The sequence below is a fragment of the Leopardus geoffroyi genome, chromosome B4 (assembly GCF_018350155.1).
Source record: "Leopardus geoffroyi isolate Oge1 chromosome B4, O.geoffroyi_Oge1_pat1.0, whole genome shotgun sequence".
Classification (NCBI taxonomy): Eukaryota; Metazoa; Chordata; class Mammalia; order Carnivora; family Felidae; genus Leopardus; species Leopardus geoffroyi.
The window spans coordinates 82,421,303-82,565,481 of NC_059341.1; the positions used below are offsets into that span (position 1 = coordinate 82,421,303).

Genomic DNA, 144,179 nt, shown 5'->3' on the forward strand with positions numbered 1-144,179 from the left:
GTGGTGCTCAATAAAGTCCAGATCATTCAATGCATACAGGCAGAGAGAGAACTAGTGTGTTTGTATTTAAAACAAATTATCAGAAAAAAAATACACAGACATATTATAAATTTTACTAATATAATTTACAAATAATAATGAAACATACAATGAACTTCATTGGAAATTCTATGTAACCAATTGATTTTCACAGAATGATTTCAGAAATTTTTACCAAACTCATCTCCATAATAATCTAAGTTTGCAAATCAGCCATAATTTGACAAATGCAGCTGATTTAACACTGTAGCACTCAAATGCACAATTACAGTCAGACGTTTCTACACGCTCAGTAATTGATAGAAAAGGTTGAAGGTTATGGAAATCTTGAACAACCTTATCAATGAAATTGACCAAATTGACATATTCAGAATGCTCCATCCAACATCAACAGAATATTCTTTCCAGTATTACACAAAACATTACCATAATAGATCATAATCTGAGTGACAAAAAAGTCATAATAAGTTTACAATATTCAAGTCATGCATAGTATGTTTACTGAACACTATGTAATTAACTTAGAAATCAATTATGGTAAGATATCTGGAAAACCCACTATTATTTGGAAACTGAATAACACATATATGACCCATGGGTTGAAGGAAATCAAAGAAAAAATAAAATGTCGTGTAAACAAAATTGTGACAAAATTTGTGGGATGCAGCTAAAGCATAACTTAAAAAGAAACGTAAGACTCTAAAATTAGAAAAGAACATGAGGCACCTGGGTGGCTCAGTCAGTTGAACATCCGGCTTTGGCTCAGGTCATGATCTCACGGTTTGTGAGTTCGAGCCCCATGTCAGGCGCTGTGCTGACAGCTCGGAGCCTGGAGCCTGTTTCAGATTCTGTGTCTCCCTCTCTCTCTGCTCCTCCCCTGCTTGTGCTCTCTCTCTCTCTCTCTCTCTCTCTCCCTCTCCCTCCCTCTCTCTCTCTCAAAAAATAAACATTAAAGAAAAAAAAGAAAAGAACAAAATTCTCAGATCAATAACCCCAGTATCCATTTCAATCAACTATCAAAATAGTAGAGAAAATTCGGAGTAGGCAGATGAAAGGGAATAATAAAGATCAATGTGAAAATCAGTGAAATAGAAAACAAAAAAATAAGAAAATATCAATAAAACTAAATATGATTTCCAAAAAATATCATCAAAATTGATAAATTTATAGGGAGATTGAAGATGAAAAACACAGAAAAGATACAAATTACCAGTATCGGAGAAGATCAGTATCAGAGAAGACCAGTATCAGACATTCTTAGTGAACAATAACATGGAGATTTTTGAACAGATTTAGGTCAACTAATTAAAAAATATAAAAGAAATGGAAAATCCCTTGAAAGACAAGAACAATAAAATGTCAGTCAAGGGGGGGGGGGAAGATATGATAGGTCTATATCTGTTGTAGAAATTAAACTTAAAATTAAGAAATATTCCACAAAGATGGGGCATTTGAGTGGCTTAGTAGGTTAAGTGACCGACTTCAGCTCAGGTCATGATCTTGCAGTTCAAGCCCTGTGTCAGGCTCTGTGCTGACAGCTCAGAGCCTGGAGCCTGCTTCAAATTCTGTGTCTCCCTCTCTGTCTGCTCCTCCCCTGCTCATGCTCTCTCTCTCAAAAATAAATAAACATTAAGAAAGAAAAGAAATATTCCATAAAGAAAATTCCTTATTCACCAGTAATTTCCACAAAATATTTAAGGAAGCAATACTAATAATTACACACTGCTCCCCCAGGATATATTAGAGTAGGGAATACTTTCCAACTCATCCTATGAAAATAAAATTATCCTTATCCTAAGAGAAAAATCAGAAAATAGACATTATAGATAACTAATCTCACACATGAGTAAGTTGTAAATATTTAAAAATAAATGGCATATAAGCCTAGCAATATATAAAAAGTTTAATTTTGGTCAAGTGGAATTTTTCTCAATAGTTGCAGAAGAACAATTGAAATGGTCAGTATGCATATCTAATAAAAACTCTTAGAGTGTATTTCTTGTGATGAGTACTGGGTGTTGTATATAAGTGTTGAATCATTACATTGTACACCTTAAACTAATATTACAATGTAAAAAAAAAAAAAAAAAAAAACCCTCTCAGCAAGTAGATCTAATGAATGACAAATACCAAACTGTGGGGAACAAGCTTAGGAATTCCCTGAGCCTGCACTGATGGAGTTAACAAGGCATAAAGTATTACAAAACCATAGAATGCTCACACCCAAGTTTGGGAAAACAAGATTAGGTAAATAAGTATAGAGAGGGCGGGGCAAAGGCCCCAAAATAGAACAAAGATATATGAGGTAAACGAGATTAGGTATTCAAGGCGGAAACACTCCCCAATTTAGTACTATAGCTGAAAGCTGCTTTCACAGGAAGGAAGGACCAAATTAGGTAAACAGGTAAACAGGGCTATAGACCACAGCAGGGTGAAGTTGCCTGGAGTGGCACTTATTAGCAAAAGAAAGGTGCCTTGTCGACCCTGAGGTAGCATGTTTTGTTTTTTGTTTTTTGTTTTTTTAATTTACCTTGTTTTACTTTATTTTTTTAATTTACAACCAAATTAGTTAGCATATAGTGCAACAATGATATCAGGATTAGATTCCTTAGTGCCCCTTACCCATTTAGCCCATCACCCTCCCACAACCCCTCCAGTAACCCTCAGTTTGTTCTCCATATTTATGAGTCTCTTCTGTTTTGTCCCCCTCCCTGTCCCCTAGGCCATTTTAGGTAAACCGAGGCAGAGCCTCATGTCTGCCCTTAACAACCATCTACCCGGCGCCAGGATTTTGTTTTATATTAACCCAAATCCCTAACCCCACATTTCTTCAAAACCCCCTTTTCTTCACATCCATGAGTTAATGTTTACAGTTTCATTGTCTCTTTGTGCATATCCATCACCATGTTTTGTAAACCTTCTGATAATAAAAACAGAGCAAAGACCCTTAACCTGGGCTCTCGTCTTCTCTTGGACATTAGCCATCTCCCTGATTTTAATCCTGTGTCCCACTTTCTTGCTAGACAAGAAAGAACTCTAGACCCAGAGTCTACGATACCAAAGGACATCCAAAATATAGTAAAAAACAAAAACAAAAGAAAAAGGAAAGAAATACTATAGCTAACATACTACTTCATTGTGAAGGTCTGAATGATCTCATCCTAAGAAAATGAGTAAGATCAAGATGGTCACTCTTGCTACATCTAAATATTGTACTGTAGATTCTAATTTATGTAATAAAGTAAAATAAAAGGAAGAAAGTATTCATATTAAATAGGAAGAAGCAAAACTGACTTTATTTATGCAGACAACATAAGCACCTTTATAGAAAACCCTATGGACTTCCTGCTTCAGTTCCAATCACTTAGCGCTTGAAAGTCATCACTTCTGCTTTATCAAAGTCAATAACTTACTTGAACTTTACCCAATGTAGAAGTGAAATTGCACAGAAACAACACCCTGAAATCTGGAGAGACTGGAAAGTCCAGAGTCACAGTTGAGATCTACTTTCATGGAATATAAATCACTGGAACTATATGTAGGTAATGGTTCCACTAATAGTCATTTTGGCAAATTGCTGGAGATGGAGTGTTTACCACCATGAGAATTAGAAGATACTGAAGATCATTGTGAAAGGGGCCCCCACATTTGTTTAGCTTTTGCCTCCAACTAATCCTACCAGTTTCTCAAGCTGGAAAACCAAGGATCTCCCCCTGACTCAGGCAAGGATAGGGAAGAGTAACTATTCTGAAATAATCCCAGAATATTCTTCACACAAAGGCCTGTACTCCAAGGGAAAAGATTTTTATGAGAAACACTTACGAAGGCCAAAGAACACAGGCCCACTAAAAGACTGAGATTTAATCATAAAATTATAGAATGTTGTCCCTCTGCCACAATTTACAACCACAGCAACACATATCAAAGTGTCTCCACCAAAATACATAATAATTTCAAAGGAGAACTTTATGATAGAAAGAACTGGAAGACACTCATTAACCAAGCTAACAAAGTTAACATCAGTAATAAGATGTTCTGCTTGAGTTATAATTACTTTTAATGTATACTAGCAGGGAGAAGTCAGATTATAGAAAAGATCTATAAAATCTCAATAACATATACTCTTTTTTAAGCTTCTCCATAATTCTAGAATAATGGTTTCTTAAGGATACAAAAATACTAATTCAAGAGGATATATGCACCCTGATGTTTGTTTATAGCAGCATTATCAACATAGCCAAATTACGTAGACAGCCCAAATGTCCAAAAGCTGATGAATGGATAAGGAAGTTGTGGTATATATGTAGAATGGAATATTACTCAGCCATAGAAAAGAATGAAAACTTGCCATTTGCAACAATGTGGATGGACCTAGAGAGTATTATACTAAGCAAAATAAGACTGTCAGAGAAAGACAAAAACCATATGATTTCACTCATATGTAGAATTTAAGAAACAAATGAACATGGGGGTGGGGGTAGGGGGAAGAAAGGTTCTCTATTCTCTATTCTGTTCCATTAATCTGAGTGCCTGTTTTTGTGCCAAAAGACCATTTCTTAAACTAGAAGTGTCTAAACAGTTTTTGTTCACTGGTTTTTTTTTTTTTTTGATGTTTTCATATTAATTATTTCAAAAACAGTATTACTTGTCTGAAGCAGAGAGTATCTTTCTAAATATGTCTCTGAAGGTTTGTTTAACTTACTGGTTTCTCAGAGTATAAATGAATGGATTCAACAAAGGGGCAACTGAAGTATTGAGCACAGCTACTCCTTTGCTTGAAGTAACTCATTTGCAGATGGCTTTATGTACATGAATATACAACCACCATAACTGATGGATACAATAATCATGTGAGAGCAGGTAGAAACGGCTTTTTTCTTTTGCTTAACTGAAGGGAATTTTAGAATTTTCTTGATGATATAAGAGTAAGAAAGGATTACTAGGAACAATGTGACAATGAGGATCATCACAGCTAAGAAAAAAGCAATCAGTTCTAGTAAATGTGTGTCTGAGCAAGAAAGTTGCAGGACAGGAGAAATGTCACAAATGAAATGATCAATGATGTTTGAGGCACAGAAATCCAGGTTAAGAATTAAGATCAGTGGAGGGAAAATGACCAGGAATTCAGTTACCCAAGAACTGAGTACAAGCTGATGACAAATTCTGCTGTTCATGATAGATGTATAATGCAGAGGTTTACAGATGGCAACATAGCAGTCATAGGACATAGCTGCCAGAAGGAAAATTCTATAATCCCCAATAATATGTAGAAAAATAACTGAGATATACAATCATTACAGGAAATGGTCTTTTCTCTGGTTACAATGGTGATTAAGAATCTGGGGAAACAAGCACTTGTGAATGAAATTTCCAGGAAAGAGAAATTACGTAGGAAGAAATACATTGGGGTCTTGAGATGAGGATCCAGTAGCGTGAGGGTAATGATGGTTAAATTTCCTATCATACTCAACATGTAATTTAGAAGTAGAAATAAAAAAATTACAATCTGTAACTGAGAATAATCTGTCAGTCCCAGAAGGATAAACTTTATCTGTTTTGTATGGTGCTTCATTTCTCTTTTGTGATGTCAAACAAATTCTAGAAATAAAAAGGTACAATAATAAGAAACTATCTGAGTTTTATACATAGCTTTATACTATCTAGTTTTATACGTAGACAATGATGTATGAAAGGTTCCATATTCACAAATATACCCACTTATGAGGTAAAACTCTAAGAGGCTGAAGATACAATCTAGAACCATGCAACAGAAACTATTTTTAAAAAGCACTATAGAAGTCAACTCGGTTTTGAAAATTGACCTGCAAAATCCATAATACTTTTTCACCCTTACTTACAAACTTCCAACTCAGTTGTAACTAATTCCAAATTCATCCATTTCTTTAAATACATTAGATACAATCTTGGTTCCAGAATCAAAATTAATTCATTCATTTTTAATTATTGACTTTGTAGATATAAAATATGCCAGTATAATGAATTAAGACTACAGTTAAATTCTGAAATTTTAGATTTCATATTAAAAGCTGTATTTGCTTAGAGCCCCATTATCACCTCTTTCAACTTTTCTATGAACTACTGATAAAGACATAGAAAATGACAAAAGAAAAAGAACGTAAGGGGTGCCTGGTCGCTCAGTCAGTTAAGCATGAGACTTTGGCTCAGGTCATGATCTCAGGATTCATAGGTTCGAGCCCCACATGGGGCTCTGTGCTGACAGCTTGGAACCTGGCGCCTGCTTCAGATTCTTTGTCTCCCTCTCTCTCTCTGCCCCACCCCTGCTCTCTCATTCTCAAAAATAAATAAACATTTATTTTTTAAAAAATGAATATTTAAAGAATATCCAAAATAATAAATTGAAACTATTACAAGTTCAGCAATGTGAAAAAAACACAAATTTCTAAAAAGCAAAAAAATATTGAGAATATATAATGGGATATTTACCTCTCTCAAAAGGCAATTCAATTTCCATCTTACATATAAGCAATATGTCATGGCGTAGTTTGAGTGAAAAGTAGAAAGCGATCTAAATATTTTAAAATAATCAATTCTTTAAATAATTTTATTCATGCGGATAATTTCATTTTGAAGTGAGGACATTGATGAATATAGTCCCTTTACAAATATTCTAAATGTAATTTTAGATGCAAAATTGCAAAAAAGTTTATACAAATTGACCCCATTTTTATAAATGTCTATATAGGATACATGAAAGCATGATTTCTGCAAACATATACAAAAATAATAGTAATTAAAAATAAAGGAATTTCAGTAAGTTGTTAAATTATAGGGCATTTATATTTTTCATCAAGAATTCAGTCATTCTTAGTAACACATCCTACCATAAAAACCATACAAAAAACATTTTTTCAAACTTCTCTAATTTATTATTTTATAAAAGCAAAATAAAAAGTACTGTGAATTCAAAACACTAATTGGTTACTTATTTTAGAGCCACATTTTCAATTAAAATAAATCTACTGATGCATTTTACATTCCTCTTAACCTGAGAAAATTTTTGTTATCAACTTGCTAAATAATTGCTAAATAAGTAAGCTATTCCCAAATAAACTTAGAACATAAGCACTGGCAGAGAGGAAAAAAAAAAAAAAACTATATCATATGTATTCTTTATTTTAAATAAAAATATTCAAACTACATCCTTCTTAATTCTGCCAATCAATATCTTTACCTGTTCTGAAGTCATTCTTTTTATTATTGAATACATAATATTTTTCCTTTTACATGATTTTGCCAATTACCTCATATAAAAATTCACAAACCCCACTAATTATCAATGATAAGTTTTCATTGCTCAAAGTGTTCATCAGAATTAGCACCTCCAAAAGAGCTATTTTTCCTATTTAAAAAAAAGCATATTAACATATGTGAAGCCAATTCTCGAAGAAAAATATCCTCCAACTCTGTTACATTTGACTGACTTGTAGAGTTGTTCAGGCACTCTTTCTCTAGAGAACACTAGGATACTCTTCAATCCCTCTACAATATTGTAGTACAGTGTCTGGTTTATACCACTAGAGTATTAGAAATGCAGGTGCAAGCACATAAATCAAATGTCAAGCTCTTGTATTTATGGGTTTAGAAAATGAGGAATAAATAATGCTTTATACAGGAGTAATAACAAAATATCACTTTTAAATCATTGCTTCTTATTTGTATGTAACTTACATAGTATTTGTAATTATTCTTCTATTTTTGAAAGAAGCACCATTATTTTACTTACCATAAGCAGTACACGTTGGTCTTTTTTTTCTGGAAACTACTATGGGATCGACCATAATGAAAGGCAAACATACTCACTGGGAAATGATATTTAATTTTGTAGGCAGAAAAATTAATATAAAATATCCTCATATTGATTCAAAGCAGAGAGATATAGTGCGAATATTTTAAGAATGTGATTTTTCTGCACTGTCAATATATCTAAACATATGGTACTATGCTCTGGGTAATAAAGATTTTTGTAAACTCCTCTTTTTAAATATCACGCAAAGAGATTGGAGGAAGATGGCGGCATAGGAGGACGCTGGGCTCACCGCGCATCCTGCTGATCACTTAGATTCCACCTACACCTGCCTAAATAACCCAGAAAACCGCCAGAGGATTAGCAGAACGGAGTCTCCGGAGCCAAGCGCAGACGAGAGGCCCACGGATGAGGGTAGGAAGAGCGGCCAGGCGGTGCGCAGTCCATGGACTGGCGGGAGGGAGCCGGGGCAGAGGGACGGCCCTCCAGCCAAGCAGATCCCCGAGTCTGGCTGGCAAAAGCGGAGGGGTCATACGGAGTGTGTTCCCACAGCAAGCGGAACTTAGCATCTGGGAGGTCATAAGTTAACAGCTCTGCTCAGAAAGCAGGAAGGCTGGAGGACAAAGGGAGGGAGAGTTGCTGAGCCTAGGGAGGACAGAGCTCAGTTTGGTGGCGAACAAAGGCGCTCACCAGCTCCATCTCCCTCGCCCATCCCCCAGCCAAAATCCCAAAGGGAACCAGTTCCTGCCAGGGAACTTGCTCCCTCTGCACAAACACCCAACGCTGTGCTTCTGCGGAGCCACCCCTCCTGCAGCGGGTCTGACTCCCTCCCGCTGCCACAGGGCCCCTCCTGAAGTGGATCACCTAAGGAGAAGCAAGCTAAGCCTGCCCCTCCTGCCCCTGTGCACCTTGCCTACTCACCCCAGCTAATACGCCAGATCCCCAGCACCACAAGCCTGCCAGTGTACATGTAGCCCAGACGGGCCACACCGCCCCACAGTGAATCCCGCCCCTAGGAGAGGGAAAGAGAAGGCACACACCAGTCTGACTGTGGCCCCAGAGGTGGGCTGGGGGCAGACATCAGGTCTGACTGTGGCCCCGCCCACCAACTCCAGTTATACACCACAGCACAGGGGAAGTGCCCTGCAGGTCCCCACCCCCCCCAGGGACTATCCAAAATGACCAAATGGAAGAATTCCCCTCAAAAGAATCTCCAGGAAATAACAACAGCTAATGAACTGATCAAAAAGGATTTAAATAATATAACAGAAAGTGAATTTAGAATAATAGTCATAAAATTAATCGCCGGGCTTGAAAACAGTATAGAGGACAGCAGAGAATCTCTTGCTACAGAGATCAAGGGACTAAGGAACAGTCACGAGGAGCTGAAAAACGCTTTAAACGACATGCAAAATAAAATGGAAACGACCACGGCTCGGATTGAAGAGGCAGAGGAGAGAATAGGTGAACTAGAAGATAAAATTATGGAAAAAGAGGAAGCTGAGAAAAAGAGAGATAAAAAAATCCAGGAGTATGAGGGGAAAATTAGAGAACTAAGTGATACACTAAAAAGAAATAATATACGCATAATTGGTATCCCAGAGGAGGAAGAGAGAAGGAAAGGTGCTGAAGGGGTACTTGAAGAAATAATAGTTGAGAACTTCCCTGAACTGAGGAAGGAAAAAGGCATTGAAATCCAAGAGGCACAGAGAACTCCCTTCAGATGTAACTTGAATTGATCTTCTGCACGACATATCATAGTGAAACTGGCAAAATACAAGGATAAAGAGAAAATTCTGAAAGCAGCAAGGGATAAACATGCCCTCACATATAAAGGGAGACCTATAAGACTTGTGACTGATCTCTCTTTTGAAACTTGGCAGGCCAGAAAGGCATGGCAAGAGATCTTCAGTGTGATGAACAGAAAAAATATGCAGCCGAGAATCCTTTATCCAGCAAATCTCTCATTTAGAATAGAAGGAGAGATAAAGGTCTTCCCAAACAAACAAAAACTGAAGGAATTCGTCACCACTAAACCAGCCCTACAAGAGATCCTAAGGGGAATCCTGTGAGACAAAGTACCACAGACATCGCTACAAGCATAAAACATACAGACATCACAATGACTCTAAACCCGTATCTTTCTATAATAACACTGAATGTAAATGGACTAAATGCGCCAACCAAAAGACATAGGGTATCAGAATGGATAAAAAAAACAAGACCCATCTATTTGCTGTCTACAAGAGACTCATTTTAGAGCTGAGGACACCTTTAGATTGAGAGTGAGGGGATGGAGAACTATTTATCATGCTACTGGAAGCCAAAAGAAAGCTGGAGTAGCCATACTTATATCAGACAAACTAGACTTTAAACTAAAGGCTGTAACAAGAGATGAAGAAGGGCATTATATAATAATTACAGGGTCTATCCATCAGGAAGAGCTAACAGTTATAAATGTCTATGCACCGAATATGGGAGCCCCCAAAATATATAAAACAACTACTCATAAACATAAGCAACCTTATTGATAAGAATGTGGTAATTGCAGGGGACTTTAATATGCCACTTACAGAAACCCATGGGGGAGCGGAAGGGAAAAAAAAAAAAAAGAGGTTAGAGTGGGAGAGAGCCAAAGCATAAGAGACTCTTAAAAACTGAGAACAAACTGAGGGTTGATGGGGGGGTGGGAGGGAGGGGAGGGTGGGTGATGGGTATTGAGGAGGGCACCTTTTGGGATGAGCACTGGGTGTTGTGTGGAAACCATTTTGACAATAAATTTCATATATTGAAAAAATAAATAAATAAAAAAATAAATAGTAACCAAATAAATAAATAAATAAATATCATGCAAATTATAAGATGTGTGTCCACTAATCCCACTTGGCAATCATTCATGAAGATTACAATAGCTGAGATGATTAGCTTGAAACTTGGGAAATACTTATTAGTTTCAAATGATCTAAAAGGAATGAACACATTTCTACAGGAAATCTAAGGGGAGAGTGTCTCTAAGGAGAAATAAGAAAGATGAAAAAATACTCAGAAGAGCATGATGATAGACAACTGTTTGAATTGTCATATTAAAACAATCATGTAGACAATAAGCAAGACAATCATGCTGTAAACTAGCAGATTATTTTGGATCATACATAATATGTGCCAAAATAGCAATAATATGTGCTAAATTAATTGCTTTTTGAGTCTTTTCTTTCGAACATGTAAATCTATCACTAGAAGAGCAGCATATGGGTACCTAACTCAAATACTACTCCTACTTATCTTTTTTTAACAAGCAATTGTGTTCAATATTAAGAAAAGAAATAAGGTTTTGCACATTGTAATTTGAGAATGAATATTTTCTTCAGTGATTTGACAATGTACACCTAAGTTCAAACTTGTTTTTTTTAAGTTCAAACTTTTTGTAGTTACTAATCATTGTAGCACCTATCATTTATTGAATTTCTACTATGCAGAAGTACTATGCTAATTGTATATGTTTTCAACGTAATCATGATAAGAGGCAAAGTATACATAATAATGAATTTTTCGGTTGTTGAAAAAACTGAGAATTAGGGAAATCGTTTTACTTGCTCACACTCATTACAAAGTTTAGAAATTATAGAGACAGGAGTGCAATTAGAGCTTTAATTCCAAGTGTAGTTTTTTAACCATTATGCAATATTTCCAATTAGGTTAATGGATAGTTAGATGACAGGCAGATATGATAGATGATGATGATAGATAGATGGATGGATGGTTAGATGGATAGATGGATAGATGGGAATAGATAGATGATAGATGATAGATATGTAGATAGATAATAGATAGATAGATGAGAATTTGGAAAATAATCAATAATCTAATGCCTGATTCCATAGCTAGGATATAAGTACTGAACCTTTTTTTGAATGAATAGATACATGATTGAAAAATTGACATTCTTATACCATAAATCCAAAAAACTTTTTCAAGAAATGAAATGAACTCATGAAGCTCTTTTGAGTATACCTTTAAAATAAAAATTAATTTTTCAACTATATTTTAAAGTTTAAGGGACCATATTATGGGAAAAATTATAATTGAACAAAACAGAAACAAATGAAGTAACAGTAATTTACTTTGGACAAACCACAGGGGTAAAATGCAAAGAAACAAAAATAATTTAGTGTGAAACTCTTTAAAATATCATGCTCTGATCCTTGACTGTCCATGGGATATGTTCTAAAAAGTAAAAGAATTAACAAATGAATCTTTATCATTGGTGGTACTGATGGAGAAATTCTGATTTCATCTTGTAAAAATTTTAGCACCTGGCAAATTAATAAATATGTTGATGTTGACAACTAGGAATCTTACTGTAGAAAAAAGGGGGTAGAAGAATCAAATATGAATGGGAAAATAATTCAGCAGTGTTGGATTAGAATTACAGGCATCAATGTCAACTAATGATTTCTTCATGTGTTTTTTACCCTGGCTTTGTCCTTTAAAAGATCCTAGAAAGCATTCTGACAGATTATGTTCAAAACCAAGCGGTACATTACAAATGACACGGGAGACTTCTTGAAGGACAAATTCTCTATGGATCCGTCCTTCTTTTTCTGACTTCTGCATGTTGGATTGGCCCAAGGTTCATTCAATCTTTTGATCTTTTCTCTCTTCTTTCTACACTTATTCCCAAAGTTCTCTTATTCAGTCTCATGTTCCATCTATTTGGTGGAATTTAACTACATCTCACTATTTACATTGCCACTTTTCTGGTTAAAATCACCTTTTTTTAAATTTTTACATTTTACTAACTATTTTAGTAAGCAAAGATGCTGACATTAAATTTCTAGCATATGAGAAAAGAGTGTTGAACATCAATTCATGATATGCTGTTTTTTCAAATTCTTCAACCTTATTTAATATATTATTAACATACTGGGGCACCTGGGTGGCTCGGATGGTTAAATGTCCAACTTCAGCTCAGGTCATGATCTCATGGTCCATGGGTTCGAGCCCCGCATTGGGCTCTGTGCTGACAGCTTAGATTCTGTGTCTCCCTCTCTCTCTTCCCCTCTCCCACTCCTTCTCTCCCCCTCTCTCTCAAAAATAAATAAATATTAAAAAATACAAAATACACATACGCATTATTAACATACTGATAAAAATTAGCATTTTATGTGCAAAATATTACCACAGGTTTTTCTGCCAGATTGTATCTTTCTCAACCCCTAAAATGGCATTAAAAAAAACTGTTTAATCATTTGGGGGAAAATTTTGTATCCTCATATAATCCAGACACATTATAGAAGCTAATGTAAATAGGTCATAAAGCTACTGGAAGAAAATATAAGTAAATATATGATAAAATCAGAATCAGTAAAGCCTCTCAAGTAATGGCAACAGATTCAAAAATAATAAAACAAAAGATATATATTTTACTACATATTAACCCAATTTTCTTTATACCAGCAACACCCTAAATTATATTAAATGTTAAAAAACAAACCATTAAATAGGACTTGTAACACATTAAGACATGCATAAACTTATTATCCTGAATATATAAAAATATCTTAGAAAAGAATAAGGTATCACTTTTGTTAAAATAACATTGAGAGAATAGTAGTATTATACTCATAAATAAAGCAGAAATTGCCAATAAACATTTGAAAATTGCTATATATCATGAGCAGTCAACAAAATGTGAATTAAAGTGAACAAAAGAACATAATATTATTCAGATCATAATTTTGGCAAAGACTTAATACACTGATAATACACCCTGACCTTGTGTTATTAATGCATCTTCCAATCTCCAAGGACATGTCCCTATTCCTAGGTGAATCAGTCAGCTTTTGTTTTCTTTTACTTTTCTATACCAATTACATTGTCCATTCATTAGTGACTTCAAAGTAGGATCACCAAGGATACTTGTTTTTTGTTTTTTTTAACTTAGGTGATCTTACCTACATAACAGGTTGCCTATGTAAAGCATCTTCGATCATTTCTTGGTGAAACTTTAAGGAAACCACCCCACACTAAAATTGGTCACATCATCGACTTTTCAAAAATCAAAGAATTTCTGGTTTTCCTTGCCTGTTTACTAGTCTTTCCTTCTATATGGCTAATCAGATTATGCAGAAATAGCTCCTTTTCTAATTTAGGCAGATACTGTAATTTGTGATAAATGTTAGACCTAAGGATATAAAAATTGATATAGGTTGTGTATGCGTTTCTACTGTTACCTTTGAGTGACAGTGAGAAAGCATGACTACATTATATCCATGTCACTACTGATAATTCTTATTTGTGAGTTCCACTGAGGATCTGTCTGGAAAGAAAACTGGGGCCTGAATGAGAGACTAAACTGTAAGTATGTTCATATTTCTCAAATCAATTTTTTCTATTATGAAATTTGAAAAAGTAATTAAAATATTTCCTGTCACTTTCCTAAGTGTGTGTGTGTGTGCGTGTGGTGTGTATATATATATATTTCCATATATACACATTTATATACAAACATTCATTTTTATAAATGCATGTGTGTATTAAAAATTTGGATAGTTCATAAGGGTATGAGAAATTAATTTCATTTCTTGAATGTTATTTCTTTCTCGAGAATATTAATCATGGAAGCAAATGAAGAGATTTCTAAGCCTGCTTTATGAATTGGTTAAATATGTGAGCAATAAAATGGTCACATTTGATAAGCATATAATGCAGTATCTATTGCCCTAACTGCCAACACATGCACATACACACACTCACACACACACACACACGCACGCAATTTCAATTGTACAAATACATCTCTTCAACTAAAAAAGATCTTGTTTTTTAAAACAGTTTTGATGTCTAGGCATGTTAAAAATTAATAAGTTACATCTGCAATATAATTAATTTGTCAGAATGTTTCTGAGGCATGTTTCTGAAGCAGGTAAATAGAAGGCAAAGGGTTATTCTGCATCCTAGGATGATATCCAGGATCAGCAGGGACTTTTACTGGAGGCTACAATAGGGAATGAAGGAAGCACGACTGGAAGAAGAGAGGAAGGTGGGTTTGGGGTAACAATTCTGTGCTTCTTATTTGAGCTACTACAGGTGTTTCAGGTGTGCCTCTGCAGAAGAGAATAGAATAAGAGCATTTAGACAAAGTTTTTTGCCCATAAGCATAATTCAGCATTCATCCTCTCTGATAGTGTCTAGAGATTCTGAATGCTAATTTTGGTTACATAGGTCCATCCAAGACCGTTTTGTCAAAGAAGGAACCCAGGAGCAGGCTTTGGTTGAAACTAGCTATCTCACACCACACCATACAACAGAAATGCTAAGTCCATTCTAACTGAACTACAGTCTAAGTAGTTTGCCCTATATATATAGTCAGTAAAATCAAAGAGTAACCCCATACAATTAAGGGACTTCCTAGCAACAAGTTCAGGTAAATAGAATATTATAGAAAACTATCATTAGCTCATATCTAGAACTTTTTAAAGACCTCATTACCTTATCCTTATTTTTTTATGATGTCTATTTTTTTTCACATGGTCTACATTAGAACTTAAATGAAATGTCCCATGGAACTCTGACCAGGCAGAAGAATTTAAATGAAATGTCCCATGGAACTCTGACCAGGCAGAGTCGATGAAACGCCCAGCCTGAGAGACTATATTCTAATACTCAAAAAGTGGGGCACTGAAGGGTTAGGGGAGCATGATACAAATTCTTATATGGAAGGAAGATCTTTCAACATTAGTGTAGTATCTTCTATATGAACCACAGGAATTAAAGGACTTCTGTCAAGTAGAATCTTAAAATATAAGTAGAGGATATATCCTGGTCTTTGTAGATATCTATGTGTTTAATTAATATACAGAGAAACTATTATATTCCAGGAAATGTGATAAGATCTGAGTCTACTACTAAAAATAAGATGGGCTCTGTCAAGAGTGTCACAGTCTAATAGGATGACAAACAGTAAATAAGTCATTCAATACAGCTCTGATGTAGGGATGATGGATATAGGAATACGGTGGAGATGTAGCCAGCCTAGTCTATAGGAATTGAGATGGTGTCTCAGAACTTACTCTAGGTGCAGTGAGAATTAAAATGATCAAAACAGGAGACAGGAAGACAAAATTAGAGTATGAATGCTTCATATCGAATATGAGATCAAAGTGATCTAAAGTAGGAATGGAAGAGATGAACTTTTTTTTTTAATAACATATTAAGGATGTAGAGTCTAAATAGCCTTATCCAGATGTGAGCAATAGGATGGAAGGAGGCCTTCTAAAAGCAGAGTAATAACAATGAATTGAGCAAGAGTGGTGATAGTACATTAGTGGATAAAGATGCCAGGTTTTGGCAGCCCAAGTAATGAATGAAAGATAGAGGGGTAGAGGAGAGGAGACTGAATAAAGATGTGTACACACACACACACACACACACACACAGATATATTAATTCACTTAAATGGCATGGTCTTTGAAATTCAGTGATTGGCTGGATGTTAACCTGAGCTATGCTAATGAATACAACTTGTGACAAGCATTGCCTCATATTTTAATAAGCTGACTGTATGTAAAAGGGTTTGGTGCATTACTAAGAAGTATAGAAATAAGGAACTATTATAGAACACTAAAGTGTCAGATAAAATGGTGAAATCTCAGGGTTTGTCTTTTAATTGTTAAATTTTGCAATAGTTTAACATTACAGAAAAGTGAACAAATCATAAGGGCACAGTTCTGTATATAGCACACGAATGGCATCATTTAAACCTTATAACCTAAGCCTAGACCTAGTCCATACCCTCACAATCCTCCCTGAATAGAGACACTATCCTGATTTCTAACTCCAGAGTTAAGTTTTGCTTATTTGTGAAATTCGTGTAAATGATCATACTCTACGTATTCTTTTGTGTCTCGTATCTTCATTCAAAATTATGTTTGTGAGAACTTTTCATGCTATTGCATGTAGCAATATTAATTTTATCTTCATTACTATACTCGTCCATTTTATGAATATATCACAATTTAAAAACTGATTCATATCATTAATGGATATTTTTATATTTCAAGTTTTTGGATTATTGAGAATAATGAGGCTAAACCTTTCTTAAACATGCATATATTTTGCATACATATGTATACATTTTGATTGGGTAAATACCTAGGATCATAATTTCCTGTTTCACAGTTATCTGGATATCAGCATAATAAATATATTCAAAAAGTTCTCATAGTGTTTATATGAATGTACACTCTAATCTTCAAGATACTTGGTATGGTCCATCTGTTTAATGTCACTTCTTCTCATGGTTGTGCAGTAGCTGTGAGTTTAATTTCTTTTTCCCTAAGTAATAGAAAGTTCACATTTCACATGTTCACTGGCCTTTAGATATGCTTTTTAGTGAAGAAATTAGTCTAATTGTTATTAGGTTGGGTTTTGTTTTCTTATTGGTTTGTAATAAATTTTATAAATTCTTATTACAGTCCTTAATGATTATTACAAATATCTTCCCCCACTGTGTGACTGGTCTTATTTAAATCACTTTTATTCAAGTATAACTTACAAATATACAATAAAATGCACTTAAGTGTAGCATTCCATTGAGTTTTGACAAATGTGTATATACCTCTTTATAACAACTAATGCAATCAAGATACACAAATTTCTATCACTTGTAAATGTCTGTGCTCTTTCCCAGTTAATCCTTCATAATAGATTTGGTTTGTCTTTTCTGATTAAATTAAATCTTAAAGTATTTTCTCTTTAATGTGTATATATATTTCCCTTGGCATACTACTTTAAGATTTATCCACATTATCACATATATGAATTCTTTATTCTTTTTGTTGCTATGTAGCATTCCATGTAAAAATATACCATTTTTCCACTTCTCAATGTTTACTTGTATTACATTCCTCTTTTGGTTATTATGAATAAAGCTGCAATTATTAAATCTTTCTAAGAACATATTTTTTTTTCCTCTTAGGTAAATTCTTAGGGATGGGTTTACCGTATTATATAATAGATACATTTTAAATTTTATAATAAACTATAAAACTAAAAAAGTAGTTTTACTATTTTATATTTCCACCAGAAATATACAAAAATTTCAATTACCTCATTTTTACCACACTTGCTATTGTTAGTGTGTTTAATTTTTACTATTCTAACCAATGTTTAGTAATGTCTTATTATCATTTAGTTTTTATTTCCTTAATGACTAATGATGTTGAGCATCTTTTCATGTGCACATTTGATATTCGTGAATCTTCCTATGTGAAGTATATGTTCAAATATGACCATTTTTTATTAGTTAAGTATGTGTATATGAGTATGTGCATATAGATGTTATTTTGTATCTATCATATTATGCATACATATATTAAAATAATATACATTTCATATATATAAAATATACCCATAATATCTTTGCATATATGTTTTCTATATATATATTATATATACACACACTAAATACATGACCTTTGTCAGATGTATGTTTTATAAATTTCTTCTCTTAGTACAGGGCATTTCTTTTCATTTTTTAACAGTATCTTTTGAAAAATCATTTTTTATTAAGTCTATAATCTATTTCAAGTTCATTTTTCATTGTGTTCATTTTTATCCATATGTATATCTTATTGTAGTAGCACCATTTGTGAGAAGACATTTTTCTCCTCAGTTTGCCTTACGATACTCTATTTCAATATACATTGTTCTATTCCAATGAGTTCTATGTTTATTCATATCTCAATGTCAGTGTTTTAAAGTTTCCATTGTATTGCTATATTATAATTTGTTCATACTATGCCCAAGTATTTCACGTTTAAATGGTGCTATAAATGACATCTTTAAATATTTTCGAGTTCAAAAAACAAATAAATAAAAAATTTCAAGGTCAAATGCTTATTGTTCATATACATATACAGATATATACACACTTATATTGACACTCTATCTTTTGCTTTTGCTAAACTCACTCATTAAAGGATATTTTGTAGATTACTTAGGATTCTATATCTACCCAATCATGTTATCAAGGGAACATGATTTAACTCCTTTATTTCTAATCACAATGTCACCATTTTTTCTCACCTTATTTTATTGGCTAGGAACTCCAGCACATTGTTGAATATGAACTATGAAGTAGTCATCTTTGCATAGTTCATGATTTTAGAGGAAAGCTTTTAGGCTTTTCTCCTTATATTTGATATTAGCAGAAGTTTTGTTTTGTTTTGTTTATAAGTAGGTGTCCTTTTCACATTGAGATAGTTTTCTCTGCTTCTACTTTACTGAGAATTTTTTAATTTTTTTTAAGTTTCTTTATTTTTGATTGAGAGATCCCAAGTGGGGGATTGTCAGAGAGAAGGAGAGAGAGAATCTCAAGCGAGGCTTGGGCTCATGAATTATGAGATCATGACCTGAGTTGAGATCCAAGAGTTGGATACTTAACTAACTGCTCCACACAGGTGCTCCAAGAAATTTTTAGCCCAAATAAGTGTAGAATTTCGTCAAAGATTTTTTCCTGAAACTATTCAGAAGAAATTATTCATTCTCCCTTTTTCTGTTATTATGGAGAATACATTGATTGATTTAAAATATACTGAACCATGGGCAGGGGATGGGCTAGGTGGGTAATGGATATTAAGGAGGGAACTTGTGATGAGCACTAGTTGTTATATGTAAGTAATGAATCACTAAATTCTACTCCTGGAACTAACATTACACTTATGTTAACTAACTAGGATTTAAATAAAAACTTAAAAAATAAATAAATAAAAGGGTGCCTGGGTGGCTCAGTTGGCTGAGTGTCCGACTTCAGTTCAGGTCATGGTCTCACCATTTGTGGGGTCGAGCCCCATGTCGGGCTCTATGCTGACAGCTCAGAGCCTGGAGCCTGCTTCAGATTCTGTGTCTCCCTCTCTCTCTCTGCCCCTCCCCTGCTCATGCACTGTCTCTCTCTGTCTTGAAAATAAATAAAACATACATACATACATAAATATTGAACCAACATTGAATTCCTGCGATAAATGTCACCTTCTCATGATGTGTTATTCTCATAAAGTTATTGAGTATAATGAGCTTGATTTACTATTCTTTTGTGGAAAATTTCTATCTTAGCTGTAGACGATATCATTCAGTAGTTTTCCTTTTTATGTAATATCTTTGTTTGGTTTTGCTATCATAGTAATACTTGCCTAATAAAAGGAGATGGAGGAGTACCTGGGTGGCTCACTTGGTTAAGCATCTCAGTCTTGATTTTGACTCAGGTCATAATCTTGCAGTTCCTGAGATTGAGTCCCACGTCAGGCTCTGCACTGACAATGCAGACCCTGCTTGGGATTCCCTCTCCCTCTCTCTCTCTATTCCTCTCCCCACCTCTCAAAATAAATAAATTGTATAGTTTTCTATGCCTTTATTGACTTTAAACCAACTAGTTCCATCAATTAGTAAGACGATCTCCAACTATAATTGCCAATTTATGTTTCTTCTTTCATTTATGCCAGTTTATTCTTTTTATATTTTGATGCTCTGTTAAATACATAAATAGATTCTCTTGGTGTTCTTAGTGAATTGGCTTATTTATCAGATAATATGTAATTTCCTCTATATGCTTGTTAATTTTCTTTGGTGGTGATACTAACATAGCTACTCCAACATTCTCTTGATTATGGTTCACATGGTACTGATTGTTCTATTCTTTACAGAAGTAATATTTGAAGTGAGGTGTTTAAATATAGCATCTAGGTGGGTGATTTTTAAACACATCTTATTGCTTCTTGGCCTTTTGGCTAAGATCAAGTGTAGTATCTGTTCTTATCAATTTAAGATATACATCAAAATACATCTTATAATCTCTACCTTTTTAATCAGTGTGGTATGTTTTGATTATTTTATATAATGTAATCATTTATGTTTTGACTTCTGTTTATCATTTTGTTACTTGATTTTTGTTTGTCCCCATTGTTGTTCTTTCTTTTGTTTCCTATTTTCTGGACTAAAATTAACCAGTTTAGTGTAGTCATTTTAACTTATATGTTTTTGACTGTATCATTTCTTAAAAGTTTGTGACTTATAATATAAACAGTAAACATTTCACAAACTTGAATCAATATCTTACCAATGGAGGTAGAATTTAGAAAATATATTACTATATAGGACCCTGTACTCTTCCCTTTTTATTGTGATTATCATTTATATTATGTTTATATACATCAGAAACTCCATTAGATAATGTTATAATTTTTGCTTTCAACAATCAATTTTATGAAAGGAATTATGTACAACTGGTGTTTTTGTCTTAAATTTTCAGTAGAAATCTACAATTAAGTCACCTGAGCCTGGAGTTCTCTTTGTCAGATGATTTAACTATATGTTTGTTTACTTCAATAGATACAGGGCTATCTAGGTTAGATATTTCATCTTGAATTAGCTTTGGTAAATTGTACCTTTCAAAGAATTCATTCATTTAAGTTATCAAATCTACTCTGCAGATGTTTTCAAAATATTTCATTGTTATCTTAACAGCTTTATAACATGTAATGTTATCATTGCTCTCATTCCTGATAAATCTTATCTTTTCCTTTTTTTTCACGACAGTTGTATGAATGTTATTTATCCTTTCTAAAAATCAGCTCTTGATTCCTTTAAACTTCACTCTTGCTTTTTGTTTTCTGTTTCATTGATTTCTGTCTTGTTTTCTGTTTAGACACTTCCTCTTTGACGTTTCAGTTTTACACGTAGATTGCTTAAAACATCAAAGGTAGCAATGAGAAATCACACAGCAATAACAACATTCATCCTGTTGGGGCTTACAGAGGACCCACAGCTGCAAGTTCTCCTTTTTATCTTCTTATTTCTCACCTATGTGCTGAGCATGACTGGAAATCTGACCATTATCATTCTTACATTCATGGATTTTCATCTTAAAACACCTATGTATGTTTTTCTTCGAAATTTCTCCATTTTAGAAATCTTATTCACAACGGTATGTATTCCCAGATTCTTGTACAGCTTATCAACTGGAGATAAAACGATTACTTATAATGCTTGTGTTAGTCAAGTATTTTTTATTGGGGTTTTGGGGGCCACAGAATTTTTTCTCCTGGCAGCCATGTCCTATGACCGCTATGTGGCCATCTGCAAACCCCTTCATTACATGACCATCATGAACAACAAATTATGTACCATCTTTGTCTTCTGTTGCTGGATCTCTGGGTTGATGATCATCGTCACACCACTCAGTATGGGCCTCCAGCTGGAATTCTGTGACTCCAATGCCATTGACCATTTTGGCTGCGACCCATTTCCTCTTTTTAAGATTTCATGCTCAGATACGTGGCTTATAGAACAGACAGTTATAATCTGTGCAGTATTGATATTCATTATTACACTGATTGGCGTCATTCTTTCCTACATATATATCATCAGGACAATTCTAAGATTCCCTTCTGCTTCCCAAAGGAAAAAAGCTTTCTCCACTTGTTCATCTCACATGATTGTTATTTCCATCACATATGGCAGCTGTATTTTCATCTATATCAAGCCTTCAGCCAAAGAACAGGTGGGCATCAATAAAGGGGTATCCGTGCTTACTACATCTGTTGCTCCTTTGTTGAACCCTTTCATTTATACTTTGAGGAACAAGCAAGTGAAACAAGCTTTCAATGACACAATAAAAAAAATTGCATTTACCTTACAAGTAAGAGCACATTGAATTTGAAAAATTAATGAAAACAATGATTTGTTCCTTAGCATTTTTTTCTGGAAGTCCTAACTAGTTCAGTCAGGTGGACTTACTTCTTCAATTGAAGGAACATGAGATTTTGTTTCCAAGAAATAAAATCTTCTTCCATTTCTAAGCTTTTCTAATATTATTCAAAAAGAGATTGATTCTATGAAATGTGAAATATAGTGTCTATGAGTCCTGAGAAATCTTTGGATCAATAGCTTTTCTAAACTCCTTCAATTTGCATATGTAAATATGCCAAAGGAAACATTTGAAATATAAAAAAAAATGTTTCATCTATGTTTTAAGGTATTAAGATAAACTCTAAAATAAAAGAACTCAAAATGGGCCTATCAAGTAAAATTAAAACATATTGCCACCAAAGTAAGAAAATAAATGCTAGGAATCTGGAAACAAATATGATATACTAAAGACATAAGCAAGCTAGAATATTTAGATTTTCATCAAGAAAGAGGAGAAAAGTTTAGACCACAACTGCTTGACAACAACATGCAAGCACTCATACCCACATGCACACACACACACACAAAATAAAACAAGATGAAAAAGAAGACTTTTGCTTCCAGCTCTGTCAGAGTAACTAATTTGAGCCCATGTTCTCTGCTTTAAATCATCATGAAACTGAATCAATTTTATGAAGAAATTTGACAAGAAACTCAAAACTATATCTTTTTAGAAAGAGAGAATTCAATAAGCGTATCCACAATCAACACTAGCTTAGTCTACAGTGTAACACAGAGACTAACCTCAACATGATAGTCTCTCTGAATTGAGTTGGCAAAGATCAAATCAGCTGAAGTGGTTACTATCCTCAGGTCAAGACTACACTGAGCTGGAATTGGGCAGAAGTTCCCCATTTATGCCTTGGCTGAGGAACAAGTGTAGTCCATGTTTGCACATGAGTAATAAGGCTGAGAGTTCAACAAAGATACTAGAGGCTGAGTAGTCTGTGGGCTTGGAGTCTGGGCCCAGAGAAAGTGAAAAGACCTTGTTAATATCTCTTCAAACCACAGACTTCTAGCTGAACACCAGGAAAGTCACTTAGGAGTACCTCGGCAGTAAGGGCCACAGTTTAGAGCAAGAATGAGAAAAATAAGAGCTGAGGGTAAAATCTATCCACCACTGGGTCTAGTAAATAAACCTTTATTGAAACATGTCCACCCCCACTCATCTGCATGTTATCTATGGCTGCTCTTAATGGCAGATTTGAGTAGCTTAACAGAGACCTCATGGCCCCAAAAGCCAAAAATATTTACTATCTAGCCTTTTACAGAAAAAGTTTGCCCACCTCTGGTGTAGAATTTACTTTTCTATTTTTTGTATCATTTGGGAAGAAATAATGAGAGACAATGTAGCTACATTGTCTTCATCTACCCAGATGTCTCTAGAAGGTAGCTTTTAAACTTGTTGGCCAGCCAGGAAAATCGAATTCGTCCATCCCTCTACAATTTCCCTCTTTGTCCATGACTGTACTTGAAAGGATGAAAATGTGAAGAAGCCTGTGCATTCTGTCCACCTGTATCTCACACTAACAACTCAAGTTAGAACTCAAGTTAGAACTCAATGTTTTATAACAAATGGGGAATTCACTTATTTGCCACTTAATAGAAAATTTTGTTCAGCCCACCAATTCCTATAAATCTTAAACCTCACCTCAACTTCCCCTGAAAAAAAAATCCTTATTCACAACTCCCCAAGTTCTATATGTGCAATTGAAAATCAAGCCACAGTGTTGGAGAAGAAGCCAGAGGCACCATAAGAATGTCCTGAAGGAAACAGACGGAGCAGTAAGGAACTGAAAGCAGTTTCATTCCCAGGACGGAAGGCCACCAGGACTGTTTGTTCTCTCCAGAAGGACATCATACATAGTAGTATAAAGAAACAAGTTACTGATACAACAGCTCGGATTAATCTCCAGGGAATTCTGCCAAGTGAAAAAGCCAATCCCAACAGTCATGTACTCTATTAACGTGCTTATATAACACCAAAATTACAGAAATGGAGAACAAATTAGTGCATGCCAGTGATGGAATGGGTATGGAAAATGGAGGTTTCAATGACTACAAAAGAGCAAAATGAGGGACACTGTGATAATGAAACTTTTTTATACTTAGATTGTGTGATTGCCAATGTCCTGATGTGTCTCATAAGATGTGACCATTGCAAGAAACCGGAAAGAACATGCAGGATTTATTCTGTGTTATTATAAGTGCATGTGAATCTATAATTATATCAAAGTAAACTTTTAATTAAAAAAAGAAAAAATCCACCATACCAAAATCAAGGAGGAAAACATAATATATACTTGAATGATCATAGAAGCACTATTTATAACAAATTCGTACATCCAATCGCCTTAGAAGTCAGGCATTTACTTTGTTTTAATATTACTGTTGTGTTTCTTTATATATTTAATGCTATGATATGCTACTATGTATCTTAGGAAATGGTCCCACTACTACATGTATTTTTGTATGTGTCCAAGTTCATTAGAAGATTCATTACCAGCTCTAATATAGTAATCACAAAGGGCACTTTTGTTTATTTTTCACTTGATTCTTATGCACCCATAGCATATTGAACAAATATAATAGAAGTCACTGATAGTTTAAAAATTATAGGTACCCTATCTCCATGTTCAGAAAAGATCAGGCCATCAAATCTTCCATAATCCATTTTTGGTATTCCTTTCCCTCTGTGTCAGTTTTACTTCCCTGTAACCTACTAAATGTAAAAAGTTATTTCCTAACTTTGCAATGGGAAACAATTTCCAGTGACAGTACCTGAATAAAACATTTTTAAGATCTCTGCATTCTTAGGGCTTTTGCTAACGTAGTTTTCTGAAAACACATAGTCACTGTATGTATACACCTCTACTAAAAATCTTTCATTGTAACTTTTACTTGTACTCAGGTCCCAAGGTCATTTTGGGTGAAACTTTCAACAGAAGCTATGAATTACTGTCAGAAAACTAAGTATTACACTTTAAGTTTTAATAACTACTTTGAAAATTTTCAGGAAGAAAAAAATGATTAAATGTTGCTAGGTTGGAGTAGCGTTCATTTGGGGGCATATTTTGTGCTTGTCCTTTAATTTTTGTGTAGAAATTTGGAAATTTCATGAGGTGAATTCACAGTACTTTTAAGCTATTTCCAAATGGCACTTGACCTATAAGTAAGTTACATTATGAGCAAAGCTGGCTTTGCCTATTAGTAAATATAAGATTACCAGCATTAGCTTTCTTCCCACCTCCTTATCGCCAAACAATATGAAGAAAGAAAAAATCAAAACCTATTAGCCTACACTTCTATTTAAAGGTTTTAACACAAGGACAACTCAAGACAACCATTATGAGATGAGAAAGAAGGTTAAAGATTTACAGGGAAGATTTTTGAAATGGCTCAAAGTTCACTTATTTACTGAAAAGTTTTTGCCACTCAAATTCTCACAAAGTACGAGTAAACTGATCCGTGTTAATCATGGGATAGAATGAAGGGGTTGCAAGCCTGGAGCCATGGTTTAGTAGCTATTGGTTGGTAGATTTGGATTGAGCAGAGGAATGGGGAAGAACACTTTAGAATAAAATCTTGCCGGAGTGAATGAAAATTCTTCAGTCCTTCAGTATATATCACAACAGCTGATAAAAATAAAAGGTCAAAAATCTTATCTTTTACCAAAAAATGCAAAATTGGAATGATAAACAACAAATTACTCATCACTCTGGGCATCATATTTGCCTGTATTTCCTCCTAATAATTATTGTGAATCCTTGGATGTTGAGCAGATTCAGGAGATTGCCAAATAGTTGATGGATGGAATAGAGAGATAATCCTATCCTACAACACAAATTAGCCTTTATATGATTCCTTGAGTGGCTCAGCAATAAATTCTAGGGTGTAATTATCCTAACATGCAGTCTTTTCCCTTAGTCAAGTCCAATACCCCCTTTTGTGATCAAGCCAATAAATCCCAGGGCTATAGGATGAGTTATTGTCTTCATAAAGAAAAATCTACAGTCCCGGGACCACTGATTGAACATTGGAAACATCTGAATAGCTACTAATACAAATGAGTTAGCAATAGCTAAGGAAAGCTGTGTATCAGTTATTATCCCACTTTGTGTATGTTAGAGTCCCCAACATCTGGCTTCCTTTCTTCTCTAAAGAAACACTAAGCAGTCAAAAATGGCATTAGCAAAAATAAAGCAGGACATACAATTTAGTAAGCTTGTTGTTTATTTTTATTCTGCATCTGGGTTAGCACGAAAAAATGAAACCCCCAAATAAATATGGTAAAGGAAGATTAAAAAGCATGATCCCCAGTGAAGTTCCCTGTCTCAGGCCAAACAACCAAAGTGAAAAAAAGTTACAGAAAGGGTTTGACTGAAAATACAAGGGGCTTACTTGGCCTAATTCAAAATTATGTCAAGCTTAAATTATCTCACTATCCAAATTAATCTTACTGCCTTTGGAGGCAAGTTTTCACCAGAAACCAGTAAAGGGGTTTGCTGAGTAATCATGAAAGATGAAGTGGCAGTATTACTCACTCAGAATAGAAAAAAAAAAAAAAAAAGATGGATGGATGGATACAGACAACCATACTTAAAAGCCAAAGAGTTGTACACAACAGACCCCCAAGTCAAATTATTCAAAATGTAAAGACTGTCTTTGATTCATAACTATCAATCCACTCATTTCTTAATAATAGCATGTAATTAATATTATCTTCCTTCACTGAATCTCATTAAATTTCTTAAAATGTAATGGATATAAAATATGATTTTTAAGAGCATGGGCATACTGGTTGTAAAAACCTAGAGAACAGATGCTATAGGTAGTATGGCTGGAGAAGGATAGGAAAATGGGATAACCAAGAAATAGAAAAGTGATTATCGGCAACATGATGGAATTTTTATCATGCGCTGGTGTGATCAATTATGCTCATCTTTATGATTAATCGTCTTTCTGTGGTAAATATATTTTCTTAGAATTCTACTTACCTGTATGAGGAGAGGAAAATAGGACACCGAAATTAGTAATCTTAGAGATGCTTAAAGTTTAGGTAATCAAAGTACAGACATGAAAAAGAGAAAATATAGTCATAAATCTCTGCTATTACAGTGAACCTTATTGTTGTGAATCAGGCAGTGAATGAGAGATTGAGATGGTGGCATTGAAGTGGAGACTGTAACTGGTAGACTGGATGGAGCTTAGATAATAAAAAAAAAATAATGTGCTTATGATTTTTGCCTCAGTGACACTAAAACTAAAGTAACATTAAATTTCAATTTGAGGCAAGCTATCTGAAAGTATGCAATTTCTGTGATGATACTTTTAGCCTGGATCCAACATTTCTTCCTGGATGAGAATCAAAATAATCTACATGTGCAAAGATTCCTAGGATATGTTGTGAAGTATCAATACTTGTTGAAAAGTTTCAAGATCCAAGAGAAAGTGTCCAAAGCAAAGAGATGACTTTTAACTGGAAGAATCTCTTCTGGATCACTTTAAGTAAGAAAACAGAAAAACAGAAAAAATGTGTCCAACTCAAATAATGGTGAGAGAAGGCAAATTCTAGATAAGGTGATGATCCAAATTATGAAAACATCACTACCATCTCAGTATCTGCATTTCAAATGTGAATAAATTTGAGGATTGAGGAACAACACTTATATATGCCATCAGGTTTAAATTCTAATAGTAATTACAGTACTACAAAGACCACACTGGGTTAGGGCAGTGTCCACAAGTATGAAAACTGTCCTGGAGAAGTTAAAAAGAGACTGAAGGATACCCATTCCATTAGGTGAAGTGGGGACCTGAGGCAGAAATATTCTTCTGTTTTTTGCCCAAGTGTACCAATCAGGTAAGTCAATCAGATGAAGTAAAATAATGAAAGGTGAAGAAAAAGCAAAAAGGTTGCCTTAGAGTGTTCATTTAATCTAGCTCACTCTTCCTAGAAAGAAAAAACAACGAAAGAAGTGGAAGAATGCTGTGCTTCATATGTAATTCAATAGCAAGGGTTATTAAGCAAATCTCTTTTTGCTAATTGCAACAAAGGGCCAAAATTATACTGACAATGTACATGATTAAGTGAAAGAAGTAAAAAAAAAATCACATATCATCTGGCATGCCTTTATGTTTCACCCATTATTCATTACCATGTGATATTGAGAGACCCCTCTCTCATCAATTTCAATTTCTCAAATTGTCCTTGCAGATTGGAGAGAAGTCAGAAGTTAGTAATGAGAAACTATACAGCATGCTGAAACCAATTCATCCTTTTGGGATTGACTGATAATTCAGAGATGAAGGTTCTTTTTATTTTTCTACTTATCACAAACATGTTGAGAATAATAGGGAATTGGACTATCATCATGCTTTCATTTATTGATTCTCATTTTAAAATTACCCATGGGGGAGGGGAAGGAAAAAAAAAAAAGAGGTTAGAGTGGGAGAGAGCCAAAGCATAGGAGACTGTTAAAAACTGAGAACAAACTAAGGGTTGATGGGGGGTGGGAGGGAGGGGAGGGGAGGTGATGGGTATTGAGGAGGGCACCTTTTGGGATGAGCACTGGGTGTTGTATGGAAACCAATTTGACAATAAATTTCATATATTGAAAAAAATAAATAAACAAAAAAAAATAAAATAAAATTCCCATGTATTTTATCTCAGAAATTTCTCATTCTTAGAAGTCTCACTCACAAGTGTTTATCTTCCCAGATTCCTTTATAGCATATCCACTGGTGATAATACCACTACTTACAATGCTTGTGCTACTCAAATATATTTGTCATAATTTTTGGAGCAATACAATTTTTTCTCCCAGTTGCCATGTCACATATCATTTTGTGGTTAATGTATACCCCTGCATTATGTGACCATCATGAGCCAAAGGGTCTGTACTATCCTTATCCTTGGCTGTTGGCTGACTGATTTATTGTTGTGTTTACTCGATGTTGTGTGGGCTTTCAGGTAGAATTTTGTGACTCCACTGTCATTGATCATTTTGGCTCTGATGCATCCTCTCTCCTAAAAACTTCATGTTAAGATACACAGTACATAGAGAAAATGATCATTACCTGTGCTTCACTAACATTAATCATGGCCCTCATTTCTGTGGTGCAGCTTTATATTTACATCATCCAGACTATCTTCAGGTTTCCTTCTCCTCAACAGAAAAAACAAAAAAAAACTTTTCCATCTGCTCTTCCTACATAATTGCAATTTCTATCACCAGTGGCGGCTCTATCTTCATCTAGATTGTTTTCAGCAAAAGAAGGAGTGACCATTAATAAAGGAGTATCAGTACTCATTAATTCTGTGGTCCCTTTTATTTATATCCTGAGAAACAAGCAAGTGAAGCAAGGTTTCAAGAATTCAATCAAAAGAATGAAATCCCTATCAAAGTAAGAATAAAGACACTCAGAAATACTTCCTCTTAATAGTCTAGTCAACTTGGCTGCATCCAAAATTTGTCAGTGTAGGCTTCTTTCAAAAAACTTTTAACGTTCATTGTGAAATCTACCCTCATATCATTACCTTCCCTTTTATTGTATGAAAGACAATAAATATGTGCCTTTCCTCATTAAAGTAATATAATGAGTTTTTGGCAACTGAGTTGTAAGAGTCCCCTACATATTTTGGAGATTAACCCTTTATCAGATACTAGGTTTGCAAGTATTTTCTCCCATTCCATAGATTTTTTTAATGACAATTTTCTTCTTTTTTTGTGTTTAGAAAAGTACCATTGAGATTTTGATAGGGATTCCAGGGACTTTGTAGATCACTACAGATCACTGTCCATTCACAGTATGGAAATTTTAACATTATTAAGACTTCCAGTCCATGAACATAAGATATCTTTCCATTTATTTGTACTTTCCTTAATGTCCTTCATCAAATGTCATATCATTTTCAGTGTATTAGTTTTCACTTGTTTATCATTGTATATTTCCTCTGGTTCCCACCAACAGGTAATATGAATGTGAATGAAATACATGTACATTTGAGGCATCATTTTTTAAATTTATTTATTTTTTTGAGAGAGAGATATAGCACAAGTGGGAGGGAGACAAGAGAATCTGAAGCAGACTCCAGGCTCTGAGCTGTCAGCACAGAGCCCAGCACAGGGCTCGAACTCATGAACCACAAGACCATGACCTGAGCCACAGTCAGACACCCAACCAACTGAGCCACTCAGGCACTCCTAGGCATCATTATTTTTAAGTTGATAATTATGACTAGCAACATGTCTTCCAAGAACAAGCTAGAAATGATCTCTTTCAGTAAATTTTCCTTGATCAGTCACGCACTACTCTGATCTTCATTTCCTATTTCCTCTAGTAGTCATGTATTATAGAATTATATCTGAATGAAGTTACTTAAAATAGGTGATATTGATCTGTATTGCTGGAGATAATTTCATTCTTTTTATGGTATACATTTTATTTCATCCCTCTTTTTTCACATGGACTACATGCAAGTGTTAATAAAATAAAATTTTAAATAAAATTATAAACAGTATGACATAAGTCTCTTCCTCACCATTTTCCCCTGCTATTCAGTCTGCCATAGAGCCATTCACTATGTGTCCTTTTATATGTCCTTCCATAGACATTTTATACATATACAAAAATGTTAGCATCTTTCATCCAAACTCCAAACTCCATTCTTTTTCAAATGCCCAAGTTTGGGGCAGTTGGGCAGCTCAGTCAATTAACTGTCCAACTTCGGCCTAGGTCATGATCTCACGATTCATGGGTTCAAGCCCTGCATCAGGTTCTCTCCCTCTCCCCCTCTCTCTGTCAAAAATAAATAAACATCAAACGTCCAAATTTTAAGAGCACAATACAAAATAAACAAGTAAGTAAGTAAATAAAAAACAGGGAATGATGGCTCAAAGACCAAACTAAATCTGCAACAAATGACCCTAAGGAAACATGCTGAAATACCCAACAATTCAAAATAACAGTGTTGAGATGCTGAATAAGAATACAGACAACTAAATGAAATCAGGAAAAGGATTCATGAACAACAGTGAAAATATCAACAAAAAGACAGAAACTATAAAAAGAGCCAAACAGAAATTTTGGACCTGAATAATATAACAACTGAATTTTAAAAAAATTATCTAGGGAGGTTAAATAGTAATCTTATTCAAGCAGAAGAATGAATCAGTGAACTTGGAGATACAGACTTCAAGCTACAGAATGAATAAATCACAGGGATAAAAGGCACAGTATAGGGAATATAGTGAATGGCATTATAATAGCATTATATGGTGACAGATGGTAGCTACACTTGTGGTGAGCATAGCACAATATATAGACTTGTTGAATGACTACGTTGTACACTTGAAATTAATGTAACATTGTGTGTCAATATGCTGCAATAAAAAATTTTTGAGTCAGGGAGCAGAAAAAGAAAATAGAATGAAGAAAAGTGAAGAGAGCCCAAAGGATTTATGAGACACCATCAGGTGGACAAATACATACATTATGAGAGTCCCGGAAGGAGAAGAGAGGTGAAAGGGCAGAGAGCAAATCTGAAGAAATAAGGGCTGAAAACTTTCCAAATCTGAAAAAAAGAAATGGGCACACAAATTTTAGAAGCTTGAAGAAGTCTACATAAGATACTCAAAGAGACCCACCCTGACAGACATTATAAACAAACTGTCAAAAGTTAAAGATAAAGACAGAATCTAGAGAGCAGCAAGAGCAAAATATTGTCAGACACAAGGGGGCTCCTATCAGATTATCGAGGCATTTCTCAGCAGAAACTTTGCAGGCCAGAAGGGAGTGGGACTATATATTCAAAATTGTGAAAGAAAAAACTGGCAACAGTGATATTATATTCAGCAAAAGTGTCCTTTGAAAAATCAAACAGAAATTAAGACTTTCCAAATGAGCATAACATAAGAAAAATCATTACCACTTGATCTTCCCTACAAAAAAATACTACAGGGAATCCTCCAAGTTGAAATTTTAAAGGTCTCTGGTAAAGGTAATATACAGGGATACCTTGGAGATATTGTGGATTCAGTTCCAGACCACTGTATAAAGCAAGTACCATAATAAAGTGAGTCAGATGAATTTTTGGTTTCCCAGTGTACATAAGAGTTATGTTTACATTATTCTCTGGTCTATTAAGTGTGCAATAGCATTAGGTCCAAAAAACACTGTATATGCCTTAATTTAAAAATACTTTATTGCTAAAAAATGCTAACAATCATCACTGCTCCCAGAGAGTCATAATCTTTTTGCTGATAGAGGGTCTTACCTCAGTGTTGATGGCAGCTGACTGATCAGGGTGGCGGTTGTTGAAGGTTGGGGTGACTGTTGCAATTTCTTAAAGTAGAACGACAATAAAGTTTGCCACATCAATTGACTTTTTTCCTTTCATAATTTATAGCATGTGATGTTATTTGATAGCACTTTTCACCCATAACTTCTTTCAAAATCAGAGTCGATACTCTCAAAATCCGCCATTGCTTTATCACCTGAGTTTATGTAATATTCTAAATCCTTTGTTCTCATTTCAACTATCCTTACAGCATCATCCTTAGGAGTAGCTTCCATCTCAAAAACCACTTTTGGGGTATCTGGGTGGCTCAGTTGGTTAAGCCTCCAGCTCTTGGTTTTGGCTCAGGTCACGATCTCACAGTTCGTGAGTTCGAACCATGCGCTGTGCTGTCAGTGTGGAACCTGCTTGGGATTCTCTCTCTCTCCCTCTCACTCTCTCTGCCCCTCCCCTGCTTGCTCTCTCTCTCTCTCTCTCTCTCTCTCTCTCTCAAGTAAACAAACAAACAAACACTTTCTTTGCTCATCCATAAGAAGCAACTCTATGTCTAGTTAAGTTTTATCATCGGATTGCAGCAACTATGTAACATCTTCAGGTTCCACTTCTAATTATAGTTCTCTTGTTATTTCCACCACATCCACAGTTATTTCCTCTACTGAAGGCTCATACCCCTCAAGACAATCAACATCTATTAAAACTTCTGTTCATGTTGATATCTTGACCTTTTACCATGAAGCACAAATGTTCTTAATGGCATCTAGAATGGTGAATCCTTTCCAGAAGGTTTTCAATTTGGCAAGATCCATCAGAAGAATCATTCTCTATGGCAGCCCAAGCTTCATGAGATGTATTTCTTAAAGACTTGAAAGTTAAAACTACTCCCTGATTGGGCTGCAAAATGGATATTGCGTTAGCAGGCATGAAAACAGTATTAATCTCACTGGAAATGTCCATTAGAGTTCTTGGGTGACCAGATACACTGTCAATGAGCAGTAATATTTTAAAAGAAACCTTTTTTTTCTGAGTACTAGGTTTCAACAATATGTTCAAAATATTCAGTAAAACATATTGCAAATCCACGTGCTCTCATCCAGGCTTTATTGTACCATTTATAGAGTACACGCAGAGTACATTTAGCATAATTCTTAAGGGCCTTAGGATTTTCAGAAAGGTCAGTGATCATTGCCTTTGACTTTAAGTTACCACCTTCATTAGCCCCTAATAAAAGAGTCAACCTGTCCTTTAAAGCTTTGAACCCAGACATTGGCTTTTCCTTTCTAGTTTTGAAAATCCTAGACATCATCTTCTTTCAATATGAGGCTGTTTCATCTACATTGAAAATCTGATGTTTAGTGTAGCCACCTTCATTAATTATCTTAGCTAGACCTTCTTGATAACTTGCTGAAGCTTCCACATCAGTAGTTGCTGCTTCACCCTGCACTTTTATGTTATAGAGATGGCTTCCTTTCCTAAACTTCATGAACTAACCTCTGCTAGGGTCAAACTTTTTCTTTGCAGCTTCCTCACCTCTTTCAGCCATCAGAGAATTGAAGACAGTTAGGATCTTACTCTGAATTAGGCCTTAGACTAAAAGTGACAAAGACTAGAAAAGATTACAGAAAATCTCCAGAAAGAATGGCAAAACAAGTAATAAAATGCCAACAAATGTATTATCAATAATTACTTTGAATGTAAACGGATTAAATGCTCCAATAAAAAGACATAGCATGTCAAAATACAGGAAGCCCCATCTAGGTGCTCCCTACAAGACTCATTTTAGACCTAAAGATACCTGCAAATTGAAAGAGAGGGAGCAGGGAAACACTTATCATGCAAACGTAGGTCAAAAGAAAGTCCAAATAGCAATACTTATATCAGACAAACTAGACTTTAATTTTTTTTTAACATTTTTATTTATTTATTTTTTTTGAGAGAGAGAGAGAGACAGAGAACAAGCATGGGAGGGGCAGAGAGAGAGGGAGACACAGAATCTGAAGCAGGCTCTAGACTCTGAGCTGTCAGCACAGAGCCCGACGCAGGGCACAAACCCATGAACCATGAGATCATAACCTCAGCCAAAGTCGGTCGCTTAACTGACTGAACCACCCAGGCACCCCCAGACAAACTAGACTTTAAAACAAAGACTGTAAAAAGAGACAAAGAAGGGCATTATATAATCATACAGGAAACAATCCAACAAGAAGACATAACAATAGTAAATATTTATGCATCCAACATGGAGCACTCAAATATATAAGCAAACAAAAAGGAAGTAATTGATAATAACACAGTAATAGTAAAGGACTTTAATATTCCACTTACATCAGTGGACATTTCATCTAAGCAGGAAATCAACAAGGAAGCAATGGCTTTGAATGACACACTAAACCAGATGGACTTATAAAATGCTAAAAATTTGGCACTCTAATGAAGGCACAGTTACAACTTGGTATAAATATATATTTGTTGGTAAGCGTGATATTGTGGGGCAGGTCACTTCTGTTTGTTCCGGTTTCTATGACTACTCATGAATTAATTCAAAACATATGTATTGAGAACCTATGATATGATCGATATTGCTATGAGTACTAAGATCAAAAAGAATAAACAGGTACTGACCCATTTCTACTGATGTGTGTATTACATTCAGAACATTCCATTCTAAATTCTAAAACATTCCATTCCATTCCATTCTAAAATTCCATTCCATTCTATTCTAAAACAGCAAAATACTTTCTTTTAAGTGCACATGGAACATTCTCCAGAAGAGTTCACACATTAGGTCACAAAACAGGCCTCAACAAATACAAATATATTGAAATCATACCACGTAACTTTTCTGACCATAATGCTATGAATCTGGAAGTTAACCACAAGAAAAGATTTGGAAAAACCACAAATACACTGGAGGGTAAAGAACTGCTACTAAACAATGAATTGGTCAACCAAGAAAACAAAGAAATAACTTAAAAATACAAGGAAACAAAAAAAACACAACAGTCCACAACAGTTTTGGGAACACCAAACACGGTCCTAAGAGGGAAGTCTATAGCAATACATGCCTACCTCAGGAAGGAAGAAAATCTCAATTAACAACCTAACTTTACACCTAAAGGAGCTAGAAGAACAACAACAAAGTTGAAATCCAGCAGAAGAAAGGAAATAATAAAAATTAGAGCAGAAATAAATGATCTCGAACACACACACACACACACACACACACACACACACACACCAACAGAACAGATCAATGCAACCAGGAGCTGGTTCTTTGAAAAAATGAATAAAATTGATAAACCTCTAGCCAGATTCATCAAAAAAGAAAAGAGAAAGGATCCAAATAAAGCCACATGTGAGAGAGGAGAAATAACAACCAACACCACAGAAATGCAAACAATTATAACAGAATATAATGTAAAAATCACACATCAACAAATTGGAAAACCTGGAAGAAACGTACAAATTCTTCAAAACATATAAACTACCAAAACTGAAACAAGAAGAAACAGAAAACTTGAGCACACTGGTAACCAACAAAGAAATTGAATCAGTAATCAAAAAACTCCCAACCAATAAAAGTCCAGGGCCGCATGTCTTCACAGGCAAATTCTACCAAACATTTAAAGAAGAATTAATACCTATTCTTCTCAAACTCTTCCAAAAATAGAAATAGAAGGAAAACTTCCTAAAACGCATTCTATGAGGCCAGTATTACCCTGATCCTAAAACCAAATAGAGTCCACATAAAAAGAGAACTACAAGCCAATATCCTTGATGAACACAGATGCAAAAATAAGACAAAAAAATAGAGAGAAAGGCAAACCATAAGAGCCTCTTAATTATAGAGAACAAACTGAAAGTTGCTGGAAGGAAGGTAGGTGGGGATATGGGCTAAATGGGTAATGGGCATTAAAGAGGGCACTTGTGATGAGCACTGCGTGTTATATGTAAGTGATGAATCACTAAATTCTACTCCGGAAACCAATACTACACTATATGTTAACTAACTTGAATCTAAATTAATTAATTGACTAAAATGATTTGATGATTTCCTGTCTTACATTTAATTAATTAAAAAGAAAAAAGATAACATATCTAAATACTTGATACAGGGAAAATGTTAGAAGGTAAGTTTTCAATTATAGGTTTAGAGTGGCCTTACTAATATATTTATTTGGTACTTTGACTTGAAGTCAATTCCAAAATGTTCGACGTAGGCCCAGAAAGATATTCAAAGGAACTGGCAATGGGAAAGTATAACTGGGAAGGTGGACTGTTCTGCCTTAAAGAGAGCTGATTTCTATCTTAAGGGGTATAAGCATATGCTTTGTTAACCAGAGGCTTAATGTTAAGTCGATTGGTTAAAAGAAAATCTTAGAAATATAGTGAATATGGTGAATATTAGGAAGAAATATATACTCCCTACTCTTCATAATTATCTTCATGTGGAGATGCATTAAGAATAATTCTCAAAAACTTAAAAAATACATGATTCATACAATTATTCAACAAACACTTGCAAAATATTTTATTCAACTAGTTAAACCAGTAAGATAGTAACTTTGTTTAAAAGGAGAACTTAAAGAGCGCCTGGGTGGCTCAGTCAGTTAAGCGTCCGACTTAAGCTCAGGTTATGATCTCACAGTTTGTGAGTTGTCACCCCTGCTTCAGATTCTGTATCTCCCTCTCTGCCCCTCCCCTGCTTGTACTCTCTCTCCCCCTCAAAATAAATAAACATTAAAAAATATTTTAAAGGAATAAACACTATAATCAAGACTACTGTTCAGTATCTACTAGATACTGAACAGATTAATATCCTATAGTGCCATAAAACTGCAATCTTTGGAATATCTTTTCCACTGAACAGAAATCTATAGTCAATGTGTCATTTCAAGGTATGTGGACTTTAAGCAAAGAGTAAATAACAAAGTATATTTTCCTGAATAATTAAATAATTTTTAGATGAGTCTATAAAATGACATTGCAAAAACAGGCATTTTCCTGCTTTATTTCTAAAGTTTGAAGATTTTTTTCAATAATTCATGTGTGCAATTCTCTTGGCCTGTCTCGTACCTATCCTTGCCTGTTGTTGACAAGACTTATCTGACAAGTAGATCTTGAACAAGGATCTGGGTATGCTAGATCTATCCTATTCCCTTTCCTCTTTTAAGTTGTCTTTTCTACAACTAGATTTCAGACTGCTTGAAGTCATTCAATAAGTTACCCACGCTGGTTGATGGGACAGATTTGGATCTAGCAATACCTGATAGATATGACTAAACAGTGATTTCTTATTGGAATGTCCAAAGTCATATTTTTAACATCTCTATCTGTAACAAAACTGATACTTTAATAACCATTTAATTGCCTACTTTCTCTAATTGACTCAGAAATCAACCAAAATAAGGATGGGATTCCCTTACGATCCCAACAGTGGCAAGGGACCCATACACTTTTGTGAATATTATGTGGCATTACACATTGGAAGCAAAGTGTGACAATACACTTCAAAATTATAATTTTGTTTCATGTTTATTCATTTTTGAGAGACAGCGAGTGAGTCAGGGAGGGGCAGAGAGAGAGGGAGACACAGAATCTGCAGCAGGCTCCAGGCTCTGAGCTATCAGCACAGAGCTCAATGCAAGGCTCGAACCCACAAACCGTGAGATCATGACCTGAGCCAAAGCTGGACACTTAACCAACTGAGTCACCCAGGTGCCTCTCAAAATTCTAAAATATAAGTGGCCTTTGCCTCAGAAATTCCTCTTCTGATAATAATGCTGGTAATTAAAGAAATAGATGATATTTATATACAATAAGATTCTTATTTTTTTTAAATAAGATTTTTAACATATAACTTTATAATAGTTAAATATGGGAAGCTTTTTCAAATAAAGGTTTGTCCATAAAGAGTATATTGTGAAGCAAATCTATATTTTTACCATGCAAAAGTATTTACGATAAATTGAGAAATTGATTATATATATACTACTTTCAAGTATATTTATACATTTTTCCGCTTAAAGTACAGACCTAAAGCAATTTTGTTGTCTTTTGTTAACATTTTGTTATCTATGAGTTGAAGAGTAGCCAGAAATACTGTTTCATCAGAAAAGTATTGTTTTGCACTCAGAATGTACCTAATAAAATTGTTTCACCTTATTGTCTCCAAGGACATGATTCCCACTGCTGCCTCTATTAGGTATTTTGCCAAAATTCAGCATATATTATAATCATGAGTCATATTTGAACCTTGGTTACCTAGGACCCTTTATTTACCCACATAGAGAGCTCCTGCACATCCGTATGAGTCTGAGATAATAAAACATCTATGTTACTTCACTGTGTAAAAGTCTATTTTTGCCCAGAGAAATCAGAAATCATCCATCAAAATCTTCTAAAAATCACCTTAGATTTCTCATCATTTAAAATAAATGACTTTTTTTTCAGGTTTGCTATATAAGAAATTTTTTCCTAGGTTTAACGTGGAATAGAATATTTTCTTTTGGTCTTTTTTTTTTAATGTTTTTATTTATTTTTAAGAGAGAATACGTGGGGGACAGGCAAAAAGAAGTGGACAGAGAATCTGAAGTGGGCTCTGTGCTGACAATAGCAAGCCCCATGTGGGGCTTGAACTCACCAACCTTAAGATCATGACCTGAGCCAAAGTAGGACGCTCAACCGACTGAGTCACCCAGGTGTCACTAAAGTGGAATAGAATTTTTAACAAGAGTTTCTGGGCAACTCAGAGAACACTACCTGCAGTAAAACACTGTCTGTGAATGTGTATGTCTCCATGAGAGGGGCATTTGTGCACATATTTGACTCCACTTATGCTTTCAGTTTCATCTTTGGAACCATCAGGATCATAGAGTCATCTAAAGTCATGATTACCTTCCACAAGAGTAAGTATATTCTTATTTGGTAATTTCAGTTTTTCTTCAATTAACATTCTAGCTCCTTGGTCTCTGCAAAAACATCAGACTTGTCTATTGAAATATGAGATGGAAATAAATTAATTTGGATATCTCTGAAAAAAACCAAATAGTTATTTATAATGTTGTAAGTAGTTATTTGTAATATTATTTTATTTTAGAAAAATTTAATTTTAAGGGATTGAACTCACTGGAAATATTTAATACACACATCAGTAGAGATGAGTCAGTACCTTTTCACTCATTTTGGCCTTAGTGCTTATAACAGTATCAATCATACCATAGGTTCTCAGTACATGTTTTTAATTAATTCACGAGTAGTCATAAAAACAGTAGGAACAAACAGAAGTGACCTGACCCACAACATCACACTTACCAACAAATATATATTATACCAAGTTGTAATTGTGCCTTCATCACAGTGCCAAATTATTAGCAATGTTGTCTATAGTGATCAATGAGCTAATTATAAATACAAATATTCCAGGGTGCCTGGGTGGCTCTGTCGGTTAAGCATCCAACTTCGGCTCAGATCATGATCTCACAGTTCATGGGTTTGAGCCCCGCATTGGGCTCTGTGCTGGCAGCTCAGAGCCTGGAGCCTGTTTCGGATTCTCTGTCTCCCTCTCTCTCTGCTCCTCCCCCACTCATGCTCTGTCTCTCAAAAATAAACAAACATTGAAAGAAAAAAAATTTCCAAATACAAATATTCTTTGAACTACACTAAATTGAAAATACACCTAAATTAAAGTGGTTTACCAGAACACTCACTTAATATTCCAAGATCACAGAAAATAAATTGGTGATTAGAATGAAAGGAGAGTTTGGGAATCTGGGACAATGCTCTGAGTTAGCATGCCACAGTGAAGCACTGAGAGCTTTAAGAATGTTCTCAGTTTGGTTCAAAAGGGTCAATTCCTATATGATTCTGTCTAAAAGGGTACTTGATTATCAGTTATTTCTCCCCCTGAGCATGATTAGTGATCCTTTTCTGCAGAGATGCATATAATTCAAGGTAATTTCCTATCTGTAGGAGTCTGATGCTGTTATTTGTTATGTCTTAATAGAAATACCATGCTTCAATTCACCAGACCTTAGAAAAGCACACCTCTAGGTTTCTCATTGGGTACAGATTGCTGGAATAAGTAAAAACATTCATCAACAAATTTTACCTAGGAAATCCTTTTCGTCCTTGGAATAGAGGGAAAACAAAAGATATAGATTCTATTTACAAAATAACTGCTCATTTAATTAATTACCTAATGATAGTTGAGAAAGAAATGTGAAATACCTGTTACCTCGTGTCCAAAATTGCAGCCTCTCTGAACTCTGCTCTTAGTATTCCTTTACAGAACATTGAACAGGTTATCAGAGGCACCAAAATTCACAAGCTTTATAAAGAATTCAGAAAAGAAAACACAATAGTTGTAATGCCATTGATTAGTGCGCTCACACATTCGCATAAGTATTAGAGGAAGTTATGGAACAAAAAAAAGAGAAGGAGGAAGAAAATGAAGGAGAGAAAAGAGGTAGTGGCTTTAACTTATTATCTGCCAGGAACTCTGCATGAATTATCTCAATCAGTATGCACAATAATTCCATGAAAGTAGGTATTATGGAGGAAACTAAAGCTATAAAGGAAAGGAGAAGGGGGAACAGCATACTCTTATTTCAAAGACAGTGTATAAAGCACAGGAAGCAAACTTCCTCTTACTAGACATTAGCCCACAGGAAGACAATAGAATCAGTCACACCTGCATAATGTTACAGGCAGTCTCAAAAAAATCAGTTAATTTTTACCCCAATCAGGTTAATGATCTTATATATAAAATCATTTTAAAACCTGCTCAGTTTAAAGAAAATACCTTGTTTTTGTTGTTTAAGGCAAATATGACATTCTTTATTTCTACAAACTTTTAAAGAACACTTACTATGCCCCTGGAGATAAGTTTGCTGCTGGAGACACAATAATGTCCAAAACAAAATTTGTCTACCCTATTTGACAAGTTAGTCATAAGACTTATCATAAGAATAGTCATAGACTACAAGGAAAAGCTACTTCTACTTAAAGGGTTATAGATAGATTCCTAGTGAAATTTATACCTAAGCCAAAAATTGAAAGAGGGATAGGAAGGTTAGAGACTGCAAGTATAGAGATCACTAAAGAGAAAAGGATCAGCATATGGAAATTTCCACAGATAATTTTAAGCATGGCCTTTTATGGGAACTGCTAGTAAATAAGTGAAGCAAATTGAATCAGGAAATGTGAAACCAGCAGCCTGACTCTATAGACCGTACTCTTTATCACTATGATATACTATCCTTTTTTTTTTTTCATTAAAGTATAATTAGCAGTGCTATGTTGCCTTCAGTTTTACAATATAATGATTCCACAATTCTATACATTTCTCAGTGCCCATCAAGGTAACTGTACTCTTAATCCCTTTTACCTACTTCACCCAGGCCTCACCCACCTTCCCTCTGGCAATCACCAGTTTGGTCTCTGTATTTAAGACGTTTTTTGTTACTTTTTTCTTTGTTTATTCACTTGTTGTTTCTTAAATTCCACATATGAGTGAAATCATATGGTAATTTGTTTTCCTGTGACTGACTTATTTCACTTAACATCATACCCTGTAGGTACATCCATGTTGCTGCAAATGTCAAGATTTCATTTTTATGCCTGAGTAATATTCCATTGTATATCATAGAGGTATATACATACTATGGGGAGTAAGACAGCATCCAGTAAAAGGGCACTAGAAGAATAGAAGAAATTAGGTAAATTGTATTAATACTGGAAATATTAGAAAGATCTCCATATGCTCACTGAGAAGCTTAAATTTTATGATGAAGGTAAAAGGGAGTGATAGAAAGGATTAAAATTATGGCTTAAGTAATTTTAATTATTTGAGGTAGCAAAAATTCTACTTGCAAACTCTGAAAAAAATAAAAATTCATTTTTTTAATTCAACTTAATATCAGTGTCTTCCCTCCCTACCTAACTCCACCACCTCATTCTAGTGAATCATTAACATATATCTGTGCTGTCGCCCTCAACCCAGCTTCATCCTAATTCTGGTACATCTGTGCACTTTGAGTGTATTAAGAGGTAAAGAAATGTCAGTATCCATCAGAGTTGACATTATCAAAATATCCATCATCTCTTCATATCCTCAAATACCTATTCTGTGCTTTTCGGCTGTGGGATCTCTTGTCCCTCTTCCCATAGAACTCTTACGGTTCAGTGGTTCTCTGTATAAGCCTTAAGACACTTTTATATCTCTACAGCAAATTGCAATACAGGAAAATTTATGAAGGACTGAACGTTCTTTTTTAGTTTCCTGCCACTATTAAGCATAGGAACACCCTTCTTCTAATTCTACACCATCTTGAGACTGGGAATACTATGTGACTTTCTAAAGCCCTTATAGCCTGTGTTCAAGGAGCAACTAATTATTTCCTATTATTTTCCTCCTGAGAGCTCTTCAAGGAAAAAAACCCTGCAGAAGTCTATCTCATTTTCTTTCCTTCTGTTATTCTGGCTCCATATCAGTGGAAGATAGCAGAGAGCCCCAAACATAGAGATCTCATTCAGAACCATCAAATTCTCTAACCTATCCCCTAACTCTTTTATCCCCTGCTAAACAAATTTCCTAAATTCTCTAAGTATGAGAAGCCTTGTCCTTACTCATTACTCATGGAATAAAATCTTTATTGCATGAAAAGATTCCATTAATGTAAATGCTTGATGCATTTGAAACTCAAAATCCCTAAATATGTTCCTTCTTCTACTCTTCATAGTTCTTACCTAAAGCCAAAATAAATTAACTTTCATATAATTGAGAGACAGATCAAGAGTTTTAAGGAAATATCTAGTATAGGGTTAATGTCAGTTAATAATCTTTCAGAAACATTTTTCTACAACACATGAGGGAGAATTAATCATACTTGGGATTTTTAAAAAATGATTCTGATTATATTGATTTTAAATTTTGAATGCAAAGATAAATGTTAAGTATATATTAATATGCTTTTGCAATGTTTCAATGAGATAAAAACACCCAGAGTAAAATTAGTATTGTGAGTGAAAGAATAAAAGAAACAAATTCCGAAGATAGCCAAAATGGCAAGACCTAATGATAAACTGAAAATGGGAGTAAAGAAAAAAGGAACAATAAAGATTGTCCTTGGATGAGACTTAGGATTGACAGGGAAGGAAATGCAATAGTGAGAGGCACATTTAAAACCTTGAAATGTGCACATCCACAGACTCTCAATAAGACACAATAAAGTAACAAAATAAGAATGCTCAATATAGTTAATAGTAATGACTGTTTGCCATATTCCAAATGCAGTTATAGATATTTTATCTATAGTATCTAAATTTATCAGTATAACCCTAAGATGTAAATATTATTTTTACCTGAATTTTGCACATGAAAAAAAAAGCACAAGATAAAGACGTTAAGCAAATCACTCAAGGATACTAAAAAAGGAAAAAGAAAAAGTCTAAATTCAAACCCTCCAAATCTGATCTAGATGTCCAAGAATAAACTGAATGTTGAAGTCAGAACACCTAAGATATATTTTCCCTGCAGATACAAAGTTGGGAATCATCAGTCTATTTAAAGTCACCTTTTTATAAAATTCAACTTATTCATAAGAGACAGAGTGAGAGAAAGGATTTTCTAGAAAAGAGACTTCAGATGGATCAATAACCAAACAGATTGGAGAAGGAAAGGAAGCCATGAGAGAGAATGAAAAAGAATAGACAAAGTAGTAGGAAGAAATTCAAGGAAATATGAGTTGGCAGGAATTAAGCTGTAATGACTTTCATAAGGTAGCAGTTTATAGTCTCATATGCAGCAAAGAGTTTGAGCTAAATGAAGGCTGAATTGTGTTTAATGAGTGAAACAAGAGGGAAGCTAGTGTTGACCTTGACTAGAGTAGTTTAAATGGTGCAAAAATCAGATGAGTTGATGTATAAATGGTTGATAAGACAGAGGAGCCATCACATAGGTGAAATTTAAATGACAACGTGGAAGTATAATTAAAAGGCTAAAACTTCTTTGTACATGTGATATTGGCACATGTGATTTACCATAAGTTATTTCTAGCTGAAACAAGGTAGGCAAAAACAAAAAAATTGGGGCTATGGCTCTTCAGCTCTATAAACATACTCCTTATGTTCCCTTACTTCTCTGTAATAATTTTGAATCAAACACATTACTGTTCAATACATGCAAGGAGTGATTTGTCACTGTCAAATGTGTTTAGAAAGAAACAATGGAAATTCAGTTTCAAATTTTAATATCAAGAATCTGCTCTAAATGAGAAACCATTGATGGGGAAAGAGGAATAAAAGCTCTCAGGATCTAGAGAATATGAAACTGTAGCAGCTTGAGTGCTTTAGGGCCATCACTGTTGAAGAAACCTAGAAGTAATGAATGAGATGATACAAATCCAGACTTCAGCTTGTAACTGGAGGAGAAATTCTTTGGAGAACAAGGATATCCTACAATATATATTAAGTAGATAATATATTCTAAAAGTAGAAAGAAAATACAGCCAAAGGTAAATATTAAAAATATTAAATATGTACATTTAAAGTAAAATTTCTATGGGGAAAACCTCAAAAAAATTGGACTGTTAACACACTTAAATGAATCTTTAAGAAAATATATCCAACAAAAACACACTTCCAAGAAGATGAACTAAATAAGCTGACACAGGATAAACTATGTGATAAATATTCATTGCCAGTTTAATAACTAATACATATGTAAATTTTAGTACTGGGATTATTTGACCAATGATCATTGTTAGTTTTCAAGTCTTCTCTGCTAGAAGCATGTCTGCAGATGGAAAATATGGGAAGGGCAGAATTGTTGATCCAAAAGCAACTTATAAAGAAAGGAATTTTTTTAATGATGTTTATAAGATGATATGTTCAACTGACACCAGGTCTAGCTAAGTTGTATATTTATTAGAAGCAGCAGTAGGAAATATGTGATTTAAATATGAATAGTTAGTTGTGTGACACAAAGAGGCACTCAAACATCACCATGTGTTATGTGCTCACTTCTCCATTAACCAAGTGTATAGGAATCATTCTTAGATGTACTTCTCTTGAGGTTAGAAGTTGGCCAGGACTTTGGAGCTCTTCATATAGTCCTCTTTATTGTTTCAAGCAGATTGGGCAAGAGACAAGAAATAATCAAAGATGAGAAACCAAACCATGCTTACGACTTTCATCTTGCTGGGACTGACAGATGACACTCGACTGAAAATTTTGCTTTCTATCTTTCTATTTCTTTCCTACATATTGAGTGCATCTGGAAACCTAACCATCATCACCCTCACTCTGATCGATTCTCACCTTAAAACACCGATGTATCTTTTCCTCCAAAATTTCTCCTTCTTAGAAATTTCATTCACAACTGCTTGTATCCCCAGGTTCTTATATAGCATATTATCTGGTGACAAGTCCATTACCTATAATGCTTGTGTCAGTCAACTGTTGTTTACAGACCTCTTTGCAGTAACAGAGTTTTTTCTCCTGGCCACCATGTCCTATGATCGCTATGTGGCCATCTGCAAACCACTGCATTACATGACCATTATGAACAGCAGAGTCTGCAAGAACTTCATCCTCTTCTGTTGGGTAGCAGCACTGATCATCATTCTCCCACCACTCAGTCTGGGTTTGGACCTGGAATTCTGTGATTCAAACATCATTGATCATTTTTGCTGTGATCCATCTCCTATCCTGAAGATCTCTTGCTCAGATACATGGTTGATAGAGCAGATGGTTATAGTATGTGCTGTGTTGACATTCATCATCACCCTCATGTGTGTAGTTCTTTCCTACATACATATCATTAGGAGCATTCTAAAGTTTTCCTCTGCCCAGCAAAGAAAAAAGGCCTTTTCCACTTGTTCTTCCCACATGATTGTTGTTTCCATTACTTATGGTAGCTGCATCTTCATTTATGTCAAACCTTCAGCCAAGGATGAGGTGGCTATTAATAAAGGGATTTCACTCCTTATTACTTCTATCTCACCAATGCTGAATCCCTTTATTTACACACTGAGAAACAAGCAAGTGAAGCAAGCTTTTCATGACTCAATTAAAAAAATTGCATTACTCTCAAAGATGTAAAGGAGAAATGAGTCAATGAATCCAAAAGGGAAGGTGAATACACACAAAACCTGAAACTTTATATATATACTATTTGTCTCTGTATCACTTATTCTCCAGTCATACTGACACTCTCACTTTCTTTTTAAGCTTGCTAACTGTGAACCCTATCCCATTTTTCACTCTCCGCTAAAACTAAACTCTGGGGCACCTGGGTGGCTCAGTCAGTTTAGCGTCTGACTTCGGCTCAGGTCATGATCTCACGGCTTATGAGTTCAAGCCCCATTTCGGGCTCTGTGCTGACAGCTCAGAGCCTGGAGCCTGCTTCAGATCATGTGTCTCCCTCTCTCTCTGCCCCTCCCCTGCTCACACTCTGTCTGTCTCTCCCTCAAAAATTAATAAACGTTAAAAAAAATTTTTTTTAAAAACTAAACTCTGAAGATATTTACTCTTACTATCTGACAGAAATTGATGTTTGCCAAACATGCTGGTTGTTATCCCTAGCAACACAGTAGACCACATTTTTCTGCCATAGTTCTACACTGTTAGGTGTGTCTAAGTACCCAAGTTATAGTTACCAGAATGGCTGTGGAAGTGATGAGCACCGTTTCTAGACCTAGCCTGTAAAACATACAATATGTGATTCACCATTCATGCCTTTTCCCCACCTATCAGTCAGATGCCCATGTTTAAATGACTTTTGTAAGCTTTGCATTGGTAATGAATGAGGTTGATTCTCCATCTCAGCTATAAGTCTCCATCCAAAGCACAGACAGTCACAGCAAGCCTGATAAATCTTTTCCTCTGCCCCCACCTCCACTCAGTTGTCACTAGATTTGACAGGTGAAGTATCACAGAAATATCCCTGGTACTTAGCAAGGGGGCCATATTCACAGCTTAGGTCTACTCTGGTTAAATGAGTGAAATGATGACCCACCTTAAAGTATCATTAGAAGTATGTACTGTTAAATTTAATGGTATGGATACTATCTTGACTATTGGCATCTTCCTCCTCAGACACTCATAAACTCAAATCTAGCCCAAAACAACCATATGAGGGAAACAGCATTAAAAATAATATACACAAAGTTGTGAAGTTTTAATACTACCCACCCCTCTTTCACATCTTCTGGTCCTATAAACCTTTCCAGCAAAGTGCCTGTGTTACTTCCTCTCATACCTACTGTGAGGGGGCAATCATTTAAATAAAATTCCAGCCTTTTAATGTTTGTCAAGCACTTTTTTTGAATGACTGGTGTTTAAATTGCCGTCTCCCATTTTCAAGGAGTCCATTGCATTGAGGGCATTATGGAATATAATATGTCTATGTAATATTTTCTTTTTCTTGACTTTTTATGTACATTGGTAGAAGTAATGTAACTGTATCAGAAGAAATATATTCAAGATACCCTACAAGGGATGGTGCAAGTAGATGTTGGTCCTTCAATCCCTTGCAGAGACCATAAGCTTAACTGAGGGAGTAAATTTAGCCCCCTGTACAAAAATTTACCATTCTAAGTCACAACCCTCACTACATTTGAAACGCTTACAAGCTTGGATAAGTTGAATAAATCTGAATGAGTATTTTAAGATGTGCATGTGGAGTTAAAGTAGGTTTCTCACACATTACAACTGATATTTCACTCTTAATTCTTTAGGGACATCCTATAATTGATCTCTTTTTCATCTTACTCTTTAAAAGTATGTTTCTCTGAAAGTCTGTCTTTAATTAATCCCTTATAAAGGACTTTACCAGGTCATGTCTTCCTTTTTGCTACCACATACTCTGCCCCCTGAGTCCTAGGTCACAGTTTGAACCAACACCACCAAGGTCAGATTGTCACTGCTCTGCACCCCACACCCTGGGGCCTCAGATGCAGCTATGACTAGATTGTCACTGCTCTGTGTCCAGCCCTCTAAGGCACTGCTGCACCCTCCCTGGATGTGGAAACACTGCACACACCTAGCTGGCACCCTCATGGCCATTTGGAGGAGCAAGTCTTTTCCCACCAAAGCCAGTTTAAAAGGTTCCAAGAGGCAGCTGCTCCCTCAGATTTGTAGACATCAGTGCAAAGCCAGTAGAAACATGAAAAGGCAAAGAAATAGGACACCATCAAGGGAGCGCAGTAATTTTCCAGTAACTGAGACCAAAGAAATAAAAATCTATGAGTTCTGTTAAACAGAATTCAAAACAATTATTTTAAAAAGGATAAATAAGTTGTGAGGATCTAATGTATAGTATAGATAATATTTAATAATACTGTATTATACACTTAAAATTGGCTGAGAGTAGATCTTAAGCATTCTCACTGCAAAGATTAACTATATAAGGTGATGGATGTGTTAATTAACTTGATTTTGGTAACCATCTACAACATACATATGTATCAAATTATCAAGTTAAGCACTTTATATATTTTATTCCCAATTATTCCTAATATATCAGGAAAAAAACAGACATGTATACAAAAAAATAATTCATCAATTAATTATAAAAATAGAAATAGAAAGGCCCATGAGATATAAAAACAAAAGAATCATAAAAATCTGAGAGGTATTTCTTAAAACTATCAACATAGTTATCACTTTGCCTTTTCTTTCATTAGAAGATTTTTCTTTTTTATTATCTGAATATGTTACACTAAACATTATACATTTTGCAGGATTAATAAATCAGAAAAACTATCCTTATCATCTTAAAAATATTTAACATGATATTGAAATAAAATAAAAGAAAGTTGACTTTTGCCTTGCAATCTGTTACTTATTAGTATAGACATGGCCTACCTCTGATGTTAACGTTATTTGTATATGTGTCTCTCAGGACATTTTCCCCAGTTCTGTTTCTCCCCCCTCTAGATTCCCGGTCTTACATAAGAGATTTATTAGTAATATTTAGGACAGAACTACCAAGGACATGTTTGTTTCTTTCACTTAACTGAAAATTAGGTCAATTTTGTCAATTTAGAAAAATTTATCTCTGCTAGAAATATCAGAAGATCAGTTTTTCCCAAACAGAGATCTGTACCTACCCATTTAAACTATTATAAGCTTTGTGGTTAGGAGGGTAGAGAAATATTTCCTGGGCTCATGAGGAGGCAGGCTTTCTGCTGAAAAAATGTTCATCTTCTGTGGGTAGTGAAACACTGGTGAGCTCTATGTGTGAGTCTATTCACAGAAGGTGAATTTTATGAAAGGTTTCAACAACCATTTATGAAGTGTGCCTTTCAACATGAGTGACAAATATATGACAGTCACTGACAACCTATTTTTATGTATTAAGACAATGAACATTGTCTACACATCATAGAATTTGGGGCAACCCTCCTAAGCATCCTCTACCACAATCTCACCTTCATTTTAAACAAAAACTATGCCTAAAACATGTAAATTTTATCTCCATTGAGAGACTTATTTGCTGACGTTTTATCATTGGGTGGTGACCCTGCCCTCTAACTCACATTTTCATGTAAATTCAATTTTTAATCTCTATATCATAATATCAATGTCAGTATCATGAAAGTGTTCTTAATAGTGTGAAATATTAACAGCTGGGAGAAAATGGTGGTATTTCTTGAAGAAAAGATACAATCCTCAGTACATGCAAGCTGAATGAGGTGACTTGGAAGGAGTGATTTATTTGGAATTGTAGTGACAGGAACTGAGGCAACATGTCTAGGCTGCAGACACAATCCCCTTCTATACCACCACTGGAAATGCCGTGTTGTGCCTACGTCCCCTAACCTGGTATTGAAGTGCCAAGGTTAACTTTTAGACAAACTGTGACCTGTTCTTTCCCTCATTTTGCTTTTCTATATTCTTTAAACTAAGCTACAGGACTAGATACAAAGTGGGAACTGATACCTGCCTTTGCTAATTATGAAGAAAGAAACTTTTTAAAGTAACAAAGTGAAACTTCATGTAATCATCTAATTGGGACCTCTAAAGCAAAAACCTTTTAATTCAACAATGTTGGAAAATGACAAAGTATGCAGTGATTGAAGATAGGAAATATTTGAGCTAGCTGCTATGTAAGTAATCAGATCAGAGAGAGGACCAAATATGTAATACTTATTACCCAAAGAATTTCAAATAATTGAATCACTATGTTGTACACCTGAAACTGACATAATATTGTATGCCAACTATATTTACATAAAATATTTTCATAAAAAATTTAATAAATAAAAATACATTATTGCTTTTAAGAAAAGCTAACCATCATCTAAACTTTCAGCAAGTCATAATCTTTTTGCTGCTGGAGGGCCTCACCTGGATATTGATAACTGTTAACTGATAGGGGTGGTGGTTGCTGATGGGGTGGTGGTTAACTGATAGGGGTGGTGGTTGCTGATGGTTGGGGTGACTATTGCAATTCCTTACAATAAGAAATGAAGTTTGCCACATCAGTTAATTCTTTCCACAAACAATTCTCTGTGGCATGTGATGCTGTTTGATAGCACTTTACCCACAGTATAACTTTCAAAACTACAGTCAATCCTCTCAAACTTTGCCACTGCTTTATCAATAAGTTTATGTAATATTCTAAATCTTTTTATTTCAATGATCTTCACAGCATCTTTATAAGGACGTTGGAGAAACCACTCAAGAAACCACTTTCCTTGCTCATCCATAAGAAATAACTACATCCAGGAAAGTTTTATCATGAGACTGTAGAAACTTAGTTATGTCTTCAGGCTCTACTTATTCTTGTTTTCTTGTTATTTCCACTACAACTATAGTTACTTCCTCCACTGAAGTCTCATACCTCTCAAAGACACCCATGAGGATTAGAATCAACTTTATCCAAATTCCTATTCATGTTGATATTTTGACGTCTTCCCACGAATCATGAATGTTCTTAATGGCATCTAGAATGGTGAATCCTTTCCAGAAGGTTTTCAATTTGCCCAGATCCATAAGAAGAATCATTCTCGTGGCAGGTGGGTGGTTCAGTCAGTTAAGCATCCAACTTTGGCTCAGGTCATGATCTCACCATTTGTGAGTTCAAGCGCTGCATCAGGCTCTGTGCTGACAGCTCAGAGCATGGAACCTGCTTCAGATTCTGTGTCACCCTCTCTCTCTCTCTGCCCCTCCCCTGCTCATGCTCATTTGCTCTCACTCTCTCTCTCAAAAATAAACATTAAAAATTTTTTTAATTAAAAAAAAGAATCATTCTCTATGGCAGCTCAAGCCTTATGAAATGTATTGAATGATAAAACTTGAAAGTCAAAATTACTCCTTGATCCATGGGTTTCAAAATGTATGTTGTGTTAGAAGGCATGAAAACAATATTAATCTTATAGTAAATCTCCATCAGCACTCTTGGATACGTTGTCAATGAGCAATAATATTATGAAAGAAAACTTTTTTCTGAGACCTAGGTCTCAACAGTGGGGTTCAAAATATTCCATAAATCATGTCATAAACACATGTGCCGTCATCCAGGCTTTGTTGTTCCATTCATAGAGCACAGGCAGAGTAGATTTAGCATAACCCTTAAAAGCCCTAGGATTTTCAGAATGGTCACAGATCATTGGCTTAGACTTCAAGTCACCAGCTACAGTAGCCCCTAACAAGAGAAAGTCAGCCTGTCCTTTCAAGTTTTAAATCCAGACATTGGCTTCTCCTCTCTAGTTATGAAAATCCTAGACAGTATCTTCTTTCAATATAAGGCTATTTCATCTACATTGAAAATCTGATGTTTAGTGTAGCCACCTTCATTAATGATCTTAGCTAGACCTTCTGGATAACTTGCTGAAGATTCCACATCAGTAGTTGCTGCTTCACCCTGTACTTTTATGTTATGGAAATGGCTTCTTTTCCTAAACTTCATGAACTAACGTCTACATTTTCTAATGTGAACTAACTAGCTACATTTTCTTCTGTAGCTTCCTCACCTCTTAGCCTCAAGGAATCGAAGACAATTAGGGCCTTGCTCTGATTATGCTTTGGTTTAAGGAAATGTTGTGGCTGGTTTCACCTTCTATCCAGACCACTAAAACTTTCTCCATATCAGCTATAAACCTGTTTCTTTCTTATCATTTCTATGTTCATTTGGAATAGCACTTTAGTTTTCTTCAAGAACTTTTCTCTGCTTTCACAGCGTGACTAAATATTTGGTACAAGAGGCTTAGCTTTCAGCTTATCTTGGCTTTTGACAGTACTTCCTTACTTAGCTTAATCATTTTTAGCTCTTGATTCATAATGAAACGTGTGACTCTTCCTTTTACTTGAACCCCTTGAGGCCACTGTAGGGTTATTAACTGGTTTATTTCAATATTGTGTCTCAGGGACTGGGGGTGGGGGCAGTGGAGAGGGAGATAGATGGTGAAATGGCCAGTGGTAGAGCAGTCAGAAAACACACAGGATTTGCATTCAGCATCTTGCATATACACTCATGAAATACAACTATACAATTATGAAAACTAGAGCACAACCACTAGAGTCAGGGATCCTTAATTTCAATCCAAACCTCACCAATTTCTAGATGCACGACATTACACAATTTGCACAACTATAATTTGATTTCTGGATCTGCAAACAGTGATAACAATTATAACTGTGGCATAGAGCTATGAGATAATGCCTATAAAAAGCTTTCTCTGGAGGTGCCTGGTGGCTCAGCCAGTTAAGCATCTGACTCTTGGTTTGGGCTCAGGTCATGATCTCACAATTTGTGAGTTGGAGCCACGCACTGGTCTTCACTCTAACAACGTAGAGCCTGTTTGGGATTCTCTCTCTTGCTCTCTCTCTCTGCCTCTCCCCTGCTTGCTCTCTCTCAAAATAAATAAACTTAAAAAAAAAAAAAAAAAGCTTTCTCTGATCAGCAGACCCCACTAAGAGCGGATTCTCCACAGGCTATAGCAACAAAGTGGTTATGAACTATACCTCCCATTCACTTCGCTGGTGGCAATGAGGCCCAGCAGGGAGGTAATCATAAACCCTTACTCAGGCAATGAGGCTATGAGACTCACTGCCCTTCTTCCAATGGGAAGGTGTCAGTGGGGCTGATGGGACCTGAAATTCCACTCCACTTGTCAGCAATAAGGCAATATGACTCAATGCACCAATTTTACCAGGTTGGTGCTGGCAGGGCTTAATGTGAAACTACATGAACATCCACCCAGCCCTCACGCTACACTTCAACAAGGAAACTGCCTGCAAAAAAAAAAAAAAAAAAAAAAAAAGAATAAAATGGCTCCAGAGTCTTATAATACAATACCCAATATGTCCAGGATATAACAAGAAAATCACTTGTTGCACCAACAACCAGGAAAATTACAACACAAATGTGAAGAGGCAGCAAATATTAACATTGAAATGAGTCAGATATGGATTTATCTGACAATAATTTTTAAAAAGCCATCATGGAATTACCTCAACAAGCAACAAATTCTCTACAACCAAACACACAAAAAAATGTTTTTAAATCTCTTTAAATCAAATGTAAATTATAGTATTATAAATAAATAGTCAAGGTGAAAAACTTGCTGGATGGGCTTAATTCTAGAGTAGTGATCACAGAGGTGAGAACTGGAGATCTGAGGACAGACTGATATAATTTACTCAATTTGAAAAATAGGAAGAAAACACAGAAAAATAACTGAAGAGAGTCTCAGGGACCGTTAGGGTAATAATAAAACAGTTAATATCCCTACAATCAGATTTCCAAAAGAGGAGAACGAGTGTAGAACTGAAAGAGTACTTGAAGAAATAAGGCTGGAAACTTCCCAAAATTGGCAAAAGACATTATACTGTAATTACACTCTGAATTCCTGTATAGACATTCTCAAAGGAAAGCTGAGATGTGTTCCCAACAAATCTAAAGAAATTTCCCAGATAAACAGAACCAGAAAATTTGTAGCTAACAGAACTGCCCAAAAGAAACACTAAAAGGAAATCTTCCAGTTGAAATGAAGACATTAGACAATAACTAATCCAAAGAAATGAAGAGCACTAGTAATGGTAAATACATAGGGAAATAAAAAGGATAGTATAAATTATGTTTGTTTATAGTTCTTTTCTATCTTAATGAAGACAATTGCATAAAGCAATAATGAAATTGCATTCTAAGCTTTTTATGCCTGAAGACATGATGTTAGGATAATAGTAGCACTGAGGTAAGACGTATTGAGCTGTATTGAACAGTTTTGCATATTATTGAAATTAATTTGGTTTATTGGAATTAGAGTGCAAAAGTTAAGATGCTCATTGTAATTCCCAGGATGACAACTAAGAAAATAAATCTAAAACATATAATGAAAAAAAAAGAATTAAAAGGGAATACTAGAAAAATATTTATTTTTTAAGTTTTTATTCAAAGTCCAGTTAGTTAACATAAGTGTCATATTAGTTTCAAATGTACAATATAGTGATTCACCCTTCAATACAACACCCAGTGCTCATCACAACAAATATACTTCTTAATCCCCATCATCTATTTAACCCATCTCCCACTCACCTCCCCTCTGATAACCATCAGTTTGTTCTCCATGGTTAAGATTCTTTCGCTTGGTTTGCCTGGCTCTCCCCCACCCCCCCCCCTCTTTCCCCTACGCTCATTTGTTTTGTTTCTTAAGTTCCACATGAGTGAAATTGTATGCTATTTGTCTTTGACTGACTTATTTCATTTAGCATAATACTCTCTACCTCCATTCACATCATTGCAAATGTCAAGAGTTCATTCTTTTTTATGGCTGATCATCAGAGAAATACAAATCAAAACTACAATGAGGGGCGCCTGGGTGGCTCAGTCAGTAAAGCGTAGGACTTCAGCTTAGGTCATGATCGCACAATTCGTGAGTTCAAGTCCCATGTCGGACTCTGTGCTGACAGCTCAGAGACTGGAGCCTGCTTTGGATTCTGTGTCTCCCTCTCTCTCTGCCCCTCCCCACTCATGCTCTGAATCAATCTCTCTCTCTGTCAAAAATAAACATTAAAAATTTTTTAAAAACAATGAAATATCACCTCATACCTGTCAGAATGGCTAAAATCAACCAACACAAGAAACAACAGGTGTTGGTGGCGATGTGGAGAAAGGGCAACTCCTTTGCACTGTTGGTAGGAATGAAACTGGTGAATCCACTTTGGAAAACAGTATGGAGGTTCATCAAAAAGCTAAAAATAGATCCAGCAATTGCACTAGGCATTTGCCCAAAGAATAAAAAAATACTAATTCAAAGGGATACATGCACCCTAACGTTTATAGCAGCAATATCTACAATAATGTCCATTGACTGATGAATGGATAAAGATGTGAGATATATATATATATATATATATATATATATATATACACACACACATACATATAGATATACATATTATATCTGTATCATATATACATTATATAATATATAATATATAAATATGTATATATACACATATATAATATATACATATACATATTATATATATGTATATATTATATACATATGTACGTATATATTATATACATATGTATGTATATATTATATACATATGTACGTATATATTATATACATATGTATGTATATATTATATACATATGTATGTATGTTATATACATATGTATATACATGTGTATACATATTATATACATATGTGTATATATGTATGTATTACATATACATATATGTATATGTATACATATATACATATACATATTTAGAGAGAGAAATATTGATTTAAAGCAAAAAGGGACTAATGAACAAATTAAGGAAGAAAAAAGACAGACACATAATAGTAAAATTATAAACATAAATCCTGCCTCATCATTTATTATATTAAATATAATGGAATAAAGCCTCAATCAACAGGCAGAAATTGACAGAATGCATTTTTAAAAATTATCTAACTCAATACTATCTACAAGACACAAACTTTAGATTCAAAGCCCAAGTAAGATACTGAAAAAACATATACCACCTGAAAGAGAGCTGGCATGGCTATATTAAATATCAAACAAAAGAGGCTCTATGATGAAAATTATTACTAGAGTCAAAGAATGACATTTCATAATGATAAAATCCTTTCAGAAAGACATGATATTTATGAACATATCTTTAGCAAAAAAGCCCCAAAATATATGAAGCAAAAGCTCACAAAATGAAAGAAGAAATCGACAATTCAAAAATAATAGTTAGAAACCTCAATACTCCACTTTCAATAATGGATAGAACAGCTAGGCAAAAGATTATCAAGTAAATCGAAGATATGAGTAACACTATACAACAACTAAACCTGACACCCACCAAATATCAAGATACACGTTCTTCTCAAACACATATGCAAATTCTCTAGGACAGATCATATACTAAAATATCACAAGAATTAAAAAAAGGATTAAATGACACAAATTATGTTCTCCAACTATAATGTAATAAAATTATAAATCAACAAATGAAGAAAATTTGAAAAAATTACAATTAGTAAACAACACATTCCTAAATAGCCAATAGATTAAAGAATAAATCACATGAGAAATGAGAAAATACTTTTTGAGATGAATGAAAGCAAAAAACACAACATATCAAAACTTACAAGATATAGTTCAAGCAGGCTTGCAGAGAAGTTTATAGCAATAAACACCTATATTAAAAAATAAGAAAGATCTCATATCAACAACCTAAACTTCCACTTTAAGAACCAAAACCAAAGCAAGCAAATGGAAGGAAATAATAATAATTAGGGCAGAAGTTAATATAGCCACTCCAGCTTACTTTTGATTAGTGGTAGCATGATATAGTTTTCTTTATCCCCCTACTCTTCATCTGAATGTATATGTACAGTTGGTTCCTTGTAAACGACATATAGGAATATGTGAAGGGGAAGAAAGAATGGAACAGAAGACTTTGAAGTTTCTCACAGAGGTCGTGTTTTTTCATTCACTCTTACAATCTCTATCTTTTATTGATATATTAGACCATTAACATTGAAAGTGATTAGTCAGATCACGTCAGCTCCCAAAGATCTATAAGGCAAATAAAAGTGACTCCTAAATGTCAGGTGTTTGGCAAATGTTCTTCCTTTTGCCCTACTTTAATCGGCAGTAAAGAGTGTTCTATGGCCTATTTCCCCCTCCCAGGAGTTCCTGGCCCTTCTTTGCTTCCATTTTTTCCCACAATAATATAAAATTATATAAAAGTTAAGATAAAAACAGGTTTCCAGAACAAATAAGAAATGATTGTCCTCTAAGCAACATAACTAAAATAGACACCAAAAATATCTTAAATGTCCCCCGCACACATTCTGCAGGAATCCTGGCTATCATATCTTTCCTGTGTGTTCTTGTACTACTCCTTTCATGCTCTTCCCATAATGTATCTTTATGCAAATTTTAATTTATTCTAAAATACTGTCTAATAACCAAAAAAAACCTCCCCATGCAAAGACTGTGTCCCTAGGAAGAAAAAAAAGGAGAGAATACTTCCATACTGCTTTCAGCTTCCAGTAGCCCCTGGAATTCTTTCACTTATAGCAGCATAGTTTCTAACCTCTGCCTCCATCTTCACATGGCTTCCTTCCCTATGTATCTCTGTGTATTCTTCTCTTATTATTGGAATCATTGGAACTAGAGTCTTCTCAAAATTTCTAGTTTAATTGCATCTTCAAAGAGCTTTCTCCAAAGAAGGTCACAATTGCAGGTTCTGCAGATTAGAACTTGGACAACTCTTTTTCAGGGGCACTATTCAATCCACTATAATGGTCAACCGATTTACAACAAGGTACCATGACAAATCATTTAAAAAAAAATAGTATTTGCAACAAATGATGCTAGACAACTGGATATCCATATGCCAAAAAAAAAAAAAAAAAGAATTCAGACATCTTTCTCATGCATATATAAAATTTACTCAAAACGAGTCATAGAATTAAATGTAAAAGCTAAAATTCTAAGGGCACTTTTGTGACTCATTTGAGTGTCCACCTCCTGATTTCAGCTCAGGTCATGATCCCAGGGTCGTGGGATCAATCCCCACATTGGGCTCCACACTCAGCATGGAGCCTGCTTGGGATTCTCTCTCCCTCTCTCTCCCTCCCTCCCTCCTTCCCTCTGCTCCTCTCCCATTCTTGTCCTGTCTCTTAGATTGGAAAAGAAGCCAATCTAAGAATGGGCAAAGGACATACACGAACACCCCACCAAAAAAGATAGGCAAATGTCACCCGGATCCAACATACATTAAAAAAATTATTCACCACGACCAAGCAGGGTTTATACCTGAGATGTAGGGCTGGTTCAATATCTGCAAAACAATTAACGTGATTCATCACGTCAATAAAAGAAAGGACAAGAACCATATGATCCTCTCAATAGATGCAGAGAAAGCATTTGACAAAATACAGCATCCTTTCTTGATAAAAACCCTCAACAAAGTAGGGATAGAAGGAGCATACTTCGAGATCATAAAACCCATATACGAGCGACCCAACACTAATATCATCCTCAATGGGGAAAAACTGAGAGCTTTCCCCCTAAGGTCAGGAACAAGACAGGGATGTCCACTCTCACCACTGTTATTCAACATAGTATTGGAAGTCTTAGCCTCTGCAATCAGACAACACAAAGAAATAAAAGGCATCCAAATCAGCCAAGAGGAGGTCAAGCTTTCACTCTTTGCAGATGACATGATACTCTATATGGAAAACCCAAAAGATTCCACCAAAAAACTGCTAGAACTGACTCATGAATTCAGCAAAGTTGCAGGATATAAAATCAATGCACAGAAATCGGTTGCATTCCTTTACACCAACAATGAAGCAACAGAAAGAGAAATCAAGGAATCGATCCCATTTACGGTTGCACCAAAACCCATAAAATACCTAGGAATAAATCTAACCAAAGGGGTGAAAAATCTATACACTGAAAACTGTAGAAAGCTGATGAAAGAAATTGAAGACGACACAAAGAAATGGAAAAAGATTCCATGCTCCTGGATAGGAAGAACAAATATTGTTAAAATGTCGAAACTACCCAAAGCAATCTACATATTCAACGCAATCCCTATCAAAGTAACACCAGCATTCTTCACAGAGCTACAACAAATAATCCTAAAATTTGTATGGAACCAGAAAAGACCACGAATAGCCAAAGCAATCTTGAAAAAGAAAACCAAAGCTGGAGGCATAATAATCCCAGACTTCAAGCTGTATTACAACGCTGTAATCATCAACACAGTTTGGTACTGTTACAAAAACAGACACTCAGATCAATGGAACAGAATAGTGAACCCAGAAATGGACCCACAAACATATGGCCAACTAATCTTTGACAAAGCAGGAAAGAATACCCAATGGAATAAAAACAGTCTCTTCAGCAAGTGGTGCTGGGAAAACTGGATAGCGACACACAGAAGAATGAACCTGGACCACTTTCTTACTCCATACACAAAATAAACTCAAAATGGATGAAAGACCTTAATGTAAGACAGGAAGCCATCAAAATCCTCGAGGAGAAAGCAGACTAAAACCTCTTTGATCTTGGCCACAGGAACTTCTTACTCAACACGTCTCCGGAGGCAAGGGAAACAAAAGCAAAAATGAACTACTGGGACCTCATCAAAATAAAAAGCTTCTGCACAGTGAAGGAAACAATCAGCAAAACTCAAAGGCAACCAACAGAATGGGAGAAGATATTTGCAAATGACATATCAGATAAAGTGTTAGTATCCAAAATCTATAAAGAATTTATCCAACTCAACACCAAAAAAAACAAATAATCTAGTCAAGAAATGGGCAAAAGACATGACTAGACACTTCTCCAAGGAAGACATCCAGATGGTCAACCAACACATGAAAAAATGCTCAGCATCACTCATCAACAGGGAAATACAAATCAAAACCACAATGAGCTACCACCTTACACCTGTCAGAATGGCTAACATTAACAACTCAGGCAACAACAGATGTTGGCGAGGATGTGGAGAAAGAGGATCTCTTTTGCATTGTTGGTGGCAATGCAAGCTGGTGCAGCCACTCTGCAAAACAGTATGAAGGTTCCTCAAAAAACTAAAAATAGAACTACCCTATGACCCAGCAATTGCACTAATAGGCATTTTTCCAAGGGATACAGGTGTGCTGTTTCGAAGGGACACATGCACCCCATGTTTATAGCAGCACTATCAACAATAGCCAAAGTACAGAAAGAGCCCAAATGTCCATCGCTGGATGAATGGATAAAGACGTGGTATATATACACAATGGAGTATTACTTGGCAATCAAAAATAATGAAATCTTGCCATTTGTAACTACATGGATGGAACTGGAGGGTTATGCTATGTGAAGTTAGTAATCAGAGAAAGACAAAAATTATATGACTTCATTCATATGAGGACTTTAAGAGACAAAACAGATGAACATGAGGGAAGGGAAACAAAAATAATATAAAAACAGGGAGGGGGACAAAACAGAAGAGACTCATAAATATGGAGAACAAACTGAGGGTTGCTGGAGGGCTTGTGGGAGGGGAGATGGGCTAAACGGGTAAGGGGCATTAAGGACTCTACTCCTGAAATCATTTTTTCACTAAATGCTAATTTGGACGTAAATTTTAAAAAATTAAAATAAAAAAAGGCAAATGTCAAATAAGCATATTAAAAATGTACAACATCTTATGTAATTAAGGAATTATAAATCAAAACAACAGTGAGATGTTACTACACACCTACTAAAATGCCAAAATTAAAGACTCATCAGGGCACCTGGGTGGTTCAGTTAAGCCTCCAACATCTGTGAATTTGAGCCCCACATTGGTCTCTGTGCTGACAGCTCAGAGCCTGGAGCCTGCCTCAGATTCTGTGTCTCCCTCTCTCTCTGCCCCTCCCCCACTCATACTTTGTCTCTCTCTTTCAAAAATAAACATTTAAAAAATAAAAAGACTCATCACGCTAAGGGTTGGCATTAATGTAAAGCAACTGGAACTCTCATACAAATAAAGGGAATGTAAAATGCTAAAGGAATGTTAGAAAAGTTTGACAGATTCTTTAAAAGTTAAATGCACGCCTAACTTATAAACTAACGAACCACCCTACTTCATTCCAAAGTATTTACTGAAGAGAAATGAAAGTATATTTCCATACTACTAATCTACTATTACACAATTATTTCCAATAGCTTTATTTGTAATATTCACAAACTGAAAGACCCGACAGATCCAACAACATTGAAATACTGCTCAGAAATAAAAAGGAAAGAATTAACACATAAAAACAGGGATTATTAAATTCATTCTCAGTATATTCATTCTCTCAGAAACAATCTTGCATTATTGTATTTACTTAAACTTCTACAAGAAATCAAACTAATCTGTAGTTACAGACAACTTATCAGTGGTTGCCTAAGACCTGGAGGAACACACAGAAGGCACAAGGGATTACAAAGACGAGCAAGAACATTTTTAGGGGTGATGGACATGTTCACTCTTTTGATTGTCTTAATGTTTTCACAAAACTTATCAAGTTGTACACTGCAAATATGAGCAATTTATTATATGTTTAGTTTCCTTCAGTAAAGCTACTAAGAAAGCTAAGAAAATGAACTAAATAACCTGATGCTTGTCCTCTTGTCTCTAAGGACACTGGAGCCAAAGCAGCCCTTGTTCGTTATTTGTTTTCACTAAATAAAATTATTCCAAAGATTCATTAGGGACTTTTCAGGGCAAATCACCAAGGACCTTCTGTTTATTCATTTATTTGCAGGTAGAGCAAAAAAAAAAGGTTGGGGGGGGGGCGTGTGTCAAGGTATCTGTCCCTGTCCAGGGATATTGAAATACCAACTCTTTCAAAAGAGGTGAGAGCTTCTAGCATTGCACTACCATTAAGATCATTATCCCCCTTTTAAATGTTAAAATGTAAAAGATAGTATTTCTTAGGCCTTCTATGAGAAAACCAATCCAATTTGTTGGACACAGCAATCTCATTTTCCTACATGTTCACAGAACCCATGAGAGTAAATGTGGATGCATTAGCAAAAATGAAAAGTTCCCAAGAAAATCTTCATCAAACCTACCATTTCAACTGTCTTTAAGAATTACCATATTCAAACAACTTAAATTATTATCGTCTGACATAAAAGTAAGTATGATAAATTTTGCAAAATTAGTAATATTTCCCTTTGTGAAAATTTGGCCATATTTTTCTCTGAGAAGAAAATTTTTCACTTGCCTGTATTAAAATCAGATATGTAAGTTATAACATATATTTTATAAAGCCTCCAAAAATATATGAGTTTTTTCAAGAGTAAATTGGTGGATATATAAATAAAAATCCTAATATAAGAAATATCCAGAAATAACATCAGCTATACTATCAACCTCATCTTGTAAAATTAAAACACCCAGTGTGTGTGTGTGTGTGTGTGTGTGTGTGTGTGTGTGTGTATTTCTCCCTTTATCACTCTAAATCCGGGTACAGAAATATCACTCAATAAAAATCTCTGCCTCCTTTCAAATATTTATTGAAAGGTAAACTGAAATCAATTGGTTATATCTCACTCTCAGTTTCTGGATTCCAATTTTAATGCTGTGTAATATCTTATGAGAAAAAAAAATGTTTTGAGCATTAATGCCTATAGCATGTTGAGCTAAGGGTATATAGTGATGTATATGTAGCCTGAGAGATGAAGAGAAAGGATGAGAGAGAAGTAGGTAGAATGCAGCAATCATTCTCCACTACTGCTGAATTTAATCTTATACATTTGTTGACTATGTCCCCAGATTCTCTGGAAGTGTTCTAGTTTTCAAGCAAACCATGAGCCTGAGTCAGCATTTCTTTTTTATTTTTTAATGTGCTATTTTTTTTCTTTTTTTCTTTTTTTATTTTTTTAATATATGAAATTTATTGTCAAATTGGCTTCCATACAACACCCAGTGCTCATCCCAAAAGATGCCCTCTTCAATACCCACCACATACCTTCCCCTCCCTCCCACCTCCCCATCAACTCTCAGTTTGTTCTCAGATTTTAAGAGTCTCTTATGCTTTGGCTCTCTCCCACTCTAACCCCTTTTTTTCTTTTTCCTTCCCCTCCCCCATGGGTTTCTGTTAAGTTTCTCAGCATCCACATAAGAGTGAAAACATATGGTATCTGTCTTTCTCTGTATGGCTCATTTCACTTAGCATCACACTGTCCAGTTCCATCCACGTTGCTACAAAGGGCCATATTTCACTCTTTCTCATTGCCACGTAGTACTCCATTGTGTATATAAACCACAATTTCTTTATCCATTCATCAGTTGATGGACATTTAGGCTCTTTCCACAATTTGGCTATTGTTGAGAGTGCTGCTATAAACATTGGGGTACAAGTGCCCCTGTGCATCAGTACTCCTGTATCCCTTGGGTAAATTCCTAGCAGTGCTATTGCTGGGTCATAAGGTAGGTCTATTTTTAATTTTTTGAGGAACCTCCACACTGTTTTCCAGAGAGGCTGCACCAGTTTGCATTCCCACCAACAGTGCAAGAGGGTTCCTGTTTCTCCACATCCTCGCCAGCACCTATAGTCTCCTGATTTGTTCATTTTGGCCACTCTGACTGGCATGAGGTAATATCTGAGTGTTGTTTTGATTTGTATTTCCCTGATAAGGAGCGATGTTGAGCATATTTTCATGTGCCTGTTGGCCATCTGGATGTCTTCTTTAGAGAAGTGTCTATTCATGTTTTCTGTCCATTTCTTCACTGGGTTGTTTTTCAGGTGTGGAGTTTGGTGAGCTCTTTATAGATTTTGGATACTAGCCCTTTGTCCGATATGTCATTTGCAAATATCTTTTCCCATTCCGTTGGTTGCCTTTTAGTTTTGTTGATTGTTTCCTTGCTGTACAGAAGCTTTTTATCTTCATAAGGTCCCAGTAGTTCATTTTTGCTTTTAATTCCCTTGCCTTTGGGGATGTGTCAAGTAAGAAACTGCTGCGGCTGAGGTCAGAGAGGTCTTTTCCTGCTTTCTCCTCTAGGGTTTTGATGGTTTCCTGTCTCACATTCAGGTCCTTTATCCATTTTGAGTTTATTTTTGTGAATGGTGTGAGAAAGTGGTCTAGTTTCAACCTTCTGCATGTTGCTGTCCAGTTCTCCCAGTACCATTTGATAAAGAGACTGTCTTTTTTCCATTGGATGTTCTTTCCTGCTTTGTCAAAGATTAGTTGGTCATACTTTTGTGGGTCTAGTTCTGGGGTTTCTATTCTATTCCATTGGTCTATGTGTCTGGTTTTGTGCCAATACCATGCTGTCTTGATGATGACAGCTTTGTAGTAGAGGCTAAAGTCTGGGATTGTGATGCCTCCTGCTTTGGTCTTCTTCTTCAAAATTCCTTTGGATATTTGGAGCCTTTTGTGGTTCCATATGAATTTTAGGATTGCTTGTTCTAGCTTTGAGAAGAATGCTGGTGCAATTTTGATTGGGATTGCATTGAATGTGTAGATAGCTTTGGGTAGTATTGACATTTTGACAATATTTATTCTTCCAACCCAGGAGCACGGAATGTTTTGCCATTTCTTTATATCTTCTTCAATTTCCTTCATAAGCTTTCTATAGTTTTCAGCATACAGATCTTGTACATCTTTGGTTAGATTTATTCCTAGGTATTTTATGCTTCTTGGTGCAATTGTGAATGGGATCAGTTTCTTAATTTGTCTTTCTGTTGTTTCATTATTAGTGTATAAGAATGCAACTGATTTCTGTACATTGATTTTGTATCCTGCAACTTTGCTAAATTCATGTATCAGTTCTAGCAGACTTTTGGTGGAGTCTATCTGATTTTCCATGTATAATATCAGGTCATCTGGAAAAAGTGAAACCTTGACTTCATCTTTAGCATTTCGTTATGGATTGGTGACCATCACCCTGTGGATTTAACAGTATGTAATGGCAAACCTCCAGATGGGACTTTTTGCCTATCTCAGTATGAATAAAATATCCAGAAATAACATCAGCTATACAATCGACCTCATATTGTAAAATAAAAACAAAAGCATAACTTTAATGATGTGATTATTTTTTAAAAATGAAGAAAAATTGTTTACAAAGAAATAAATTGTGGTCCCAAGTGGAATTGCTTTCACTCACTGATGTGAGATTGTAAGCATTGAAACACTGATTAAAAATTCGAAACATTCAAGCCTCCACTTTAGTAATTATTTCTCAATGCCTGAGAAAATTACTGTGGAGCAGCTTTTGACATAAACTCAGCATCAAAAAAAAAAATCATGGTCTCTAGATTCAACATTGCATTAATGGACAACAATGATGATAGAAACACAGTATCAATAAAAATACATTTACCTTTTTGAAAAACCAAAAGGAAGGGAAGGCAGTTATTACTTTCGTCACAATTCTAAAGATCACCTCGCAATGTGACTTAATAAAAATAGTCCTCTTTGGGGCGCCTGGGTGGCGCAGTCGGTTAAGCGTCCGACTTCAGCCAGGTCACGATCTCGCGGTCCTTGAGTTCGAGCCCCGCGTCAGGCTCTGGGCTGATGGCTCGGAGCCTGGAGCCTGTTTCCGATTCTGTGTCTCCCTCTCTCTCTGCCCCTCCCCCGTTCATGCTCTGTCTCTCTCTGTCCCAAAAATAAAATAAAAACGTTGAAAAAAAAAAATAGTCCTCTTTAAAAATAAAAAAGATTTCTAGAGTCAGAAATATAGAAAATTTAATAAGCATATTAAGCATCAGAGCAATATCAATTTAAGTCCAAGTATGAAAAAATAGTTTTGTTGGTGTGTGCCAAAAATTTGGGATAAATTTACTCAGAAAATATTCTTCAGAGATTGACAATATATGTGGAACTGTGCTAGATGTCACTGCTATAACAGTAAAAAAGACAATCTCAACAAATATATTCTCCCACTAAACATTAACATAGTGGCAAGTTTTGCTTGTTATATGAGCACAAGAGTGGGTGTGTAGGCTAAAATAGCCGTAAGAATTGCAAAAAACTTGCCAGGGGAAGTGGTACTTCAACTGGAAATCAGTGATAATTACGCTTCTCAGTTAGGTTGGGGCACATGGGACAAAGTCTACAAAAGAAGTGCTTAGTAATACCTGGCACTGAATGCTTGTTAACAAATGGAACCTGTTAGCACACAGGGAAAGAGGGGAGGGTGCATACCATGTGAAAAATCATGATTTCTGTTTTAGGCACATTGAAATGGAAATACGTGTGATTTCTACAAACAGATATGTTTGGTCAGGGCTTCAATAAAAAGTAGATATGTTTGATAGTAAATTCAGTAGATTAGTCAGAAAAAATCCATTACCAAAAATAGAAATTGAGTTTTCATTAAGCGACAGATGTTACATAAAATTGTAGGAATTGTGGAGAAGACCATGACAGAGTATATGGTCAGAGGTGAAGAGGAATGAGTAGGTCCAAGGAATCAAAACAGGCAAAAAGATAACCAAAAATCATGTGTATAATTTTTAGGTTAATTTATTAAAGCATTTCATAAATTTATACAAGAAAATTCTGTTTAAAAGGCTGTATTCTGCATAATAGCTTGCACATTAATTGAGAAATGTAGAAAGAAAACAAGAATGATAGAGGAATGCATAAGGAAGATTTAGCATGAATCATGAGAGAAAATACATTTATCTAAAAACAAAAACAAAGAAAAAAAGTCTTATTATAAAACCAAAGAGGAGACTCCAAATTCTGGTCAAGACTCTAGAATGAATTCAAATTATATACCATGTATTATCATTTGGATAAGGACCAAACTGTTAACTAAAAGCACAATTTTAATAATGCGGTTTTTTTACTTACTTCTGACCAGGAAAGAATTTCGGGGAGCCAAATTACATTTTTGCTATCCATGAAATCACACCACATCAGCAGATAATCTAATCACATCCATATTGTGATTTAAAATATACGCAAACTGGTGCAACAACTCTGGAAAACAGTATGGAGTTTCCTCAAAGAGTTAAAAATAGAACAACCATACCACCCAATTGCACTACTAGGTATTTACCCAAATGATACAAAAATACTGATTCAGAGAGGCAAATGCACCCTGATGTTTATAGCAGCATTGTCAATAATAGCCAAATTATGGAAAGAGCCCAAATGTCCATCAATTCATGAATGGATAAAGAAGATGTGATGTATTATATCTCACACACACACACACACACACACACACACACACACACAGGAATATTCCTCAACCAACAAAAAGAATGAAATCAACATTTGCAATAACATGGATGGAGCTAGGGTGTATTATCCTAAGTGAAATAAATCAGCCAGAGAAAGACAAATACCATATGATTTCACTCATACGTGGAATTTAAGAAACAAAACAGATGAACATAGGAGAAAGGAGAGAGACAGACAAACCACAAAACTACAGAGAACAAAGTGAAGGTTGCTGGAGGAGAGGTGCACAGGGAGATGAGCTAGACGGGTGATGGGTATTAAGGAAGGCACTTTTTGTGACAAGCACTGGGTGTTACATGTAAGTGATGAATCACTAAATTCTACTCCAGAAACTATACTACACTATATGTTAACTAACTAGAATTTAGATAAAAACATGAAACAAATAATTAAAATATAATATGAAAATGTAGTGAAGGTAGAGTATAGCTGATTAAATTAGATTTTATCTATACAATAATCTCTCTGAATTATCAGGCATGCAGATTGGACAGAAGACATCGGTGATTGGGGCGCCTGGGTGGCGCAGTCGGTTAAGCGTCCGACTTCAGCCAGGTCACGATCTCGCGGTCCGTGAGTTCGAGCCCCGCGTCAGGCTCTGGGCTGATGGCTCAGAGCCTGGAGCCTGTTTCCGATTCTGTGTCTCCCTCTCTCTCTGCCCCTCCCCCGTTCATGCTCTGTCTCTCTCTGTCCCAAAAATAAATAAACGTTGAAAAAAAAAATTTAAAAAAAAAAAGAAGACATCGGTGATTAAAAACTCTACAGTAACAACATTCATTTTCTGGGACAGATGACCCTGAGCTGCAAGTTCTGATTTTTATCTATTTTTTACCTACATGCTGAGTGTAACGGGACCATCATCACACTCACTTTTGTGGATCCCTACCTTAAAACACCCATGTACTTTTTTTTTTTTTTTTTTTTACAAAATTTCTCCTTCTTGGAGATCTCATTCACCACTGCCTGTATTTCCAGGTACTTGTATAACATAGCAACAGGTGACAAGGTCATTACCTATTATGTTTATGTCATCCAAGTGTTTTTTACTGACCTCTTTGCAGTAAGAGAATTTTTCTTGCTGGCCATCATGTCCTATGACCACTATGTGGCCATCTGCAAACCCTTGCATTGGGTAACCATCATGAGCAGAGGAGTCTGCAGCAGTCTTATTTTTTCCTGCTTGTTGGCTGGATTGTTGGTCATAACCTCCCCAGTTAGTCTGGGGCTAAATCTGAAATTCTGTGACTCAAATTTTATTGATCGTTTTCTCTGTGATGCTTCTCCCCTCCTAAAGATAGCATGTTCAGACACATGGCTCATGAAACAAACTGTTTTAATCTGTGCTGACCCCCATTTTGACCTTTATATATGTAGTTCTATCTTATATTATCAAAACAATTTTAGGATTTCCATCTGTTCAGCAAAGAAAAAAGGCCTTTTACACCTGTTCTTCCCACATGACTGTAGTTTTCATCACCTATGGCACATGCATGTTCATTTATATGACTCCTACAGCAAAAGAGAAAGTGACTATTCATAAAGCAGTTTCACTACTCACTTTTTCTGTTTCACCTACATTAAATCCATTTATTTATACACTGAGAAATAAGTAAAAAAAGCCTCAGTGACTCAATCAAAAGAGTTGCAGCATTCTTAAAGAAGTAAAATAAAATAGCAGTCAATAAATGAAATTAAATAAAAGGTGTGGTGCTAAACATTTCTGTTAATGCTTATAATTTTATTTATCTTTTAATAATCTATATTTCAGTTATATGTCTCAGCTCCTTTTTCAATTTACTTGCATTGCACCTTAATGAGCTTATTTCTTTCCTTGATTCTTATTTAACTTCTTGTGGGAGACATCTCAGTAAAGAAAATGAAAGTGTACTTCTCATAAATTCATTTGTACATAAATATAACCCAATATAATAAATCTTATGCTATAATAAATCTATTCTTTAGTCTTCCATAAAACTGATAGCATAATACTGCTAATTATTATACCCCAGTGTGCATAAAACACTACAAAACCTCAAGTAAGAATTGAAATTTTATGATACAATAGTGAATAAAATAAGTGAGGGCATGATATAATAATACAAGGATCAATTGAGACACAAGATAATAGCGTTTCTATACTATAGGAAAATACATTAAAAAATTAAAAACGGATAAAATCTCACAAATATTCTTTTGAACATATAGCTAAGAGTAAAGGTTAAAATATGGGCAATCACAAGGTATCAGAGATACAGAATAATCAGAAATGAACATAAATAACCCCACCTATAACTTGTGGATTCCCAGGAAAGCAAAGAAAGGAGGATAAAGAGTGGCAAGGTGTTGAGTTATAGGTTACAGGGGCTTGGATTAAACGTCCATATGGAGAAGGGTATTGAAGTGTCAGGATCCAAGTGGTAAAAATGCATGAAGCTGACAAAATAGCCCAAAGTCAAGATTTTAAAAGCATGATTTAGAAGAAAAATTCCCATTTTTATGAAAAGAAAATAATTTTCTCTAAGAAATTTTTCTGTCTCTCTTGAGTTATCAGCTATGGAGGAGGAGTTGGGAACCATTATGTTTCTCTAATAGCATTTATAGTCCAAATTCTATAAAAATAATCTACTAACACCATATATAAAGAATTAAACAGTGAATCCAAATATAACTGTTTGGAATTGAAGAAATACATATTCATTGAAATAGACACACTTCATGACAATTCATAAAAAAGCTATACACAGAAGAAATCAAAGAATTATTCATCCACAAATATATTCATTATTTTCAGAAATAAACAGAACAAAAAATAAAGCAACTCCTGCTCATTATAACATTTTAAAACTATAAAATTAATTAAAAGTATTAGAACATGATTTTATTAAGAAAAATAAATTTCAAAAGATAAATAAATCTCAAAGTTGATATTTTTAAAAAATTCAAATTAATAATTTCCCAAAAGCATAAATTAATACAAAATAAACAAAAAATATATAAGGTTAAAAATCAGAAGGAAGATATGAATACTAATGCATACTTAGCATAACTTTATGGATAGTCTAGCACAATTCCACAACAAAATGTGAAGATCTAGAGCTACAAACAAGGGTTAGACAAAATTTTGAAAATTCAAAATGTGGAAAACTTACATATATTAATTTCCACATAACATTTGGTAAGCAAATAAGATCTATGATTAAAAAGGCAAAAGGAGGAGCGCTTAGGTGGCTCGGTCGGTTAAGCGTCCGACTTTGGCTCAGGTCATGATCTCATAGTCTGAGTTCGAGCCCCACGTCGGGCTCTGTGCTGACAGCTCAGAGCCTGGAGCCTGCTTTGGATTCTGTGTCTCCCTCTCTCTCTGCCCCTCCCCTGTTCATGCTCTGTCTCTCTCCATCTCAAAAATAAATAAACTTAAAAAAAAAAATTTTAATAAATAAATAAATAAAAAGGCAAAAGGACCAGATTACAACCAACCATGGTAAAGCAATAATCTCATTAAGATTTCAATTATCTAGGGGCGCCTGGGTGGCGCAGTCGGTTAAGCGTCCGACTTCAGCCAGGTCACTATCTCGCGGTCCGTGAGTTCGAGCCCCGCGTCGGGCTCTGGGCCGATGGCTCAGAACCTGGAGCCTGCTTCCGATTCTGTGTCTCCCTCTCTCTTTCTGCCCCTCCCCCATTCATGCTCTGTCTCTCTCTGTCCCCAAAAATAAATAAACGTTGAAAAAAAAAATTAAAAAAAAAAAAAAAAGATTTCAATTATCTAAATAAAAAATAATAAAAAAAAACTCTCCCTGATGAATTTTATGATGACATCCTAATATTGGACAAAAATCTGATTAAAACATTAAGGCAAACTGTTTAATTTTTGTTTCAATTATTGACTGATGAATGTAGTTAGACAATTTCAATTAGAATCCAACAAAATAACCAAAAATTATACTATGGTCAACCAAGATTTATTCCAATTATAGAAAGGTGTAGATAATAGATATAAAGGATAGATAGATCATGATGATAATAGATATGTAGGTAGATGGTAGACAGATGATAGATAAATGATACATTAGTAATAAAGTAATGATAGATAAAAAATGTATACAGATATAGAAATATATATATGAAATATAGCCTGATTTTGTTGTACCAACAAATTAAAGAAAGGAAGATTTTATATGGGTTTTGATTAATAGATAAACTATCACCAGATAAAAATCAGTAACTTCTAAAAAATTTAAAGTAAAATACAAATATGGTGAACTACTAAAGTATGATAAAAAAAATCTAAAGAAATACAATTATATTAAACAGTAAAACACCTGGAATAAATTAAAATCAAAAAAGACGCTCCCTTTCATCACTGATATTCAACATTTCACTGCCATCTTAAAAACGCCATAATAGTAAAGTAATTGGATTATCAGACTGAAGTTATGAAACTACTGTAATTAGAAATTATGAAACCCATATCTTTTCAAGTTTTTACATCTTTGAAATGTGCGTGTGCCTTACAATGACAGGCATCTTAATATTGTCCATAGTTTAACCAGTCACATTTTTTAAATAAAAATACATAACACATAACATAAAAATACTTAAAATAATGACACGCATTTAAATGGAGTCAATGAAATATGGTATTTTCTTCCTGACAAAATTATTATGTACCTAGAACACGATAAAATCTAATAAGAATCTAATAGACTTAGTAAGAATATTTAGTAACTTGGGTAAAGGATACAAGCAAACAAAAGTCCATTGACAATATTTACAGTAGCAATCAGCTTCTACTATTAAAGCTATCAATATGACTGCCCTGGAATAAACGCCATTATGAATGTAATGTATCATATCATAAAATATCAATTTATTCACTCTTAATATATAAGTTTAATGCAGGTCCAATTAGAATCAACTTTTTACATTTTTAAATTATACAAATTAACTCTAAGTTAATATGGAAGAATTAAATTTCATGAATGTGCAACACATAAATGAAAAAAAAAAACATGAATAGAAACTTGTTTTATATAATATCAAAACATATTATCAATGGAATAAAATTAATATGGTATTAGAATGAGAAGATAAAATGATCACCAGAAAAGATTATGAAAGTACAGACTAATAAATAGTCTTTATTATTATATAATGTTTTATTTTGCTTGTAGTATAGAAGTGGAGAAATTTCAGTTCAGTAGGAAAATCATGGTTTATTTAATAAATGTTTTAGTTACACATGAAAAAACTCAAATGAAAAAGTTTTCTTTTTTATTCATAAAACAAATGGGTTACCTTCAAAATGGTTTAAAATTTTAGGAATAAAAATAAACAAGTAAAACCTTATTAGAAAATATCTAAGACCAAGATAATATAAAGGAGACAAATTTGCATACTTAAGAATTTAAAGACGGGGACAAAAGAAAAGAAGCTTATTTGATTAATACAAGCCAACTTTATTAACCATTTTGATTGGCAAAAGATACCACTGAAAAAATTCATAAGTCAAATAATGTTGAAAGGAAATGTGTACCACTGACAGACAAAGGGATGATTTCTAAAGCAAAGACCTCTTATAACTTAATAATACAAATGAATAAATCTAAATAGAAATTAGCAAAAAGTAGAAATACAATTTAGAGAATATTAACACTTGTTTCGTGAAGAATATATGATTGTCAACTGCATTCATTGTCTAATGCCGAAAGATTCAAATTGAAGTAAAAATTTACACTAATCAAACGGTCAATTTTGAAAAAAACTTTTTCACCTGTTGCTGACTGGGATCATGAGGACAAGGCTACTTTTCCTACAGCACACGTGAAAATTTAAATTGCTAAAGCTTTTTGGCAAGTAATCAATTTTAAAGTATATGTATATATGTATATACATTTTAAAAGTATATGTATACTTTGACATAGAAATTCTATTTAAAAGTATATGTATACTTTGACTAAGAAATTCTATTTCTACAATTCCTATCTTTCATAAATTAAAGAACCATTTTGAAAGAATATACAATATTAAAGGCATACTGTGAAAAGAAAGGCACAGTGTGGAATGCAGCATTAATGGTGGCAAAAATAATTAAAGCCAAGTGAAAATCCATCAGTTAACGGAATATCATGCACTTATTAAATATAAGTATATCAGAGTTACATCATTTGATCTGGAGTAATTCCCTTGAATTGTTTTGGTGGGGTGGGTTTTTTTTTAAGATTAGGAGAGATTTTCACATTTTTTTAAAATTTTTATTTATTTTTGAGACAGAGACAGAGCATGAACGGGGGGAGGGTCAGAGAGAGAGGAAGACACAGAATCCAAGCAGGCTCCAGGCTCCGAGCTGTCAGCACAGAGCCCGGTGCGGGGCTCGAACCCACAAACTGTGAGATCATGACCCGAGCCGAAGTCAGACGCTTAACTGACTGAGCCACTCAGGCGCCCCTGGGGTTTTTTGTTTGAAAAGAAGAAAAAAGTGGAAAATGTGTTTAATATATCAAATTTTTATAATGGAAACCTTGTCCAAACCCTTCAGTGTGTGTGTGTGTGTGTGTGTTTGTGTGTGTGTGTGTGTGTGTGTATTTAACTGTAAAGATGGATGATAGATAAATAGATAATAGATGTGTAAAATACATGTATACATAATGGAAAAATACATGAAATATGCATAATAAAACAAAATATATTATGGGCCATAAAGTAATTCATATCCTACAAAGTATGAATTCTAACCGCAATAAAATTAGCGTAACAACATACATCAGAAAATTCTCCAAATATACGGAAACTAATGAAAATCTAAATAAAACATGGGTCAGTGAAGAAATCAAGAGAGATATTTAAAGGATTTTGAATTGAGTAGAAAGCACAACATGTCAAAATAGGTTGGATGCAGCTAAAACCATATTTGGATGAAAATTTATAGCACTAAAATAAAATAGCCATAAAAATAGCAGAAAAATCTCTAATAAATGTTTTCATTTTTCCCCTAAAACTGGGGGGAGGGGGGGAAAGGGAAAGTCAATCAAATCCAAAGCAAATAGAAAATAAGAATAAAAATCATTATAGAATCAATTGACATAAGAGAACAACAGATAAAAGTTGGTTCTTACAGAAAATCAAGAAAGAAAGGAGACGCCACATATTACAAATATAAGGCCTGAGAGAGGTGATATAACTACAGATTTTACAGATATTAAAAGGACAAAAAAGGAATATTATTAAAAGTGCATAATCTTAAATTGACAACTTAGATAAAATGGACAAATTCCTTAGAGCATGTTGCACTGGTGAACAATGGTGGCACTTAAATAGTATTTGATTATTAGAGATGATTTGCAGGACCTAATGTGACAATATTTACAGCTACAGTTTATTGCAAGAAAAGAATACACTATATGAACAGCATTAAAATAAGGATATGCATCATTGACAAAGGCTGGCTCACATTAAGGGATAAGAAACAAAGTGCACACCTCTTGCTGTCCTCCATCTGTAGGCAATATTGCTGCACATACTTTCTGAGGCCAGAAATCACTGACATATGCAGAAAACACCTCAATCCCAGAGAGCCCCAACAGAGTCAGAACTGAGAATTTTTATATTTTACTAACTGTGTAGGAATATTCCTGCTAAATAAATAGCTTAAAACAAGAACCCTGTAGCAGTCTCACCTAGACCAAGTGCCAATGATCAATGTCACTATTACCAATAAACAATGTTAACAAGTTGGTACACCTGTCCTGAAACTCCTCAGACCCAAGGTTACAAACAAACCTTACTGATAAATATATTTTATGCATTAACCAGGTGTCAGTGCTATGTTCGAAATTTAGCAAAAATATCTCAGGCCAACTCCAGGCTTGCTAGAACTTACAAATAACAGATACAATTAAAATTCACTCCAAAAAAGAAAAAGATTAACTGGCATCTATGTATTGCAGAAATTTAAAATGTGGTTTAAAACATTCCCACAAGTAAAATCCAAGTCATATGGTTTTACTGGTGAATTGTCCCAAATATTTAAGTATGAAATAATACAAATTCTACACAAATCCAAATATTTAAGTATGAAATAATACAAATTCTACACAAATGATTCCCGAAAATTAATAAGGAGAGGACATTTTCAAACTTATTTTATGAAGTCAACAATAGCCTGATAACAAAACCAGACAAACATATCACAAGTATAGAAATGGGCAAATCAATATTTTTCTTACACATAGGTGGAAAAATAAAATGTTTGCAATTAGAATCCATCTATAGATATATAGATAAGATAGACAGATTTATATAAACTCCAAAGGATTTTATTCTAGGGATACAAGACTGACTTAACATTTGAAAATCAATAAAAATCAACCATACAATGAGACTAAAAAATAAAATGTATACATATATACATATGTATAAATGTATACATACAGCATATCAATGCAGAAACACTTGAAAAAGTTCAATATCCATTCCTAATTTTAAAAATTCTTAGCAAACTAGAAAAGAAAGTGCCTCAATTCATAAAAGACATCTACAAACACTACAACTGACACCACATTTAATAATGAAATACTGAATGCTTCCCTCCTAAGATCAAGACAAGAATGCCCACTGTTACTATTTCTACTCAACATTATATGGAAGGTTATAGTCAATGCAGTAAATCCAAAAATGAAAAATATCTAGGTTAGATAGGAAGAAAATAATTGCCTTTATTTCCCTGCAACTTGAAAAGCCTACGGATTCTAAATGGTTAGAATAAATGAATTTATAAATGTTGCCAGAAAAAAAATCCACATACAAAATTAAAATATATGTTTATGTACTAACAACAATCAGAAACTAAACACTAAAAAGTGGCATCAAAAATATGAAATATTTAGGCCTAAATCTGACAAAACATGTGCAAGATCTGTATACTGGAAACAAAGAATTTGTTGAGAAGACTAAAAAGAACCATGTAAGTGGAGACATGTGCTACTTTCATGAATCAACAAGTAAATATTATTAAGAGTTAAACTATTTGGAAATTAATCTACAGATTTAATTCAATCTTAAAATACAAGCAGAATTTCTTGTAGAAATTGATAAGCAATTATAAAACTCATATGGAAATTCAAAAGGCCTTGAATAATCAATTCAACTCTGAAAAGGACAAACTTATAGGACCCACCTTAATTTAACACTTATTAGAAACCTATAGTAATCAAGACAGGGTGATATTGGTGTAAAGGTAGAAAAATAGGTCAGTGGAAAAGAATTGGGACTTCAGAAGTAAATCCTTACCCGTGTGGTCAACTGATCTTTTTATAGAAATGCAAAAACAATTCATTAAAGAAAGGTTAATCTTTTCAATAAATGGCACTGGAAGAATAGCCATGTTTTTTAAATAAATTTTGATACATCTGTTGTACTATTTACAAATAAATTTATAAAAATTAACTCAAAATGAATCACAGACCTAAATGTAAAACAAACTATAATACTCTTCAAAAAAATAACATAAGAAGACATTATTATTGGTTTAGGCAAATATTTTTTTAGATAAAATAGTAAAAGCATGATACATTTTAAGAAATGATGAAATACCATCTATCATAATTAAGAATTCTGCTCTTAAAAAGACATTAAGAGGGGCGCCTGGGTGTCTCAGTCGGTTGGGCAGCCGACTTCTGCTCAGGTCATGATCTCGCGGTCCGTGGGTTCGAGCCCCGCGTCGGGCTCTGTGCTGACAGCTCAGAGCCTGGAGCCTGTTTCACATTCTGTGTCTCCCTCTCTCTGACCCTCCCCCATTCATGCTCTGTCTCTCTCTGTCTCAAAAATAAACGTTAAAAAAAAAAAAAGACATTAAGAGAGTAAGACAAGCCACAAACTTGGAGAAAATATTTGTGAATCACATAACTGATAAAGGACTAGTATCCAGAATAAATAAAAAACTCTCAAAACTCAATAATAAGGAAAATCACAACCCAACTAAAAAAATGAGCAAATGATTTAAAAAGATACTTTACTAAAGAAGATACACAGATGGCAACTAAATGCACCAAAAGATATTCAACATCATTAGCTATTAGGTATACAAAAATTAAAATCACAATGGAATCCAATACACCTACTAGAATGTTTCAAGTATGAAAATTGATCATACCAAAGAAGCGCACCAATAAAATATTCCTACACCACTGGTGGGACTGTAAAATCATGTGACTACTTTAGAAAAGTGTTGGTAGTTTCTTAAAAGTTAAATATATCCCTTCTATATGACCCAACCATTCCATTCTTAGGTGTTTATCCAACAGAAATGAAATTGTGTGTCATTAGAGAGGTTTGTGCATGAATGTTCATAGCAGCTTTCTAGGTAAGTGCCTTAATAAAACTAATATGACAGAGTATCTTTAAACAGGTGAATAGTAACCAAATTGTGATATATCCACAGATGGAATTTTACCCAGAAATAAAAGGAATGAATAATAATGTGGATGAATCTCAAAAAATCATGCTGAGTAAAATAAGCCAGATGAAAGATGGTTGACTGTAAAAAGCAGCAGGGGAAGGGGATGGAGAGGCAGGTAGTGATCAGGACTGAAGGACTTAACAAGAGGCACAAGGGCAACTTTGAGAAATATTGATATGTTTATTATTGTGATTATGTTGGGTACTCTCTTAGGAGTATACATATGTCCAAACTTACCAAATTGTACACTTTAAATGTGTGCAGTTTACTGAATGTCAATTATATCTCAATGCAGTTAAAAATTTTTTAAAAACAAATAAAATTGACAGATTTGACTGTATAAAGCCATGAACTACATGCCAAAAAATCAGCATCACACTTTTAAAGATTTATTATAATCTTAAAATTCATATTTAAGATATTTTAAAAACAAGACACAAATAGGCATAAAAATAATGTCCACTGACACCTAATCATGCTGGCATATGTTTGATATAAATTAATGTTATGGCTCTTATTATACTAATTCTCTAAAAGTGGAATAATATTTTTATCTAGAAATTTTACTTCTACCAATCATTCTCACACATACAAAAATATTTGTATGAAATGCTTTTGATAGAATGATTGAAAACTACAGAAAATAAAGAATACTGTACATTTAATTCAGGCACTGGTTTAAAACTGCCAAAATAATCATATAGTCAACATTAATAGTGACTAATTAGAAAAAAACAAATGTATGTCATGTGATAAATTAATATATGTAAATATATAAAAGTGTATTTGTTTGGTAAAATATACATAACATAAAATTTACCATTTTGAGTCTTTTGAAGTGGAAAAATCAATGGCGTTAAGTACCTTTGTATTGCTGTGCAATCATAAAAGCATACATTTTGCATACAATTATAAGATATGGATGAAATCTTCATGCATTCATAAATAATATTTATAATACAGTTGAGGTATTTGGAAAAAATATCTGGAAGGATAAAATCTATAATGCAAGCAGTAGCCTTACATAATTGTACAGTATAAACTTTTCCTTTTGCTTATCTGATTAAAATTAGCCAATGATAATAAAACATTTATATAATAAAGGATTTTATCATATAATAAGGGATAAAAAACTTCCAAATGCCTTAGTGGATGTGAAAGTTTAAAACAAATTAACTGTGTGATTTAAATGATACAGTTGTCCTCCTGACCTTTGTCAAATGCTGCTATAACATCCTCCTATCTCCAAAGACAGTCCCCACTGAAGCCAGTGTTATTTGTGTTTTTGCCAAACTTCATTAGTCAGAAAATTAATGACTCTTGACTGTAGGTCACCAAGGACCATTTGTTTTTTTCACTTAGTAAAATTTTCTGCAAATTAAAAAGAGAAGTCACATTTGACATGGTAACAGCGTTTCTCTTTGCCCTTATAATTCATCTCCTCCACCAGTGGAGGGAGTTCCTTAGCCCTTAAAGTAATTTATTTTCTTTTCAGTGATGGAAATAGTAAGAAAATATTTGGAGTCTAATAACAACACTGAGCCCATTACCAAGTCTGTCCAAGTTGTTGGAGAAAGTAAGCAAGGGAATTTTTATGCATTCCCAGACACGTCAGTGAATGTGAAGACATAAATACCTTGATAAAAATATCACTTTTAACATTGTGGTCTTAATATTACTACGGTTAAACAGCTAACAGAAACTGATTTACTAACAGAAGATTAAGTATAATAAAGTTTGTTTCTTTGTCTATATTTCCCTTTGTAGGATCTAGGTTATATTTTCTTCTGGGAAAGAAAATGGATTTCAGTGATATCTTTTATATTTTTAATGTATTTAAGTTATATTTAAGAGGTGGCATTTTTTAGAATAAATTTCCTCTGTGTAGATAAATGTAATTGCCTGGAGGTTTGTATGCATAAGATATATAAACAAATTATATATAACAATGTAAGAAATATTTAGGGTAACTTTGGATATTCAACCTCAAATTTAAAATAAAATGTCTTCATATATAGAGAAGTATATAAATGCCCTTGCATTACTCTTCCCACCCCCCAAAAAGAACACCATAATGACTGAAATGACAGTATTTCCTTGTAGAATCTTGTGCTCATTTTAAACATATTGGAAAGGGAGAAAAAACAAAATCGGTTAGTTACACTTCAGTGTCAATCTGTTTATTAACTTCTGTCATAAAACATGTTATAATGTCTTGGGGAAAAACAGGTATATTTTGAAAACTGAATAATGCTCAAAGTTTGAGGGCCACTAAGATTTCACAGTGGTACATATCATCTCAAAGATTCAGAGAAAAGAAGTAAGGAAGGTGGGTGAGCTGCAAGTATGTTAAGATATAACTGTTCCTTCTGCACTCCGTTGTACATAAATATTTGACAATTGTTGAATGAGAGACTACATTTCCTAAGAGGATTCTAACTTTTGAGTAAACCATGTTCCTCAGTTAGGGACTTTTCTGTGTGTTAGAAGCACTGTGAATGAGGTAAATTGTCACAAACATTCTGTCACAAACAATTCTCCCGCAACCTCAGTAAGAAGAGAACACAACAAGTTAAACAATAAAGTGAATTCACTCATAAAACAAATAAGCTCAATATGCAAGGGGAAAATATTTTCTATTAATCAGCATCAGAAAACCTCAAGGTTTAGGATATCGATTGTATATTAGAAACGTTTGAGTCCCTACTAGTGTAGCATCAATGAAGATAAAATAATTCATTGACTGGAAGATGAGGGAGGCATATAAGGCAGTCATCACTTTTGTCAGTAGTAAAGGTAACACAAATTCAGTACACATAATGTGATATTCAGAAAAACAAGTAGGCTGTGTAACAGGAAGTGGTGGGGGGGGCAATCAGCATAGTGTAAGATTGCTATTAAGAATTAAGTACACTTAACCTAAAAACACACCAAAAACCAAAAACCTTCTTTTGGAACAAAGCCCTCAAATTTTGCTCTAGTGTCTGTATAGTGAACTGACGTTATTATATTAGCATTGTTTATTTAAAAAGACCCAAAGAGCCAAGAAAAGACATGCAATAGAGGGTGAAATTTTGTCACTTAGATTCTGAACAGGGAAGAATTCTTCAGAGCCAAAGACATTTTTGTTACTCATAAAATGACACCCCTCAGTAATCTACTTAGTCACATGGAAAAACCCTAAGCACAGGATAGACATAAAATGTAAATAAATATATATATATATAAAATACATGTTTCTGTTATATTATAAACATATATATGTTAACTATATATTAATATAATTATATTAGATATATTAGATATTAATTATATTAATATAATATTAATATATTATATATTGTATATATTAATGTATTATAATAATTATATAATATATCTCATGAGATAGAATATAAAAATTTGAATATATTTTAGAACAGTTAAAATAATCTATAATCTATAAGAAAATTTTTATGAATATCATATCCAGATGGGAGAGAAGTCAGAAGCCAGTGATGAGAAACAGTACAATAACAACATTCATTCTGCTGGGACTGACAGATGACCCTGAGCTGCAAGTTCTGATTTTTATCTTCCCATTTCTCACCTACACACTGAGTGTTAAGTGGAAACTTGACAATCATCATACTCACTTTTGTGGATCCTCACCTTAAAACACCCATGTACTTTTTCTTAAAAAATTTCTCAGAGATCTCATTCACATCTGCCATTATTCCCAGGTATTTGTATAGCATAGCAACAGGTGACAACATTATTACCTATAAAGCTTGTAACATCCAAGTATTTTTTACTGACCTCTGTGGAGTATCAGAGTTTTTTCTGCTGGCCACCATGTCCTATGACCATTATGTGGCCATATGCAAACCCTTGCATTATGTGATCATCATAAGCAAGAGGGTCTGCACGATTCTCATCATCTGTTGTTGAATGGCTGGTTTATGTGTAATAATCCCACCACTTAGCCTGGGTTTAAATCTAAAATTTTGTGACTCTAACATGATTCATCATTTTGCCTGTGATACATTTCCCTTAGTGAAAATCTCATGTTCAGGTACATGGTTCGTGGAATGGACAGTTATAATCTGTGCTGCGCTGACCTTGAATATGACTCTTACTTGTGTAGTTCTGTCATATGCTTACATCATCAAGACAATTTTTAGATTCCCTTCTGTTCAACAAAGGAAAAAGGCCTTTTCGACCTTGTGGTATCTATCACCTATGGCACGTGCATTTTCATCTATATGAATCCTACAGCAAAAGAAAAAATGACCATTAATAAAGGAGTTTCACTGCTCATTTCTTCTTTTTCCCCTACATTAAACCCATTTATTTATACCTTGAGAAACAATCAAGGTTAAGAAAGCCTTCAAGGACTCAATCAAAAGAATTGCCTTGCTCTCAACGAAGTAAAAGGAAATATTTTTAAAACATCTCAAAAACAAGAATAAATGTCCACAGACATTTTATTTTGCAAGTCCATAATCGTGTTTTTTAGTAATATATGCTTGAGTTACATTAATTTTCTCAACACTTCTTTAACCTCCCTTCCATTGAGCCCTTCTCATGCCACTTTTGTATTTTCATTTTTCAAACAAATATTTGATAGTTTTGCATATCAATTTCTTAAAAATTATTTTGAAAAGAAAGTAGCTTTATAATATTATTACAATGTATAATAAAAATGATTCCTTGGGAAAATATAAGGCAAAATTCTTTGTGACTCTTCAATATACAAAATAAATAATATCCAAACACATGTAAATATTAGGCAAAATATCTAAACTGGATGAATAATCACATAACTTAAAAAACACGTGAAAAAAGAATAATAGCACTTTTAATGTTGAGGAAATAGACTAAAATTCACTATTATGAACACACAGAAATACTGGATACTGGTTTCCATCACCTATGGCAGCTGCATCCTCATAGATATCAAGCCTTCAGTGAAGGAATCAGTGGCCATTAACAAGGGTGTGACAGTGTTCACTACCTCCATTGCTCCGGTTCTGAACCCTTTTATTTATACACTGAGGAACAGGCAAATCAAACAAGCCTTCAATAACCCAGTCAAAAGAACTGTGATATTTTCCAGCAAATCAAAGAATGTGAAGCCAAAGAAACACATATAATAAACTTATCAAATTTTCTAGTCAAGTTACCTTGTTCAAAACACCCATCCTGCTCTACTAACATCTTCCTCACAAATGTCTTTTGAGATCCTTCCACAAATAGGCATGCTAACAGTTTTTAAAAATCTAAATCCTAGTTTTACCTCCAAATTAGGAAAATCAGAAAACAAAACACAACAAATTAAACAGAAGTATATCTCCAAACCAGAATATATCAAGAGAAAATTTGTTACATTTTCAGCAAAAGACTAAGTAATGGTTGTCATTGCTTCTTCCAATACAAAACTTTCAAATGATTTATCGCTCGATTTCACTTCACAAATATGAATTCGGTAGTTTCTTTAGGTCAGGTACTATGTTAAACACCAAATATAAAGGAGACAACAAACCAGCAAAAATTTACTCCCATGTACCCTCAGGGCCAAACAATTCAAAAGAAAGCAAAAACAGTTGACTTGCACTCAAATAAATATTTTCCTGTGAATGAGTTATAAACCTTACAATTATGGAAAAATATCAAAATACCAAAACAAAAGTTATAAGATTTGTAACTATTGTCACTATATCAAACTGATAATAACCAAAATTTTTAAATGTTATATATAAGCTTTTCTCAAAAACTACATGAAGTAAAAGGGAAGATGATAAAAATGGATAACTATTTTGAAGACTTCAAATATTTTGGTATGGCAAAAAAAAAAAAAAAGACTGCCAGATGTAGACACATATATTGAAATGCCAACACAGAATGTCACTAAAATACACAAACCCTTGCCAAAGAAATCAAGGAAATAAAAACAGCTAGATACATAGGATGTTGGAAACTTAGAAAAGTTTCCAAAAGGAATATGAAAAGCTATATATAAAGGTTTTGTATCTTTTATTATATAAAGATATACATTGGAGGAATATACACTGTTTACCACATTTCCTCCAGAAAAAGTAGCTCATACAGATCATATTCTGAAACTACTTTCCCCATCCCACTACTCTCCATGCTTTAGGAATTTGAACTGACATTTCCCCTCTGCGTTCATGTCTAAGTCTTTTCCAACCGCTGTTTGAAAACTGCTTTCCTGTCAAAATATATTTTCCTCATTCTTTGTTGGGTCACTCTTTTTTTCCTTCAGTTTTAAATTTAAAAATTAGGTTTCTCAAAAAAGCAAGAATAAAACTACCCTTTGGTCTAGTAATCCCACTTCCGGGTATATACCCCCGAAAAAACTGAAATCATGATCTCAAAGAGGTATCTGCCCTCTTATATTCATTGCAGCCCTAGTCGTGATAACCAATATGTAGAAATATATGTCCATCAACCTAAATGTCCATCAGCTGATGATTGGATAAATTAAATGTGGTGTATACAATGGAATATTATCCAACCTTTGAAAAGCAGGAAATTCTGCAACATGCAACAATATGGATGGACCTTGAAGACTACTTTTAAGTGAAATAAGCCAGACACAAAAAGACAAGTAATCCATGATCCCACTTACATGAAATATCTAAAATAGTCAAATTCATAAAGCCAAAGATTAGAATGGTAGTCACCAGGGACAAAGGGAGAGAAAAATAAGAAACTGTTAATCAATAGGCATCACTTAAATTAAGCAAGAGCATTCATTTGGGATCAAAGAATTCTAATTCAGGATACACAGATTTGGGTAAGTAACCCAAATAGTTTCCTCTGAGGGAGTAAAAGTCAGCAGCTTTTTAAGCAAACGGGAATGCTTGTATACATTATTTGCAAAGAACTTTTTATTGATGTTGGTGGCAAAAAGCTAATCTTGACTGAATATAATTGGTTGCTAAACAAAATCTATTATTGTAGCAAATTGCAGGTATTTGGGCTGAATCCTTGGAATATTTGAGATCTGATCCAGTTTAAAAGCACATAGTTCCACGGGTAAGGACAGGTTCACCTCCTTAATGGCCTCCCAGCTTCATTGTAAAAACAAAAACAAAAAACAAAACAAAAACCTTGATATAAGTGACTCCATCTCATTTTGCTTTTCACATTTCCCTCTTTTGTTTAAGATCTTTCTCTGAAAACATCACTAATCAATCATGTATTTGCTTAGGCCCACATCACTGGATGGACTTATCCCAGGAAGTCATGTCCCATGTTGGGGGGAATTTTTAATCTTTGGCGGATGTTTTAAGGACACTGTCATTAGAATCAGGCCACAATGAAAAACATGAAGGTAGTCAGAAAATGGTTCCTAGACAGTTTCCTCATCTGGGGCTTTATTTAGTAAGACACTTGGCATTTCAGTGAATCAATCCATGGAGTGACCACAATCAGATGCCCATGGAGGTTTTAGATGATCTTTCTTAGCAAAATGATAAGCATAAAAGGAGTAATTAGCAATAATAATATTCCATAAACCTCATGTATCTTAGGCATTAATCTAGGTAATTGTTAAGAATGTTGAATTAGGAAGTACCTAAAGGCTCAGTACACTTAGTGCAACAGAACAGATCTAAAGAACAAATCTAAGGAAGTAAAACCTTGCTGTTGGCAAATCATCAAGACCAGCACAATTTCATATTTTAACAAGATAAAGTCCTAAGTACAAAAATGGAGTCATTGCTGTCAACTCTTGTCACATCTTTCCCTCTTTGCTCTTAAGTCCCTGGAGAAACATCAAGAGAGTAATATTAGTCCCTAAAAGGCCAGAGTGGTTCCATTACCTGCTCTGTTTCCTTCTAATCCCTTCGTCTTAGAGGAGCAGGATGGGGAGGGGGGTGGCAGGGGATGTGGGGGGAAGGTCCTGTGACTAATTCGTCCAAGTTTTCTGGTCCATAAAATTCACACTGATGAAAAGCATCTGATATAGTCATCTGTGCAAACATAAGCTGTGCATCTGGGTGAGTCACAGCAGTGGATTCAATTTTTAGTAAGCATTTGATTAACATAGTAACACATATAATTAAGATTAAGAGTGATAAATGAGTTTCTCCTATCATTCTTTCCAACGTTTATTTATTTTTGGGACAGAGAGAGACAGAGCATGAACGGGGGAGGGGCAGAGAGAGAGGGAGACACAGAATCGGAAACAGGCTCCAGGCTCTGAGCCATCAGCCCAGAGCCTGACGCGGGGCTCGAACTCACGGACCGCGAGATCGTGACCTGGCTGAAGTCGGACGCTTAACGACTGCGCCACCCAGGCGCCCCTCTCCTATCATTCTTAACCATGATCCTATTTCTGATGGTAAATAACTAAAGAGATCAAAATAATCTCCAAGCCCTGGTTTCTTATGTCACACTTCAGCTAATAGGTAGATATCATCCTTTATAAATTTTAGTTATGTTACTTCACCAGACCAATATAGAAACAAAATTTTTCTAACAGGGCATGAGTGCCCTCCTGTTGCTCCATTAAAATATCAAGTTGCCTCTTATTTTGTAAGACAATCTCTGCGCTATCAACCTGAGTTTGTTGATAATTCAAACGCTTGAACAGAAGCATTTGAGGTGATGGCTATGACTATGAATAAGTTGTATATTGTCCTTTCCAAGTCTATTATCCCAATCCAAGGAAAAAAATGCTTAGGAAAAGGTATGACCAAGACCCTTTCTATGTACAATTGAGTTATTGATAACAGCAATCCAAAACTATAACCATCCCAGCTTCACCGAGTTCTTTTTAATTGATATTAGAAGAATCCCAGACTTGGTACAAGAGCAGTGGGGGGGGGGGGGGGGGGGGGGGAGTCTTTCTAATGGTGGCATCATAGACAAAATAAATAACCCCATAATGTCCTTTCCATTTAATAAGAGTGAAGTAAATACATGTGCCACACACACAAAAATATCCAGAACCTTCTAAGGACAAAGCGTAAGTGGGTCCCTTTGCTCAGACTGTTTTACCAGTTTATTTTTTTAATTTATTTATTTTGAGAGAGAGAGAGAGAGAGAGAGAGAGAGAGAGAGAGAAAGAGAGCAAGCAGGGGAGGGGCAAAGAGAGAGATACAGAGAGAGAATCCCAAGCAGGCTCCCCTCTTAGCACAGAGCCCAATACAGGGCTCGATCTGACAAACCATGAGATCATGACCTGAGCAAGATCAAGAGTCAGATGTTTACCCAACTGAGTCACTGAAGTGCCCCTCTTTTACCAGTTTCAAAGGATATCTCATGATCAAAATGTAATCCACTTTACAGAGTATAGGATAATCTGACTTACTGGAATTGTGTGAGTGATTATAAGAGAGCATCTTATTTTTCTGTATACTTGAAGCAATAATGAATTTGATTTTTATGAGTCAGATTCAGGCTAAGAGATGGGGTGTTTCCAGGAAAAAGATGGGTGGAATTAAGCTTCCACTATTCTCTATATTTTTTATCAATTCCCCATATCATTCCATTAAGGGAAAGCAGATCTGCTTCCTAATTATCCAGGTCCATTACAGATTTCATTTTTCTACCACAAGGATATGTTAGAAGAAACCACCCTGTAGTCATATAAACTCCAACACAGAGTGAGTTTATGATCATCTGAATCATGTAAGAGTGCATAGCTACAAACATTCACTGGAAAATAACCTATGTTCTACCTATACCATTTATATTTTTAAAACATAAGAAAAATTATTAGTTAATGTCCAGATCTGAGTGACAAGATATTTCCTTATAAGAACAGAGAATCCAATGGAAGACAGTTATATCTGGGGCTTGTTTTCCAGATGGAAGTTGGTACTTTCAAAGATGCCAAAAGAGAAACCTACAATTTTACTAATAAAGTTTCTCCCTCCTTTTAGGGATAGAGATCAACTATTAATTCAGGCACCTCCTGAGTATGGTTTGTTCTGGCACAAATCCATCAATCAATCAGGTTTGTAGAAACAAAAAGTTTTTGCAGGATAGGGACAGAAGGGTGTGATAAGGCTTGACCATCAGCAATGAGGGTCACAAGAAAAAAATAAAATATTAACCCAGGGGCTAAAATCATTCCTAATAACAAGGGCCATCGTAAGAACTTGGAGAAAGGCAGATAAGTCAGCTAGTATATGAATTCCAGGCAGGATAGAGTAATTTAACGAATAAGAGATTCAGTCCACAGGACAAATAACAATATAAATGCAGATATGAAATCAACAAGTTCCTCCAATACTATAGGTGTTTACCACCAACTAAGAAGTCTTACTGTGTGTAATATAGCAAATAGCATTAGGATACTAATTAGGAAAAATGACAGTGCAAATACTTTGATCCATCAGTCCTTCATAATTAATTTCCTAAAGAATCTGAGGAATGCTCTCCAAGTTAAAATTCCAAGCATAAACCCTTCCTTGAAATTCTTCATTGAGCAAATGGGTTCAAAAGAAGGAATACAAGGATGTATGTTACAAATGGAGTCAGATTCCTTCATAGAAAAGTAGATAAATGAGCTTTTCCAAAAAAATAATTATGAAAAGGAGTCTAAAGAAAATAACTAGTTAGTGATTAAAAAAAAAAAAAAAGCCACAGTACAAGTCAATTCTAAGGCTACCACTTTGGCAGCCTTAGAAATATTTCCCCACCAGTATTGTTTCATGAAACTTACAAGTTTATCAGCTGCCCAGCAGGTCATCTGATGAGTCATTTTCATCAGAAGTCTTTTCATGGACTACTAAGACAGGTGTTTTGTTCACGTCATACCATAAATGGGTCAGTGGACTGAAACTACAACCATTGTCAGCCCAATAAAGTTTTTCCTTATGAGGTGCTCTAGATTGAGTATCCTTAACAATAAGCTTTAGATTTTTCTTAAGGAGGTAATTAGTATTAACTTTGATGGCCTTGGTTTTGAAAAATTGTAAGATTTTCTCCCTGCTTGAACAGACCCTTTTAAGTCTCAGTTTATTGTGGTATAAGAGCAGTAGCTTTCAAACATGTTGGATCATTCCACGGTGAGAAAAATAGTGCATATTATGTCCCAGCACATACTTGCACATAAAAAAACATAACCATAACTGAAATAAAAGTTAATTAAACTGACATGTATTTCCTACTTTCAGTATATGCCATGCTCTATTTTCCATTGTATGAAATTATTTATTTATATGTAGATAATAAATATATAACAAAATCGATAAATTATAGACAAAAAAAGACATATATCACCTATCCAACTATATATATAGATAGATATGCATAATATATGTATTTTCTATTTGAATAAATGTTAATCATAATTCATCAACGGTGTGTGACCACAGTTTGAAAAACAAGCAGTTCCGGTAAATCCTTCCACAGCGGGAGAAATCTACGGGACTTCACTGCTCCTTACCTTCTAAAGGGACACCTGCTGTCTTGTCTGCATTCTCTTGGCATCAATGCACACAGCTGGCACAGAGTTAATTTATGCTTATTACTCTGTTGACATTTTCCCTGGTTCATTTGGTATTGTTAGCTCTTCTTGCAACCTTTTTAACTATTCGCAATCTTTGCTTTTCAGTGAAAATGAGGAAGCCAGCAATTGTGAACTACCACAAATTAGCATTCCATAGTATAGTAGCTAGCTTATAAATACATTTGAAATGTTTAGAAATGTAATATTTCTTGTAATACATTTTTTTTAAATCAAAAAGCCAAAATTGTGCTTTTTAATATAACTTATGCTTAGCATTTAATGTTTATCTTTTTTGGAAGTAATTTAAATATTTAATGAATAGCCATTATTCAGTTTAACTTAATCTAAACTTTGATCTTATTCATATTAATTTAAATTACTTGCTTAACATAACAATCATATTTGAATCAGACATTAAACAGCCAAACATCATTTATTCCTCTTGTCGACAAATTTTGTAACATAGAGAAACAGGAGCTTATTTGACTAGTAAACGGAGGGAGAAAAAGTTGTTTGCATTTTATCTAAGGCTGATGACTCTGAAGACATTCTTGTTTTTATTAAACCAACAAACTTGAGTTAGCTTTTATTCATCAAAGATTATCCTAGATCACATGAACTTGAAAAACACTTGCATTCATTTGTATTATATTTATAAGAACTTTAGGAATACTTAACTTATAAACACTTGATTTACCTTAAGCCAATTTAATAGAGCTCTTTTACAAATTAATTTTGGCCATACCATCCAGAGGTAGAAAAATATCATGTCTATAACATGCATGCAGACAAATCGACAGACATAGAGATCTTATAGCATTTTTTTTGTTAATTTTAGCTATGCCTGAGGTATGAAACTCAAAAGAATAGCTGGATCCAAATTGTTTCTGGCATATGGGCCAAGTGAAAATTACCTACTCAAAAGCTCAAGATCTTTAACCAAAGACTTTTTCATTATTTCTATTATTATTATTTATATGTGGATCCTTTTAGAGCTTTTTGGAGTTATTTTGTTTTTTAGAAACTTCTGAATACCAATCAAAGAATGCATTCCATTGTCTCCAAGAGGTTCGGAATCCTCTCTTTTAAGGGTGTCTGTTAAGGTGGACTCATTTAAAATAAAGCCTCCCCAGGATGGTCACTGCAATTTTAAATCACCCAACAGCTATTTTTAAACACCAGGAATTACTCATTTGACCCTCTGTGGAAGAAAAGAGTATTCACCTAAGGGAAACCATCCTGCAGCACAGCTGTGAACTGGCACCACAATCATCTCCCTTCGTAATCTTCCACTTGTAATCTTCCAAAGAAAGTCTACAACCAGAAGGAAAGAAGGCTGGACTTAAGAGGACTCACAGTTGAAGGAGACAGCTGTCCCTGGAAGCGGTGAGCACAAAAGTCTTGAGTGAATACCACACCCAGTTCTAGGCCACACCAGGCCTGCAGCAGTGGGATTGCTTCTGGTCCAGCTTCTGACACCAGCCATGTCAATCTAAAATTGTCAAGAAGAATTAAGCAAGAGCATTTATTTGGGATCAAACAATTGCAATTTGGGGTACATAGATTTGGGAGCAAACTAAGTAGTATCCTACTAGGGCACAAAAGGCAGTAGTTTTTTAAGCAAATAGAGAATGTTTGCATAAGTTGTTCACAAAGAATTTTTTACTAGTGTTGCCAACAGAATGTTAATCTTGATTGAATATAATTGGCTGCTAAGGCTATCACTAAGCACTCTCTTACTGTAACAAGTGCAGCTATTTAGGCTGAGTCCTTGGAATATTTCAGGTTTGCCCCAGCACAAAAGTTCATGGTTCCACCAGGGAGGACTTGCATAAAGCCCATCTCCTTAATGTCCTCCTGGCTCCGTTTAAAAAATCCTTGACATAAGTGACCCCGTTTTTTAAAGACTTCAAGTTTTGTTTTTTTTTTTTTTAAGAGAGAAGTGCACGGGCACGAGCAGGGGAGGGACATAGAGAGGGTTTGAGAGAGAGAATCTCAAGCAGGCTCCATGCCGTCAGCACAGAGCCCTATTTGGGTCTTGATCCCACAAAATGTGAGATCATGACCTGAGCTGAATCACTCAACTGACTGAGCCACCCACGTGCCCTGTGACCTCATTTTATTTCACCTTTCACAGCACCTATAGTTAATGTATTTACCCTTAGAATTTGTTAAGAGGATAGAACTTATGTTAAGTGTTCTTAGCACAATAAATGTCCCAAAATACACACACATACATTTTTCAGATAAAAAAAAGGAAAGAAGCCTTTATAAATATGATTTTGAGTACCTAAGTCACTTGATGCTATTTAAGATTCCTCCACTTGATTACCAACACATCATCCAGCAATACCTATTATTATTAAAAAGAACCATTCTTTGAGATTTCACATTTTTTTTAACATCCTAAGGACATGTTTATGCTTCACTTGTGAAAATTTATGAAAAGAACATCAAGATATCTACTATTTGTTGAAAAAACAGAATAAGCTCAGAAAACAACACATTCATCATAGTTATAATACTAGTACTGTTATCTTATCATGAACATTAAGGATCTATCAGCTGGGTGATATTATGATTTACAATAAGAAATATCCATTTGGTACAGGAGTACTGATGCATAGGGGCACTTGTACCCCAATGTTTATAGCAGCACTCTCAACAATAGCCAAATTGTGGAAAGAGCCTAAATGTCCATCAACTGATGAATGGAAAAAGAAATTGTGGTTTATATACGCAATGGAGTACTACCTGGCAATGAGAAAGAATGAAATATGGCCCTTTGTAGCAACGTGGATGGAACTGGAGAGTGTGATGCTAAGTGAAATGGGCCATACAGAGAAAGACAGATACCATATGTTTTCACTCTTATGTGGATGCTGAGAAACTTAACAGAAACCGATGGGGGAGGGGAAGGAAAAAAAAAAAAAAAAAGAGGTTAGAGTGGGAGAGAGCCAAAGCATAAGAGACTCTTAAAAACTGAGAACAAACTGAGGGTTGATGGGGGGTGGGAGGGAGGGGAGAGTATTGAAGAGGGCATCTTTTGAGATGTGCACTGGGTGTTGTATGGAAACCAATTTGACAATAAATTTCATATATTAAAAAAAACATATATCCATTTGGTCTTCATCCACTTAGGATCACAGAACTCCTAAACCTTCCTAATGTGATGGAAGCAATAAAGGCTATCTTTTGTTATGTTAATGAGGTGATTTGGGAAGCCCTTGGTAACCTAAAGATGGAGGCTGGTTGCCAGAGGAAGCAACCATGTGTAGAAGTTTGGAGCTTTCAGTCCTCCCTTCCTCACTTCTGGGAATGGGAGAGGGGCTGGAGATTGAGTTCAATTGCCAATAGCCAATGATTTAATCAATTATGCCTATGTAATGAAGTTTCCATTAAGAAATTAAAGAATGGAGTACAGAGAGCTTCCAGGTTGGTAAACATGTGAAGGTGCCTGGAGAGTGGTGCACTTAAGGAGGGCATGGAATCTGTGCCCTTTCCCACATAATTCACCCTATATATCTCTTCCATTTGGCTATTCCTGAGTTATATCCTTTTATAATAAACTGGTGATCTAGCAAATAAAATGTCTCTCCGAGCTGTGTGAGTCACTCTAGCAAAGTGACCTTCCAACGAGAAGGTCAGTGGAACCTTAGGTCTATAGGAGTCTGTCAGAAGCAGAGGTGACAACTTAGACTAGCCATTGACCTCTGAAGTGGGTGGAGAGCAGTCTTATAGGACTAAGCCCTTAACCTATGGTATCTAACAATATCTCCAGGTAGATAGTGTCACAATTCAGTTGAATTGTAGGATGCCCAACGCCTGTTGGAGTATCACTTCATGTGCAAAATACACATCAGAATAGGTGTCAGAATTATAAACTGGAAAAAAATCTTTCCTGGGAATCTTTCCTTCCCAATCCCACATGCCTCAAAACACACAAAAATTCACTATGCAGTAACATCCTCTATTTCTCCTATCATAACATTTTTTCTATCTATATTCTTTAGTGTATTCTTAATATTGAAGTCAGACACGTAATTAATATTTTTCCCTTGGGTATGAATAGTACCCTGGCCTTTCAAATGTTAAAAGTATGCCTTTCTCAACTATAAAAACAATATCAAAAGTAGTTGAATAATTTATAACAAAAAGCCTTTTAAAAATGTTTTCAACAACAAAAAAATTAAATATGTCAAAATGTTTGAAATCAAAGATGAATTTTGGTTAAAACATAAATATGCTTCTTCCATTTTTATTTTTGTATAGCAGTATGAGTAAAAATGCAGTTAAATTTAATAATACATGCATTTTATCATTTTACATGTGATTAGTAATCTTCCAAACATCACAAAATGAGCTCTCCTAATGCTCTGGTTTCTCTTCAAATCGCATAAATCTTTCACCTTTTACAAAATGAGCTCTCTTTTCTTAGTCCTATTTCATAAATGATCAGATCTAATTTGTATAGAATATATAATAGCCAACTATAAACAGGCTCCCAAATTAATAATAGTGTACAATAATCAACTTTCTTAGTCTCTTAAAAGTCTCAACTGTCATAGTGGCTTTTGTATTTGAAGTCTTGATAGGTTCCAGTTCCTTTTATCTCTTGTTATATAATACCCTCCTGTTGCCACCTGCTATATGATCTAAGGTGTCTCACTACTGTGACCAATTCCAACCAGAAAAAAAGGGAGAAAGGCAGGATATGTGTAATGTATTTTTAAGTTTATGTCCTAGATTTGCAGAGATCATTCTATTGACTAGAATATAGCCACTTGGTTAGCAAAAGAGTTTTAAAAATTAACCTTGAGATCATAGTTTCTAAATTCGAATCCTGTTATCACTCTTACCATCTGTGACATTTTTAGCAAGTTCTCTAAACTTTTAAAAGCCTTCCCTTTGACTAGAGCACTTAGTCCGTTTTTAAAAAAATAGCTTTGCTAATATGCAATTTACATACCATACAGTTCCCCCATTTAGAGTGTATAATTCAATGATTTTTTGGTATATTTATAAGGGTTGTGCATGTATCACCATCACCTAACTTTAGAACATTTTCCTCACTTCAAAAAGGACCTTGCACCCATTAGCAGTCACTCTCCATTCATCTCTTGTCACACTTCTTCTCAGTCTTAGGCAACCACTAATATATTTTCTTTCTCTTTAGATTTGTCCACTCTTGATTTTTCATACAAATGGCATGATATAATGTGTTCTTTTATAACTGGCTTCTTTTTAGTCCATTTATTTTAAAGTAAAAGTGTTTTTTAGACCAGCCATGTTCTTAAGTGTTTCACTTTTTTTTTAATCTTTGAAATCTCACTATAAATTTATAAGGTATACAGCATATTCTTTTTTATATACTCTTTGTGGTTCTTTTAGAATTAAAACTATTTGGTTATCTTTCTAATCTACTAAACCACTTTTTACAGGTTTCTGCAATACAATTTTTTGTCTTGTCTTCTGTCTCTTTGAAAATAGTAAACATGGCTCTGTTGCAGTTTAACCTTATATTTCCATTATCTGAAATACTGTGGGTCTGTTTCTGTTGTCCATTTTCTTTTTTCATTCATTTTCTTTTTAATTCTCTTCTCATGTGTCTACTAATTCTTATCTATTTTGTGAACATTACATTTGAGAATTATTTGTAAAAAAAAAAAAAAAATAAGCTAGAATAATGCTATCATACCATGAAGAAGATATTTTATTTCTGCTAGGCGGCCAATCAGCAGTCCAGATACATCTGAAAATAAGCTTGATGATGCAAAATCGAGCTATAATTCTATGTCACAATTCTTTCGCTCCTGGTTTGCTTTCCCTTTAAATGTATTCACTAGTGCCACAACTGAGAGAGTTGAGTAGTTTACTAGAGATTTAACCCCTCACCCTCAGATTTGCAAAATGCCATAGGCAAAAGTAGCCAGGACACCCAAAATGTTACTCAAATTCTACATCTTCCAGCAACTCTTCACCAGTATGTTTGCTCTTTGGTGTTTAGATTGATCATGAATCCCAGAATTATTTCAGTCATGTATGCTGACTCAAAATTATCAATCAGGTAAGTCACTGTAACATAGAACTGAGAATAATAGGATACAGAAAACTTGTTGACTTGAAGAGGAGATTCAAGTTCAAGGAAGCTCAGGTACTTGGAAGTTATCAGGAAGAATTATGAAGGGAAGGAAAAGAGGGAAAGAACCATGTGGCTGAAGTATCTCCAAATCTGCATTGTGGTCTCCTGGTGTCATTGCTGACTACTAAGTCCCTCATGTGGAAGATAAAAATCCATGTAGCTAGACAAGAAATGTCCAGTGAGGTTTAAGCAGAGCAAATGCCCAAAATCAAAGGGGGTTGGAAGTTATTTTACTTTCAACCAACCAAATTGGAGTATACCCTCACTGAAAACCAAAGGCATTCAGGATAGAATCCACAATTATATGTTTTCTTCTTTTTTCAAATTTATTACTTGTTTTTGAGAGAGAGAGAGAGAGAGAGAAAGCAAGCACATGGGACAGGGGCAGAGATAGAGGGAGAGAGAGAGAATCCCAAGCGGGCTCCGTGCTAACAGAGCAGAGCCCAACACTCAGCTCCAACTCACAAACTGCAAGATCATGACCTGAGCTGAAAACCCAGAGTCAGACACTTAAATGACTGAGCCACCCAGGTACCCCAACGATTATGTTTTCTTAAAAGTAAACTATAATATTCTTGAAATATAAGTTTCTAGACTTCAACAAATAAATCTTAAAAGAGATGAAAATGGATCTAGCAAGTACATGTTCTGCCTACAAAAACACTTAAAAACAACAACAAAATCAAGACACATGCCAACATATCATCAACAATTTCAAGTTTTCAACGAAATAATTATTAGATATGCTGTATTATTTGTTAGGAATGCCACAACAATATACGACAGATTGGGTGGCTTAAACAACATAAATTCATATTCTCACAGTTCTGTCAGCTAGAAGTCCAAGATCAAGGTGTCAACAGGTTTGATTCCTTCTTGGCTTGGCTTAGAATACAGATAATACCTTTTCACCATGTCTTCATATGATCTTTCTTCTATGCACACACATCTGGTGTCATATTCTGGCTGTGTCTTAATATAACCTTCTAGTAAGGACACTTCTCATACTGAATTAGGACTCAACCTAACGATCTCATTTTAACTTAAGTATCTCTTTAAAGGCTCTACCTCCAAGTGCAATCACATTCTGAGGTACTAGGAACTTGATCTTTAACCTGTGAATTTTGAGGGGAACATAATTCAGCTCATCATACATGCCAGTAAGCAGGAAAAAATGGAGAGCAACCAAGATGGATACACAGGAGGCTACTGAATTCACCTCCCATAGACACACTGACTGTACAGCCACACACAGAGCAATTACCTCTGAAAGAAAACCAAAAACTACCCGAGTGACTCCGACACATTGGTTCAAAATTTTTTAATATTTATTTTTTTAATGTTTATTTTTGTGAGAGAGAGAGAGAGAGAGACAGAGACAGAGCACAAGAGGGGGAGGGCAGAGAGAGAAGGAAACACAGAATCAGAAGCAGGTTCCAGGCTCTGATCTGTCAGCACAGAGCCCAACATTGGCTCAAACCCAGGGACCTCAGGATCATGACCTGAGCCAAAGTTAGATGCTCAACTGACTGAACCACTCAGGTGCCTCTCCTACACATTAGTTTAAATGAGAAAATACCCACATCAAAACAAGTAGGAAAGGCTGAGATACAGTCTCATCATAAATCCCATCCCTGGTACAGTGCCATATAATCAGACTAGAACTCCAACTCCCAACTTTCCCTGAGGAGAGAAAGGTATGGACCTCACATTCAGTACCCTGACTTTTAAGACTCCTGCTGAAGGGATGAGCCCCTAAAACACTGAGCTCTGAAAGCCACTGAGACTTGCATCCATAAAGCCAACAAGGCTTTAGGAAACAAAGGAGCAGTTGTTAACAAATATGTGAGCACTCACTGTGAATATCTCACCAGAGCTTAGCACAGAGGGAGAAGGCAAAATTGCCCATCTCCCAGACATTTCATCTGCATACTTTGAAAGCTGCTGTTATGAGTCTTGCTTTTAATATAGCACACATCTAGAGTCTGCCTCTGATCTTCAGCAAAGACTGGGAAAACCAGAGGACACTATTTTACATCACAAAAATGTAGAGCTTTTGTATGTATTCAAAGCTAAGTTGTTATCAGCTTAAAATAGACTTATAAATATAAGATGTTTTATGTAAGCCTTATGGTAACCACAAAGCAAAAATTTATAGTAGATACAAAAAAGATAAAGAGAAAGGAATCCAAGCATACCACTATAGAAAACCATCAAATGACAAAAGAGGGCAAAAGAATAGAAGAATTACAAACCATCCAGAAAACAATTAACAAAATGGCAATAGTAAGTCCATACCTACCAATAATTACTTTAAATTAAAATGGACTAATTCTCCTCCAATCAAAAGACATACAGTGGCTGAAGGGATAATATATAGATCCCAACTATACGCTGCCTACAGGAGACTCACTTCAGCTTTCAGGACAAAATCAACTGAAAATGAAGGGATTGAAAAAGATATTCCATGCAAAGAGAAACTAGTAGAAAACAGGTAGCTATACTTATACCAGAAAAATACACTTTATGTCAAAGACAGTACAACAGACAAAAAAAGTCATTATATAGTAACAGATCAACTCATCAAGTAGATAAATCAGTAGATATTTATGCACCCAACATGAAAGAACACAAATATATAAAGCAAATGTTAACAGATCAGAAGAGAGAAATGGACACAATAAAATAATAGTAGGGACTTTAGTACCTCACTTCCATCTACAGATAGATCATCCATAGAGAAAATCAATGCAAAAACATTGAACTTTAACTACACATTAGGTCAGATCGACCTAAGAGACATTTATAGAATATTCCATCCAACAGCAGCAGAATATACATTCTTCTCAAGCATATATAAAACATTCTTCAAATTGAATCATGTGATAGGCCACAAAACAAGTCTTAATAAGGTTAAGAAAACTGCAACATGTCAAGCATCTTTCCCAATCACAATGGTATGAAACTAGAAATCAATCAATTACAAGAAGCAAACTCAAAAATTTACAAATATGTGGAGATTAAACAACATGATCAACTACTGATCAACCAATGGGCCAAAGAAGAAATCAAAGGATAAGTGAAAAAATATCTTGAGAAACTAAAATGGAAATACAACATACAAAACATATGGGATGCAGGAAAAAGTTCTAAGAGTAAAGTTTATAATGATAAATGCCTACATTAACAAAAACTGATCATGAGCCAAAGAAGAAATCAAAGGATAAGTGAAAAAATATCTTGAGAAACTAAAATGGAAATACAACATACAAAACATATGGGATGCAGGAAAAAGTTCTAAGAGTAAAGTTTATAATGATAAATGGCTACATTAACAAAAAACAAAAAAAGAAAAGGAAAGAAAAGATCTCACACAAACAACCTACCTTCATACTTCAAGGAACTAAACAAGGAGAACAAACAAAGCCCAAGTTAATAGAAGGAAAGAAATGACAAAGAATGAAAATAAATGAAATAGAGACTAAAAAGACAATATAAAATATCAATGAAACTACTACAAGAAAATTACAGTCCAATGTCCTTAATAAACATAGATATAAAAATCCTCAACACAATATTAGCAAACTCAATTCAACAGGACACAAAAAGAATCATACACCATGATCAAGTGGAATTTATTCCAGAGACCCAAGGGATGTTTCAACATCCACAAATCAACCAATGTGATACATCACATTAAGAAAATGAAGAATAAAATTCCATATAGATGCAGAAAAAGTAGTTGACATAATTCAACACTTTTTTCATGATAAAGAGCCTCAACCAACAAAGTATAGAGGGAACATAGCTCAACAGAATACAGGCCATATGTGAAAAGTCTACAAATACCATTAATCTCAGTATGAAAAACTGAAAGCTTTACTCTAAAATCAGGAACAAGATAAAGATTCCCACTCTTAACCTTCTTGTTCAACATAGTATTGGAAGTCCTAGCCAAATAATTAGGCAAAGAAAATAAACAAAAGGCATCAAAATCAGAGAAGTAAAACTATATCTACTTGGATATGACATATTATATAGAAAATTCTAAACCACCAAAAAAATTGTTACAATCATAAGAAAATTTTAGTAAATGTTCAGATTACAAAACCAATATACAAAAATCAGTCTCATTTCTATATACTAATAATTAACTGAAATTACGAAAAAGAAAATAAAACAATCCCATTCACAATAGCATCAAAAAGATTAAATACTTAAGAATAAGTTTAACCAAGGATCTATATACACTGAAAACTATTAAAACATTAATAAAGACAACTGAAAAGAACACAAATAGCAAGATATACCATGCTCATGGACTGAAAAAATATTGTTAAAATGTCCATACTGCCCAAAGCAATTGACATTTTCAGGTCAATCTTTACAAAAATTCCAACAGCATTTTTCACAAAAAAATAAAAAATCTTAAGATCTGTATGGAATCACAAAAGACCCTGAGTAGCCAAATCAATCTTGATACAGAAGAACAAAGCTGGAGGCATCACATTTTCTGATTTCAAACTATATTACAAAGCTAAAGAAATCAACACAGTATAGTATTAGCATAAAAGCTGACACATAGATCAATGGAAGAGAAAGTCCAGAAATAAATGCACACAAATATGGTCAATTAAATTGTGACAAAGGAGCCAAGAATATATAAGGAAAGATTTTTATTTTTATTCTCTTCAATACATTGTGCTGGAAAAACTGAGTTGCCACATGCAAAAGAATGAAATTGGACCCGTCTTATGCCACACACAAAAATCAATTCAAAATACATAAAAGACTTGAACATGAGACCTGAAACCATAAGTCCTAGAAGAAAGGAGGGTGAGCTCTCAGACATTAGTCTTGGCAATGATTTTCTTGGGTTTGACACCAAAAGTAAAAGCATCAAAAAACAAAACTAAATAAGTGGAACCACACCAAATTAATAAACTTCTGCACTGCAAAGGAAACCATCAAAAATAGAAAGACAATCTTATTGAATGGGGGGAAATGCTTGCAAATCAAATATCTGATAAGGAGTTAATATCCAAAATATTACAAAGAACTTATATAACTCTATAGAAAAAAAAAAATCCAGTTTAAAAAATAGGCAGAGGATCTGAATAGTTTTCAAAAGAAGACATACAGATGGCCAGCAGAAAAAGGGGCCGAGCATCACTAATCATGAAGGAAATGCTAATCACAACCACAATGAGATATCACTCACACTTGTTAGAATGGAAGACAAGAGATAACAAGTGTTGGTGAGGATGTAGAGAAAAGGGAACCTTCATATATCGTTGTTAGGAATGTAAGTTAGTACAGCCACCATGGAGGCTTCCTCAGTATGGAAGTTTTTCAAAAAATAAAAACAGAACTACCATATGACTCAGCAATTCCACATTTGGGTATTTATCCGAAGGAAACAAAAACACTAACTTGAAAATACATATGCACCTGCATGTTCACTACAGCATTATTTACAATAGCCAAGACATGGAAACAATTGATAATACAATGATAGATGAATGGGTAAAGAAGATGTGGTATATATAATGGAACATTATTCACCATAAAAAAGAAGAAACATTGCCATCTGCAACCTGAAAAGACCTTAATGGTATCATGCTAAGTGAAATAAGTCAGACACAGAAAAACAAATACTATATAATCTTACTTATGTGTGGAATCTAAAAACAAATTTTAAAACTCAAACTTATAGATACAAGGAATTGGTTGGTGTTTGTCAAAGGCAGGGTGTTGGGGTGAGCAAAATAGGTAACATTGGTCAAAAGGTACAAACTTCCACTTCCAGTTATAAAATAAATAAGTGATGGGGGTGTTACATACAGTATGGTGACTATAGTCAAATATATTGTATATTTGTAAGTTGCTAAGAAAGTAGATCTTCAAAGTTCTCATCACTTGAAAAGAAAGGAAAGGTTTGTAACTGTGTGCATGTTAACTAGACTTATTATGGTGATTATTTCACAATACATAAAGATGCCAAATCATTACACTGTAAACAAGACACTAATATAGTGATATATATCAATTATATTTCAACTTAAATGTTTTTTTAATTTTAAAAAGTAGACTCAGAATGTCAAAGTATTAGTGATGTTAAGAGCAACTAAAAATTTCATACATTGTTTCTGAGAATAAAAACACGTTACAACCACTTTGAAATTGTTTGCCTGTCAAATATAAACTTGCATTAGCTCAGGCAATTGAGACCTAGGTATTCACTTGAGAGAAATGAAACACCTGTCTACACCAAAATTTGTAGATCAATGTTCATAACAACTTTATCCAAAATAGCCAAAGCCCAGAGATACTCAAAATGTCCATCTATTATTAAATAAACAAATTGTGATATATCTTAATTGTGGAATATTTCTCAGTAAGACAACTACTGATATATGCAATGGTAAATGAATATAAAAAGCACAAAAGAGAAGAATGCCATGTATGATTACGTTCATATGAAACACAAAAAAAAAGACTTGTGCTTGAAAAAATCTAATCTAATCTAAAATGATGGAAAACAGATTTCTGGTTGGCAGGGAATAGAGGATTTTACTAGGAAGGGGCATACAGGAACTTTGTAGGAAAATGGAAATGTTTTTTCAGTGGTGGTAATAATGAGGTATATTTTCATAAAAATTCATCAATTGAAATATTAAAAAGCGTCCATTTATTGTATGCAAATTTTACTTTAATAAATCTGCAACCCAGCCTTGCCCCATGTTAATCCATAAATGAATGAAGACGGGGAGGAGCCAAGATGGCAGAACAGCATGGAAGCTTGTGTCTCGCATCCATGAAATACAGCCAGACCAACACTAGAAAACCGATTGGAAGATTAACACGACAAACTGCGCAACCTGAACCACAGAATTCAGCAGGTACGCAACAGGAAGAGCTGAACTTGGGGAGCAAGAAGCCCCGAAAGGTAGGGAACCCCTTTTGTGGGCGGAGATAGGACAGAGACTGGGGAGGGGGGGAGCATACAGGAAAAGCACCCCTCCCCAAAAGCAGCTGGAGAGAAAGTGGAAAATTGGAAACAGCTGCAGGGACTAAACTAAAAAGGGAAACAGGAGAAAGGAGAGGGTTTAAATTCCATTAAGATTGTAAACAAGGGGAGTGCAAAGGCTGCAACTCTGCAGCTCGATACTTGGCAGTGCTCTGGTGGGAAAGGCGAATCCCCAGGAACAGAGTGGGGTCTGGGAGGTTCTCAGACCACACGGGGAAAAGCAGTTCCACTGATGGAAGGACGTTTGGCACAGACTGTTGAAGCCACCTGGTCCCAGCAGACCCCAGAAGGCAGCCACATTCGCTGGTGCTGGGGCAAGGTTGTTGAGGGTGAAGCCTGGTGTCAGATGTGTGTTGCAATTTTCCGTGGTCCCTGAAACGCTGAGGCTACACTGTCTCGCGATTTTTTTTGAGAGGCAGGCTGGCACCTGGCTGCAGTCTCAGGGCACCGGCAACAGCAGGATCCAGCATGCGTTCCTCGGTGCAGCCGACATTCGGCCATTGCTCGTTCGGCCATCACTCGTTGAAACCCTCCCACAGAGGGGCAGAGCGGGTCAAAGCCCCAGTCCTTCAGAAGTAAAGGGCTGGGGAAAACAGCGGCATCTGAGACAAAACTTGGGAGAGAGGTACCGCCTGGGGCCTGGTCACAGAGAGTGGAAAAGCGGGGAGTGGACAAGAGCTGAAAACGGAGGACCGAAGCGCGACTGCTGATCCAGGAGAACGGACTGGGTGGCTGAGTGGTGCCATTTTTCACCGCTCCTGCGCATGCGCACGCACACCGACCAGCACCGCAACAATCCACCCCTGTAGGCTAGCAGTGCCATCTAGGAGAGAGCGGAGCTGTTACACCAAGCCCTGACCAACTGGGCCAACTTCACTCTTCAAGAACACAAACCTCTCACCACTGGCTTAACCTATGGACTATAAAGAGCTACATGGACTGACCTCTAGGGGAAAACAAAGCAATTTCAGTCCTACTTCAATCTGCTAGCAGGTTCATCTATTCAATTTTTTTTTCTCTCTTTCTCCTTTTTCTCTTTTACAATTCTTTTCTTTTTCTTGAATACAGAAAGAGGAAAAACTCATTTTTATTTTCAATTTTTATTAAAAATATCTGTCTTTAATTTTTATTACTATTTTTCTTTTGTGTAAATTTTTTCAAATTCTATTTTACTTCCATCATTTTATTTTAGTCTACTTCAGTGTACTCACCTTTTCAAATTTTCAATTTCCTTTTTTTTCTTTTTCTTTTTCATTTCTTTTTTCTTGAATGCAGAAAGAGAAAAACTTCATTTTTACTTTCAATTTCTTTTAAAGATATTCTTATTTTTATTACTATATTTTTTCCTTTTATGTAATTTTTTTCAAATCCTATCTTACTCCCATCATTTTATTTCAGTCTACTACAGTGTATTCACTTTTTCAAATTTTCAAACTATTTCTTTTTTGTCTTTTCCTTTTTTATTTTTTCTCTTTTTCTTTTTTCTTAAATACAGAAAATGAAAAAAATTCATTTCTTTTTAATTTTTATTAAAAATACTTTTCTATAATTTTTGCTACTATATTCTCTACTTTGGTGTATTTTAGCCTACTTTAGTGTATTCATTTTTTCAAATTCTCAAATGATTTCCTTTTTTTCTCTCCCCCCTCCCTTTTTTCTTTGTTTCTCTAATCTGTCAAACCACTTTCTATACCCAGACCAAAACACACCTAGGATCTAGCATCATCTATTCAATTTTTGTCTGGGAGTGTTTTTAATTTTTAATTTTAATATTAATTTTAATTTTTTTAATTTCAATTTTTCTACCGCATTAATTCCTTCTCTCCTTTCAAAATGACAAAACGAAGGGCGCCTGGGTGGCGCAGTCGGTTAAGCGTCCGACTTCAGCCAGGTCACGATCTCGCGGTCCGTGAGTTTGAGCCCCGCGTCAGGCTCTGGGCTGATGGCTCAGAGCCTGGAGCCTGTTTCAGATTCTGTGTCTCCCTCTCTCTCTGACCCTCCCCTGTTCATGCTCTGTCTCTCTCTGTCCCAAAAATAAATAAACGTTGAAAAAAAAAATGTTGATTCAAAATGACAAAATGAAGGAATTCACCGCAAAAGAAAGAGCATGAAGAAACGACAGCCAGGGATTTAACCAACACAGACACAAGCAAAATGTCTGAACCAGAATTTAGAATCATGATAATAAGAATACTAGCTGGAGTCGAAAATAGATTAGAATCCCTTTCTGCAGAGATGAAAGAAGTAAAAAAAATAGCCAGAATGAAATTAAAAATGCTATAACTGAGCGGCAATCACAGCAGCAAAGATGGATGAGGCAGAACACAGAATCAGCAATATAGAGGACAAACTTATAGAGAATAAGGAAGCAGAGAAAAAGAGGTAGATTAAGGCAAAAGAGCACGATTTAAGAATTAGAGAAATCAGTGACTCATTAAAAAGGAACAACATCAGAATCATAGGGGTCCCAGAGGAGGAAGAGAGAAATAGGGGTAGAAGGGTTATGTGAGCAAATCATAGCAGAAAACTTTCCTAACCTGGGGAAAGACACAGACATCAAAATCCAGGCAACACAGAGGACTCCCATTAGATTCAACAAAAACCAACCATGAACAAGGCATATCAGAGTTAAATTCACAAAATACTCAGGCAAGGAGAGAATCATGAAAGCAGCAAGGGAAAAAAAAGTCCCTAACCTACAAGGGAAGACAGATCAGGTTTGCAGCAAACCTATCCACAAAAACCTGGCAGGCCAGAAAGGAGTGGTGGGATATATTCAGTGTGCTGAATCAGAAAAATATGTAGCCAAGAAGTCTTTATCCAGCAAGGCTGCCATTCAAAATAGAAGGAGAGATAAAAAGCTTCCCAAACAAAAATTAAAGGAATTTGTGACCACTAAACCAACCCTGCAAGAAATATTAAGGGGGACTCTCTGAGGGGACAAAAGATGAAAATATATATATATTATATATATACCAAAAGCAACAAAAGATTAGAAAGGACCAGGGAACACCACCAGAAACTCCAACTCTACAAGCATCATAATGGCAATAAATTCATATCTCTCAGGACTCACTCTAAACGTCAATGGACTCAATGCTCCAATCAAAAGACATAGGATAACAGAATGGATAAGAAAACAAGACCCATCTATACGCTGTTTACAAGAGACCCACTTTAGACCGAAAGACACCTACAGATTGAAAATAAGGGGATGGAGAACCATCTATCATGCTAATGGTCAACAGAAGAAAGCCGGAGTAGCCATACTTATACCAGACAACCTAGACTTTAAAATACTGTATATCAAGAGATGCAGAAGGGCATTATATCATAATCAAGGGGTCTATAGACCAAGAAGACCTAACATTGCGAACATTTATATGCCAAATGTAGGAGCACCCAAATATATAAATCAATTAATCACAAACATCAAGAAACTCATCATAATAGTAGGAGACTTCAACACCCCACTCACAGCAATGGACAGATCATCTAATCAAAAAATCAACAAGGAAACAATGGCTTTGAATGACACATTGGACCAGATGGACTTAACAGATATATTCAGAATATACATTCTTCTCCAGTACACATGGAACGTTCTCCAGAATAGACCATATGCTGGGACACCAATCAGCCCTAAGTAAGTACAAAAAGATCGAGATCATACCGTGCGTATTTTCAGACCACAACGCTATGAAACACGAAATCAACCACAAGAAAAAATTTGGAAAGGTAACAAATACTTGGAGACTGAAGAACATCCTACTAAAGAATGAATGGGCTAACCAAGCAGTTAAAAGAGAAATTAAAAAGTATATGGAAGTCAATGAAAATGATAGCACCACAACCCAAAACCTCTGGGATGCAGCAAAGGCGGTCATAAGAGGAAAGTATATAGCAATGCAGGCCTTCCTAAAGAAGGAGGAAAGATCTCAGATACACAACCTAACCTTATGCCTTAAGGAGCTGGAAAAAGAACAGCAAATAAAACCCCCAACCAGCAGAAGACAGGAAATAATAAAGATTAAAGCAGAAATTAACATTATCAAAACCAAAAAAAAAAAAAAAACAGTAGAACAGATCAATGAAACCAGAAGCTGGTTCTTTGAAAGAATTAACAAAATTGATACCACTAGCCAGTTTGATCAAGAAGAAAAAGGAAAGGACCCAAATAAGTAAATCAAGAATGAAAGAGAAGAAATCACAACCAACACAACAGAAAAAATAAGAGAATATTATAAGCAATTATATGTCAACAAAATAGGTAATCTGGAAGAAATGGACTAATTCCTAGAAACATATAAACTACCAAAACTGAAACAAGAAGAAACAGAAAATTTGAACAGACCCATAACCAGTAAGGAAACCTAATTAGAATCAAAAATCTCACAAATAACAAGAGTCCAGGGCCAGATGGCTTTCCAGGGGAATTCTACCAAACATTTAAGGAAGAGTTAACACCTATTCTCTTGAAACTGTTCCAAAAAATAGAAATGGAAGGAAAACTTCCAAACATTATGAAGCCAGCATTACCCCGATTCCAAAACCAGACAGAGACCCCACTAAAAAGGAGAACTATAGACCAATTTCCCTGATGAACATGGATGCAAAAAACCTCAACAAGATATTAGCCAACTGGATCCAACAAGACATTAAAAAAATTATTCACCACTACCAAGTGGGATTTATACCTGGGATACAGGGCTGGTTCAACATCCACAAAACAATAAACGTGATTCATCACATCAATAAAAGAAAGGACAAGAACCATATGATCCTCTCAATAGATGCAGAGAAAGTATTTGACAAAATACAGCACCTTTTCTTGATAAAAACCCTCAACAAAGTAGGGATAGAAGGAGCATACTTCGAGATCATAAAACCCATATACGAGTGACCCAACACTAATATCATCCTCAATGGGGAAAAACTGAGAGCTTTCCCCCTAAGGTCAGGAACAAGACAGGGATGTCCACCCTCACCACTGTTATTCAACATAGTATTGGAAGTCTTAGCCTCTGCAATCAGACAACACAAAGAAATAAAAGGCATCCAAATCAGCCAAGAGGAGATCAAGCTTTCACTCTTTGCAGATGACATGATACTCTATACGGAAAACCCAAAAGATTCCACCAAAAAACTGCTAGAACTGATTCATGAATTCAGCAAAGTTGCAGGATATAAAATCAATGCACAGAAATCGGTTGCATTACTATACACCAACAATGAAGCAACAGAAAGAGAAATCAAGGAATCAATCAAGGAGCAAGATTCCATGCTCCTAGATAGGAAGAACAAATATTGTTAAAATGTTGATACTACCCAAAGCAATCTACATATTCAATGTGATCCCTATCAAAGTAACACCAGCATTCTTCACAGAACTAGAACAAATAATCCTAAAATTTGTATGGAACCAGAAAAGACCGTGAATAGCCAAAGCAATCTTGAAAAAGAAAACCAAAGCAGGAGGCATCACAATCCCAGACTTCAAGCTATACCACAAAGCTGTAATCATCAAGACAGTATGGTACTGTTACAAAATCAGACACTCAGATCAATGGAATAGAGAACCCAGAAATGGACCCACAAACATATGGGCAACTAATCTTTGACAAAGCAGGAAAGAATACCCAATGCAATAAAGACAGTCTCTTCAGCTGGGAAAACTGGTGCTGGGAAAACTGGACAGCAACATGCTGAAGAATGAACCGGGACCACTTTCTTACACCATACACAAAAAGAAACTCAAAGTGGATGAAGGACCTCAATGTAAGACAGGAAGCCATCAAAATCCTCGGGGAGAAAGCAGGCAAAAACCTCTTTGATCTTGCCCGCAGGAATTTCCTACTCAACACATCTCTGGAGGCAAGGGAAACAAAAGCAAAAATGTACTGGGACCTTGTGGGGGGCCAGGCCCCGGCGCCAGGCTGAGACCGGGTCGAGCAACGTTCCCTCTTGACTCAAGCCAACCCGGTGGTTCCCCCTCCCATTCCCCCACTTTCAAGGGCATACGAAAGCCTTGTCAAGGCTGAGAAAGTTAATTCCTGAAGCCTGTGGTCTGCAGGTGTTGGCAGTAATGCTACCTCCCTTTTTCTACCCCGAGTCAGATAGAAACAAACATGGGAATTGTGTTTTGCTAGCAATCTATCAACAAGGTCTTGTGACCCGTTCAGAAAGTTCGCAAGGTACACAGAACTAAATGTTTTGGCTGGCAGTGATCATGTGAAACCTGTTTATTCTTAGAATGACCTGATCCATAAGAGTCTTATATCATAAATGATTGTGTACAGCAACAATAAAGTCGTCACTTGGGCCATCAGCCCAGGGGACCCTCCTGCTCCCAAACTTTCTCTTCTGTCTTTTTTTTCTTGCATTCCCCTACCCTCAGGACCCTGACCTCGGTGTTTGTCGTGCCAGGACCTCATCAAAATAAAAAGCTTCTGCACAGCAAAGGAAACAATCAGCAAAACTCAAAGGCAACCAACAGAATGGGAGAAGATATTTGCAAATGACATATCAGATAAAGGGTTAGTATCCAAAATCTACAAAGAACTTATCAAACTCAACACCCAAAAAATAAATTAATCCAGTGAAGAAATGGGCAAAAGACATGAATAGACACTTCTCCAAAGAAGACATCCAGATGGCCAACTAACACATGAAAAAAATGCTCAACATCACTCATCAACAGGGAAATACAAATCAAAACCACAATGAGCTACCACCTTACATCTGTCAGAATGGCTAACATTAACAACTCAGGCAACAACAGATGTTGGTGAGGATGCAGAGAAAGAGGATCTCTTTTGCATTGTTGGTGGCAATGCAATCTGGTGCAGCCACTCTGGAAAACAATATGGAGGTTCCTCAAAAAACTAAAAATAGAACTACCCTATGACCCAGCAATTGCACTACTAGGCATTTATCCACAGGATACAGATGTGCTGTTTCGAAGGGACACATGCACCCCCATGTTTATAGCAGCACTATCAACAATAGCCAAAGTATGGAAAGAGACCAAATGTCCATCACTGGATGAATGGATAAAGACATGGTATATATATACAATGGAGTACTACTCGGCAATCAAAAAGAATGAAATATTGCCATTTGCAACTACATGGATGGAACTTGAGGGTATTATGCTATGTGAAATTAGTGAGAGAAAGACTAAAATCATATGACTTAACCCATATGAGGACTTTAAGAGACAAAACAGATGAACATAAGGAAAGGGAAACAAAAATAATATAAAAACAGGGAAGGGGACAAAACAGAAGAGACTCATAAATATGGAGAACAAACTGAGGGTTGCTGGAGGGGTTGTGGGAGGGGGGATGGGCTAAATGGGTAAGGGGCATTAAGGAATCTACTGAAATCATTGCTTCACTATATACTAACTAATTTGGATATAAATTTTAAAAAATAAAAATTAAAGTAAAAAAAATGAATGAAGGTAATAATTATTTAAAAGAAAATAAGATGTACCTTCATGACTCAGGTATATGCACGAAGACACTCTTACGTCTAATTTAAAGAAAACATTATTACTTATAATAACTAATATTAATAAAACTAAAATGCTGTTAGAAATATATCAATATTATGAAAATTTTTCAATTCTATCAATTATCTGATAATGTACAAAATATTTTCACAATTTTTTATCATTGTAAAATTTTTTATGATTGCAAAAATATAAAAGAAGCCAAAACAATTTAAGGTAATTGGAAATATCATAAGTATCCATACAGTGATATTTTACAATGGTGAAACTTTAGAAGTAGCATACGTTTACAATAGTGATAAAAGTTGGTTGAAACTTTCATGTTATTAAAACAGTGGACTAATATTAAATAGATTTTAAATGATGCATATCACTGGACACCTGGGTGGCTCAGTCAGTTAAGCATTGGACTCTCAGTTTCAGCTCAGGTCATGATTCCACAGTTTGTGAGTTCGAGCTCCACATCGGGCTCCATGCTGACAGTGCGGAGCATGCTTGGGATTCTCTTTCTCTCTCTGACCCTCCCCCACTTGCTCTCTCTCTCAAAAATAAACTTAAAAAAATGATGCATATCAATAATTATTGAGATACACCTAGGTTCACACATTTCTAAGAATAAAATAGCTGAGACAATCTGTATATCCCAACACAGAGGTATTTTTAATGTTTGTGCATTTGCAATTATTACACGTGACAAACATGGATATATTTATAAGAAAGAAAATATGGAAGGATATTTTCCAAAATATTAACTTTTGCTACCTCTAATTTGTCTTTATCTTTTTCACCGTGATTTTTATTGTTACATAGTTAATCAAATGTTTTAATATATGATTTGTTCATCTTATAACTATTCAGAAAAGCAGACAGGGAGATCTATCATCTCTTAACTTCCTTACATGATAAGAATTTGTAAAAAGAAACTGGACTAGGTTAAGAGTTACTTTTGTCCTACCAGTGTCCTAAATGATTCTATTGCTTTTCCTGTCTCGAAAGGCCACGTTCCCACTACTACTGTGTTAGGTATGTTTGTTTGTTTTTTTACCCTAAGGTCAGATGATACAAGATGATTACACAGATGATTCATTAGTGATTTTTGAATCTGGGTCACCAAGGACTCCGTTTATTAATTTTGTTGCAGATTTGGCAAATAAATATCAAGCTTGAAATTTGAAAATTCTCTCAGCAAAATAGTTCAGAACATCAACTCTTCCAAGGCTACTAGGAGTGCCCTTATACCTGCTTTTCTTCTCAATGATTAAAAGCTAAAAAAGACAAATAAAAATAAAAAACTATTCTCTAGGCTTGTGATGGCACTATAGCTATTGTGAGGGAACTGATACAATTGTTTGAAGATAAAAACTCAAGGAAATTATGTATATTCCCAAGCACTATTACTGCAGGAGTGGCCAGATTAGACTCAACCAGTAGTGACCAGAAGTTTCTTGCTGGTTTTCAACGTTATATTCGTTTTCAAGTTGTAGCTATAAGAACAGTTGCAGTTAAACAACTTAATAGAAAGAAGCTATGATTAACTTCCAGAGTGTAAGTATTATAAATTCTGTCATTTCAGTTCAATTTTTTTTTTGAGACTTGGGTCACATTCACCTCTGGTAAATGAATTTCCTGACTGTATAAAATTCAGCAGTGGAAGTTCTAATATGGGTTTTGAACATCATTTTTAGAGTATTTAATCTTGGATAGTGTATAGTCATTGATAGCATTAGTTTAAGCAACAATAAATAAGAGGTCACCTAAGAGTTGCATAATTTGAATGCCACGATGGAAGTGAGCACAAATTCTGGGAACTCAAAATTAAAAACCAATGGCTAAATATGTGCATTCCCAGCAAAACTGGAGACTGGAGACTGAGATGGAATGGGGAAATACAGATCACTGGAGGGAAGATTACTCCAGATAGATAATCCATGTAAAGTGTTTCAGTATATAGCATATAGTAAAGGCTCAATAAATGTAATATACAAGTTATATTATAAAAAAAAACACGGGGAGAAATAGGATGAGAATGTGAGAGTTTCATTTTAGACTTCTTATGTCTGGAGTGCATTTGGTTATGTGACTAAAGAACAATCATTTTTAGAGATAAGGAGTTCAAGAAAATACTCAGAGTATGTGTGTTAAGAAGTATTAAGAACTATTTCAACGTAAGAGAGACCAGTGAAAAAAGAAATAGAAATTAGAAAGCAAAAAGATGACAGGTAAACATGTAGGTGATATTAAGTTATGAGAGAATGCTGTGAATATTGTGTGGTTGAAAGTACACATTCTACTTAGAAATTTGCTAAACTTTAAAAACAAAAAAAAAAGTGATAATTTTTGGCATAAATTTTTTCATTAGATTCATGAAGACAAAACAGGACTACAGTATATTGATGACTGGAAAATCATTCTGGACAAGGTCATTAAAATAGTTAAAATACATTTATTACTCATTATTAGCCATGTACTTTTTAAGTACCTTATATACTAACATTTAACTTAGTATGTACACATGAAGGAAAATATTATTTCCATTCTGTAGATGATAAAACTGAGTCACAGTGAAAGCAAGCCATGCTTGAAGAATATGTTTAATAGTTCAATCTCAATTTTTTTGTAGTTAGTAATATTAGAAACAGTTTTTCGGAATGTGCTCCAACCTTAAACAGTTTGAAAACTGAGAAAAATTGTAAGGATTTTTACATGCCTATATATTTTACACCTAACACCTACATATTATCATTCTATACAATATATTTGTCATCAAAACACTTCTGTACCACAGTGGAAAATGAGTGTGATTTTACACAGAAAATCATGAGAGTCAGGAAAATCAGTAAGGAAGAACTTGTTTAAAGAAAACACGTATTTTTTAAATTATAATACTGGAGCTCAACATATCTGGTAATGGATGTGGAGAACCTATACAGAGTGAGTCCCAAACTATTTGTGATATATTTGTTCTTTATCACAAGGATCAAACTTGGAAGAAATGCATGATGGTGGTAATGAAAGTTTAACATTTAGCTTTAGGAATCAGTCTGTGAACAGGGACAAATTGATCTCACAAAGCATTAGCAGTCAAATCTACCTGTAGGGAAAATCAAATCCTAGGCCTAACTAAAATAAGATATAAATTGTGAATAAGATGTAATGATAAGGAAGCACCCACAATATTTTGGAGTGTAATATCGACTTTTCTGATTTTTTTAAATCTCTCGTGAACTTACCAAAAATACACAATTGTGGAATTTAGGATACCAATGTATTGATAATATTTGTATATAAAACTTTTTTTAAGTGCATGTGCTTGTTTGCATAGTTTTTTCTTCCATTAATTACCACTCTGTGCATATCGAATATATCTGAATTCTAAATGCAGATTGAAGTCAGAAGTCAATGATGAGAAACCACACAGTAACAACTTTTATCCTACTGGGACTAACTGATGATCCACAACTGAAGATTATGATTTTCATCTTTCTATTTCTCACCTACATGTTGAGTATAACTGGGAACCTGATAATCATCTCCCTTACTTTCATAGATTCTCACCTTAAAAATGCTATGTACTTTTTCCTACAAAATTTCTCCTTCTTAGAAATCTCATTTACCTCTGCTTGTATTCCCAGATATTTGTACAACTTATCAACAGGAGACAGGACAATCACATATGACAACTGTGTCACTCAAATGTTTTTTACTGATCTTTTTGGTGTAACAGAATTTTTTCTCCTTGCCACCATGTCCTATGATCGGTATGTGGCCATCTGCAAACCCCTGCATTATGTGACCATCATGAACAACAGGGTCTGTAGAAGACTCATCGTTTGGTGCTGGACAACTGGCTTCTTGGTCATAATCCCACCGCTCAGCCTGGGCCTAAATCTGGAATTCTGTGACTCTAATGTTGTTGACCATTTTTTCTGTGATGTATCCCCCCTCCTAAAGATATCATGCTCAGAAACATGGCTCATAGAGCAGATGGTCATAGTCTGTGCTGTGTTGACCTTTATTATGACCCTTATATGTGTAGTTCTATCTTACATATACATCATCAAGGCCATTCTACAATTCTCTTCTGCCCACCAAAGAAAAAAGGCATTTTCTACATGTTCTTCCCACATGATTGTGGTCTCCATCACCTATGGAAGTTGCATTTTCATCTATGTTAAGCCTTCAGCAAAGGAATTAGTGGCTAGTAACAAAGGTGTGGTAGTCCTCATTACATCCATTGCTCCTATGCTGAACCCCTTCATTTACACCTTGAGAAACAAGCAAGTAAAACAAGCTCTCAAAGACTCAATCAAGAGAATTGCATTATTCTCAAAGAAGTAATGGAATTTGCTAATGTAGAGAAATCATGTTTTCATAAAAAGTATATTCCTTTAGATTTTTAAGTCATACCTCTCTTGGCAAGGAAACTATTTTGGGAAGCTCTTTTAAAAAGAAACTATAATACATTTCTAAGAAACAAAAGACAGACCTCACATCTTAACAAGACTTTACAAAACTGCAAACAAAATAAGACAAAATAAGCAGAACCAACAAGTTCATTGCATATTTTGGATAGAGTACTTGTGCTTATTGCCTTTTCCAGTTCTAGCTTTCAAGAGTATTTTTGATGCCAGACACCATTTCAGCCCTGGAGATAGAATAGAAAACCTGAAAATTTCTTGCCCCTAATGCTTTACATTTTAGAAGAGATATGTGACCAGTGCATTAAATAAACTATTCACATCACTGTCAACCTAAAATTGACAGGAGGCAACAGTCAAGCCAAAGGGTGTATTTGGGATCAAAAATTTGCAATTCAAGTACACAGATTTGGGCAGCAACCCAAGTAATATCCCGCTAGGCAGCAAAAGTCAGGGGGTTTTAAAACCAAAAAGGGAAGGCTTATAAAAATTGTCTTCAAAAATTTTGATTGGTGTTGGCAGCAGAAAACTAATCTTGGCTAAACATAACTGATTGCTAAGGCCAACACTAAGTAAAAATCCATTACTATAGCAAGTTATAAATGTTCTTGCAGAGTCCTTGAAGTATTTAGGGTTTGGCCCTGTTCAGAAGTTCCTGGTTCTACCTGGTGAGGATATGCACACGCCCACCTGCTTAATGGCCTTTCAGATTCATTTTAAAATGCCTTAACATAAATTTTATTTCACCTGTCACAATTACAAACAACAACAAAAATATCTTTAGGCGAAAAAAAAAAAAAGGAAGCTATGACAAATGTTTGTATCTTAATGCAGAAGCTGAATTATAACATGTAGGCTCCTACAATTTTGAATCCTGAAAGCAATCACAGACTAACAGCTTAATTTGAACTAAAAGTGTTTACAGTTCTTAAAAGACAAGTAAATTTGTAGGGAAAATGGTTATATATCTGCCTCTGTATTTGTTTCTATACCTTTATCTATAAATATATACATTGGATCTTGAGATACTAAAATGATTAGGAAGATTGTGAAAACAGGTAAATAACATGAAATGTATCTAAACTAGGCACAGAAATGACTACAACTCAGAGGAAACCTATGAAACCAGTACCTTCATCTATATTAAACAATAAGCATGGAAACAGTGGCCATTAATCAGGGCGTGATAGTTCTCATTGCTTCCTGTATTCGGAACTACTTCCTGAACTCCTTCATTTACACCTTGAGAAACAAGCAAGTATAAAACAAAATTATAATGACATTTCAAGGAACTTGATTGTGATACAGATCAAAAATAAATTTGTATTGATGACACATTGAAACAATATTTTGATATACTTGATTACATAAAAATATACCATTAATTTATTTATAATATGGCTACTAAAAAATTCCGAATTCAATATGTGACTCACATCACATTTCAACTGGAATGCTTCAGATATTTAAGCAGTGCTGGTTAGTAGTGGACTCAGAATTTAAATTCTGTTAATTAGACCCAAAATTCTGTTTTTGATTCAAGGAAGCCTCACCAGAGAAACACTTCCAGCAAAAAAGTATTTTCAAGAAAATAGGTAACTATGTTCCATAAATTTCACTCACAGTTTTTACAAATTAAGGTTAATGGCCTACCTGAAATTGTTTTTTTCAATGGTTTGAGATAGGAAACTATTCTTTTTCCATAAGAATATTAAATAACAATTATTTCTTGAAAAAATTGCCCTTTTCTCCTTGCATTCAGTGACAATTTTGTCATAATCAATCGTTATGTGAGTGAATCTTTTTCAGGTTTCATCATTTTTAACTCCATTGATATGCTTATCTCTGAATCAATAATATAATAATCTGTGTATAGTAGCTTTATAATAAGTTTTCATATTGAGTAGTGTAATTCAAACTGTCTTCTACTTCCTCAAGTTTACCTTGCTCTTATCAACCCTTTGTTTCTCATAAAACTTTACAAAATCTTGGCAATTTCTACAATTAAAAAATTCTCTTCAGTGATTTTACGATTGCTTTGAACCGGTAGGTCAATTTGGGGGAAATTAATATCTTTATAACATTGAGAATTCTAATCCATTAAAATATGGTATAGGCCAGTCCCAATTGTATATTTATTTACTTTCAAAAATACTTCGGTTTTAAGTGTATAGAGGCTTTACACATCATTGACAGAAATATTATTGGCATTTCTGGGGTGTTTGGATGGCTCAGTCAGTTGAGCATCTGACTTCAGCTCAGGTCATGATCCAACAGTTCCTGGGGTCAAGCCCCACATGGGGCTCACACTAACAGTGTGGTGCCTCTTGGGATTCTCTGTCTCTCCTCTCTCCCTGCCCTTCCCCACTCATGTTTTCTCCCTCTCTCAAAAATAAATTTACTTTAAAAAAATAACCAAAGGCTAAATTTTTTAAAAAGGAAATATTACTGGTATTTTGATAGATTCATTCCTCAGCATTTGATAACATGTGGTTATTTTACATGAATTTTTAAATTTTTTATTTTCTAATTGTTGCTAGTATTAGAGATAACTATTGTTTTTGAATATTGATTTTTGTCTAGCAACCTTCACAAATTTACCTGTAAGGTCTTTTAAATATGTCAACACATAATCAAATCATATGCAAATAATGACAAGTTACTATATTTATTTTTCTTTTCTTTATTGCCTGTCTAGACTCCCTAATACAATGATAAATAGCAATAGAGTGAGTGGACATCCTGTCATATTCATCAACTAAACAGAAAAGTTTTCAATATTCAAAATAATACATGTAGGAATAAATTTAAGCAAGGAGGTGAAAGATCTGTACTCTGAAAACTATAAAACACTGATTGAAGAAAGTGAAGAAGACACAAATAAATGGAAAACTATATCATGCTCATAGATTGGAAAAATTAGTATTGTTAAAACGTCCATACTACTCAAAGCAATCTACAGATTAGATGTAATCCCCATTAAAATACCAACGGCATTTTTCAGAACTAGAACCAAGAATCCTAAAATTTGTATGGAACCACAAAAGCCCCCAAGTAGCCAAAGCAATCTTGACAAAAAAAAAAAAAAAGGAAGTAAGAAAGAACAAAGCTGGAGGTATCAAACGCCCTGATTTCAAACTATATTACAAAGTTCTAATAATCAAAATAAGGTGGTGTTGGCATGAAAACAGACACAAAGATCAGTGGAATACAATAGAAAGCCCAGAAATAAACCCACACACATGGTTAATCTATGACAAAGAGGCAAAAATATACTAGGGAAAAGATAGTCTTCATTAAATGGTGTTGGGAAAACTAGAGAGCATGTGCCAAAAAAAAAAAGAAAAAGAAAAAAGAAACTTGACCACTATCTTACACCAATTCCAAAACTAAATGCAAAATGGATTTAAGACTTAAATGTAAGACGTAAAATCATACAACTCCTAGAGGAAAACTCCTGATATTGGTCTCAGCAACATTTCTGGGGGGGAGACCAGTCTTCTCAGGCAATAGCAACAAAAAACTGAAATAAACAAATGGGATTACATCAAACTAAAAAGCTTCTGCATGGTGAGGGAAAAACCAACAAAACAAAAAGGCAACCTACTGAATGGGAGAAAATATTTGCAAACCATACATCCGATAAGGGGGTAATATCTAAAATATATAAAAAACTTACACAACTTAATATAAAAAAAAAAATAACCCTGTCAAAAAATGGACAGAGAACTTGAATAGACATTTTTCCAAAGACATACAGATGGCCAAAGACACACAGATGGCCAAAGACACATGCTCAACTTCACCAATTATCAGGGAAATGCAAACCAAAACCACATGAGATTATTACCTCATACCACTCAGGTTGCCTATCATTATCAAAAAGACAAAAAGTAACAACTGTTTGTGAGAATGTAGAGAAAAGGGAATTCTTGTACACTGTTGGTGGAAATGTAAATTGGTCCGGCTGCTTTGGAAAACAGTATGCAGGTTCCTCAAAATATTAAAAATACAACTACCACATGATTCAGCAATTTTCCTTCTGGTTATTTATCTGAAGAAAACAAAAACACCAACTTAAAGAAACAAATACTGCACCCCTATGTTTACTGCAGCATTATTTACAACATCCAAGACATGGAAGCAAGCTAAGTGTTCATCTATACAATTGTTATATACACATATTCACTTAATATATATTATATATATTATAAATAATATCTATAATGGAATATTAGCCAGCCATGAAAAAGAATGAAATCTTGCCATTTGTGACAACATAGATGGACCTAGAGGGTATTATAAAACAGGAAATAAGAAAGACAGAGGAAGACAAATACTGTATGATTTCACTTATATGTGAAATCTAAAAAACAAAATAAATGGGGTGCCTGGGTGGCTCGATCGGTTAAGCATCCAACTCTTGTTTTGGCTTGGGTCATGATCTTGCAGAGAGGGGAATCAAGCCCTACATTGGGTTCCTCACTGAACATGGAGCCTTCTTGGGATTCTCTTTCTCTCTCTCCCTCTGCCCCTCTCCCCCACTCACGTGCTCTTTCTCTCTGTAAAATAAAAATGATAATAAATAAATAAAAAAATAAATAAATGAACAAAAAACCAAAACAGACTAACAGATATAGGAAACTATTGTTTACTACAGGGGCCGGGGGTTGGGTGACAGGTGAAATGGGTGAAGGAAATTAAAAGGTACAAATATCCAGTAATAAGTCATGGGAATGTAATGTACAGCATAAGGAATATAGCCAATAATATTGTAATAAATTTGTATGGTAGCTAGACTTATCATGGGTATCATTTTATATGTGTAAGAATATTCAATCACTATGATATATATCTGAAAATAACAGGATATTGTATGTCAATTATACTTCAATAAAAAAATAAATAGATAACATGTTTTCTAGATCCCCTTCATCAAACAAACTTTGTTTCCGTTCCTACTTTGCTGAGAATACTTAATAATGAATGAGAACTGCAGTTTATCAAATGTTTTTCTTGTATTGAGATGACCTTATTTTTCCCTTTTATTCCACTAATGTGGTAGATTATATTTATTTTCAATGGTTAAACCAACCTAAAATTTCTGTAACAAACCTCACATTATGGTTATATGTATCCTTTCCTGTATAATACTCTATTTAACTTGATAATTTATATTTAAGGATTTTTATGATTATTATGAAATAAAATCAACCTGTAATTTAACTTCTTGCAAAATCCCTTCCAATTTTGGCATGAAAGTTATAATGCCCCCATAACCAAGTTGAGCATTATCCTTCCTCTTACTTTTCTCTGTATTGGTTTATAGAAAATCAGTATAATTTTTTCTTTAATTTTTTGGAATAATTTACTACTGAAGCCATTTGGCCCTGAATTTTCTTTGTGAGAATATTACTAATTATGGATTCAATAATTTTGCCTTATATTGGAATATTTATATTTTTTTCCTATCTCATGTTTTCAGTTGTTTTAACAGAAACTAATAGGTTTATTTTATGTAAACTATTTTATTGGCCTAATGTTCTTTATGGTGTACTTAATTATTCTTTTAATAATTGTTACATCTTATTGATGTTGCTGTTTTTCACTGTCACTTTGGATAATTTCCATTTTTTTCTCTTTCCCTTCTTGACTATACCTACAAGAAGTTTATCTTTTAAAAAAAAAAACATTTTGTAGTTGTGTTTGTATTATATTTATTCTCTATATAACTGATCTAAACTATTATTATGTTTCCCTTCTGTTTATTTTGTCTTAGTTTGTTCTTCTTGGAGTCTCAAAATGAATGCTTAGGTCACTGGTTTTTCAATATATTAAATTCTCCAAATTATATATTTAAAATAAAATTTCCCTCTAAACAATGCTCTTGCTATATTGCACAAATTTTTTTTTTATTTTTTTTAACGTTTATTCATTTTTGAGAGACAGAGTATAAGCAGTGGGGGGGTGGGGTTGCAGAGAGAGAGGAAGACACAGAATCCGAAGCAGGCTCCAGGCTCTGAGCTGTCAGCAAAGAGCCCCTTGTGGGGCTCAAACCCACAAACCGCGAGATCATGACCTGAGCTGAAGTTGGCCGCCTAACCGACTGAGCCACCCAGGCGCCCCATATTGCACAAATTTTGATATGTCATATATTATTGTAAGATGAAAGAAAATTTACCATTACAATACACATCTCAAGAAATTACTTGAGCATATACTATAAGTTTTTTTTTTTAAGTGCACAGATTAATACAAGGAAATACTATGAAAAATGAAAAGCAGTAGTGAATGAGCAAACCAGGTGTTTATTGTGATAATAAAGTATACGTATCTTGGGGCACCTGGGAGGCTCAACTTTGTTAAGTGTCCAACTCGATTTTGGCTCAAGTCATGATCTCACAGTTCATGAACTCAAGCCCCGCCTCCAGTTCTGCAATGAGCATCTAGCCTGCTTGAGATTCTCTCTCTCCCTTTCTCTCTGCCCCTCCCCCACTGACACATGTGCTCTCCTTCTCCCTTTCAGAATAAACTTTTTAAAAAAAATTTTTGATGTAAAAACTATATATGATGACATGAACAATTAAGTTTATTGTGAAAAGAAAATATATCTTTACATGAATTAAAAGAAAACTATCTTTACATGAATCTACATACGATCACATCTAAAGAAGTGCCGAAACGTGAAGATGGAAATAGTATTTTTATTTTTTGAATATTCATATATATATAGTTCCTTAAAATACTAAAAAGAATTAGTTGTTTTGTGTTTTCTAGTATTTTCCTGTTTTATCCTTTTTAATGATTGAGAAAATTTGATTAATGGGATAGAGTTGTGATCTTCATCTTCTATACATTTTAGGGAAGAAATTCAGGAAAAGAAGCCTACTTCTTGACTATCTGGTTTTTTACTGTTGTTATGTTGACCTTTGCCTGTTGCTATTGTCTTTGTATCTCTGAGGACACTGCCCTCACTGCTGCATCTTTTAGGATTTTTGCCCAAATTCATTACAAAGGCTAATTAGTGATGTTTGATCGTGGGTCACCAAGGACTCAGTTGTGTACTACTTAGTTTGAAGTTTAGCAAATAAATCAAATACAAATTTTAATACTGTAAAAGCCTCTTATCCTTTCCAGAGAAGTCATAATAACAATGACTTCAAAGCAAGTGGGGGAAATAGTTTAACATTTTACTCTCAACCAAGAGAGAGCTAGACAATATTTCCTAGGCATAAAGGGGACCAAAATTCTTGGTCCGAAAATCTTCTCAGTGTGTTGAAAATGAAAAAACCCAAGGAGTTCTAAGCCTTCCCAAAGCATCAGAGTAAGTAGAGTCATAAGCTGAGAACCAAGTAAATTCCACAGAAACCTTTTCTAATAGATCCTCTTCATCAAAGTAGCCTTTAGGACTCATCGTTAAGTAACCAACTGAAGCTATTATTAACTCTCAGAGGGTAAGTAAAATGGCCATTTACTTTCATCTTTGATAAATCTGCATGTCACTTTTCTGAGAAGCAAATGACGTGGTTTACCAAAATCAGATATGATATTTGAATTATTATATAAAGACCCACAGATCTTTCTGACATATATTTTTAATGCTGCTTTTTGTAGTTTACATAAAGATAATATGCGGTGAAGTTATCTCTGCCACACACTCATTTTGCTCTTTAAAGAGAAACTGTATGTCTACATTAAAATCACTGATATGACAATTTATATAATAATACTGACAAAGTTAGTTATCCTAGCACTTTTTTGAAGTACAAAAGTCTTTGAAAGATGAAAACTACTTTCTTAAACCTTGACTCTTAAAAACAGCATTAAGGAATGGAATAAATGGAAAAATATTTTGGAACAAGAGCTACCACCTGGAGGGTGCAAGGAAGAGTATGTTACCATGTAAAGCTTTAGGAGACACTGGAGTGAGAAATAATGGATTAAGGACATTAGGAAGGCTAAAAAGAGTATCTTTTCACTTAATTATTTATTGTAGTTATTATAGTGTGTCCCTTCAGTTCCTAGGAATATCAAATCTCTTCAAAAAAAAGTCAATGTCATCTCTTCTTTCCAATGACAGGGACAGTAAACCTTGGGGTTTAATTGTGGAAAGTGGATATACAGTGAGGATGATTCTGCCCGAATCTCTGGAGAAAGTAAATATTTTATGGAACAAATGACAGTCAATCACAACACAAGTTGATTGATTTTTACCAGGATGTTGAAAAGCATATTGCTTTCTATTCATTTTTATAAGAAATACTCAAATCCTGGAGATACCAGCTCAAAACTAATATATATTTATATTTATATTTATATTTATATTTATATTTATATTTATATTTATATTTATATTTATATTTATATATATGTGTGTGTGTGTATATGTAAAACAATATGTGTGTGTGTGTGTGTATATATATATATATATATATATATATATATATATATATGTAAAACAAAGTTTGATAGCTGAGGAAAAACTATAGAACTATGAAGCCAATGCAAACATTAGAGTTTTTAAACTCCAGTTTTAAAATATGAAAATATGCACTAAAGAGACATAAATGGAAAATTTAGGGGGAGAAATCTTTATCTGAAGAATGAAAGTCTTAAATGGAAGCTGAAGGGGTGAATATTTCATGGTGTAAACTGTATGAATTAAGACCCAATGGCACCACAGCTTTTATAAAATAAAAGTGTCAATAATCTTGAAAAAAAAGCGTTTGATGCAATGTAGTAATTTTAGCATGGATATAATTAAACAGTCACAGAGTGAGTTGAAGGAAACTAATACAAAGTTTATAGATGATACCTTGGTAAAAAAGCTGCTTTTCACAAACATTTTAACCTTTGTAGAAAATAAAGAGATACATAAGAGTGTTGGAAATTTATTTAAAATTTGTGGTACATTCATAAAGCTATTGAAATATAGGTAAATTTTTGAAATAACTTACAAAAATGAAGAGGTATTTAAAATTTGGAGTTACACAAATAAAATAGATTGAAATTAAATAGAATTAAGTGCATTTATATCATAGAAATGTAAAAATATTTATAATATATTTTAATATAAAAAGTTTGTGAAAATTATTCAAATATGTAAATTCCTTGACCTCCAGTTTCAATATCTTATTGACAGATTCTTCAAGAAAGCAAAACAGATACCAAGAAAAATACAACTATTTATCTGTTTGACAGCTAAAGCAAGGAAGAGATGTCAGTTAATAGTTTGGCCAGCATGGAAGGTAATAACATAAACAAAGAGGTGACAGTTTCATGGTATGCATGACTTCATTCATTAAAAAAAAAAAAAACTGTTCTAATTCAAAAAAAAATCCTCAATGTTAAATACTAGGACATATAAAATTTACAAGATGAAACCCAAATATGACAGAAGATAGCTTTGAATATGTAGTCAAATGATAACATATATGTATTTATACAACAATGTCTCACCATTGACTATAAATGTAGGATTGTTAGTTTTGATAGCTATCCCATTAAAAAGACAACAATCCTAGGCCAGGGTACCTGAGTGGCTCAGTGGGTTAAGCATCCAACTTCAGCCCAGGGCATGATCTTGTGGTTGGTGAGTTTGACTCCAGCATCAGGCTCTGTGCTGACAGCTCAGAGTCTGGAGCCTGCTTCAGATTCCATGTCTCCCTCTCTCTCTGCCCCTCCCCCGTTCATGCTCTGTCTCTCTCTCTGTCCCAAAAATAAATAAACGTTGAAAAAAAAATTTAAAAAAAAATAAATAAATAAATAAACAAACATTTTAAAAATCTGGAAAAAAAGACAACAGTCCCTGACTTCAACAAACTTACTTTCTCACCATAAGTGCTAAGATGGAAGTAACAATTATGTGTTATGGGAGCACAAATAAGGGTCAATTAACACAGAGTTTAGAAGACTTCTCAGTAGAAGTGATGCTGCAAGTGAAAATCACAAATAAGTAGTTGAACCTGAGTAGTTTTAGAGGCTGGGAAGTAAAGACAAAGTGTAGAAGGAGAAAGGTGGGGAGCGGAGGGTAGATAGATAATCAACGTAAAGTGCTTATCACAAGACCTATCACATAGTAAATTCTCAGTAAATATAATCTATTCTTCTTACGATAAGGAATGCAGAGAAAGATGAGTTACACAGAGCATAATCCCACTTAGGATTTTGTGGTTTTGAGTTCATGTCACATGAATTATATACAGGAGTACAAAAAATAGCTGATACACATAAAGCTCATACCATGCATCAGACTTTATTATAAATTTATTATCTCTTCTAATCACTTTAACTGTATATGGTAGATACTCTTTTTTTGTTATTTGTTTATTTTTGAGAGACAGAGCAAGCAGTGGAGGGACAGAGAGAGAGAGAGTGAGGATCCCAAGCAGACTCCACACTGTCAGCTCAGAGCCCAACATGGGGCTCCAATTTATGAACTGTGAGATCATGACCTGAGCTGAAATCAAGTGTTGGTTGCCTAAACAACTGAGCTGCCCAGGCACTCCATGGTAGATACTCTTATTATCTCAATTTTATAAAGAACTAAAGGCCTGAGAAGTTGGGAAAATTGTCCAAGGTCATACAGACATAGACAGGAAAGGCAGATATTGAATGATAGAGATCTTGCTACATACAGAAGGTGTGCTCTTAATCAGCATGATGCTGCCACTACAGCTAAGGAAGAGAGTAAAGACAGGTGTGTGAAGAGTATATTTAGTATTTTTATTTTTTTAATATTTGTTTATTTTTGAGAGAGCACAAGCGGGGGAGGGGCAGAGAGAGAGGGAGACACAGAATCAGAAGCACTCCAGGCTCTGAGCTGTCAACACAGAGCCCAATGCGGGGCTCAAACTCACAAACTGTGAGATCATGACCTGATCAGAAGTCAGACGCTTAACTGACTGAGCCACCCAGGCACCCCAGTATTTTAAATTTGATTTTGAACTTAGTGATAATGATAACAAGGCATTAGAGTGTTTGCCATACTTAACTAAGCAGACCAAAATATGTTTTTTTTTTTTCCAGCTGTATATCATTGGGCCAAACGTTTCTTCACATGTAGCAAATAAATTGTGCATTAAAATATTCTCTGTATCATGTATCCAGTGGACACTGAGTGTAAATTTTATACTACCAGAGAAACATAAGAGTCAGAGGAGTGACCCAACAACGTGTAATATGCATGTTAAAACACAAAACAAAACAGACATATGCTTGGTTATTGTGGCAACAAGCCACAGATGGATCAGCAATGCCTGATGGAACCGCGATTGGTTGTTATACATTTAAATTTTATCATGAGCAAATCCTCAAGAAAAGACATAAAGCAAATTTTAAATTTATTCACTTTTGAAATAAAGAAGAAATGTCAGACATAAGAGGAAATCATAGTTTTGTTCACCTACAATATGGGTCATATCTAATTACATGAGAAAATCCATTCTTGGCTACAGATTGAAACTGTAAAAGAAAGCAAAATGAGGTGGCAGAATAATTTTTTTAATGTTTAAAAATCTATCACAAAACTGACAAAATAAAATAAAATAAATAAAATAAAATAAAGGATTGGGGAGCCAGAGTATTAGCAATATCAGTTACTAATTTATAGAAGAAATGACATGTTAATTAGTATGCTCTGATAGTCACTGTTTATTCCCATCTAGCTTTGATCCCACTCTATTCAAATAAAATATCTCTAAATTTTACATGAATTGAATGAAATTCAGTAGTCAATGATGAAAAATCATACAGTAACAATCTTCATCCTATTGGGCCTGACAGATGACCCTCAACTTCAAATTCCAATTTTTATGTTTCTATTTCTCACTTACATATTGAGTATAACTGGGAATCTGACCATCATATCCCTCACTTTAGTAGACTCTCACCTTAAAACACCCATGTACTTTTTCCTACAGAATTTTGCCTTATTAGAAATTTCTTTTACATCTGCTTGTATCCCTAGATATTTATACAACATAGCAACAGGTGACAGGTCAATTACATATAATATTTGTGTTATTCAAGTGTTTTTTACCGATGTTTTTGGAGTAACAGAATTTTTTCTCCTGGCTGCCATGTCTTATGACCGCTATGTGGCCATCTGCAAACCCCTGCAGTATGTAACCATCATGAACAACAGAGTGTGCAAGAGGCTTGTCCTCTGCTGTTGGATGGCTGGCTTGTTGATCATACTCCCACCACTAACTTTGTTCCTCAATTTGAAATTCTGTGATTCAAATGTCATTGATTATTTTTTCTGTGATGCATCTCCAATCTTGAAGATTTCATGTTCAGACACATGGCTCATAGAGCAGTTGGTTATTGTCTGTGCTGTGCTGACCTTCATTCTGACCCTTGTGTGTGTTCTTCAATCTTACATTTCTATCATCAAGACCATTCTACAATTCCCCTCTACCCAACAAAGGAAAAGAGCCTTTTCCACCTGTTCTTCTCACATGATTGTGGTTTCCATCACCTATGGAAGTTGTATCTTCATCTATGTCAATCCTTCAGCAAAGGAATCAGTGACTATTAATAAGGGTGTGACAGTGCTAATGACGTCCATAGCTCCCATGTTGAACCCATTCATTTACACTCTGAGAAACAAGCAAGTGAGACAAGCTTTCAGTGATTCTTTCAAAAAAATTGCATTGGTGTCGAAAAATAAGAGAATATTCAAGCCCAGAAATAAAATAACAAGCTAAGCATAAACCATTAAGCTCTAAATCTGTTTGTCTCTTTTTTTTTTTAAGTTAATGAGGGGTTTTTTTGTTTTTTCAAGTTTTTTTGAAATTCAGGTTAGTTAACATAGAGTTTAGTAATGATTTTAGGAGAATTTAGGGATTCATCACTTACATACAACACCTAGTGCTCATCACAAGTGCCCTCCTTAATACCCATCTCCCCTCCAGCAAATCTCAGTTTGCTCTCTTACAGTTAAGAGGCTCTTATGGTTTTCCTCCCTCTCTGCTTTTATCTTACTTTTCCTTCCCTTCCCCTATGTTTATCTGTTTTGTTTCTTAAATTCCACATATGAGAGAAATCATATGGTATTTGTCTTTCTCTGACTGACTTATTTCGCTTAGAATACACTCTAGTAATCTGATCTCTATTTAGGTTAACTTTCTCACACATATAATACACCCAAAATTAATACCTTTCATCACATGAATTTACTCCTTTAACCTCCTTCCCCTCAAACAAACCCCTTTCAGCGCAATATCCCAATCAGATAACATGATGATAATTTTCTATTAAATGTAAGCCTGACTTTACTTCTAATCTCACAAACAAAATTGAAATGTAGAAAAATAAAACAAGTGCAAACCAAACAAGGAGATACATAGCTTATCTTCTATTTTCTTGGACTTGTAAAAAATAGTTGATTTTAAGTGTTCTCCCAATCTTCCAATCTAAATGCTGCTGGAAACTTCAATTGATTACATTAAAATTTATTGCGCACCTAGTTCTTGGCAGGCCAAGTTCTAGGGAGGAATTTTTATTTGGTAATATCCCTGAATGTATTTAGCTCACTAATAATCCTATATTACTAATTTTTAAGGCACCAATGGGAGGTGGTGGGCAGGGGGATGGTTTAAATGAGTGATAGGTATTAAGGAGGGCACTTGCTGTGATAAGCCCTGGGTGTTGTATGTCAGTGATGAATCACTAAATTCTACACCTGAAACTAAGATTACACTGTAATTTAACTAACTGGAATTTAAATAAAAACTTGAAAAAGAAAAAAAAGTACTGGCAAAAAAAAATAATATATAATTGAAAAGTAAAGAAAACCAAAATAAATACACATCCAAATAAATGTGTTTTAAATGGAAGTAGAATTTTATATCTAGGATCCTGGAGTTATTTATACACACACACACACACACACACACACACACACACACACACACACGAAATGCTGAAAATTTAAAAGTAAAAGATTCATAGATTACACAGAATACATATGTTAAAAGTTAGGAAAAGCGCTTTTCTAAAAGGATATGAAACTATAAGTGCAATGTCAAATGGTAATTGCAGTTGAGGGATTAAAGAAAAATACTCAATTGCTTAAATATAATATGAATATCAAACTCAAAATGTAGCTAAATTAACCATTAAGTTTAGCATATCATGGAAACAATTCCATAAGAAATCCAGAAAACAAACCATCAATATACCTGAAAAACAAAGAGAATTGAAAAGGAAGTACAAATGAAAAGCTGCAATTAAAATAATAGTTAAATTTTTTCTATGAAGTAAATGGCATATAGATTAGAACACCAGAAAATGTACATCAATTTTTCTTAAAAGAGCTCATAAAACTACTAAGTAAATTTTCATATTGATAAGTTTTCTGCTGGCTTTCTGGCATCCAGGCCTAACGGCCATCCTTTTGGATTCTCTCCTGGTATCTCTAGGACATGGCACTTACAGTTGCCTCTCTTTAAAAATTAAAAAAAAAAGAAAGAAAGAAAGCTCTCTCCCTTATTCTTCCCTTCTACTTCCATTTTTCATGTAAGTCAATTTAAATGTCTTCCACTTACATGCTGTTTCTCTCCCACCACAAAAACATACAAACCAAGTCTACCTTACCTGCTGCTTTGACCTCAACTTTCTCTTCTATAGCACCAATTTCACTAAAATTTTGTTTATACTGTGTATCTAAAAATCACCTATAAAGGCACTTTATTTTTATGCACACTTTATTACATATAAAACCTAGTAAATAAAAGATATTGAATACATTACGTTCAAATATACTGAATGAAAAAGCCTCACAACTGAAAAAAATGTTACTTCTTGAAAAGAACTGCTGATTTCTGGCATAAAAAAATCATATGGGTAAAATATGCTACACATTTTTAAAGGACTTTAAAACAAGATTTAACTACCCTGCTACATTTGATTTCTATTTTAAGACATGACAAAAATTAACAAAAGTTGTTGTTTACTGGGAGATCAATTTAGGCTAACTTCACCTATACTACAATATAAATCTGTCTGTCTGTCTGTGAGTTTACTTTAATACACACACACATATTTTTTCAATGGATAATCTTTGAAAGAACACTGGAGCTGGTTTTTAATCTTTGTTTCATTGGTAAATTGAGATTTGAGATGTGAGAATATTAAGTAATGTTAATAAGAGTTGAAGCCAGGGTTCGGTCCTTTGTAATGTTATTATAGGTCTGTAACGTCTATATGTTATGGCACTGCCTCTTCAGGATTGTACACATAATAATCAAAATTACATCAAGGAACATCAAGAAAATTTATTTTCTCTAAAACAGCCAATGTTTAGACCAAGGAAGTGGAAGAAAATCTAAACAAATACAGGTTGAATATTTTATAACTGGATGGAATTACTCAAAATCAAAAATATTATTTGATATAATTTATGATGCTAAAAATTTCAATTACTTATTGAAATGGCACATTGTATCCACTATCTTGCAAAAATGTATAATTTTTACAATATGTAATTGAATTTTAAAAAAAGCTAATAGTTTAATATATAGTAATAAAGAAGAGGCAAATGTCCCTTAAAATGCAATTCGAGACTTCCAGGGAAGATGGCAGAATAGGAGGATCCTAAGCTCACCCCACCCCATGGACACACTTAGATAACAGCCACATCAGTACAAATACCCAGAAAATGACCTGAACACTGGCAGAACAGACTCTCCACACTTAATGGTAGGGAAGAGGCCATATCAAAAATGGTAGGAAGGGAAGACACTCAGTCAGGAACCAAACTGACCACAAGACTGTCTGTGGGAGAGAAGGACACACAAGCTTATAGAAGGGACAGGGCAGACCCCACGCCATGTATTCCAGGCATGGGGGACCTACAATAGGAAGATGAATCCCCATAACATTTGGCTTTGAAAATCAGAGGGTCATAACTTCATGAGTTTTTATAATCAATGGGGATTACCGCTTGGAACTTTAAAAATCAGCAGGCTTGGCTCTGGGAGAGCAGGAGGGCAATAGGAAACTGAGCCTCTGCCATTAAAGAGACAGAATAACAAACAGCCCCACTGAGATACAGCATAAAAGTGGCAGTTTCAAAAATGTCTGGGGTGAAGTACAAAGAGATTTAATTACTAATCTTGGAATATGTGCTGGAAGGGCAGGGATCTTTAGGAGTCTTCTCCAAAAACAGGAGTGGGCAGGCACTGTTTCCCTTGCCCACCCATCACAGATACCTGCAGAAACCAGTACAAACACCCTGTACTAGCTTGCTAACAGCATGCCTCACCCTTAAGTTTTCCTACAATCTTCCCCCTCCAACATGACTTTGGCAAGAGTTCAACAAAGCAGATCCAGGCCTTCTCCCACAGCAGACCAGCATAAACCTTGCTAACACCATGTACCACACCCTTGCATTCTCCTCAAGACCTGAAGTCCATCCAAAGTGAACCCACAAGTGTGACACTGTGCAAGTAGCTCCAACAGTGGCCATCACCATTCTAAAGTGACTCCTGCCCAGGGAAGAGGGGAAGATGACCACACACACCAGTCCAACTGTGGCCCATCAAAGGGTTAGGGGAAGACATCTGGTATGACTGCAGGCCAGGCCCACCAATGACAGCCCCTCAGGGGACAACACAGGGAGGACATCCTGCAGTTTGGTGTGACCACAACTCTGGAAAATTCCTGGTCTGACCCAACTAAAGTCCAAGGTGATCACAGACTGGCATATTAACAATATAGGGACCAAATCTCATCCACAGCAGACAAAGCGAGCCATTTCAGATGACTAGACTGAAGGCAAATGTGGCTCAGCCAGAACAATAGGGCACATGCAATACATATAGTTGACACCTCTGAAGTGCCAGGTTTTGGTGAACAGAGGAAACTGCACTGCAAGGCATTATAGGACCTCTTCTTCATAAGGCCACTACTTTCATGAACAGGAGATGCAGCTGACTTTCCCAACACATGGAAACAGACCCAGAGAGTTAGACAATGAGGATACAGAAGAATATGTCCCAAATGAAAGAATAGGACAAAATCACGCAAGAAAGATAAATAAAATAGAGATATACAATATGTTGATAGGGAAACTACTGGTAATTTCACAAGCTCAGCAAAATTAAAGTTCACTGAACTTGAAAAAAGAGTGAAGGACCTCAATGAGACCCTCAACAAAGAGATAGAAAATACAAAAAATAACCAAGCAGAGATGAAGAATTCAATAACTAAAATTTGAAAATATACTAGAGGAAATAAATAGTAAACTAGAGGAAGCAGAAGAATGGATCAGCAACCTGAAAGAGTAATGGAAAGCAATCAAGATGAACAGGAGAAAGAAATAAAATTTAAAAATGAGAATATATTAAGGAAAATCATTAAATCCATCAAGCATAATAACATTCACATTCTAAGAATCCCAGAAGGAAGAGAGCAAGAAAAGGGGGCAAAAAAAATTACTTGAAGAATCAAAGATGAAAACTTCCCATATGTGAGGAAGGAAACAGAAATCCAGGAGGCACAGAGAGCACCCAACAAAATCAACACAAAGTCCACACAAAGACACATACTAAGTAAAATGGCAAAAGGTTGTGATAAAGAATTTTAAAAGCAACAAGAGAAAACAGTTACGTACAAGGGAAACCCCATAAGGCTATCACCTGATTTTTCAGCAGAAATTTTGCAGAGCAGAAGAGAGTGACATGATATGTTCGAAGTGCTGAAAGGAAAAAAAAAAAAAAAAAAAAAAACTACAACCAAGAACACTCTACCCAGCAAGCCTATCTTTCAGAATACAAGAAGAGATAAGAGTTTACCAGATAAAACTTGATAGAATTCATCACAGCCTTACAAGAAATGTGAAAGGGATTCTTTAAATGCAAAACAAAGACCATGAGCAGGAATAAAAAAAAAAACTAAGAAGCACAAAAACAATAATTTTAAGGTATATCTATAAATATCAGTCAAAGGATTCACACCAAAAAAAGTATATAAAGTATGACACTATATACATAAAATAGAGGGGTTGGGAGAGGAGTAAACATTTAGTGCTCTTAGAATGGGTTCATGGCACAAAAACAGACACATAGACCAATGGAATAGAATAGAAACCCCAGAACTAGACCCACAAACGTATGGCCAACTCATCTTTGACAAAGCAGGAAAGAACATCCAATGGAAAAAAGACAGCCTCTTTAACAAATGGTGCTGGGAGAACTGGACAGCAACATGCAGAAGGTTGAAACTAGACCACTTTCTCACACCATTCACAAAAATAAACTCAAAATGGATAAAGGACCTGAATGTGAGACAGGAAACCATCAAAATCTTAGAGAAGAAAGCAGGAAAAGACCTTTCTGACCTCAGCCGTAGCAATCTCTTACTCGACACATCCCCAAAGGCAAGGGAATTAAAAGCAAAAATGAATTACTGGGACCTTATGAAGATAAAAAGCTTCTGCACAGCAAAGGAAACAACCAACAAAACTAAAAGGCAACCAACGGAATGGGAAAAGATATTTGCAAATGACATATCGGACAAAGGGCTAATATCCAAAATCTATAAAGAGCTCACCAAACTCCACACCCGAAAAACAAATAACCCAGTGAAGAAATGGGCAGAAATCATGAATAGACACTTCTCTAAAGAAGACATCCGGATGGCCAACAGGCACATGAAAAGATGTTCAACGTCGCTCCTTATCAGGGAAATACAAATCAAAACCACACTCAGATATCACCTCACGCCAGTCAGAGTGGCCAAAATGAACAAATCAGGAGACTATAGATGCTGGAGAGAATGTGGAGAAACGGGAACCCTCTTGCACTGTTGGTGCGAATGCAAATTGGTGCAGCCGCTCTGGAAAGCAGTGTGGAGGTTCCTCAGAAAATTAAAAATAGACCTACCCTATGACCCAGCAATAGCACTGCTAGGAATTTATCCAAGGGATACAGGAGTACTGATGCATCGGGGCACTTGTACCCCAATGTTTATAGCAGCACTCTCAACAATAGCCAAATTATGGAAAGAGCCTAAATGTCCATCAATTGATGAATGGATAAAGAAATTGTGGTTTATATACACAATGGAATACTACGTGGCAATGAGAAAAAATGAAATATGGCCTTTTGTAGCAACGTGGATGGAACTGGAGAGTGTGATGCTAAGTGAAATAAGCCATACAGAGAAAGACAGATACCATATGGTTTCACTCTTATGTGGATCCTGAGAAACTTAACAGAAACCCATGGGGGAGGGGAAGGAAAAAAAAAAGAGGTTAGAGTGGGAGAGAGCCAAAGCACAAGAGACTCTAAAAAACTGAGAACTGAGGGTTGATGGGGGGTGGGAGGGAGGGAGGGGAGGGTGGGTGATGGGTATTGAGGAGGGCACCTTTTGGGATGAGCACTGGGTGTTGTATGGAAACCAATTTGACAATAAATTTCATATATTAAATAAATAAATAAATAAATAAATAAATAAAATAAAAAAAGAATGGGTTCAAACTTAAAGTGACCATCAACTTAATATAGACTGCTATACGCATAAAATGTTGCATATAAACCTAATGGCAACCTCAAAATTAAAAGCCAGTAATATATAGGCAAAAAATTAAGAGAAAGGAATCCAAATATATCACTAAAGAAAGTCATCAAACCCCAAGAGAAGAGAGCAAGAGAAGAAAGGAAGAGAGAAGAACTACAAAACAACCATAAAACAAGTACAAAAAAACTGGCAAGAAGTACATACCTATCAATAATTACTTTGAATGTAAATAGACTAAATGCTCCAATCAAAAGGCACAAAATGACAGCCTGGTTAAAAAAGCAAGACCCATCTACAGCTGCCTGCAAAGGACTCATTTCAGACCTAAAAACAAAGAGATTGAAAATGAAGGAATGGAGAAATATTTGTCATGAAATGGAAGTGAAAATAAAGCTGGGGTAGCAATACTCACATCAGAAAAAAAAAAATGGCCTTTAAAACAAAGAAAATAACATAAGACAAAGAAGGAAAAAATACAATCATAAATGGGATGATCCAACAGGAAAATATAGTAACTATAAATATTTATGCACCCAATATCAGAGAACCCAAATAACATAAAATCATTAATAACAAACAAAGGAAATAATCAATAGTAATATAATAATAGGGGCCCTTAACACCCTATTTACATCAATGGACAGATCATCCAAACAGATAATCAACAAGGCAACAGTGACTTTAAATGACATATTGGACCAGATGGATTTAACATATATACAGAATATGCCATCCTAAGATAGAAGAATACACATTCTTTTGGAGCACATGGAACATTCTCCAAAACATATCATACATTAGGCCACAAAACAAGTCCCAACAAATTAAAAGGATCGAAGTCATACCATGCAACTTTTTTCAATCACAACACTATGAAAATAGAAATCAACCACAAGAAAAAATCTTGAAAGACCACAAACGCATGGGGGTTAAATAACATGCTACTAAACAATGAATGAGTCAACCAAGAAATAAGTAATATAGGATTATTAGTGAGCTAAATACATTCAGGGATATTACCAAATAAAAATTCCTGACTAGAACTTCACCTGCCAAGAACTAGGTACTCAATAAGTTTTAATGTAATCAATTGAAGTTTCCAGCAACAGTTAGATTGGAAGATTGGGAGAACACTTAAAATCAACTATTTTTTACAAGTCCAAGAAAATAGAAGATAAGCTATGTATCTCCTTGTTTGGTTTGCATTTGTTTTATTTTTCTGCATTTCAATTTTGTTTGTGAGATTAGAAGTAAAGTCAGGCTTACATTTAATAGAAAATTATTATCATGTTATCTGGTTGGAATCTTGCACTGAAAGGGGTTTGTTTGAGGGGAAGGAGGTTAAAGGAGTAATTTCATGTGATGAAAGGTATTAATTTTGGGTGCATTATATGTTTGAGAAAGTTAACCTAAATAGAGATCAGATTACTAGAGTGTATTATGCTAAGCGAAATAAGTCAGTCAGAGAAAGACAAATACCATATGATTTCACCCATATGTGGAATTTAAGAAACAAAACAGATGAGGGGTGCCTGGGTGGCTCAGTCGGTTAAGCGGCCGACTTCGGCTCAGGTCACCATCTCGCAGTCCATGAGTTCCAGCCCCGCATCAGGCTCTGTGCTGACCGCTCAGAGCCTGGAGCCTGTTTCAGATTCTGTGTCTCCCTCTCTCTCTGACCCTCCCCCGTTCATGCTCTCTGTCTCAAAAATAAATAAACGTTAAAAAAATTAAAAAAAAAAAAAGAAACAAAACAGATGAACATAGGGGAAGGGAAGGAAAAGTAAGATAAAAGCAGAGAGGGAGGAAAACCATAAGAGCCTCTTAACTGTAAGAGAGCAAACTGAGATTTGCTGGAGGGGAGGTGGGTGGGGGATGGGCTAAATGGGGAATGGGTATTAAGGAGGGCACTTGTGATGAGCACTAGGTGTTGTAAGTGATGAATCCCTAAATTCTACTCCTTAAATCAATACTACACTGTATGTTAATTAACTTGTGTATGTTAACTAACTTGAATCTCACCGTTTGTGAGATCAAGCCCTCCATCAGGCTCTGTGTTGACAGCATGGAGCCTGCTGGGGATTTTCTCCCTCTCTCTGTCCCTCCCCAGCTCATGCACACATATGCTTTTCCTCTCTCTCAAAATAATAAAACTTTCATTTGTTTTTTAATTTTTTTTTAAATGTTTACTTATTTTTGAGAGAGAGAGAGAGAGAGAGAGAGACAGTACAAGCAGGGAAGGGACAGAGAGAGAGGGAAACAGAGGATCTAAACCAGGTTCCGTACTTACAACAGCAAGCCCCATGGGACTCAAATTCATGAACCGTGAGATCATGACCTGAGCCAAGTCAGATGCTCAACCAACTGACTCACCCAGGCGCACCTCAAAATTAAAAAAATAAAAATTTTAATCTATCATCTCTTAATTTTTTTTCCTTTGTAATTCTTCAGTGGTCACTGGTTTTATTTTTTTCTCTTTTGTATGTCTACTTTTGGTTTAAGTGAATTTTTTTAAGTTTTGATCTCCCTTGTTAGATTCCTTTTGCTGCTTAACAAATAACACAGTGGCTTGAAACAACACAAATTTACTAAGCATTCTTTAGGTTAAAAGTCCAACATGAGTCTCACAGACATCCTACTTATATCTGTGTTGATTAAGTCTCTGGATGCCATTTCTTCCCGTTCTTTTTCTTGGGGTCAATTTCTTTGTTTCATCATTTTGGAGGAAGAAAACAATAAAATACAAATAAATATTAGGAAATTAAAAACAAAAAACAATCAAATAAAGGAAACTAGATCCTAGGTGTGTTTTGGTCTGTTGGAAGAAGCTTGATAGAGAAAAAACGGAAAGGGGAAAAAAGGCAAGAAAAAAATGTAAAAATTTAAAAAATTGTAAAGAAAATGAAACAATAAAAAATTTAAAGATAAAAATAAGGTAAAAAAATAAATTTTTCTCTTTCTGTATCCAAGAAAGGTAAAAAAAAATTTAAGCAAAAACAAATTCAAAGAAAAGGAATAAATGAACCAGTAAACAGAATGAAACCCAAATGAATTTACATCCAGTTTCCCCTAGAACTGAAACTTTGAAGCACCCTGTAGTCCTTACATTAAGCATGTGGAGTGACTTGTGGTGGTCTTCTGGGGGGTGTGCTTGGAGGGCACAGTTGGGTGGGGCTTGGTGTAACAGCTCCGTTCTCTACTAGATGGCCCTGCTTAGCTACTGGGGTGGATCAGTGTGCGTGCGCACACACGCATTCATTGGAGACCTGGAAATTGCCTCACCCACCTCCCTAGTCTCTGGCACAGGAACTTCATGCTCTCACCAATCCACAATTCAAGCACCCCTTTTTTGTCTCAGTTCTCTGTCCACTCCCTGCCTCTACCCTGTCCACGTCCAAGCTGTCCACCAGCCAGCCAGCACCTCCCTCCAGAGTTTTATCTCAGACAGGGTTGTGTTTCAAAACCCCACATTTCATAGACCTCTGAGGTTTGGATCAGCTCCAACTCTCTGGGGGAGGGTCTTGCTGAGCAATGGCCAGGTGCCAACTTTCCCCAGAAAACATCTGTGCAAATGCACAGCAGCAGAGGTTCAGAGATTATGGTAAATTACAACACACAGCTGGCACCAGTTTTCACCCCACTCTGACATCTTTGTCCCACCACCAGCAAATGTGGCTGCTCTCCAGAGTCCACCAGGACTCTTGCCTGTGGGGAGACCATATGGCTTCTACCAAATGCAGTCCAAGCAGGGGAACTGCTTCTCCCCGTGTAGCACATGAACCCTTCAGATGGCACTGCCTGCTCCTGGGGATTTGTCCTACTTCCTCACCAGATCCCTGCCAAGCACTGAGCTCCAAACTTTGCACTCTGCACTCCACTGTTTATAGAATCCTGGTGGTATTGAAACCATCTCCTTTCTCCCCATCAATGGTTTTGGGTAACAAATTTCTCATTCAGTCCCCAGCAAGTGTTTTCAGTCTTTCTTGCTCTTTCTCTCCAGCTACTCTTGAGGGGAATGATTTTCTTGCACGATCCTGATGCACCACACTCTCCCCCTTTCTCTCACTCTGTCCTCTCTCCGCAAAAATGGCTCCCTGCCCTCCATGGCTTTTCTCTCCCTGAGTTCACATCTCTGCACAGAGTACCTGCCACGTTCTGTGGCACAAGTTATGCAGATTGTTGTGTTAATCCTCAGATCAATTTCTTAGGTGTTCAAAATAGTTTGATGCTGATCTAGCTGCATTTCAGGGATGAGACAAGCTCAGGGTCTCCATGTTGTTCTGCCATCTTAACTCCTTCCCCCTCTGCCTCAGAATGTATTTTAATTGAAAATCTACTTCTAAGAATTTGGATTATCATAAATATATAATTCTATAACAATGCTTTTTGTGACTTTTAAATAATTTTAAAATAAGAAAAATATCAATTTTAAAGGTTTATATAAACATACAGTTAGCTATTATAAAGCCCTCTCAATAATAGAGAAATTATCCTTAAATTTTAAATTTAGAATTATTTTTAAATGTGATAGAATAATCAAAAAGATATAAAACAACACTCATAATGATGTATATTCATAAATTCTTAAAAGTATGTCACATTTTTAAGGAAAAATGCAAGTAAATTCATTATATATTTACATTGTATATAACTTATAAATACGTTGGATTACTTAGATGTTCTATTTACATATAGTCATATGGTTGATTGGTTTTCTCCTTAAAGAAAGGCAATTATATTTTTTGAACTTATAAAGCAGTGTTATATTACAAAAAAAATATTGAAAGCATATTCAAGAATATTAACAGTACACTACCTCATAATTATTTATGTTTCCTTATTTGATTACCTGTATTGTTACTTTTTAATAAAAATAGTAAGGAAGAAAATGGTCTTTTATGATCATTTAGCTGCTATAAATGATGAAAACAAAATTTTAAAAAGTCCGTCTGGTCAGTTTTAGGTTATAACTGTAGGTCTGTATATCCATTTTTATAAAGTACCTGTGTTTGTTGTGGACAAGTTTCATTATTTTGTAACAACTAAGCTTTTTGGATGTCCTGAGATGACAACGTATGATACAATGTACAGCTAGCGAATTAACCAATTTATGTTTCTTTTTGTTATAATTGATAGGAGGGAAGCATCTTGGGCAAGGAAGTATTAAGCTGTCTCTGAGTAACCTACATTAGGACTTGCTCATTAGGCTGGCAGTGGAGGGCAGAAAGAAGTGTAGTGGGAGAGATGTGTGCAGATGTGTTCATATTTACATTTTAATGATAACCGTTAATGTGTATGCATCTCTTTGGCTGTATTATAGGAAAACAGTAAGTGATTCAGTGGAAACATACCTCCTTGCTAATATTTGAATAGTATAATAGATAATGAATTCTTTTAGAAGCATTATACCTGTGTACTCTTGTTACTTTATGTCTCATTTTTAATTGAACATTAAGGAATGCAGTATTTTAACTGTGCCAAATCTTTATCTAGAGGCCTGTTGCCATTTTTGTCCATTATGAAATTTTTGTCCCCAAGAAAGGTAGGATTACATTTTTTTTCTTTCAGATGGAGTTGGTGTAGTGTATTCTTAGTTATCAAAATACTCAGTTTTTGGAACTTTGAAATGGCAGATATTCATGGTGTGTAAAAAGGCATGATACATAACTGTATAGACTTAATTACATTAAAATTACATTAGTTGTGTAGGTACACACGAGACCTAGAAGTCAAACTGTAAAATGCTTATGATTATGGATGACTGTTTTTTGCTTCTTGTGTTTTTCAGTTTCCTTTTATGCACATGTGAACTTTTAAAAAATATTTTTAAAAACCTAAAATAATTTTAATTAAAAAATATAAAAAGTCTGTCTGGCTCCTTATCAGCTGATTGTCACTGTTTATTTAGTATTAGACTATCTGATGTTACTGTTGAGCCTTCATTTCCCTAAGGAACCATCCCCAACATTGCATCTTTCAGGATTCTTGTTCAACACCTTACACAAGGGATTCATTAGTGATTTTTTATATCTGAAACGCCAAGAAACCTTTTGTTTATATACTTAGTTTCTGTCTTGTCAGCAGTGCCCTTTTGCCCCCCAAAAAGGCAACCTTATTGGTATAAAATTAGAGTGCTGAGAATTCTAACTCTTCAAACCAAATAGAGTTCCTCATAGTCTGGAAGCTCCTGAATAGTATTTTAGTTTCAAGTGGGAAAGAACTAGAAGATATTTCCTACATTAGAAATGAAAAGTTCTAAGTGAGAAAATATTTGCAATGAGAGAAGAAAAAAAATTCAGAGATGTATGTATGACGCCATCTCAGAGCACCAGTGAATATGACAGGCCACGAGTAAGAGTGGCCAGAAACCCAGAGACAACCCATTGTTAACCTTTTCTTCTTCATCTTTTTAACCATCAGGGCTATCTGTCAACTGGAACTATTACCAGCACACAGAAAAGTAAGTATAATGTTGGTGATTTCACTTATTGTTTCCTTTGAGAGATTTAGATGACAATTTCTTTGGAGTAACAGATTGGATCTATTTTTACCAATGTTGTGATGAAAGGACTATTTAAATAAATGTAAAATGAATCATAGGATCTTTACTGATTGAAATGTTTTCGTCAAGGCTGCATGATATTTGTGTAGATAGCTCACCAAATATTATAATTTTATTAGATACACACGTAGATGATATAGACTAGGTATAGATATTTAATGACATATTACCTGACACTGGTTTATTTAGTGACCCATAAACTCTTTCAGATTGAAGAAAAAAATCCCTGAAAGTCAATAAAGCAAATATAACTCAATCAGTCACCGTTCGGGGTCAGTTAATTTCCCAAACATTGCCTCTCAAGAAATTTGAAAATAAAAAAGAAGAAATGAAAAGGAGAAGAAAGATTTGTTGGATATTGCCCAGACTACTCAGGGCTGAGAATATTACTATAAGATGCTTTAGGAACATCTAGGTTGAGGATAGGACAATGGAGAGAATTCAGGGGCTTGTAGAACTAATGCTTTCAAATATATCACACTAAGTGGCTGGTGAGTGTGACAGCTCAGCAGAAAACTATGGCCTAAGGTCAGTCTTCCCTCTCTAACAGGAGAGCAGTTTTAGCTGCGGGAAGTGGACACAGAGTGGGGGTTGGCAGAGCCAATAGCAATAGAAAGGCAATGTTTTAAATGAACCAATTAAAATCATAACAAACTAAATGGGATCTCCAGGGGAAATTTTCTTTAAAATGATCAATTTAAGAAAGCTGTAACCCCTGGAGATACTTATTCAAGACTAAAATTATTGACTAGCTGCTACTATAAATAATTGGTGGGGAAAAAATGGTGATAACTTAGGATCTATTATGGAGCAGCTATGGTCCAAAACCCAGATTTACAAAGCCCTTTTTGGCAGTATCTTACATAAAGATGAATTGATAAGCTATAATTGGCATCAACAAAGAGAAAATTCTCTAGGGAAAACTTTTTTAAGATTTTATTTTTAAGCTATCTCCACACCCCACATGGGGTTTGAACTCACAACCCCAAGATCAGGAGTCACATGCTCTACTGATTCAGCCAGACAGGCACCCCTCTATGAAAACTATCTGCAGAAGGCAGAGAGAAAATTTTGTTTTGCTTTGTTTTATGTGATAATTTAATCATAGGCTGAATAGGTAAACATTACATGGGTGATTTCAGAGCTACTAACAATTCCCACACTGAAGTGCCAGTATCCTTTAAAACTTTTTTTTTTTAATGGAAAGCAATAGTGATTTTCATGTGAGCAAAAAATATTCATGTAGTGGCCTTGAGGTGTAATATTGATAAAAACATTATGGATGTCACTTTGGTAACATTCAGAAGTGTTTAAAAAATAAGCACATCCTTGTCCTGGAAATGTCACTGATATTATGACAAATGTGAGATTTTTCTACAAGGATGCTGTTGAAAACTTACAATTTTTTAGAAGCAAAAAACTAAGGGGAAATCTAAAAACTAATGAGTCATAGTTTAAAAATGAGGTGTATTGCCATATTAAAAATGGAGAATTCTTAGGGGGAAAAAAACATAAAATCTTGACATCAGAGATGAGTTTTAAAATGATAGACACGGGGCGCCTGGGTGGCGCAGTCGGTTAAGCGTCCGACTTCAGCCAGGTCACGATCTCGCGGTCCGTGAGTTCGAGCCCCGCGTCAGGCTCTGGGCTGATGGCTCAGAGCCTGGAGCCTGTTTCCGATTCTGTGTCTCCCTCTCTTTCTGCCCCTCCCCCGTTCATGCTCTGTCTCTCTCTGTCCCAAAAATAAAAATAAAACGTTGAAAAAAAAAAATTTTTTAAAAAAAAAAAAATAAAATGATAGACACAAAAACCTGAAGTTAAATAGATGCCTACCTCTAATTATTGACATGGAAACAGGTGCACAAAATGTTTCAGGATGATAACATATGAGACAAGTGGTTTATTCAATCATATGTCATGCATTTACTAATCCATTAGTATATAGTATTTCCGGGTAAAATCACAGAGAATAAAGCTGGGGAAAATATACTCCCAAATAACTGGATTAGTTATTTCTGCCCTATGATACTTTATAATTTTTTTCTTTTGGCTTATCAGATTAAGCTTTTCAATAATATACATTGTTTCTATAACAAAATCATAATAAGAAAAAGAATGTCTTGTAATTTTACAAATACTTTACATGATAGAAAGAATAATCTAGACTTTTATCTTAAAATACGGTACTATTCCCACCAACAGTGCAAAAAGGGTTCCCGTTTCTCCAATTCCTCGCCAGCATCTATAGTTTCCTGATGTGTTCATTTCAGCCACGCTGACTGGCATGTGGTGGGGGAGAGATGAAAGTGGGTGATGGGCATTGAGGAGGCACTTGTTGGGATGAGCACTGGGTGTTGTATGGAAACCAATTTGACAACATATTTTTTTTTAAAAAGTGGGGGTGCCTTGGTGGCTCAGTCACTTGAGTGTCTGACTTCAGCTCAGGTTATGATCCCACAGATCATGAGTTAGAGCAGGCTCTGTGCTGACAGCTAAGAGCCTGGAGCCTGCTTCCAATTCTGTGTATGTCTCTCTCTCTGCCCCTACCCTGCTCACACTCTATCTCTCAAAAATAAATAAACATTAAAAAATTAAATAAAAAAAAAAAGAAAAAGAAAATGACCTGCAGTTTCATTAGCCAATGAAATCACTTTTTAGGGACCATTTAGGTAAATTTTAATGCAATATTTTAAAAAACAAAGTTAATGTTATAGGTGTGTGTGTAAGTATGTGTGTGTGTGCGTGTGTGTGTATATATGTATGTACATATATACATACATATATACACACACAGTACTATTTTTGGCCTAGCAACTTGTGTCTGCTATTTCCATTACACCCTCTTGTCTCTGAAAGCTTTTTTCCAATATTGTTTCCTGTGAAACACAGAAAGATTTCTTCATGTCTTTGGTACCGGGGTCTCCAAAAACATACAAATAAAATCATTTTATTAATTTGCATATTTAGCAAATAAACCAAATGTTAAATTTGATACTG

General features: G+C 34.9%; 4 protein-coding genes and 5 pseudogenes across 4 annotated transcripts; 8 read left to right on the top strand and 1 right to left on the bottom strand.

Moving 5' to 3' along the window:
- Positions 1-4,680: 4,680 nt before the first annotated feature.
- LOC123590477 lies at positions 4,681-5,638 on the bottom strand (annotated as a pseudogene).
- Positions 5,639-20,590: 14,952 nt separating this feature from the next.
- On the top strand, positions 20,591-20,685 carry LOC123592361 (annotated as a pseudogene).
- A 902-nt stretch (positions 20,686-21,587) lies between these two features.
- On the top strand, positions 21,588-22,535 carry LOC123591847 (olfactory receptor 6C2-like). Its single transcript, XM_045466490.1, has one exon. It carries the CDS (start codon positions 21,588-21,590, stop codon positions 22,533-22,535), a length of 948 nt encoding a protein of 315 aa, XP_045322446.1.
- A 6,277-nt stretch (positions 22,536-28,812) lies between these two features.
- Positions 28,813-29,981, top strand: LOC123592219 (annotated as a pseudogene).
- A 16,050-nt stretch (positions 29,982-46,031) lies between these two features.
- Positions 46,032-46,970, top strand: LOC123590506 (olfactory receptor 6C2-like). Its single transcript, XM_045463739.1, has one exon. The coding sequence runs from the start codon at positions 46,032-46,034 to the stop codon at positions 46,968-46,970; it is 939 nt and encodes a 312-aa protein (XP_045319695.1).
- Positions 46,971-68,549: 21,579 nt separating this feature from the next.
- On the top strand, positions 68,550-69,735 carry LOC123591848 (annotated as a pseudogene).
- Positions 69,736-82,017: 12,282 nt separating this feature from the next.
- On the top strand, positions 82,018-83,655 carry LOC123591849 (annotated as a pseudogene).
- A 30,425-nt stretch (positions 83,656-114,080) lies between these two features.
- LOC123590423 (olfactory receptor 6C2-like) lies at positions 114,081-115,016 on the top strand. Its single transcript, XM_045463602.1, has one exon. The coding sequence runs from the start codon at positions 114,081-114,083 to the stop codon at positions 115,014-115,016; it is 936 nt and encodes a 311-aa protein (XP_045319558.1).
- An 11,815-nt stretch (positions 115,017-126,831) lies between these two features.
- Positions 126,832-127,806, top strand: LOC123591851 (olfactory receptor 6C2-like). The gene has a single exon (XM_045466491.1). The coding sequence runs from the start codon at positions 126,832-126,834 to the stop codon at positions 127,804-127,806; it is 975 nt and encodes a 324-aa protein (XP_045322447.1).
- The last annotated feature ends 16,373 nt before the right edge of the window (positions 127,807-144,179 follow it).

Excerpts from the sequence above, each read along its gene's own strand:
- LOC123590423 (XM_045463602.1), top strand. The coding sequence starts at position 114,081 with ATGAGAAACCACACAGTAACAACTTTTATCCTACTGGGACTAACTGAT.
- LOC123591847 (XM_045466490.1), top strand. The coding sequence starts at position 21,588 with ATGAGAAATCACACAGCAATAACAACATTCATCCTGTTGGGGCTTACA.
- LOC123591851 (XM_045466491.1), top strand. The coding sequence starts at position 126,832 with ATGATGAAAAATCATACAGTAACAATCTTCATCCTATTGGGCCTGACA.
- LOC123590506 (XM_045463739.1), top strand. The coding sequence starts at position 46,032 with ATGAGAAACCAAACCATGCTTACGACTTTCATCTTGCTGGGACTGACA.